Raw genomic sequence first — 138,553 nt, forward strand, 5'->3', positions numbered from 1 at the left:
CAAGACCTAGTGCTTAGCGGACCTAGTGCTTAGCGGGTAGCTTTTGTGCGCAGACTATTTTTTCGCTTGAAAGATTAATGTTTGAGTTTCTTATAAGGAAAATCTAATTAATCAATGTACTGAAGTTTCCGAATTTGTATTTGTGAAACAGGGTTCATCTTTTAGGGAAGTTCCAGTTGTAATCATGTCTTCTGAAAATGTTTTGGCTAGAATCGACAGGTACTTTCAATTCTTTCGCTGTTGGATTTCATACTCGAATCTGTTGAATATATTTTTGCTAGTGACTTTTACTTTAGAACTTCTGGAATTCTAAATCCTTGATGAATGGAGTGAAGCAATACTAATTGTCATTGCATTTACTTTTGAGTTAATTATACCCCACACATCGTGGGACGGAGCCACCCTTGTTCAATATTTTAAATGTATAATATAATATATTTTGGATCCATTGGTTTCTTTGTGTGTTCACATCTTTACATTCTTGAATCCCCTTGTTAAAAATCTTGGCTCGCCACTGACTCGAGAGAGAGAAGGAAACTTGATAAAAACTAGAAGGGTAGTCCCATTGTTGACAACCTAAAGCTATCTTCCAATTCCTATTATTTTAAGAAAAAAACAATGGGGAAGTACCATTGACAACCAAAACCTATGTTGCAATTAAATTAAGATGGCATCAAATCTTTACTTATCGTTTGTACATGTGCTTTCAAGATTTGTTAGATTCTTCAATTTTTTTAAAAAGGTTTTGACTTGCATATTTTGGAAGATGTGATGAGTTATTATTATTGAACAACCAGTTTCTTGCATGACCAAAAGCAATGAATGAACAACCACTTCATTAGTTTAATATATTGTACCAAAAAAATAAAGTAGTTGGATTCATACTTTATAATATCATAATCCAAAGCATATGCTCTTTGTCTGTTTTTTTCAATAGTTGTACTTTTAGTAATATAATTAGGAATGCATGTTCTTATTCTAGTAAGGTTTAGTTTAACAATATATGCAATTATAGTATGCCACTAAAAGATGTTAATGCATAAAGTGTCGTTCGAATGTCACATTGTTAAAGTTGTGGCTTTACGATTGTTTTTGAAGACGAAATGCTTATCAAAAACAAATATGGAAAAAGGATGTTTGTTCTTTAACTTTAATGTTTTTCAGAATTTAGACCTTTTTTAAGTGGGATGTTGTGTTGATGAAACTAATTCTAATTCGATAACAGATGTCTGGAAGAAGGTGCTGAAGATTTCCTATTGAAGCCGGTGAAATTGGCAGACGTAAAACGTTTGAAGAGTTACATGTTCAACGAGGATCGATTTAGGGGTGAAGAGAAAGGAATGAACAAGAGAAAGTTGCCAGAATCATCGTCTGATGATTCATCAACACCAACTCTCTCGCCTTCACCATCATCACTTGACCTCTCATCAACACCTTCACCGCCATCCACTTCCTCTCCATCGTCCCCTAAAGCAGCATTCTCATCATCGCTCTCTACTGATTCACCGACACATTCCACTGATTCCTCCATGCCTTGTTCGCCAACATCACCAACAAGACGACTCAAAATGAGCAGCCAAGATTTGTGACAAAACGGTATATATACTACTATGTATCTTACTTTCCTTTTTGCTACTTCTGGGGTTGTTTAAGCCCTCCTCTCCCATCGTCGGGGCATACAATGTAGACAAGCCAATTGCCCCTTACTAGCGAGGTTTTTTGTTGGCTTTGTCACTTTTTCGGACACATATCGATCGATGATATCGTGTGATTACTTTACAAAGATATGTTCAAAATGAGAGTCTCTCTTAAAGGAGAAAAGTTGATTTTAGACAATGTTATGAAATCAACATTTTCTTGTGTTGATGAATTTTATTTTAATGTGTTACTACTTTATATTATAATTTTTACATTTTGGCAGTAGTACTAGTAGTAGTAATATTTATTATGTATCCAATTCAATGACAGATAGAGATAATGGGTGGAATTGAATAATGGGATATGTATTGATATGATTCTGATACGATCTTTATTAAATGTCAATTCTTGTCTGCTAAAAAGGAATATTGGATTTTGAGTTGAATTACACATGTTTGATTTGTTCCCTTGTTCTAAGGATCTCCATTGATCTTGTTTTCTTGGGGGATAAGCGTTTGGTACGAAGAAAAATATTTTTTTATGTTCGATAGGTCAACGTTTTTTTTTTTAAAAAAAAGTAACTTTCTTGTTGCGGTGAAAACAAGTGAATAAGGAAATTACACTCTCTTCGTCTCATTTTATATGATATTAGAGAGTCTCATTTTATATGATATTATAGTTTGATTTGATACAAAGTTTAAGAAAGAAAAGAAAGATTTTTTTAAAGTTTTTGGTTTAAAATAAGCGTGAGATGCATCATCTTATTAAGGGTAAAGATGAATATTTTAAAAAATTATTATTAAATATAGAATGTGTTATTGTTTTACACAAATTTAAAAAAATGAGTTGTGTAAATCGGGACATAGAGACTATATTTTTATTCATATTTTAATTTATATGACATTTTAATTTTTTTTAAATATGTTATAAAAAGAATGTTATATTTATAATCAAGAAACATTTATAATTTTTTTATTAATAAAATAACTTATAGTCATATAAATAAATTAATTTTTTTAATCAAAATTAAATAATGTTAACATAAATTGAGACAAAGACGCTTTGAGTTTAGTACCTAACAAAAATTTGGGGGCATTTAACCATATTAGGTATGTTTTTATTGATATAATAATAATAATTGATAAGTGCCAAATTGTGCCTTGCTGTCCAATAACTCATTAATATATATCAACTTTGAGTTTGTGATGCATACGTGAGATTGTTTTATTTTTAATTAAATATATTGAAATTAAGTTTATGTGTAAAGAATTATATTGAGAGTGTTATTATCGAATAAATTTTATTATGCGCGATTTGAATTTTGATGAAATTCTAATATAAATTTTGAACATCAGTTGAAAAATCGAAAAAAAAAAGACCAACTCATTTATATAGCTTTCCTAGCTGGCTAAGATCATAAGAAGATATGAGACAAAATCAATTAGTATAAATCAATAATTTATATAGGTGAAAATACTTAACGTAACATGTCATTCTCTTATCTTAATGAAATGATTATTACTCATCACACCAAATCTTTAATTCAAACAACCTAAAGATTTGCTCTATTCATTTGGAGAATGACCTCTTATATTATGAGAATAATAATAATTACCAATTTTTACCTAAAAAAACAATTTAGGAGCTCTAATCATATTTTATGTATAGATATTTTAAAACATTTATCACGTATAACAAAAAAAAAAAAGATGGTAATTCGTGAGAGATACGTGCGAATTGATTTGTATATATTATATCATAGGATGATGCATGTGTTTACTTGTTCCATTTTATACAAGTTAAAATGCATATTTGTATATACTCAGAGAACATAAGTCAAAAGACACATTTTTTGCCTAAAGTCAACAAGATATATAGTTGCTAAGTAAAAGCGGATACTAAATAGTAATTTATCGACATAGATTGTAAGAAAAAACTTTCTTTTTCTCAAAATTACGTTCGGACCCCATTCTACGATTAATTTTAAAGTAAAAAGATTATGATTTTAGTGCAACTAAATCAATTTTTTGTTAGTTTAACATTATTAAGATCCTTAAATTGGTATATATTATGAACTTGAGTAAATTATAATTTCAATACAACTCTACAATAACACACTTGAAGCTTGGTGTTTGCAATGGAGCAATTTCATCAATATTGGACCATCATGGACTTATTTTTTGGGCTTTAAAACACTTACATCAAACCAGCCCAAAATATACTCAAAAGTGGTACTTACCTATAAAGAAGGATTCAAAAATGAAGTCCATGGATCCAAAACTACTCCTTTATGCTTGTGGACACATTGTTCTTTTTTTTTTTTCCACCCAGTGTCCGGAGCCTACATTAGAGCTCCGACTAAATCTGAATCACGCACTACAGGACCCATTCGGAGATGACGCTCCCAACATGATTTTCTCCGTACCCAGGGCTCGAATCCGAGACCTTTGGTTAATCGTGAAACATTCCCACCATTGTACCACAACCCATGTTGGTGGTCTATGTTCTTAATATATAGGAAAAACTAGTTAATTACACAAACATTCTTACCATTCTTCTTCTAGTTTGAAATTATTACATATAGTCTTACAAATTAATAATTCCATACCAGATTTCAAGTCAGATATATAAAGAATTATATGTATTTTTGTTACTAAATATATTCTAAAATACAAATTCATCAGTAGAGCGACTAACGAGAGAGGGACATAGGAGAGAAGCTAGTGAGATATGAGGGAAATGAGCAAAAAGATCAGTATAGCTGAGATACATGTATTAGATATAACAACGTCTTCTAAAAATGTTAGGAATTAAAATATGTGGAGTATGTAACAAAGTCTTGTCATGTTTGGACATGTTATTAATTGATCAAGTAATGCTATAAATTAGAACCATACAACTATACCCAAAAGTGTGATTCTTCAAAAACTACAAATTATGAGAAGACTTTTTTGTCTTTTTTTCTTGGAACAAACATGCAGTGTTGGTCAATATCAACTGGATTTATAAATCATATTTTAGAAGTCAACAATTTATTTTTTTAACCTAATTTTATCTACTGAAAAACAATCTCCTTAATCATCTATAGAAATTTTTTGGAAGTATTAACATAATAATTATCATTAGTAATTGTCTAAATATATATCCTTTTTGGCAAGAAAATTAGTTTTATGTGGTTATATAAAAAGAAATATTCTAAAGTCAAACGCTCTTGGATGAATAGTTGAAAATTCACGATTATAGATTTCAATTATTCTTTTCTATTTTTTTCTTTCATTGATAATATGCTGTACAATTCTTATATGTTATTCATTAACTATAAATCTCGTTTGAGCGGGATAGAGTCACGTTGGGTGAAAGAAATAAAAATTTAAATATATTATTAAAATTTTTGTACGTATATATACACGTAGATAGTGAATAATTATTTTTTTTCTTATATATTGACTTTTTCATATTTTAAATTTTTTAGTGGAAATTCTGACTTAGCTACTATATTTGATGATTATATATCTACAAATTCATTCATCCAAGAATGGGTCACTTGGAGTTACCTAATCATAATTACTTTATATTATAAACTTCAAAACAAAGTTTTTCGTGTAGTACTCTAAAATGTCTATCTATAAAAATAAAATACCCAAAGTAATTAAAAGGCTGCTATCACATTAACGTAATCCTGCATGGAATCAAATTCATCTAACAATTTTCATGTGGACATTGAAGTCGTCAAAAAACAAGAAAAATTCAAAAATATAGGTTTACACACCATGCATCGACCGCGGATCATTCAGAGGCGGATTCAGAATTTGAAATTAATGGAGGCATTATCACTATAACAAAAATGATCATTAGCGGTATTTAATTTTTAATTGCCGCTAAACATGTATTTTTAGCAGCAATTGTCACTCTTTGTATATGTCTCTAAAGCCTTTAGTGACATTAGTTCTAATGGCACTTCACTAATACCGGTAAAGACGTTAGCACTCTTTATTAGTGTCAATATTTAATACCGCTAAAAATTATTTTTGTTATAGTGTATTGGTCTAAACCTACATGAGGTTGTTTAGCAAAATATATACCTCATGTTTAAGATATATATAAATTTTTTTAGGTTTTCGAGGTACGTAATCCTCCTAATTTTGGGACAGGTCCGCCTCTTAGTTTCATTTATTTCCGTAATGGATTCAGAATTTAAATATTGATTTTGAGTTTAAGGGAGTTAATTTGGAAATGTGAATCATGCATTTTAATATGGATTAGAGTTCACACTTTGATTAATGATCAACTAAAGTATAGTCAAATGTCCTTTTTTGACAAATTGCTAAAATTATATTCAATTGTTAGATAATTCACTCGTTTTTTTCTTAATGTTTCTAAAAAATAAAATTAAGCGGTTAATACATCATAATCAATAGTACATATATAGTTGAATCTTTCCTAATCCCTATTTTATTGTAAATTAATGTAAAAGAGTATTTGGATTATTTTTTTTTAAAAAAAAAAGCCATTTAGTAGAGAATATTTCCCCATTTAATAGAATTTATGCTATACAAAAATTGAAATAATTGGTACCTAAAAATTAGATATCAAACAATATCCCATAAAACTAAAAAGATTATGTGTTTTCCTTTTCTCATTTTAGTTATCCACCTTATTAATAATTTTCACAAATTACATGTCAATTTACAAATTAAAACTAAAATAGAATAAACAATTTTTTCCCCATTATACTCTTACAATTAGGGGTGTGCACTATTTGGATTAAATCGAAAAATCAAACCGAATACTAATTTGGATTGGTTTTTTGAATTCTTGATTTGGTTTTGAATTTATAATTTACTTTGTTTGTTTTTTTGGATATATATATATATATATATATATATATATATGATTAAATTGTAAATATAACTTTTTATGTTTCTAATTATTGACATAACCGATTAACCAAATCGAAAAATCCAAACCAAAAAGAGAAAAATCAAACCAAACCAAATTTATTTTGGTTTGGATTAGATTACACTTCTTCAAAGTCAAAAATCGAAAATTCAAATCGAATAGTATAAAATCAAACCGAAAAACCGAATGCACACTCCTACTTACAATTAAATACTAAGTTTGTAAAGTTCTAGAAAGGTTTCTTAATCAGCAAATAAGTAAAATTATCTTTTTTATTTATAATTTTTAAGGCGTATATAAAAAAAATGAACAACTAATATGTGATCGTACAATCAATATGAATTGTGTAGTGCAATGATAGAATCATGAAAAGATTCGATCCTTAATCACATATCTCGAATTTTAATTTTTTTTAAAAGATATTCTCAAATATGAGTTGAGTTGCCTCTTTTTTTTTTTTTTGCTCATTGATTTTCCACCTACACTAACACAAGTCACAAGCAATGGTCCTAAGATTCAAGCAAACACAATAAATTTCTGAGCTACTATTAATGACCACTATGAATCAATTTGATGAAATTAACTCAATCTTTAACTATTGAATAAAGCCAACTTCTCTTGAAAAACTCACATGCACACAATCCAACAAGTGTAAAAGTTTATCAAGTTTTTTTCTTCGAAATAAATTTTATCTGATATAAATTTAAATTAATCAAATTTTAATGAGTAAGATATTAAATAACAATTTATTTAAAAATGATTATGATTAGATAAAGATTAGTTGTCTCTTTTCAACTACTTTTCTATAAAGGGATTAAGTAAAGATGTGTTTGCTTAGATCTTTCTAGATAACAAAAATTATGTTTTGGTGAACAACTTTCCTATGATGTGTCAACCAAGTCCTCCTTTGGCACACACAATTAAAGAAATAATTATTTTGCCAATTCAATTCTATTCACTAAAAAAAAATTATATATTTTAAAAGCCAATTTAAATTAATGATTAAATTATTCCACTTGTTATTTGTTTCTTTCCAAGCTCCTTCTATCATAAGAAAAGTTCACTACCGTTCGCGTAAAGTGATAAGTATTTTTTTATTTTTAATCAATTAGGTTTTGGTCTCGATTCTTTTTAACCTATTCCAGAAAAGTTTAGTGATTAGCCTCTAAATACAAAATCTACTTTATTAGGGAGATTTTACCTCAATATAAAACTTTTCAAAGCGAATTTCAATTTAATCGAAATTCAATATGAATATCAAACTTTAAATAAAAAACAAAAAGAACATATTGGGTGGGGGGTGGGGGGGTAAAATGTTATTGTTACGTGAAAGTACGTATCATAAACTATATTTTTTTCAAATTTGTTGGTACGTTAATTTATTTTGATAGAGTCTTCCTTCTGACTTTTTATTACTATGAGATGTCATTAAATAATTAATTGTTGAAAAATATAAATATATAAGAATAAAATAATTGCATAGGCATAACCCTAGTGTTTAAATTAAATGGTCAAAATAAAAGGGAAAAAGCCAGCAAATATGAAGACTTTGTCAAAGAACTCAGCTACTTTCACAACTATATGTCATGTATGTATAGGTACACAAATATTACATTCACGATTTAAAATTAATTAACATTTTGAATTCGTTGAAAATACAGATTTAAAATTTCATTTATTTTAATTAACATTTTGAATTCGTTGAAAATACAGATTCAAAATTTCATTTATTTTTATTTATTCGTTATATAAATATATTTATATTTTTACTTTGTCACTTGAAATATATTAAGAGAAAAACATGTTTTTTCCCCTCATATTTTACTCTTACCATCAATTATTTATTTTTTAAATCATTTTCCAAAACATGAAACTAAACACTAATTAATACAAATACTATGGTTAAACATCCATATCAATTATTATTTCATAAATTTTAATTCCAAACTTAATTTTCAATTCAAGTGTACTAAATTAAAGTTACCAAACAATCCCTAAAGTATATGTAAATTCCAAACTGAACAAATAAAAATGAACATAAATGTATATGACATAAAAATTCAAATGAACTCACTCCCATAAATCTAGTAAGGCGTAGGTAGAAATCTAAATACAGAATTTGACCAAATTCAATAACTTTTACTCAACCAACATACTCATGTTAAGAAATTTACTAAAAAAAATCTACATATATCTAATTCCAAACTCAGTAATCAACACTTAAAATCATCATGTCATCGGTGCCCGCGGAATTAATCGAGATGCGCGAAAGTTAACCCTGAAACGATGATCACATAAAAGAAAGTCAAAACCTATAAAAATCGAAATCTCGACTCCGCCTCTGTAACATACGTCAAGCTTATATAAACTACAATTTTTCGGTTTAGGTAAGGGGTATTTTGGTCATTTTGCAACAATATTTCTCTTGTAAAATACCGGGAAAAATTAACTACTCCCCCTTTTGAAAGTGTCAGCAAGCTAGAAAAACCATATACCAAATCCAAGAAATAGTAAGAGTTTTTGAACAAACAATGCTCAACATAAACCAAAATTCTTCTTCTCAATTTCAAAAAACAACTCTCTTTACAATATGATTCTTTATCTCTTCATTTTTTACATTCTTTCAATGATTCCAAGTGTTACATCTCAATCACAAAATGTAGAAACTTTCTTTCCTTTTCCTTTGCCTAATCTTCTCCCTCCTCCTATTCCGCCCGTTCAACGATCACCACCATCATCATCATCATCATCTCCTCCTCCTCCGGAACTTCCACCGGACCCCACTGATAAGCCTGCGTTACCGCCTTCCGTGTCAACACCAGATACATCATCAAACAAGGCTGTTGGAACAGCTATTGGTGTGACTGCAGCTAGTACTGTTGTGTTATCTGCTCTTTTGTTCTTTTTCCTTGTTAGGTACTCGAGGCGTAGGAGAAAACAACAAGAAGGTACCGCGATTGGTGATCCACGCGGTGGTGGTGGTGGTGGTGGTGGTGCTAGTGCTAGTGCTATTCATCAAGATCAATTCTTGAAATTTGAAGGGAATTTAAAAGGAGTGATTGTTGATGAAAATGGATTGGATGTGCTTTATTGGAGGAAAATGGAGAATGATGAACAGAGGAAAGAGAGTTTCAAGAAGAAGAAGGTGTTTGTAAATGCATTGAGAGATGAAGAAGAGAAGAGGATGATTAGTCGAGGCGTCGGTGGACGGAAGAAACCAGATCATCCAATTCAAGAATTGCCTCTGCTTAGAGGCAAATCTTCAACTTCTCAAAGCCCTTCTTGGCTTGATTTAGAAAACAAACAACCAAATCCTGATGATGGCATTGTTTTTCACCCTATGGAGAGACAAGAATCATCAAGTCAACTCGAAACACGAGCTCCTCCACCTCCACCAGCACCGCCATTGTCTGTATCAGCGATACCAAAGGCGCCTGGTCCACCACCACCACCGCCACCAGGACTAAAGAAAGGCCCTCCACTACCTCCATCATCATCAGGGGAAGGGGGTTCAGGAAGTGGAAATGATAAAGTCAAACTAAAGCCATTGCATTGGGATAAATTGAATGCTAATGTTGAGCATTCAATGGTTTGGGACAAACTCGATCGTGGATCGTTCAAGTAAAACATATTTTCCATCTCTCCTTTTTGTATCCCCATATGTATAATTATGTACTCAAATAAACATTTGTTTACCTTTCATGTAGGTTTGATGGAGATCTTATGGAGGCACTATTTGGATGTGTTGCTACAAACAAAAAGCCCTCAGGAACAGAAAGTAGAGCTTTGAGTCCAAGAGCAGATATATCAGGTCCACCTTCTCAGATATTCATTCTTGAAACCAGAAAGTCACAAAATATTGCAATTGTACTTAGGTCACTTGGTGTTACTCGTAAAGAGATTATCGATGCACTTATCGATGGACAAGGTTTAAGTGTTGATACTCTTGAGAAACTCTGCAGAATAGCCCCAACAAAAGAAGAGGAAACAGAAGTTCTTACATTTGAAGGAGATCCTACCAGATTAGCTGATGCTGAATCTTTCCTCTTTCATATACTTAAAGCTGTTCCATCCGCCTTTACTCGTTTCAACGCCATGCTTTTTAGATCAAATTATGGGACAGAAATTCACCATCATAAAGAGTACTTACAAACACTTGAGTTGTCTTGCAAGGAGCTTAAAGCTCAAAGATTGTTCTTGAAACTTCTAGAAGCTATTTTGAAAGCGGGGAATAGAATGAATGCCGGAACTTCAAGAGGAAACGCACAAGCGTTTAAACTTACTGCTCTCAGAAAACTGTCTGATGTGAAAAGTATGGATGGTAAGACCACATTACTTCACTTTGTTGTGCAAGAAGTAGTCAGAGCAGAAGGAAAACGTTGCGTTCTAAATCGTAATCAAAGTTTGAGGCGTAGCAATAGCCAGACTACTGCAAGCAGCGCCATTCCAACATCAAAGAACACTACAGAAAATGATGAGACCGAGAAGGAGTATATGATGCTTGGCTTACCAATAGTGGGTGGATTAAGTTCTGCATTTAGTAATGTAAAGAAAGCAGCTGCAATAGACTACGACTTGCTGTCCAAGACGTGCTCGATGCTAACAGCTCAGATATCTGAAATCAAGACACATTTGGCACAACGCGACAATGTTAAAGGACTATTCGGTAAAGAGATGAAGAAATTCCTGGATGCTGCTGAAAAAGAAATGAAAACGGTGAGAGACGAACAAGATAGAGTAATGGAACTCGTAAAGAAAACAACAGATTATTATCAAGCAGGAGCTTCAGATGATAAAGGATGGCAACCACTTCAACTATTCGCCATAGTTAAAGATTTTCTAGAAATGGTTGATAAAGTTTGTGTAGAGATTACAAGAAACATGCAGAAAAAGAAACCTCTCGTAGCTGTCGGAGGATCATCATCACCAGGAATGGAAAATAGTAGAGCTGTCAGATTTCCAAAATTGCCGGCTAACTTCTTATCAGACATTTCCAAGAGCAGTTCGTCTTCTGATACTAGCGATGATTCATGAATATACCAGACAAGAAAATCGAAAGGGATCAAATTCTGTACATAGAGAGGAAAAGTATAAAGTATTTTTAAGTGTACACACATTTGTTTCACTAATGATTTCAACTTTTTGATATTCTTTTCCAAGTGTTTCATGATTATGTGAAATGAATTTCAACTTTTTTCCCTTATCTGTGTTTCACCGGCCAGACGCCACTTTATGTGACTACACTGAGTATGTCATTGTAGTAACCACGCTTCACTAGAAACCTTCTAAATCAATCATCCATGTGTTTTTAGGGAAATCCACACTTTCAATATGCACATAGCTGCAAATGGATTATTATTCCAAAAACTTCTTAGTTGCATAGAATGTTTAAGGCTTCTAGTGTAAGTACAACAATGTGTTTAGTCTCCCACATCAGTTGATCGAATGATTTGTGATCTCCTTATATGATCTTTAGCAATCTTTCATCTCGTGGACTAACTTTTGAGGTTGAGTTAAACTCGAAGACCACTGTCTTCACATGGTATCAGAGTCTAACCATCTATATTCTTGTTAACCCTATGTTAGCCCCATGTTGTATTGTCCATGCACCAGGTGTCCAGTCCTCAGGGAAGGAAGTGTTAACTGTTGAGTCTCCCACATGGGCTGAGGTTATGGTCTCGGACAACACTCACCAGATGAGCTATCTTTGAGGTTCAGTCGAACCCAAAATTTATTTTTATCATCAGTATGCATCTAAGTACTAATATGGCTAAGGTGGAAATACAAAATGATCTCCAAAATAGTTGTTTTATCATACTTCCATTCTTTGCTTGAATAGAAAATTCACTGTTTTATCACATTCGTGTTCTTGCTTGAATAGAAGGTAACAACAAATGCACAAGCGATAAATAATAGTTCGTATACCATGTATTTTCTATATAATCCTAAACAATTTACATAACATGAACTCCCAGTCCCCACCTGGTGGAACCTGTTTCATTCCAGAATTGTTTTATCAAGTTGGATGTGATCATCGAATGCTAGGCAAACATATATCGACACTGTACAGACTTCAGTATGGTCTAGTCCATAATTCATGGATAACAAGGTCCAACGATACGTAGCCACAAGGAAAACAAAATCTATTTGACCTCTTCACCACTAGTCAGGCGGGTCTTCTCTTCTTCAACCTGCTCAAGCAATACTTGTAATTCCACTTCTGTTAAGCTCTCTAACCGTTTCTGCAAGTTGGGAAAAGTTAAGACTCAACCCGTTGAACTGTTACAGAAAAATCTTGTGATGACTTATCAGAGTGATGAAAATAATCTCTGAGATGACCGAACTCTCAGGTAAGATTGATTTCAAATTATTCAATATGCATAAAAGAGGTTGGAGACACAATTTTAAGCCCCGGAAATGATATCTTAAGCTAGAGAAGCAATCCCAGCTTTGCACGAAAACTATATGCTAAGCTTCGGCTTATGACTACCAATAGAATCCTAGCATCAGAAAATGCAGTTCTGTTTTTCCTTTAACATGATACGATCTGATTTAGGATGTTCGTTAGCAGCTGAAGAATTAGCAAGAGTTCTAGAATGAACCAATTTGGTGGAACGTTGAAATGTCACATTCTATAGGCGTAGTTCAGGTAAATGTCCCTCTACTATGAACTCTTTAAGTTGACCCCCTTCCGAAAATACTAAAAAAAATCATTCAACTGTATTCACAACACAGAAAAGGATAACAGAAACAAACAGATGAGTTGAATGTTAATCAAAATACCGCACCTCCATGACTTTGCTTTCGTAGTCTCGTAGTTGTTGAGCATACGTCATTTCCTTGTTTGAGACACGGAAGATGTATGTTGAGATCCATCCAACTGTTAGACCCAAAACCAGGACTAGTTGGACGACATTTCCAGCTTGTAAAGGGTCAAATCCCAAGAACTGCATAAGATATTTGGACAAAAGTTATTGCAGACAAGCATATATTGAACCAGAACATAAGGAAAACATAGATCAAAGTACCTCCAATCCACTCTTTAAGCCAACCCCTAGAAGTGTAACTCCAACTCCAATCAATATAACATCCTTTCTCGTATATCCAAATGGTGTCTGCATCAGCATCAAATCATTCAAATGACCAAGCACGAAAGAGGACATACTTCTAATAAGGATAACGGAGTGAAATTTCTCCAAACTAATGATACTAGAATAAGAAAAAACAGAATCATATGCATAGTTCATAATAGAGAATGCAATCGCAAAACATGCCTTATTCTGTCCAAGAGCTCCATCGCTACTGCCACTCGGTTCTGAGCTAGCTCTGGTGATCATACGTGGAACTTTCTTCATGCTCATGTTGTGGGATACATTCCTTAGGACAGAGGAAGTTCCGACACTGAGATGTCTCTGGGAGTAAGTTATTTCTGCAAGTCAGACAAACGTATAACAGACGATTTATTAATCAACCAATTGAAACTTGAATATCAAAGTTGAACATGAAAGGTTCCTCCATAACTTTATACGATTTCCAACACTAGTCAACATCTACCAAATGCAAGAAGCACGATAACGAATTTGTTGGAAACACTCACATTCTTGAGATAAACTCTTTTGCATTGATTAAATTATGATGTGCACTCTTTGTAAGTGTAGGATCACCAACAATTAAAATTTTAGATGGACGAATTCACCGGCCTATTCTGAACCTGCTCCAATTTCATATAATGAAACATAACAAATATGACACATTCGATGTTAACTTAAAGCCGAAACCTTCTTTTTCACTAAACCATTCTCTTCGAGAACGAAAAGGAGCAATCTTTGAATCAAGAATATAAATTCTCTCTTAGTTAACAATAGCTACTGATTCTTAAAGATCACAAAATGAGACATTGTAAGGCTTTTGTACATATAAAGCAATTCAGAGTATAGCAAAAGTAACCAAACTTTATTTTTGATCAATTAGCCTTAGCAGAATTTTTATAACTGCATTTGATTGATTAACACTGTTCGGAGCCTATGTTGAAGTTCAGACTAAATCCGAATCACGCTCTATAGAGCCCGTTCGGGGGTGCTCCCAATAGGATTTTCTTCGTTCCAGAGCTCGAACGAGACCTCTGGTTAAAGGTGGATTGAGTTGCAGTTGTTACCTACTCTCTCAAACATACTTCCTATTTGCCCATCACAGCAAAAAATGTCAGTGTATAATTAGAAATAATTTAACTTTAATACGTAAGGTTTGTAGACCACCTATTTCAAAAGTATTTATCTTTTTCTTGTCAAATTAAACTGTATCACATAAATATATAACGTTTGTATATCACAAATTACAAAAAGTATTATTTTTAATCAAACAGTATCACATAAATTAGAACAAACATCGAATATAAAACAAGATAGAAAAAAATGGCAATATATAACAACTTACATGTTACATAGATTTATATTTGTATTAAAAGAATCACTAAATATTTAATTGGAAATTCGATAATTAAAACGAGCTATTAATAAATTTCAAATTCTGATTCCGCGTATTACTGACCTGGTCTGGTTATGGGTTGCATCAAAGGAAAAGAAGAGATACTTATCAAAGAAGAAACTCTACATTTGCACAAAAGGCTACCTGTGGAAGCCATTGTTAAGTTTGAGAATTGAGTGGCTGAAAGTGGATTTAAAGATTTACTTAAATATCTTCTCTGTTTTTTTGGGTCAATTATATGGGTCGGGTCGGGTCGGGTCGGGTCAAATTCATGATTTAAGATTTTGTAAATTTGTATTTTAAATATATGTTTATCATAGTACTTTCTAAGTTTCAAAAAATTACTTTTGTAATATAAAAAAAAGATAGAATATTGAAGAAAAAAAAGGTCATGTTGTTGAAATTTTGAAATAACGTTTTTCAGATACAGAAATAGAAGAGCTGAGAATATAAAGCATAAAATGTATAAAACGAATCGAGTTATGAGTAAAACTCTGTGTCTTCTTATTTATTATTGAATTTACTAAATTACTCCTTCCTTTTAATTTTATTTGTCCACTATTATAAAAATATTTTTATAATATCAAAAAAAGATAAATATGTTATCTTTTAAAAATGCGTTATGTCGTTGAAAATTTGAAAAATCCTTATCAAATACGTAAATAGAAGAGCTGAGAATATAATGCGTAAATCCCATTCAAAGAATGCAATTTATGAATAAAAATTTGTGTTTTTATATATATTGTTGAAATTATTATATTACCCCTTCACTCTAATTTTATTTGTCCATTATATTTAAAATATATTTATTTATTTTATTTATTACTTTTTTAGTATCAAGAAAATATAAATATATATTTTATCTTTGAAAAAACGTCATGTCATTAAAAACATGAAAAAATGCATCTCACATATCTATCTAAATAGAAGAGACAGTATATAAGACATAAAACACCATGTCGTTTATATCTTGTCCATTATATTTAAAATTTATTTATTTACATTTATATCTTGTCCATTATATTTAAAATGTATTTATTTATTACATTTATATCTTTTGTATATCAAGAAAAATACACATACATATTTTATCTTTTAAAAAAAATTTATGTCGTTGAAAACTTGAAAATACGCTGCTCAAATACTTAAAATAGAAGAACAAAGAATATAAGACATAAAACTTTATTGATGTATGTGTTTTATGAGTAAAATTTTGTGTCTTCTTATATATTGTTGAAATTATTATATTACTCCTTCCGTGTAAATTTATTTGTCCACTATTTTAAATATATATTAATTTATTTCATTTATTACTTTTATAATATCAAGAAAAAGATAATATTTTATCTTTTTAAAAAGCTCATTTCCTTGAAAATTTGAAAAATTATATGTTGTGCAAATATAAACTATTTGTGTTTGTATATAACTATAAATTATATATGTATATGATTATATGAATATACAAAAATATATATATACCTCAATCAATTTTGTATATAACTATCAAAACATTAAATCGATATATACACACTTTTTGTATATAACTACAAAAATATATAAATTGATATATACATACTTATTTTATATAATTACCTGATGTTTTTTCGATTTGTGAATACATGTACTAAATTCTATTTAGATTAACTTATTTTAGATACATTTAAGTCAAAAGAATTTTTCTAACTGTCGTAGTATTTAGGTAAAATAAAACATAGTATTTGTTTATTAACTTGAATATAAGAAACAAATTAGTCTAACAACAAGATCCATATAACAATACTACTAATTAACGATTTTTCTTTTAATATTTCTAGTCAAAATATAAATAAGAATGTAATTATAATTAATTAAGCAAGATTTTGTAATTGAAATTACATTAACCAAGAATATCTAGGTCTTGAGTCAAAGGAGCTAATCAGCTATGATCAGGAGAATAAATAAGTCAACAACAATAAAGTGAGGTCGGGAGAGAATATAATGTACTTAAACCTTATCACTATCGAAGAGATAAAAAGCTTGTTTTCGATAAACTCATAAAAAATATAATAAGGAATTAATGAAATCATAAACAAACAAAAAAAACACTTAAAAGAGTTTTAAACAACTCATTGAAGGAGGAACATAGCATAGCAACATGTACTATGATCTCTTACAAAGTTAAAACAAGTAAACTTAGCTTCATCCTGTTGCTCGGACTTTTCAAAAATACAATTGCACCCGTGTCAGATCCTCTAAAAAAAACACTATTTTTGGTGGATCAAACTAACATCCGATAATATTTTTGAAGAGACTGAGCAACATAGTCCTAAAGTACATCAAACAAATTGGTGGACAAGTTTTCAATTTGATCATTAGCAAAAACTCCCTTTTCAAGTACCCAATCTTCAATCATGGCCTGAGAATTCAATGGTTGATCATGTGGAACCAAATGTCCAGCATCCAACACCACAACATGGCTTAAGTTCCTCCATTTCTGCACATACCCTGCTAGCTCGTCGTTGACTCTCCAAACTTTCCTATCTGCTTCCAAGAACTTGTCGATTTCTTCCCACTTCATTCTCTTCACCCACGCCTCGGTTGACACTAACCCAACTCTCAAATCTAGCTGACCTTCATACAACAAAACTTTAGTATTCTTGACAAGAAACTCCACCATATACTTCACACTCTTCATCAAATCTTCGTGTAATGCTTCCCTCACCACCTTACTACACACCTCGAAAACAATAGTTTCATTCACTCCCAATGCCTTTTTCACCTCAACATTGTTCAAAAACTCAGCTACCAGATGGTTTTGGTATGGCTTGTGCCTTCTAATGTTATACAGAGTTGGCATTTCAGTCATGTTTTGTAAAGTGTTCAAGACTTTACTTCGAGCATTCGTTGCTTCACTCCAATTACCATTCTTTGCCAATGAAATTGCCTTTTCTTGAAGCAACTCTAGTTGTTTCCTTTGTTTTTCATTTATCAATCCAAAGTAATACGCATTTGCAGCATGAGTAGCAACTTGGCTAATCGGATCAGTTAGTCCGTTACCAATGACAACTCCAGCCAAATTCACTCTACTACGAACAGGCAACATGACATTTTTCTTCAAGACCTGATATCCAATTGCTGGCACATATTTACCAGCATAACTCTCACCCGTGATGTAAATAGGCCGATCCTTGAACGATTCATTCAGCTCGATGAACTTTTTTATCGCGATATATAAGTGCTTTGCCACTCCTTTTTGGTTCCTCGGGATTTCTTCAGGTGTTGCAGCAATGCTAAATCCAACACCAATTGGATTATCAAGGAAAAGCAGCCCAAAAATCCGATTCCAAGATCTATTATTAGGATTGAGCGCTACATGTTCGATTTTTTGTATGTGAGAAGAAGAGACTCGCCAAGGGCCTAATTCATAGAAGTTTCCGAGCATAGAGGAGCATCCAGGTCCGCCTTGTAGCCAAATGAGAAGTGGGGTTTGAGAAAGAGGTGTTGTGAGGTTTTGAGCTTCGTAGAATGTGTAGAAAATGGCGGAGCTGGTTGTATCGTTGACCCTGAGGTAGCCAGACTTAGTGGGGAGAGAGTCATTAGGGAATGGGAGAGATGCATAGATTGATGATGAATTGATTATGAAGTAGTTGAAGATGAGAAAAGAAAGGAACTTGAAATCCATCAATGGCAAATCTTGATGGAGTGAGTGTGAAAGAAGTGGGCACTGAAGCACTGAACAAATAAAGATTCCTGTGGCAAAAGATTCCAAAGGAGGAGGTTAAAATATTAATAATACTTGCATTAAACATATACATATTTTATTTCATAGTATTAGTAATACACACCTTAATACACAATAAGAATACATAGCATGAATAAAATGTACCAAATAAGATATACGGAGTTAATGGAAGCATTATTTTTATTAATACACTATACGAAACGATTAGAAGACTAGGGATCAATACCTGCTTAATACATGTTTTCCTTGGGGAAAATTTTTCAGCACTACATTGACATAGCCACGATATCTTCAAATGAATTTGTAATCCAGCACCTGGAGTTCAGGGGGCAAAGCTTCCTTTTCAGTTACTTCAGCAACATTTTCAAATGAATCCAAGACATTATGGATCATCATGTCGCATTAGTTCATCTGCTACTTGTTTAAGTCGATAATTCTGCTTCAATTTCCACCAACTGGAAAACATAATCTTAACTAACCCCACGCCTCGACTTCCCATATATCATCCAACAAATGAGATATCTTTTGCCTATCAAACATGTGCGCAACATATCAGCTATACCGTCACTGTGATGCACGCCTGTGACTTGCCCAACGATGTCAATTAATAGCTCTTTCGGATTTTATGTTTGTGAGACAGTACACCATGCTCCAATGTCAAAGCGACAAAACAATAGAAGGATCTTTGAATGTCTTTGTGGCCAAAGTTGCCTTCCCTAGACAAGGCATGCCAACAATAGATATACTATCCAGATCCTCTGTTTCTTTAGTCAGTAAATGAATTAGCTTCTCAGCATATCATCCTCAAACCCCACAAGCTCCTCTTCAGTTATTTGAATACATGTTGAGAAGTTGGAGCATTTGCATCGATGTTAACGTTCTCCATCCTAATAAGCTTTGGTCTCTTTTCTGATTGTTCTGGTGGAAATGCTTGATGTCAGAGAGCACTGTTGCCTGACATGAATTAGAGCAATGACATGGTCATCTCCATTCTCCAGTAAGCAATAAAAAACCAATAATTGTGAAGGAAGAACCACAATTATCAGGAAAAAAAGGCAAACAGAAGTAACTCTCCAGTTGAACTTCATACAAAGTCCAAAGATTAGGAACTCTTAGTTCTATGACATAGGGGTTTAACAGCATTGTTGCATTATTTGTCAAAGCAAGGGATACTGCAAATGATCAGCAAGACACTGCATGTGACATCTTCCTTCTAATGACTTAAGCCCCAACATAGTCAACTCGGTCCAAATTCTTCGAGTGATCAAGATTCACAATTTCGGATATCACTATGAGGAAGTAGAGCCGACCCTGCTATGAGCGGGCTCCTTCCTTATCTTATTTGTTTCCATCAACATCCTGATTTCATTTGCATCATCCCACCTTCCAGCATCAGCATACATGTTATACAGCAAAACATAAGGGCCTGAACTCTCTGGTTCCAGGCGCATTAGCGCTTCAGCTGCTATTCGTGCCAACTCAACATTGTTGTGCACCCTACAAGCACCTAGTACTGCACCCCAGACAGCCTTATCTGGCTCCACTGGCATAGTGTTAATCACTTTCATGGCCTCTTCAAGCTGCCCATCACGACAAACAATATCCACAAGGGAGCCAAAATGTTCAATCTCAGGTTTGATGCCGAATTCATATTCCATAGATTTAAAATATAACCGACCTTGATCCACTAAACCAGCATGAGCACATGCATTCAGAACTGAAATGAACGTGATGTGAGTTGGCCTCACTTTCAGGCACTTCATTAATTCAAAAAGCTCTAGTGCTTCAAATGCAAAACCATGAGATGCATATCCTCCGACCATTGCATTCCATGAGATTACGTCCTTTTGAAATTTCATCTTTTCAAAAATTGCCCTTGCTTCATGTATTTTGCCACATTTTGCATACATAGTTATTAGGGAATTGTTTAAAGGTATATCTGGTATAACAGTCTTTGTCACTAGCTGATGAATCTGCATACCCAGAAACAATGCCACAGTTTCAGCACAAACACTTAGAAGTGAGGAAAGTGTGTGTCTATCAGGTTTCTCTCCTGCCTGTTGCATCGCCCTGAATAACTTTATTGCTCCTTCATAGTCTGCATTTCTTTCACACCCCGAGATCATTGAATTCCAAGAAACCCGATTCTTGTGGGGCATCCTTTCAAAATAATCACGTGCCAATTCCAACTTTCCCGCCTGTGCATATCCAGAGATGATTGAATTCCATGTTAGTACATCAGGATTTGGCATTTTAGAAAACAGGCTTGATGCTTCACTCATATTTGACGCATGGACATAGCCACAAACCATTGTGTTCCATGAAAATATATCCCTCTCCGTCATCTGATCAAAAAGTTCTCTTGCAGAAACCAAATCTCCTGCTTTGCTATAAGCCAGGATCATGGAATTCCACGATACCACATTCCTCTCAAATCTCTTCTTTTTGCTATTTCCCTGACCACTAAAAGATGGAACGTTATCAAAAATGCGTCTAGCATCACCAACTCTTCCTTTCTGACCATATCCGGCAATCAAAGTGTTATATGCATGAACCATATCTTCTTTCCCATCATTACACTCTCCAAATTCATACAGAAAATGTTCCGCCTCATCCAATTCCTCGTTCTGTATCAAACCGGATACAAGTACACTAAAAGACGCCGAATCCCTCACTGGCATTCTCTTAAAATACTCAACAGCAGTTTTCACATCCCCATTACGCAAAAAACCCGAAATCACCGCATTCCAAGACACAACATTTTTCACAGGCATACACTCAAAAACCTCCAACGCTTCATCCATTCTCCCACATTTAGCATACCCACTAATCATAGTATTCCAAGAAACATAATCTCTCTCAGGCATTTCACCAAACAGATTCCTACCCTCCTCCAAATACCCTCTCCCTCTACAAGACAAATAACCAGAAATCATCAAATTCCAAGAAACAACATCCCTCTGCGGCATTTCATCAAACAGGTACCGTGCTTTCACAATCTCACGCTGCTGCACATACCCACTAATCATTGAGTTCCAAGTAACTGTATTTCGATGTGTTAACTCGTCAAATAATACCCGAGCATCCTCTAATCGACCATTTCGAATCAAATTTGTGATGTTCTTGTTCACTCTACGTATATCTGGAACAGCATCAGAAATTTTGCACCTCAATGTTGATTGATAACGTAATTTTTGAACTGATGGAATGTCTCTGCTACACAGATAGCTTAGCTGCTTCCTTGAGCTGCTTATATTCCTCCACCAAACTGCCATGGCTGGATAATTAGCAGCTTAGCAATGGTTTAATTTAGTTAACTGTGTAATCATGTGTTCATACTATATTGCTTGCACGAGAACATCACGTAAAATTTATTAATTCGAAAATTAATATTTCGAATAAAAAAAGTAATTGATTTATGATAATGAGTTATTAGTTTAATGATTTCGATGATAATTTTAAATTTTTTTTTTATTCTCATGTTGATGATTCTTTAAGCTAACAGATAATTGTAGGGTAAAACTTACGTACATTAAGTGTTTACGTCAAGTCAATACATGTATATTTTGTGTTTGGATTTATAGTTAATTCTACTTCATTAAATCATGTAATAATAGAAATTACGTTGATTTGATGTGAACACTCGATACGAATAGGTTTTTTTCATAATCGTATTGTAAATTAATACGTTATATTTATTTCATTCGGTAGAATTTAGTTTCATTTTTTATTTATTTCTGGCAATCTCTTAGTTGTTTTTTGAACGACACGTAATATATCAAACTCATGGTTTGTTTAATATTTCACTATATTTCTATATGATTTTTAATTATTTATTTTTTGTGGCAAATCTAACGGTAAAATTGATAATTGAGTGGTTAATGATCAACGATTTATAAAACAATAGCTGATAAATCATTTCTTAATAATTCTATAATGATTTAGCATAATTCAAATCGATAGTAGATAAGTCAATATTAATTATATAATAATTCTTTCAATATGAATTTATGTGGCAATTTTTTAAAAAACACATTATTTTTTCTTAGTTGATAGCTATTAAATGTTGTCATTTTATTTTATTTTTATTGAATCTCATTTAACATTTTATTATGAAGAAAAATCAATTAAAGTAAATATTAAAGTGATTTAATAAAGGCAATTTAGCAAACATACTGATTTTTTTTTCATATTTCTTATATTTTGTGCTGAGTAATATCACATAAATTGAAATAAAAAAAATATATATCTCAATGTGATTGTTTATAAGAAAATTATCTTTTGTAAGTTAATTAGTTATTAGTTCAATTATCGCTTGATGGGGCAGCGCTAAAGGTAAAGGGATAAATATATTCCTCAATTTTGTAATTTAAAACATATATAAATTAATTTTTTAATTTTAAAAATAGCACGTAATTTCAAAATTTTACTTCTTCGATCCATTTTAGACCCAGCTCAACTAAAATTAATAATTCAATCCTTTTTTTTTCATACTCAATCCAAAATCATTTATTTTATATTATATATAATTGAATAGAAGAAAGATCGATTTTTTTTTGATAGTGTTAAAAAAATAATTAAAAAAATAGAACTTCCATGATTGTATATTCTTATTTACTCTAATTTGCTACTAAATATTTGAATGTGATAACACAATTTAATTTGTGCTAAATAGATACCATTAATATTAATTATATTTCTTCCATTGATCCATTTGTTATGTTAATTGTCTTCAAAGTAACAAAACGTATTAGACTAAACTTTGGATCAAGTTTTAAATTTGATTGAACATAACGTAAATTAGAAATTAATGTCTTTTTTGTAATAGATAAGAGTTAAAAGACCATAAAATACTTGTTTTATTCTCCTTAGAGTTACTTTAATTTGCTATAAAATATTTTGGTCATCAAATCAATAACACCTATGGCTCAAAAAATAAAGTTTTACTATTTTACCAAATTTTAAATTTATTTTTCAAAATACAATTTAATATTTCTTTAGTAGATAAATTCATACTTACTATTTTCTTGTATATCATTTAATTTTTATTGAATATTGGCCAATTTGTGTTCATTAGATATTTTATTTTTATAACATAAATTAAATTCACTGAAATATTTAATTCACCATGCTATAAATAGAAGCATTCACATATTATTTTCAAGTAGAATATTGTGGCATTAGAAAAAAATATTTTGATATGGCTTTCAAAGTGATGACTTTTTTTCTTATGATCATGGTGATAAAAATTTGTAAGTTTTTTTCTCCCTCTTTTATATTGTGTACTTGTTTTAATTTTTTTTAACACATGAATATTACAACCACTTTTTGATTTTTTTTCACAAATTTTCTTTTTATTTTTTCTTGTATTAAAACATTATTTTCATAGATTTATTTTTTTATTTACTTATTCATTTGTTTATTTTTAGGTGAAGTTACACATTCATTAGAGGGAGGGAGAAGAAGTAGGCGAAAGATTGTTTTTTTTAGGATTAGAATTACTCATGTGAGTATATAAGATGCACCAATTAAACAACAACATCATTCTATATTATATTATTTATATATGATTTCTTTTATCACGTTGAAAAATTATCGATAATTTTAGATTTTTTATAAATTTATTGAGAATAATTTTTGACAAGCACATTTTTGAAAAATTACGTCATAATTTTGTAGGAAATATGTGGCGTTTTAGTATATATATGTGATAAAAGCTTCGATGTACATACCACGATCAGTTATAGATTTTTTGTATTATTTATATATGATTTCTTTTATATTCATGTTATATTATTTATATATGATTTCTTTTATCACGTTAAAAATTATCGATAATTTTAAATTTTTTACAAATTTATTCAGAATAATTTGTAACAGGCACATTTTCTAAAACTTACGTCATAATTTTGTAGGAAATAAGTGTCTTTAGTATATATATATATTTTTTGTTAAAGATAAAAGCTTCAATGTACATATCACGATCAGTTATAGATTTTTTATATTATTTATATATGATTTCTTTTATATTCATATTATATTATTTATATATGATTTCTTTTATCACGTTGAAAAATTATCGATGATTTTAGATTTTTTACAAATTTATTCAGAATAATTTTTGACAGGCACATTTTCGAAAAATTACGTCATAATTTTGTAGGAAATATGTGTGTTTTTAGTATATATATGTATTATTCGTTAAGATAAAAGCTTCAATGTACATATCACGACCAGTTATAGATTTTTAATATTATTTATATATGATTTCTTTTATCACGTTGAAAAATTATTGATAATTTTAAATTTTTTACAAATTTATTCAAAATAATTTTCGACTGGCACATTTTCTAAAAATTACGTCATAATTTTGTAGGAAATAAGTGTCTTTAGTATATATGTATTTTTCGTTAAGATAAAAGCTTCAATGTACATATCACGATCATTTATAGATTTTTTTATATTATTTATATATGATTTCTTTCATCATGTTGAAAAATTATCGATAATTTTAGATTTTTTATAAATTTATTCAGAAAATTTTTTGACAAGCATATTTTCTAAAAATTACGTCATAATTTTGTAGGAAATAAGTGTCTTTAGTATATATATGTATTTCTCGTTAAGATAAAAGCTTCAATATACATATCACGATCAGTTATATATTTTTTATATTGTTTATATATGATTTCTTTTATATTTATATTATATTATTTATATATGATTTCTTTTATCACGTTGAAAATTTATCAATAATTTTAGATTTTTTACAAATTTATTCAGAATAATTTTTGACATGCACATTTTCTAAAAATTACGTCAGAATTTTGTAGGAAATAAGTGTCTTTAGTATATATATGTATTTTTCGTTAAGATAAAAGCTTCAATATACATATCACGATCAGTTATAAATTTTTTTAAAATTTTTATAGGTGTTTCACCAGACGTTGAGGCAAGAGACGTCAAATTATGTTGTTTTTGTGAGAAAGATGAAGATTGTAAGAGTTTTTGCCATAAACCTCCTTATCGTTGTGCACTCCATGTATGTGCTTGCTCAAAATATACGTTTTCGAAAATTGGATTGCAAAACTTAATAGGGGTATGAAGAATGAAGGCTTTATGGACCAAATATATATTAAAAAAATATGAAAAATGCTTAAATTACAGTTTTTTCTTTTAAAATAGTTAATATATAGTTATCTCGATTATATGTAACTTACAAAAAAAAAAAAAAGGTTAATGCTAAAATAAGAAAAGTTTCTATCTCTATATACATTTTCCCCTTTTTCTTTCCCTTATTTTCATTTTTAAATATTAGTTGTTTAATATGCGAGTTACGTATATCTTGAATTATGTAATACACACAATTGTGTAAATAGTATTAAAAATTAAAATTAATTTGGATAAATAATTATAAGTGAAAGAATAAAATGTAAGTTTCTACTTTCTATGGAATTGATCAATTATTTTTCAATATTACAAAGATGAATAATTAAACTAAAATTAGATATACGTAAAAGAAAAAGTTTACATGCTTTGATTATATGAGGTATAAATATGTAATGGAGTGGAATGTATCGTATCCTTATTTGATGATATGTCTGATCTATATTATTTTAATTATACTGTCATGATCAAGACTCTTAACATCAATATTGATATTCATTTTGAACGAGCAAACGGAAATTGACCATGTGAATAAATGTATTATCGTAACAACAATTCAATATTTAATATGGTTTGATTCCATCATTTATTTAATACCATTACAAAATGTACCATATTTTGTGCAACTTTGATATTATATTTTAACAACTATTTTTTTAGAACTATTTAATAATAATAAAATAATTAAATATTACTAAAGTCATGCGAATTGCTATAGTTTCTTTTATTATGCTCTTTTTGTGAATAATCAAACAAGCACAAACTCATATTAATATGACAAGATTTAAATAATTAACAATCAAGATTGGAGTAAGTCTTTTTTAAGAGTTGGAAAAGAACTTTTTTTTAGAACTACTTTTCGAACAAATTATTATTTAAATATTTATAAAAATATTTTTCTAATTAATTAGTTGAACCCATATTGTCATTTTGTGCACCGTTATTGTATAAAATTTTCTACACTATCAAGTAATTTTTATGATAAACAAGATAACTTAATAAATAATTAATAAAATATATTTTTGAATATAATTATAATTATGGTAAAATATAGCAAAGGAAAGTCGAGTCCCTTTTCTTGTCTGACCAAAGCTAATTCATAGTTATCATCTTAACTAACCAAATTTATTTGATTTTCTAAATCTGATTTTATTTGGTTCTATCACTCAAAGAAATGAAAATTAAAAAAAAAATTGGACTCCTACTAATACGTAATTGCTTCTATTAAAAAACAAAACAAAATTTCATGTCCAAAAATAGAAGGTAGCTTAACAAATAGGAAAAATTACATGAATTAATACATTTTAATAAATAATTACTGATTTTAACAATATTTTTTATGTATTACTATTTATAGCAATGCTATGTTAAATCTGCAGTATGTATTAAAAGTGAATTATGTATGTAATATATATGAATTATAATTGTTTTTAAAGATATATTATGTTTGTTTGGTAAAAATTTGGCACATTGAATTATAAGTGTATTAAAATCTGTGATAAATGAATTATCTATTATTAAAATTTTGTATTATATGTGAATAAAAAATTGTTCTTTGTAATATAAATTAAACTTGTGTTATAAATAAATTAAAAGTAATCAAGTCAAAAAAATATTATTACTATAAATAATAAATATTTATTTATTTTAATATATTTATGTAAATTTCCCTAACAAATACTACTAATATATATTTCAAAGTTGGCAAACTAGATAGCTAAAAAGCTATGTCAGACACATATTTATTTTGCGACCATAATAAGTGTACAAGCTCATCAACAATTTTAGTTGTACCTATATTTTGTGAATTTCCTTTTTTGGGCTTATAAATTTTTATTCTATTTTTTATATTATTATTTGAAGCTTTAAAAAATAAAATTAGGGAGCATCAATTAAAATTAGAGAGCACCAAAAAATAGGGAGATTTGTGGGAATTCTAATTTTTAACAAAGGAAAGCTTTTGTTGAGACAAGACAACTTAAATGATAATTAAAACAAATAAAGGAAAATTAATTTCTCCTCTTTTGCTTTCTTTTACTTTTCACTTCTTTTCTCAATTTTTTTCTTTTTTTCCCCATATATATAGAGAGGGTTAGAGGGGTTGAATTTACTTAAAATAAAGGTAAAAGTATTCATTATCGCTGAACTTGAAGCTTTTTATTCGATATATATCTAAATTATATTTCATTTTAATTACTTCAAACTTTTTTCTTCCTCCATCACGTATATCTTTATTGTCCACTTGGTATAGAAATTGACAATACACTATATTAGACGCGTGAGAAAGTGATTTTTTGTCACATCCTAAAGCTAGAACGATTAAAAAAAGGTCAAAATCTCAATTTTTCTTTAATATTTGACATATTTTAAATGAAAAATAGAGCAAAATGTAAATGAAAAAGTAAATAACAAAGATTATTATTAATATTTAATAATTAGGAAGGGTATAATAATAAATTATTATATTGAATTATCGGTTTACCTAATAATCAATAGTACAAAAATTGATACCAAATAATAACCCAATAAATTTTTTTATAAATTCATTAAAAACACAATAACCTAATAATATATTTTTTTTATTCGATTTATGGGGCAGTTGGATTTTTTCACACTCCTACTAAAGCCTATATCTACTTTTATAAATAATAAAGAAATTATATATTTTAAAGACATTATATTATACGAATATCAAATCTATGTTGCTACTCCACAAAATTCTTCATTATCAAGAAATATGAAAGTACTTAATTTGTGTTGCCATGTATTTTTCCATGATAATACAATCTAGTTTGGTGTAATTTATGTGTAAGTAAAAATCTAAAATCTGCACCTAAATTGAAAAATCAATCAAACTACTCAGATAAATTGTTATGTTTTATTCACTTTTATTTAACGTACCTAAAATAAGAAATTTATAATAGTGTTTGATTTAGTTTCATATGCCAAATGAAAGAATACCAAGTAAAAAATGCAATCGTTATTTTCTTAATTATATTTATAATATGATTTTTCTAACTCTTAATTATACATGAGATTTGATCATTTTAAAAATGATATGCTTCAATATTCATTTCATTGATCATTAAGCATTCAGTAAGTGTAAGACTCCATTGTAACATTTAGAAAATTTCCACTTAATTGAGTAGATGTATGAACTTTTTTTGTTACTCTCTCCGTTCGAAATTGTTTATCATGATGTTTATTTTTAGAGTCAAACTATAAAAATTTTGACTAACATTTTAAGATGTATTTTATCATATTAATATGCAAAAAATTGCAATTTAATAGTATTTTTCATATAGTTTTAACATATCTAATTTTTTTTATTTAAAATATCGAATTAATATAATCTAATATAACTTTAAAATTAATCATATTAGTTTTTGAAAAACGTAACATGATAAATAATATCAATACGGAGGGAATAATAAATTTCACTCAACACCACTACTTTCAACAAATAAACTCATATTAACAAAAGTACATTGAGATATTTAATGTCATTTAATGCAATACAGAATTTTTATTTTTTTTTAAATAGAAAACTCACCATTGAATAATAAATGAAGGTCACTATTTAATAACAAAAGTCCCATATAATCCTTTTGGCTGCAAAAAGCAAAGAGCAAAAAACAAAAAGCAAAAAGCAAAAATATAATTTTTTTTACCCAAAGTATGTTGTAAATTTGTAGGAACGGCTTGATCTTGCTTGATAAAATATAGTATGCCTTTTATCTTATCAAATTTGTATATTCTAATATTTTTGAAGCGTTTTTTCACGTTTTTAAAAAATGATATAATATTTTTTAATTTTTTTTTTTTTATCTTTTCTTAATATTATTAAAATAGTAAATGAAATAAATTACTATATATTTAAAATAGTGGGAAAATAAAATGAAAGAGAAGGGATAATATAGTAATTTCAACAATAAATGAGAGGACACACAATTTTATTCAAAAACCGCTATTGTCAAACTAACCAGATAAATTATTGTGTTTTATTTACTTTTATTTAATGTGCCTAAGATAAGAAATTTATAATAAAGTTTGATTTAGTTTCATATGTCAAAATGTCAAAAGAAAGAAGACAATTGTATCATTTTATATTGATTTGTAATATGTTCATAGCACATGTTTGCTATTATCAGATACCAAGTAAAAAATGTAATCGTTATTTTCTTAATTATATTTATAATATGAATTTTTTAAGTCTTAATTATACATGAGATTTGATCATTTTATAAATAATATGTTTCAATATTCATTTCATTGATCATTGAGCATTCAGCAAGTGTAAGACTCCATTGTAACATTTAGAAAATTTCCACTTAATTGAGTAGATCTATGAACTTTTTTTTGTTACTCTTTCCGTTCGAAATTGTTTATCATGGTGTTTATTTTTAGAGTCAAACTATAAAAACTTTGACTAACATTTTAAGATGTATTTTTTTATTATATTAATGTGCAAAAAATTGCAATTTATAGTATTTTTCATATAGTTTTAGAATATCTAATTTTTTTGTTAAAAATATCGAATCAATATAATCTAATATAACTTTAAAAATTAATCATATTAATTTTTGAAAAACGTAACATGATAAATAATACCAATACGGAGGGAGTAATAAACTTCACTCAACACCACTACTTTCAACAAATAAACTCATATTAACAAAAGTACATTGAGATATTTAATGTCATTTAATGCAATACAGAATTTTTATTTTTTTTTAAATAGAAAACTCACCATTGAAATAATAAATGAAGGTCACTATTAACAAAAGTCCCATATAATCCTTTTGGCTGCAAAAAGCAAAGAGCAAAAAACAAAAAGCAAAAAGCAAAAATGTATTTTTTTTACCCAAAATATGTTGTAAATTTGTAGGAACGGCTTGATCTTGCTTGATAAAATATAGTATGCCTTTTATCTTATCAAATTTGTATATTCTAATATTTTTGAAGCGTTTTTTCACGTTTTTAAAAAATGATACAATATTTTTAAATTTTTTTTTTTATCTTTTCTTAATATTATTAAAATAGTAAATGAAATAAATTAATATATATTTAAAATAGTGGGAAAATAAAATGAAAGAGAAGGGATAATATAGTAATTTCAACAATAAATGAGAGGACACACAATTTTATTCAAAAACCGCTATTGTCAAACTAACCAGATAAATTATTGTGTTTTATTTACTTTTATTTAATGTGCCTAAGATAAGAAATTTATAATAAAGTTTGATTTAGTTTCATATGTCAAAAGAAAGAAGACAATTGTATCATTTTATATTGATTTGTAGTATGTTCATAGCACATGTTTGCTATTAGATACATTAAATAGATATCAGATACCAAGTAAAAAATGCAATCGTTATTTTCTTAATTATATTTATAATATGAATTTTTTAAGTCTTAATTATACATGAGATTTGATCATTTTATAAATAATATGTTTCAATATTCATTTCATTGATCATTGAGCATTCAGCAAGTGTAAGACTCCATTGTAACATTTAGAAAATTTCCACTTAATTGAGTAGATCTATGAACTTTTTTTTGTTACTCTTTCCGTTCGAAATTGTTTATCATGGTGTTTATTTTTAGAGTCAAACTATAAAAACTTTGACTAACATTTTAAGATGTATTTTTTTATTATATTAATGTGCAAAAAATTGCAATTTATAGTATTTTTCATATAGTTTTAGAATATCTAATTTTTTTGTTAAAAATATCGAATCAATATAATCTAATATAACTTTAAAAATTAATCATATTAATTTTTGAAAAACGTAACATGATAAATAATACCAATACGGAGGGAGTAATAAACTTCACTCAACACCACTACTTTCAACAAATAAACTCATATTAACAAAAGTACATTGAGATATTTAATGTCATTTAATGCAATACAGAATTTTTATTTTTTTTTAAATAGAAAACTCACCATTGAAATAATAAATGAAGGTCACTATTAACAAAAGTCCCATATAATCCTTTTGGCTGCAAAAAGCAAAGAGCAAAAAACAAAAAGCAAAAAGCAAAAATGTATTTTTTTTACCCAAAATATGTTGTAAATTTGTAGGAACGGCTTGATCTTGCTTGATAAAATATAGTATGCCTTTTATCTTATCAAATTTGTATATTCTAATATTTTTGAAGCGTTTTTTCACGTTTTTAAAAAATGATACAATATTTTTAAATTTTTTTTTTTATCTTTTCTTAATATTATTAAAATAGTAAATGAAATAAATTAATATATATTTAAAATAGTGGGAAAATAAAATGAAAGAGAAGGGATAATATAGTAATTTCAACAATAAATGAGAGGACACACAATTTTATTCAAAAACCGCTATTGTCAAACTAACCAGATAAATTATTGTGTTTTATTTACTTTTATTTAATGTGCCTAAGATAAGAAATTTATAATAAAGTTTGATTTAGTTTCATATGTCAAAAGAAAGAAGACAATTGTATCATTTTATATTGATTTGTAGTATGTTCATAGCACATGTTTGCTATTAGATACATTAAATAGATATCAGATACCAAGTAAAAAATGCAATCGTTATTTTCTTAATTATATTTATAATATGAATTTTTTAAGTCTTAATTATACATGAGATTTGATCATTTTATAAATAATATGTTTCAATATTCATTTCATTGATCATTGAGCATTCAGCAAGTGTAAGACTCCATTGTAACATTTAGAAAATTTCCACTTAATTGAGTAGATCTATGAACTTTTTTTGTTACTCTCTCCGTTCGAAATTGTTTATCATGGTGTTTATTTTTAGAGTCAAACTATAAAAATTTTGACTAACATTTTAAGATGTATTTTTTATCATATTAATATGCAAAAAAATTGCAATTTATTAGTATTTTTCATATAGTTTTAACATATCTATTTTTTTTAATTTAAAATATTAAATTAATATAATCTAATATAACTTTAAAATTAATCATATTAGTTTTTGGAAAACGTAACATGATAAATAATATCAATACGAAGTGAGTAATAAATTTTCACTCAACACCACTACTTTCAACAAATAAACTCATATTAACAAAAGTACATTGAGATATTTAATGTCATTTAATGCAATACAGAATTTTTATTTTTTTTTAAATAGAAAACTCACCATTGAAATAATAAATGAAGGTCACTATTTAATAACAAAAGTCCCATATAATCCTTTTGGCTGCAAAAAGCAAAGAGCAAAAAAACAAAAAGCAAAAAGCAAAAATATAATTTTTTTTACCCAAAATATGTTGTAAATTTGTAGGAACGGCTTGATCTTGCTTGATAAAATATAGTATGCCTTTTATCTTATCAAATTTGTATATTCTAATATTTTTGAAGCGTTTTTTCACGTTTTTAAAAAATGATACAATATTTTTTAAAACAAAAACTTTTTTATCTTTTCTTAATATTATTAAAATAGTAAATAAAATAAATTAATATGTATTTAAAATAGTGGAAAAATAAAATGAAAGAGAAGGGATAATATAGTAATTTCAACAATAAATGAGAGGACACACAATTTTACTCAAAAACCGCTATTGTCAAACTAACCAGATAAATTATTGTGTTTTATTTACTTTTATTTAATGTGCCTAAGATAAGAAATTTATAATAAAGTTTGATTTAGTTTCATATGTCAAAAGAAAGAAGACAATTGTATCATTTTATATTGATTTGTAATATGTTCATAGCACATGTTTGCTATTAGATACATTAAATAGATATCAAATACCAAGTAAAAAATGCAATTGTTATTTTCTTAATTATATTTATAATATGAATTTTTTAAGTCTTAATTATACATGAGATTTTATCATTTTATAAATAATATGTTTCAATATTCATTTCATTGATCATTGAGCATTCAGCAAGTGTAAGACTCCATTGTAACATTTAGAAAATTTCCACTTAATTGAGTAGATCTATGAACTTTTTTTTGTTACTCTTTCCGTTCGAAATTGTTTATCATGGTGTTTATTTTTAGAGTCAAACTATAAAAACTTTGACTAATATTTTAAGATGTATTTTTTTATCATATTAATGTGCAAAAAATTGCAATTTGTAGTATTTTTCATATATCTAATTTTTTTGTTAAAAATATTGAATCAATATAATCTAATATAACTTTAAAAGTTAATCATATTAATTTTTGAAAAATGTAACATGATAAATAATATCAATACGAAGGGAGTAATAAACTTCACTCAACACCACTACTTTCAACAAATAAACTCATATTAACAAAAGTACATTGAGATATTTAATGTCATTTAATGCAATACATAATTTTTATTTTTTTTTAAATAGAAAACTCACCATTGAAATAATAAATGGAGGTCACTATTTAATAACAAAAGTCCCATATAAAAATATGAGATATTTATTGCCATTAATTGTCAACAACAAATGAAATGAATGTCACTTTCTACAAATCAAGATTGTATAATTGTCCTTGAAGATTCCTTTTGTCAAACCATTAAAATAACGAATTTCACCAAAGTGCAAAAGCTTTATTAATTGACAAATGTTCATAATAGTTCCCAATAATTAGAGGAACACTATATAGCCTATAGATAATCCTTTTGGCTGCAAAAAGCAAAGAGCAAAAAGCAAAAATGTTATTTTTTTACCCAAAATATGTTGTAAATTTGTAAGAACGGCTTGACTTAATTTTCTTGCTTGATAAAATATAGTATGCCTTTTATCTTATCAAATTTGTATATTCTAATATTTTTGAAGCGTTTTTTCACGTTTTTGAAAAATGATACAATATTTTTATAAAAAAAAAAACTTTTTTATCTTTTCTTAATATTATTAAAATAGTAAATGAAATAAATTAATATATATTTAAAATAGTGGGAAAATAAAATGAAAGAGAAGGGATAATATAGTAATTTCAACAACAAATAAGAGGACACACAATTTTACTCAAAAACCGATGTTGTCAAACTAACCAGATAAATTATTGTGTTTTATTTACTTTTATTTAATGTGCCTAAGATAAGAAATTTATAATAAAGTTTGATTTAGTTTCATATGTCATAAGAAAGAAGACAATTGTATCATTTTATATTGATTTGTAATATGTTCATAGCACATATTTGCTATTAGATACATTAAATAGATATCAAATACCAAGTAAAAAATGCAATCGTTATTTTCTTAATTATATTTATAATATGATTTTTCTAACTCTTAATTATACATGAGATTTGATCATTTAAAAATGATATGTTTCAATATTCATTTCATTGATCATTGAGCATTCGATAAGTGTAAGATGTATTTTTTTATCATATTAATGTGCAAAAAATTGCAATTTGTAGTATTTTTCATAAAGTTTTAGAATATCTATTTTTTTTTGTTTAAAATATGATATTAATGTAATCTAATTTAACTTTGAAAATTAGTCATATAAACTTTTTAAAAACGTAACATGGCAAATAATACGAATACGGAGGGAGCAATAAACTGCACTACATGAAACATTTAATGTCAGCAATACAAAAAATGTTTTTTTAAAAAAAAAAATAGGGAACATATCATTGAAACAATAAATGAAGGTCAAAGGCTTTATTATTTGAAACATGTATATGATAGTTCCCAATAATCATAGGAACAAAATAGCCTATAGATATGTCTTCTTTGGCTGCAAAAGCAAAGAGCAAAAAGCAAAATTGTAATTTTTTTTACCCAAAATATATTGTAATTTTGTAGGAACGGCTTGAGTTGATTTTTATGCTTGATTAAACATAGTATGCCTTTTTTATCTTATCAAATTTTTATATTCGAATATTTTTGAAGCGTTTTTTTACGTTTTTAAAAAACGATACAATGTTTTCTTAAAAGAAAACCTTTTTATCTTTTCTTAATATTATTAAAATAGTAAAGAAAAAGGAAGAAAATACTGTTTGAGTTACTTAAAATGGATTAACATGGATAATAAGTGTGTATGAAAATGGATTAACATGGATAATAAGTTTGTATGAGATTGTTATGTTTTATTGGGTAAAGGAGAGATGGGAATGGGCTGATTTTCAACTTTAAAAAAATTCTCTTTTTTTTTTCTTCTTTCTTTCTGATTGGGCCTATCAAATTGGGCCCATTTTTAAATGAGCCCAACACATACTCTATATAATTTATACCAATTGTTAACAAGAAACACTCCACATCTTCATACCAATTTAACAACATTCATTATGAATTCTGAGATTCAAATTGTATCTCAATCCTCCAACCCAACTCTCCCCACCAACAACAATAACACAAACATTGGCACACTTGCTCTTCAAGCAAATGTGGTAGAGTTGGAAAATCTTGAATCCATTGAATCGAGTATTCAAATGGAAATGCTTATCATTCAAAAACATGCAGATGAGATAACCAATGGTTTAGTGAACCATATGGGATTTTTACTATTATATACTATGGGTGGGTTGTCACTCGAAGTGTCTAATGAAGTAAAATGTTTGGGTGCATGGCTTATAATAGCCGTTGTCACCCTTACTTTCGGAATAGGGTTGATGATAGGCTACAAATTAGCCAAAATAAAGTTAGACAACACAACCTTCACCATGAACGAGTTGAAACAAAAAAAAAGGAAAAACAGTGAGCAAGCCAAAAAAATTGTTGACTCAGAGAAGGAGATGATAAGCAAACACAGCAAGCAACAGGGAAACAACGAAGATGGTAATGCCAATGTGGTGGGCAGCACTGATGAGCAGGTTCCAGAACAGGGAAACAACGAAGATGGTAATGCCAATGTGGTGGGCAGCACTGATGATGATAACATTATGGCTATAAGAGCCTCTGTTATCGAACGAGCTGAAGTATTGGTTAATTCGGATGATATGACGGCATTCGAACGTATCAATAAGAAGATGTTTCGATACATCTTTGTTTGCCTTCTGCTGGTTATGATGTTTTTCATCAAAAAAAATTGCAGTGGTATCAAATACATGGTCCCTTGTGTTGTCATTTACGTGATGGTTGTATTGCTTTTCTTCTTTCACGACTATTTTGCTGACAGAACTGGAGTACCAAGTGAACGACCCTTTATGGGGGTGTATTAGGACATATCTATGTCCCGAAACTTCTGTTTGACTCTCATATTTGCCAAATTTTTGCCCAAGGTGTTATTAAGTTTAGTTATCTCCATTTTTTTTTCTTTTTGTGTGTGTGTAAAAGAAGGCAATATTGTAACAGAAGTTATTAATAGTACTAATTATTCTCCATGTTTATGAAATGCATTTTGGCTTCCTTGAGTATCTTCATGCAGTTAACTTTTTATTTGCTTCGTAAGATTTTAAAACACAAAGTGAACATAAGAACATCAGTGAACGTAAATAGACACTATTCTCTTTATATTTTATTTTTCCGCGCTCAAACACAAAAGATGTAATGAGGAACGTGTATAAACAAAAAAGTCTGGAATTCAAAATGAGAAATTGTAAAAAGTTTTTATATGACCGTCCGGATTTGTTTAAAGTAGACTTTGAACTTCCTAACTATTATAAGTAAATAAAGTATCATTGATCTATTTCTAGTTTAAAAGGATTGTTTGTCAAGTAGCAAACCTCCAAATTAAACTTAATTTTTTATTTTTTTTTATAAAGCCAAATTGAACTTAATATCATGGCCACTACATCAAAATTCTTCCGTCACGTGTAGGCTTCTAAAAGAGTTAATAACCAGGAAAAGTACACAAAGTTCCCAAATATTTTCATCATGGCACCTCAACAGACATGCTAGTAAAAAAGAATTCCAGCAAGGTATATCAAAAATGCCATTAGTCAAAAAGATTAACAACAGAGAAAGTAATGTGAAAAGAGATACAATAACGACTCACCAGTTGGTGGAGCAGGAGGCCTTTTGCTTTTCACTCAGAGAAGACCTGCATGTGAGGCGTATTATAGTTGAAGGCGATGGTGAGGGATCATATTTTTAACTCCTGGCCAAATTAAGAGATGATTTGCAAAATATTATGCGAAACGATTCAATATAAATATGAAGACAAAACAATAATTTGGCTACCTGTGTTTGAGTGGAACCAAGTAATCATGCTCAAGCGTACTGTGAACCGAAAGAGCTATATTTTTAAGTGAAGAATAAGAGTTTCACCAAAAGTTGATCAGGCAGCTTAAAATCATGAAAACGAAATATCAATTGGCAATATAATTTCTACGAGTTTTCTTTCTTTTGTTTGAAAAAATCTTCGGAGAACATCTAATATTCCCGGCCGTAAATTTCTCTCATTCTTTGGATTCCAATTAAGCTAAAGGAAGAGGTAAAACAAGAATGAACACCAAAAGGTCACAAGAAAAATTCAAAAGCGAGAGATAACATAAAATTTGAAAAAAAAATGGAATTAATTAACAAGAAAAGGAAGAAGAAGAAGAACTCACCTCACCTGGGAGAGCAAAAGAGCTGAGAAAGAACCATGGTATATGGACGACACAAGTAGGAAGTCGGTCAGAAGTACCAACTGTACTAGGCCAAGGTTATAAGGTCACAGAATAACTGTACAAGCGCACTGCTCTAGCCCATTAATGAAGTTTAAATGTAAGATAAGAACTATCTTGGGATAAGTACCTGTGATCCATATTTAGCACTTGAAGACGCTGATTTCCTTTCATCGAGGTGGGAGTGGCCTCTGTGGCGTACAAGTTGAGGGAAGTGAGGCTGAGATGGTCCAAGCATTTAAAAAGGTGCACATATGCACCAATTAAGAGGTGTGAGAAGTTTGTAATAGTAAATTTTCGGAGAGATAAAGGTAGGCCGAAGAAGAACTATATGGAGGTAATTCCAGATGACATGACACATTTTCAGTTCACTGAGGACATGAACATAGATAGAAAGGCATGGAGGAAAGGGATTAGGAAAAAAGGTTAGTAGATAGATGAACGTGGTCACACTTTTATGTGGGAGAGGCAGGGGCTAGTCTTCTCCTCCTTATAAGTAGTGTTATTTAGTACTCCTGTAGTATCTAGTATCGTACCCTTTCCAACTTTTATTACTACCTTCTTTTTCAAATTTGTTTTGATAACACATTTTTTAGTAGAGGGGTCTATCGGAAACAACTTCTCTACTCCACAAAGGTAGGATAAGGTTTGTGTACATCCTACCTCCATAGACCTTACACTGGTGTGTTGTTATTGGTATAGTCGTATAGGTATTTCATGTAGGTCCTTCAAAATACAATAAAGTGGATAATCCCATGTAGGATAAATGCCATACCTAAGTACATGTAATATAAACCAATTTTAAGTTTGGGTCAAGTAATTTACTGGCATTCAAGAGGTTAAAGCAAGCTTCAAGAAGAAACAAAGTAGAGAATAGAGAGTGAAACCTTCTGTCACTACATGACTAGCACTTCCCCAAGCGTTTCAACATGACCTTAAAAAGTATACACAATTTTGCATAGAAAATGGAGAATTGATATAGTTTGAGCCTTATAGGAACAGTAATGAGGTGCACCTCTCTAAAAAATTATCAGTGAGCACCAAAGAAACACCACCCCAAAAAACGAAGAAGGAAAACCAGGAATAATAGAGACCAGGAAAGGAAGCAAGCATTGCAAGTTCCAGATATTCAACATACATACCAGAGTCCACTTTCATCCGCCACAAGTACCATTGGGTTGCAATCAAATCCCACTCCAACAACCATCCTTTCAGATAGAAACAATACCTGCAAGGGAAGTCTTGATTACACAACAAATATTAAGATCTAAAAAAGACAAAGTACAATGAGATAGACTTCTCACCCACATCACGAAGAGGCAAATCACGGATTGCTACACTTTGTGCTGCAGCAAAGGGACCAACTTCATCAACAAAGTATATCATTGAGTTATGACCTGAGAGACCATCCAAAACTCAACATCTAAGCTGCATTAGTATTACATGCAAAATTTTGAGTACTTGGTCCAAGACCAAGAAAAATAAAAAATAAAACAATTGAGCACACATACACAGTATGTGAATGTGCAACCAAAAATGAGACAGTTGAAGCATTGCCAAAAATAATGCCAAAGCCAAAAAAGTAAAGAAAGGAATATCTGATCTACATATGCTAAGGTATTGCCACTTGGGGACCATCTGACACCAAAAGCCCAGTAAAAGCATAGATCAAGCTGGACAATTTGCTGCATTTTAATATGAATAGAAGGATCTATTACTCTATGAACATATAATGAAAATAGGACATATGAATGCTATCCAGAATTCTTCTTTTAAAAAAAAACATCAAATGAAGATTTTCTGATGTCTGCCAGCCAATTCCTTAGAATATTATCTTGCAAGACAAGAATTTTCCAAAAAAAGAAACGAGCATCATCTATTAATACCGCATGTCACTGTCAAGCTTTCAGATAGCCTTTTATAGGCACTGTCAATCAACCGAATTGAAGGAAAATGTTACCGGATTTAATACAATAAAAAGCACAAAAAAACACGTGCTTGAAGAGGCCGAATTAACATCAACAGAAAGGGGGAAAGCACATAAGAGTATGAAAACAGAGCAACTCAGTTTGAAGTCAAAGCTACACGTGATATTTTAAAACCGATTTAAGAAACTCTAATAACATCTATTCAACAAGTAGGTATGGAAAATTATCGTAGCAATTATATCTCTTATACACGACATGCCAATATATACAGAGCTGTATCTGGATTGGAAAAGTTGCACATTGACAGAATAGTAGAATCATATAGCTTTCAAGGTTGGGCAAGTTAAAAACCATGAATAGTTAATAGTTATAAGAAGAGTTAAGAGAGTTCAGAAAATTGTACTCCTTCCATGTCCATGACATGTCAGTGTGCTCCTGGTTTATAAAATATCTGATATTTCCACAGGAAAGTCAGTGAAGGTCAACTTTATTTTGATTTCACAAGAAATTATCCGACTCTGTTCAGGCTTCAGTTGACAAGAGAGAATTCCTATTTAGTCAAACACAAAAATATGCGCTCCACATTTTTAAGACTACCATTTACTTTCCCAATGAATAAATTAGTATACTTATGAAGCTCTCTTATGGTTCACTCAACAGGGATATTTAAAACAAACAGAAACAGGGTTACAACATAAGATAAGATTCAGACCTCTCCGAATTTCGTATCTCAAAATTCCCCATTGCAGAGTCTCTGTTCCACTGAGTGTGAAATTATAAGAAACCGTGATAATATTGAAGAAATCTAACTGTATGGAGAAAAACATAATTTTGAGAAACATACTTTGCATCGACGCCTTAACTGAATGTTGAAAATACTCTACATTTACCATCAGTGGACGTTGTTGCTAGGAGAACCAGCAGAATATTTTTACCAAAATCGGTTCAAATTGATAAGGTAGAAGCTAACTTTTAAATTAGAAAAAGCTACTGACATATAGGAGCAAGTGTATCTTACATTTACTGGACCACTATTTTCTTGATACACAATATCTATATCCACACACACGCGAGCGGATGGGTCGCACAAAGCATCAACTAAATGGATGAAACTACGCAAATTCCCATGTTCTAGTAGCTGAGATCTATAACCAAACAGTAGGGATTAAATTACTACTTTGCATTAACATCAAGAGATGCGGAGATAATATAATATCTTCGACATCAGCAGTCAGCAGGAGGAAGCTTTTATTTTCAAGATCACATTTTAACTTTTAATTATTAACTTTTATTTAAGAAGCAACATTACCATCATCCAGTTAGCTGAACACTATAATTACTCATGAGTCATGACGTGGTTTGGCATCCACTTGTATGCAATAACAATGGAATACTCAAAAAAAAAATTGAAAATGAATGATATACTCAAAATGACAAAGCTTCAAGTCAAGAAAAAGGAAAGTACTCAAATCATTTGTAGAAAATATTTTTCTAAATAACAGTGCAACTATTTAGATAAATGTTGGGTATCCTTTTGCGGCTACATGATGCAATAATAAAGAGACAGACAGACGCACATTATTTGAATGCCAGCCAATACTTGTTACAGAAGAATCATGCCTTTTCCTGATAAGCTTACTCACCCTCCTGTTAAAATAGAAGATAAAATTAAACATGTTCCTGTGAAAATTAAGTGTTCCTCAGCTCGTACACCGTAGTGATTAGTATATGTATTAGCTTGTGTATAATTGAACATGCAAGATGTCAGTATCTCTTTTCACCTCAGAGATTAATCATAAAGTTTTTCATTTGTTCATATCTAGTCAAACAGTTTGGCCTATATACACCTATGGATTGACACAATACCCATTTCACGGATAACATTGTACTATGCATGAAGCAGACAAACAATGCCATCAAACGAGGAGTGGGACTCTTTTGGTTCATCATTAGTCATAAAGTTTGGCTGGTTCATACCTATGGATTTAACAGAATACTAAATTCACAGATAACATTGTTCTAAGCAGGAACCAGATACACTTCATCAGCAAACTAAAGAGTGAAATATCAGCCACTGAAAACTGTTATTAGTCTAAAAGACCAGTATTTTATTAATGATACGGTATGAACAACTTCAACAGAAATCCAATTTTACTGAATGTAATGAATAATGATGAAACCATAGATCGAACCATTGAATTGCAAAAATTGGGTGCGCTATTGTAAAGCTTTGTATTGGTTAAGTTCACGAGTTGGAGATAAGAGGACTAGAACTGCTGACATTCGTCGCAGGGTAAACCACCGCCACTAAGGCCCCCCAACTGATTCTATCATTGAGATCAACGATAGATAATAACTCCCCACCGAACACGGCTTAAGCTTTCATAGTACTGTTCTCTCCAAAGAGAAACTCAGCAACTCTTCTCAAAATCTCATTTAACAGATGCTGGGTTGGAATCCCAGTCTAGATAAAGATTCTTGTGGGTCTGGAGGATCCCACTACAGGAGAACCAGGAACTGAGGGTTTTTGCCCCTTTCTGTCAGACTCTATGGTCATAAGAATGTTGGTTTTAAGAATGGGTCGTTGCCCTTCTCAAACCCTGACACCCATTTAAGCATCTAACTAATGTCACCTAAATATCCGCACATTCTAAGGCATATGATAGCATTTATATATAAGAAACAATATGTGCATGTCATTCTTTCTGCACTGATTTTGCGAAGGATTTAACTTGTTCAGCTATCACATGGAGAAGGAATATTACCAATTGAAGTTTTTTTATCAGGTAAAGTATGATCCATTTATTCAATAAGTGTCCAGGGACGCCTCTAAGTATAAAAAGGAGGTAGCTTCTGTATATTCCTGATCTCTTATCTAAAAACTCAAGGAGCTGACAAAATCCAAAAACAAAATGGGAAATATTACCAGCTATTTTCTTGCTCGTATACAAACAGTTTTAGCTCCACTTCCAACAGCAAACTTGTGTTCTGCTAGACAAATTCAATAAGCTAATGAAAAATGTGAAGCAAGTTTATGGTTTAATGTCAGAAATATGCTAGCGAGATAGAAGATTAGAAAAGAAGCTCAGGCGCGCATGGTCTGTGACTCTATAAAATATTTTAAATCGTGTACACTTGGAACATAAGATAAGATGAATCTGGATGACTGAGTTTTGTAAAATTGGAAATTCCAACATAGAAACAGTGACCCATATGCAGCAGAAAAGAGCATACAAAAAGAGGTTAAGCCATATATGTGGAGCCATTTTCACATAGAACAACTTGCCAAAGAGGGGTCTACAAATTTGTAATGGATGTTGTACGTGTGAAAGAGACAAAGAAGACACAAACCATCTTTTATGCATTGATTAGTGGTTACTCAATTGTGCAATATGTTCCTCACAGCTATGAGGTCAAGTGGTAACGCCCAGGACAATGAAGGATGTATTGCTTGGCTGAAGAGAGAGTACTGAATAAAAGCAAAAGGAGGATATTGGAGACAACATGTATTCGGTGGTTTTTGTGGAAAGGAAGAACCCTAAGATGCTTTAAATGGAAAAGGATGTCTATTCAAGAACTCAAAAGTACCAGTGACTTTCAGTATTTGCTATTTGGTGTAATCTTGAATGGTTATTTTAAGCTAGAGAAGATGTTACCGTTCAATTATGTTTTGCAATAGTAGTAGTCTCTGATCATAGATGGTTTACCCAGACTTTTGAAATCTGATGCAGTCTTACTACACATAATGATTTAATTTATTTACTTCATCAAAATAAAATATAAACAGAAAAGAAAAAGAGCATACAAAGAATTAAGACAAACTTGAATACCTTTTGGACTCCACTGGCACAAAGTGTTGCACGATTCAGCCTGAGAATAACCAGAGTAGGAACCCAACCTGTCGCTTCTTGGTTCCAGACATATCTACAGAGAATATTATTTCATCAGCAAATTAATTCATACAAATGCCCCACATTGTGCAATCATGGAATACGCACACACATGTAGACATTCTCTCTATCTCTCTCACACGCGTACCCCTTTCAACCTCTTTGCCCCCCTCCCCCCCACCCCACCCATATTACCTTTAGTTTTTTTCAAGTCAAACTGAACTATTGTACACATTAAAAAGAATCAATTATTAGATTAAAGAGAATAAAATAGAAAATCCTACTACAAAATGAGTTATACCGAACAAAAAAACAACTCTGTAGCTTTATCAATCATACAGATTGTCACAGACTCACGTGTAATATATTAAGCTCTACTAGAAAAAGCAAAAGAAAGATACTATAGCCCCATCTGGGTGAAGTGGAATTTAAGCACCTTAAGAAAGAAAAGCCCTGATTCTAATCTTCACAGGTATTACTTTGAACAATTAATTAATGATATCAGCTATCTGCTATCAGCTATTTAATGATATCAAACTCTAAAAACTCAAAGGTTGACAGTCACTTACAAATTACGGTAATGAGAAACAGTGACTATTTTGTTGGATCTGTAACTCCAATCTATACCAGAAACAATTTGGTCATGCTGCAGTATAAAGGAACCATAAGAATCAAATTAACGACAATATTTTAGTTAAATGGAATGGAAAAGAATCATAACATGAGAGACGATAATAGAAGAGAACTGATGGATGAAAAAAATATTAGAATGAACATAGATTGCCGAAATCATATGGAGTAGGGTTCTTCTAAAATATTGTCTTTATCCAATCATATAAAATTAAAGAGGTTCTCTGAAATTTTCAATAGCACATTAATAGACATAGAAGTTAATCAAAGGAATGCAACACCCTATCCAAATATTTGACTACTAATCCTGGAGGACAAGAGAAAGAGTGCAAGGTAGGCTGGAACATGCCTAAGAGAGCTAAAGAGCTTCTGCAAAGCTGATACATGTTGCAAAATGACATGATGGATTATCTGGGTAAAAGGGAACATCAAAATCTTCTAAAGCAAAAGAAATCAGTTACCATTAAGTACAGACGCATCTCTTAGTTCTTTTTTGGTTATGATATGGCAATTGCATACGACATAGAAGCCACAATAGAACTTTTGGGCTCGTTTCACTTTGCTGCAGATTAATAGAATATCTTTTACCAATCAGAAGAAAGAGATAAAGAGTATCCAAGCTATGACCAAAAACACAAAGTAATAGCAGCAAAACAAGAGAGACCACCGAAATTTTTGACCTTTTAACAAATTGATAACGTGAAGAGATGATTTTTTTTTTTTTTTTGATGAAACATGAAGAGATGATATTAAGAGTAACTCAGACTGTATTTACCTTTTGAAGAACATGGACCTTCTCCCACTTGTCTTCGGATAGTTTATAAATATGCACTTCGCTGTTACTAGGACAAAATGCAATCACTGCAAAAGTAAGTTAACAGACATTAGCAACTCATCCCATCGAATAACATCACACAAAACATACTTTATTATTAGTATATTTATATAAACACACCACCATCACTCACATGCAGAATATAAATTTAGATTATTATAAACACACCACCATCACTCACATGCAGAATATAAATTTAGATTATTAGTGGGTTAAATCACTGCCCTCGAACTACCCTTCATTGCAATATGTACAATCTTAGCATAAATACTTGCACCAAAAAGTGTGGTCAATGAGTAGAGGAGGACCATGACGTCTCATGTTCAAATTCCGGCAGGGACAAAATATTAGGTGATGTCTAAGCATCTATCTAAGCCTTGATGGGCAGAGTTACTTATACGTGCAGGTATGCAACGCGAAGCTAGGGGTTCAGTGCTACAAAATTACAAAGTACATACAAGGTTAAAATTATAAATTATTGAACTCCATTAGCTTCTCGAGTGAATAATTATTGTTCTATTCATTCGAATTGAACCCACTAGAACATAAATAAAAAAAAAATCCTTTGCCAGACAATAATTATTCATTCGAATTAAACAGAAAAAGTGGTTACTGGATAGGTCGGGACTCCAAGCATGGCAAGAAATGCACTGAGCAAACTTATGTACTGAAGTTGCTGCCATTGATTTGCCTACAAAATCATCAAAAAAAAAAAAATTCTCTGAGTAATTTGCAGTGTATTTGAAGAATCCAAAATGCTTCGATCAGCAGAAAAAGAAGAAAAAATGTGGGCCGTACATTACCAATTCTCCAAAGTCACAGACAAAATGAGTTTAGCTAATTTTTGGGCCCAGATAGAGACCCGCTGGGTAGAAGCTCACAATTACTCTTTGACTTTCCGCTTTTGTTTCATGGACAAAATTTAAGATTACAAATATTATTACTTGAGTAACTATTTTTTACGAATTCAATTGATTCGATATAACTTGTACTTGTTCAATTGCTCAGGAAATATCAATTGATTCACAAATTTTATATCGGCATAATTTTATGTTAGATTTTGTTATTTAAGAAAATTCCTCCTAATTGACATGATTTTATGTGTTATTTTTATTTTATCTATGTTTTTAAATTAAGCAAAGTTATATTAAAAGTAAGACTCAATAGTGTCTTTATTTTATATCTCTTGTTCAATTAACATCTTGTTTAACTGTAATAAATGAAGTACATAAAATTAAAAAGAGTATGAATATGAAAAAGGCAAGCATCAACCGTTTTTTTATCGTGAAGTAATTATGATTATTCTTTTAGACAGTTAGATACTACTAAAATATAATTTGTTTCTTCTTATATATTCGAACTTAAAATTTTGCTACGTACATAATATTATGATTATTATAAATACTTTCGTATTTTTAACTTATGCATAATTTTTTTTTTACGGAACATTATTTACACAATATTTGATTAGGTCTGCTATAGAGGATTAATTTTATATAAAATGTAGTGCGAGCTATAGTATTTAGAAGGAGCAACTAAATAGTAAAAATAAAAAATTCAATAATTAAACAACAATACATGTTACAAATAAGTAAATATTTTAAAGTTACAAGTATTAGAATAATAATTGTTCGAGGAAAATCGTGAATGATAAATTTTTTTTCATGAAAAAAAATTAAGACAAGGTCACTGCCGCATTGGACGTATTTTCGAAGGACTAAAATGATTTATCCAATTAACTATGTTTTTTAAAAATTTCTCACACTAATATACATTTAAATAAATTGGATATGAAAAGTCAAAAACTTTTTATTTTTCATAAATATTTATATTTATGTATCTTATAAAATAAACATATTTTGATATTAATTACTAAACAATAAACTCCTCTCCTATTCTCTTCTTCCTATGATGAAGAAGAAGAGTATCCATATATCAAATTTCTACGACTTTTGAATTTCTTTAAAAAATAGAAAGAGAGAATACATTATAATGCTTCCGAAGATATTGATGTACATAGAAATGTCATATAACATAAGTTTTTCTTTAAAATAAAAAACTTATTTTAAATAATGTTAATTCCTCCGACAAGGGGATATTAGGGGTGGCAAAATAAACTCAACCTGCCTAACTTATTTAAGTTTGGGCGGGTTATTGACCCGTCTATGTATGAGTTAAATCCATTTCAAAGGGTAAAACTTATTCGCATCGAGTGTTTACATCAAGTCAATACATGCATTGACTGGGTGTAAACACCTCGAATGCGAATAAGTTTTTTTCCCATTTCAATCATTAAAAGTTGGGTTGATATGTTATATATAATCATAATAAAGATTTTTTTTTATTAAAACAATTAAGCTTAGTAAAAATTGATGGAGTTGATTCTTGACCCGTTATGTAACCTCATTTGATCCTATCCATTTTGAGCCAAGCAAATTTGAGTTAGATTGAATCTTGACCGATCGTACTTTTTTAACACATTATTTATCTGCTCAATAATCATCCCTAGGAGATATAAATTGAGAGAATTGCTTTTTAATTTGGTTGAGAAATTTATAGGAAGAGGGATTAGTGTTTCAAGATGTAAGAAGAATAATTTGGAGAAAAAATAAAACTATTTATGTAATTCTTCCTATCAAATTAGGAGGAAAATAAGAAGAAAATCAATTTTGTATGTGATTTGAATGGAGAAGAAATTAATATTAATATTATTTCTTTAGACTTAAGTATTCTATTAATTTCTTTCTTTCTTTTATTTTGTCTCGTTTTTTTTTATACTTTCTTTAGTTAAAGTTTATTTTATGTATACTAAGGTTTGAAATTCTAATTATTTTTTTATAGCAGTCCTTTGGGCATTTTTCAAATTTTAAAAGGAAAGATGATCAAATTTAATTCATTTCATTATTAATGTTATTAATCTCTTTTACTTTCTTTGCTTAATTTTATAATTAATATTACTTATATCTTTTTCTTACTAATAAATGACTTGTATTATTTATTTATTTATTCATTTTAAGAAGCTTGTTATTATGACTTTATACGAATATAACTTTACAAAATTTGATTTGTCATTTTTTTATAGATAATTTCTTCTACTAAAAAATTATATTTATATGTAATAATAGCTAAAATAAAACAAAATGTGATGTTTCCCTTGTTAATGTAACATTGATATTTATCAATTATTTTGACATTTTCTTATACTTTATTGCTTAAAGATGAAGCTATTCTTCCAAGAAAATTATGCCTCGATATTTTTTTTATTATTATTTTTGACATTTTCTTCTCTTTTTACAAGACTAAAAATTTTACTTTGAAAGTTTTATACATATTAAAAATGGTCATATCTAATTCTTACCATGTACTATTAATTTCTTTTAGTTAGATTCCCTTAATTAAATCTCATCACTAGTGTCATTTATATTCTTCCTTAAATCACCATTTTTTTTTCTAGTACTAGTATATTTTATATATTTATAAACTAAAGAATAATTGGAAAACAAAATATACGGAATTTGATTTACCTTTTTGTTTGGATTCATCATCAAATTGCTTCTTTATATGCTTGGTCACATCTAACTTTTATGTGTAGTGATCATCTAAGGTATGATGTGACTCGTTGCTTTTTGCATATTCAAGTGCTATTTTTGTATCTAACAATTGTTTTTGCTAATTTATAGGTGATGATGGCACCTGGATGCTTCAGTTGGACTAAACAACTTTTGTGCCGTAGATATTATGATGATGAAGTTTTATCACGTATTCGACGTTTGCCTGATTGTCTCATCATTGAAATCCTTAGTAGAGTTCCAGCGGATATCCTTGTTAGATCTATTCCCAATACATTGATGTCATCGCGTTATTTTTCCACATTACATCTCAAAAGAGCTAGACCTCTACTAATGATTCACTGCGGCAATGACTTTGTTCCTAATAATACAGATAAGAAACTTTATGTGTTTGATGAACAGGAGATGTTCAAGGAAGTAGTTATCGAAGACGACTTTTATATTAATGAGTTTAGAAAGCATCAACCTCTACTTCGATTCTCTTATGAAGGTGTTCTTGTGTTCAGTGTTGATTGTTCTCCAATTGCTCATATCATTTTCCATCCAACAACACAAAATGAAGTAATGGTACAACATAAATACAACCCTGGCCGTTTGTGTGCCTTTTATTATTGTTGGTTAACTAGACAATTCAAACTTGTTTATGAAAAAATTATAAAAAATAATTCTCAGCGTCAATATTTCATATACTCTATCAAGACAGAGAGTATGAAGAAAATTCATTGTCCCGCTCCCAGTCTTGTGACAAATAATTATACATCTCCTGCAATTGTCAACGGAGCAGTGCATTTCATTGTGAATAGAGATATGAACAATCCCAATGTTCCTCCTTGTGCTAATGGAATCATGATGCTTAATATGGACAAAGAAGAGTTTACATATATGCCTCATCCTGGAGGAAGTTGTAGCTCATGGATAATACATCACTCAATGTCTCTTTTAGTGAAACATGACTCTAATTTGTCATTCTGCCAATTGTTTATCTATCAAAATAGATTGGATATATGGATCTTGGAAGACTATGAAGCACGCTTATGGACCAAAAAATACAACGTTAAACTTGCATTTAACGACCAAAGTATTTATAAAAGTACGCGTCTTCATTGCTCCTATGATTATTGGGGAACTATTATGAACATGTGTTGGTTAATAAAACCTTTGCACTTCCTGGATGGTGAATTCGTATTTCAATGGTTTGGCAAAGGACTATTTATGCATAATATTCATAATAATACTCTAAGGAATATTCAAGCACCACAAGACTCAAGATCATTTACTTGTCACCCTTATAAAAAGAGCCTATTGACCGCATAAGTCTTTTTAGCTACCAACTTTGAAATATACTAATTATTAGGATTTATTAAGCTATCTACCTTCTCTTTTTGGATATGATTTTTTTTTTGTTTTGTTTTTCAATTATACACTGCAACTCTTCTAAAAATGCATCTTTCAACCTATTATGCATTAGTAATTTGAGTACATTGATAAAATTATTCTTACTATATATCATGGAAAAATGCATGGCCACACAAATTAAGAACTTCTATATTTCTTGATAATGAAGAATTTTGCGGAGCAGCAACACAGATTTGATATTCGTATAATATAATGTCTTTAAGATATATAATTTCTTAATTATTTATAAAAGTATATTTAGGCTTTAGTAGGAGTGTGAAAAAACCCAACCGCCCAATAAATCAAGTAAAAAAAATACATTATTAGGTTATTGTGTTTTTAATGAATTTATATAAAATTTTATTGGGTTATTGATTCAGTATCAATTTTTTTACTATTGGGTTAGTGGGTAAACCGATAATCCAATATAATAATTTATTATTACAACCTTCCTAATTATTAAATATTAATAATAATCTTTGTTTCCTTTACTTATTCATTTACATTTTGCTCTATTTTTCGTTTAAAATATGTCAAATATTAATTTTTTTTTTAGAGATTTTACATTTTTTTAATCGTTGTAGCTTTAGGATGTGGCAAAAAATTACTTCCTCACGCGTCTAATATATTGTGTCGTCAATTTCTACACCAAGTAAACTATAAAGGTATACACGATGAAAGAATAAACAAGTTCGAAATAATTAAATAAAATATAATTTAGATATACATCAAATAAAAAGTTGAATCTTACTTCCAACATAACTTTGCCTAATTTAATAAGATAGGCAAAAATGAAAATTAACCTATAAAAAGATGTCAATTTATGAATTTTCGTAAATAACAGAGAAAACATAAAATTATGACAATGTAGCAAAATTCTGAATAATTTAATAGGATAAGATCACAACATAATATTGTGTTAATAAATTGACGCTTCGTGAACAATTGAACGAGTACAAGCCATATCAAGTCGATCAAATTTGTAAAAAATACTCACCCGAATAATTTTTTTTATAATACTTTTAATCTTAAAATTTTATCGATAAAACGAGGGGAGGTCAAAAGACTAATTTTGGGCTTCTACCCACCGGGTCACTATCTGGGCCTAAAAGTTAGCTAAACTCATTTTTGTCACTTCAGTCCTGTGATTTTGGAATATTTTATTTACGACCCCACAATTTTTCTTCTTTTCTGCTGATCGAAGCATTTTTGGATTCTTCAAATACACTACAAATTACTCAGCGTTTGGATTCTAGATCTCGTTTTACAGGTATAGATCCTTCGTTTTCTCTCTTCAGATCTTCCATTTTCACTGCTAATCGTATTTTTTTGATCATTTTTGTAGGCAAATCAATGGCAGCAACTTCAGTACACAAGTTTGCTCAGTGCATTTCTTGCCATGCTTGGAGTCCCGACCTGTCCAGTAAGCACTTCTCCTTTTAGTCATCAGTATAATTCGAATGCATAATTATTGTCTGGAAAAGGAATTTTTTTGAATTGTTATAGAATAAGTTTTGAAGCATAGCTGTATTGCTCTGACGGAGCTTCATTTACAGAGGTTGCTCAAAAACAGTTTTTTCAACAAGAATTTCGTTTTTTTTCACCAATGTTTAAGTGGGTGGTATATAGATTTGTTTTCTATCATTTATTTTATTGAGTAGGATCATAGGATGAGTTACTTTTTTACCTTTTATAGTGTTTTGCTCATTCATAATGTTATGGAATGATAGGTTTGGAAATTGGCTGTTGTTGTTTATATACACAATGAAATAGGGGTATGCTTGGGTGTGTCTGGACTATTCAATTAGAGTAGAAATGGGGTTATGAATTTTACTAAGGGGATTCAAAATATAAAAAGTGAGCTAACAAAGAAGCTAATGGAATTCAATTATATATAATTTTAACCTTGTACCTTCATTGTGATTTTGTAGAAATGAACCCCTTGTTCCCCCTCCGCGCATGTATCAGGTAACTGTCCCCATCATTAGATAGATGGTTTGACATGACCTAGTATTTTTTCACCGCCGGAATTTGAACATGAGACCTCATAGTTCTCCTCTGCTCATTCACTTGGCCATACCCTTGGCTGCAAGTATTTATGCTAAGATTGCACCTGTTGCTACGAAGGGTAGTTTGAGTGCAGTGATTTAATTCACTAATAATCTAAATTTATATTACGAGTGTGAGTGAGGCTGGTGCATTTATATAAATATACTAGTTATAAAGTATGTTTTGTGTGGTATGTAGTGGCTTGGTTTGTGTGATGTTATTAGATGGAATGAGTTGCTAATGCCTGTATATCTTGCCTTTGCAGTGATTGCATTCTGTCCTAACAACAGTGAAGTACATATTTATAAATTATCAGAAGACAAGTGGGAGAAGGTCCATGTTCTTCAAAAGGTAAATATAGTCTGAGTTACACTCTTAATATCATCTCTTCATGTTATCAATTTGTTAAAAGGTCAAAATCTTGGTGGTGTATATTGTTTTGCTGCCTATAACTTTGTATTTTCGGTTATAGCTGTGATGCTTTTCCCGTTTATAAATATGTACTTCGTTGTTGTTAGGACAGTCTGAGGAACACTCTTAATATCATCTCTTCATGTAATCAATTTGTTAAAAGGTCAAAATCTCAGTGGTGTCTCATGTTTTGCTGCCTATAACTTTGTATTTTTGGTTATAGCTGGGATGCTCTTCCCATTACTCTCTCTTTTCTTCTGATTGGTAAAAGATAATCCATGAAAGTGCAGCAAAGTGAAACGAGCCCAAAAATCTACTATGGCTGCTATGTCATATGCAATTGCCATGTCACAACCAAAAGAGAACTAAGAGATGCGTCTGTACTTAATGCTAACTGATTTCCTTTTTCTTTAGAAAATTCTAGTGAACCTTTTTACCCAGATGATCCACCATAGGATTGAAGGCAGTGAGTTCCAAGTGATCAGCTCTCTTAGACATGTTCCAGCCTACCTTGCACTCTTTCTCTTTTTCCTCCATAAGGATTAGTAGTCAAATATTTGGATAGAGGACCACATTTCGTTAATTAAAGCCTGTTGCATTCCTTTGATTAGCTTCTATGTCTGTTAATGTGCTGTTGAAAATTTCAGAGAACCTCTTTAATTTTATATTATTTGATAAAGATATGATTTCGGCAATCTTTGTTCATTCTGATATCATCCATCATTTATCTTCTATTATTATATCACAGTGTTTTATTCTTTTCAATTCCATTTGACTGAAACATTGTTGTTACTTTGATTCTTATGTTTCCTTTATGCTGCAGCATGACCAAATTGTTTCTGGTATCGATTGGAGTTACAGATCCAACAAAATAGTCACTGTTTCTCATGACCGTAATTCGTAAGTAACTATCAACCTTTGAATTGTCGTGTTTGACATTATTAAATAGGTGATAACTGATATCATCAATTCATTGTTCAAAGTAATATCTGTGAAGATTAGAATCAGGGGTTTTCTTTCTTAAGGTGCTTTAAACTTTAAAGACACTTCACCCGGATGGGGCTACAGTATCTCTCTTCTGCTTTTTCTAGTAGAGCTTAATACACGCAAGTCTGTGACAATCTATATGGTTGACAAAGCTACAGAGTTGGTTCTTTATTCGGCATAACACATTTTGTAGTAGGATCTTTCTGTATCTTATTCTCTCTAATGTAATTTAATTGATTCTTTTTAATGTGTGTACAATAGTTCAGCTTGACTTGAAAATAGACTAAGGTAATATGGGTCGAGTGGGGGAAACACAAAGAGGATTAAAGGGGTATGTGTGTAGAGAGATATAGATGTGCGCATGCATGTGCGTATCCCATGATTTCACAATGTCGGGCATTTATTATGAATTAATTTGCTTAAGGAATAATATTCTCTGTAGATATGTCTGGAACCAAGAAGCGACAGGTTGGGTTCCTACTCTGGTTATTCTCAGGCTGAATCGTGCAGCACTTTGTGTGCAGTGGAGTCCAAAAGGTATTCAAGTCTCTTAATTCTTTTCTATGCTCATTTTTTTTTTCCATTATATTTTGTTTTGATGACGTAAATAAATTAAATTATTATGTGAAGTAAAACGGTGGATCTGATTTCAAAAGTCTGGATAAACCCTCCACGATCAGAGACAACTCTTGCAAAACATTATTGAACTGTAACATCGTTTCTAACTAAAAGAACCATTCAAGATTACACCAAATGACAAATATTGAAAGTCAACTGGTACTTTTGAGTTCTTGAATAGAAGCCCTTTTTCCTTCAAAGCATCTTAGAGTTCTTGCTTTTCACGAAAAACCACCAAACATGTTTTCTCTGGATACCCTCCTTTGGCTTTTATTCAGTCCTCTCTCTTTAGCCAAGCAATACATCATTCAATGTCCTAGGCATTACCAGTTGACCTCATAGATATATAGGAACATATTGCACAATTGAGCAACCTCTGATCAATGCATAAAAAATGGTTTGTGTCTTCTGTGTCTCTTTCACACATAGAATGTCCATTACAAATTCGTAGACCTCTCTTCGGCAAGTTGTTCTATGTGAAAATGGCTCCACATATATGGCTTAACCTCTTTCTGTATGCTCTTTTCTATTGCATGTGGGCCACTGATTTTAAGTTGGAATTTCCAAATTTTACAAAACCCAGTCATCAATATTCATCTTATCTTATGTTCTAAGTGTACACGGTTTAAAAGATTTTATATAGAGTCACAGACCATGTGCAACCGAGCTTCATTTCTAATCTTCTATCTCACTAGCATATTTCTGACATTAAACCATAAACTTGCTTTGCTTCTTTCATTAGCTTATTAAATTTGTCTTGCAGAAAACAAGTTTGCTGTCGGAAGTGGAGCTAAAACTGTTTGTATATGCTACTACGAGCAAGAAAATAACTGGTAATATATCCCATTCTGTTTTTGGATTTTGTCAGCTCCTTGAGTTTTTAGATAAGAGACCAGGAATGTACAGAAGCTAACTCTTTTTTTGTTGTTGTTAAGAGGCTTCCCCTGGACGCTTATTGTTTATATGGATCATACTTTACCTGATAATTTATTTATTTTTAATTGGTAACATTACTTCTCCATGTGATAGCTGAACAAATTAAATCCTTCGCAAACTCAGTGCTAAAGAATGACCTGCACATATGGTTTCTAATCTAAATGCTATCATATGCCTTAGAATGAGCAGTATTTAGGTCACATTAGTTAGATGCACGAATGGGCTGAGGAGGAAAATGACTCATTCTTAAAACCAACGTTCTTAAGACCAAAGAGTCTGGCAGAAAGGGGAAAAAGCCCTCAGTTCCTGGTTCTCCTTTAGTTGGATCCTCCGGAATCACAAGAATCTTTAGCTAGAATGGGGTTCCAGTAATTATTATGCATCTATTTGATGCCTGCGATAGAACTAATTACTTCTTCAAAAACAAAAAGGAGAATGGGATTTTAACCCTGTTAAATGAGATCTTGAGAAGAGTTGCTGAGTTTCTCTTTGGAGAGAACAGTACTATGAAAGTTCAAGCCGTGCTTGGTAGGAGTAATTATCTATCATTGATCTCTATGGTTGAATCAGTCGGGGAACCTTGGTTGTGGTTGTTTACTCTGCAATGAATGTCAGCAGTTCTAGTCCTCTTATCTCCAACTCGTGAACTTAACCAACACCAAGCTTTACGATACCACACCCATTTTTTCAAATCGATGGTTCAATCTATGATTTCATCATTATTCATTACATTCAGTAAACTGTAGATTTGGGTTTCTGTTGAAGTTGTTCATGACAAATCATTACTGAAATACTGGCCTTTTAGACTAATAACAGTTCTCAGTGGCTGATATTTCACTCTTAGTTTGTTGATGTAGTGTATCTAGTTCCTTCTTAGGACAATGTTATCTGTGAATTTTGTGTTCTGTTAATCCATGGGTATACACCAACCAAACTTTATGACTAATGATGAACCAAAAGAGTCCCACTCCTCATTTGATGGCATTGCTTGTTTGCTTCATGCATAGTACAATGGTATCTGTGAATTTGGTATTGTGTCAATCCATAGGTGTATAGAGGCCAAACATTTTGACTAGTGATGAACAAATGAAAAACCATATGATTAATCTCAGAGGTGAAAAGAGATACTGACATCTTGCATTTTCAATTATAGTCAAGCTAATACATATACTAATCACTACGAGTGGAGTAACACTTGCTTTTTACAGGAACATGTTTAATTTTATCTTAATTTTTTCACAGGTGGGTGAGTAAGCTTATCAGGAAAAGACATGATTCATCCGTAACAAGTATTGCCTGGCATCCAAATAATGTGCGTCTGTTTCTCTCTATTTTATTGCATCATGTAGCAGCAAAAGAATACCCAGCATTCGTTTAAATAGTTGCACTGTTATTTGGAAAATATTTTCTGCAAAGGATTTGAGTACTTTCCTTTTTCTTGACTTGCAGCTTTGTCATTTTGAGTATTTCATTCCTTTTTTTTTTTTTTTAATATTCCATTGAATTGCAAAACAGTTGCTATGAATTTATTGACACAATTTTAAGTAACGTCATGATGATCATGGCAATCCCCACATGTATCGTAAGCTTAAGTATTGTATTTTAGAAGTTGAAGGGAGCTATAGATGCTGGAATAAGACATTTCAAGCTTAACCCCCTTAAATTAGTGGAAGCTAAACCACATCATGAGTAATTATAGTGTATAGCTAACCGGAAGATGGTAATGTTGCTCAGTAAATAAAAGTTAAAATGTGATCTTGAAAATAAAAGCTATCCTCCTGCTGATGTAGACGATATTATATTATCTCCACATCTCTCTTGATGTTAATGCGAAGGAGTATTTTAAGCCCCTATTGGTTATTCATAGATCTTAGCTACTAGAACTTGGGAATTTGTGTTATATCATCCATTTTGTTGATACTTTGTGCGACCCATCCGCGCGCGTGTGTATATATATCGTGTATCAAGAAAATAATGGTCCACTAAATGTTAGATACACTTGCAAAATCTTCTGGTTTTAGGAATCTGTAACTTGTTGTGGCAGGTTCTGGTTTTTGTTTTGGAATAGAATACACGTTGTTACTGTCTCAAAAGAAAATGTTAGATACACTTGCTACTATTTATCAGTAGCTTTTTCTAATTTTAAAGGTTAGCTTGTACATTATCACTTTGAACCGATTTTGGTGAAAATATTCATGCAGGTTCTTCTAGCAACAACGTCCACTGATGGTAAATGTAGAGTATTTTCAACATTCATTAAAGGCGTCGATTCAAAGTATGTTTCTCGAAGTTATGTTCTCCTCCATACAGTTAGATTTCTTCAATATTATCACGGTTTCTTACAATTTCTCACTCAATGGAACAGAGACTCTGCCATGGGGAGTTCTGCAGATACCAAATTTGGAGAGGTCTGAATCTTATCTTATGTTGTAACCCTCATTTCTGTTTTTCTTTATGTTCAAAGAAAGCTGCTCATATCTTACCCTTAACAAGTTTACTTTAAATACCTTTGTTGAGTGAACTAGAAGAGAGCTTCATAAATACATCAACTTATTTATTGGGAAAGCAAATGGTAATCTTAAAAAGGTGGAGTGCATAATTTTTGTGTTTGACTAAATTGGAATTCTCTCTTGCCAACTGAAGCACTGAACAGAGTCAGCTAATTTCCTGTGAAATCAAAATAAAGTTGACCTTCACTCACTCTCCTGTGAAAATATCAGATATTTTATAAACCAGGAGCACACTGACATGTCATGGGCATGGAACAACTCAAATTTTCTGAACTCTATTAACGCTTCTTATAACTATTAACTATTCATGGTTTTAAACTGGCCCAGCCCTGAAAGCCATATGTTCTACTCTTCTGTCCATGTGCAACTTTTCCAATCCAGTTACAGCTCTGTATATTTTGGCATGTTGAGTATCAAAGATATAATTGCTATGATAGTTTGCCATACCTACTTGTTGAATAGATGTTATTAGAGTTTCTTAAATCGGTTTTGAAATATCACATGTAGCTTTGACTTCAAACTGAGTAGCTCTGTTTTCATACTCTTATGTGCTTTCCCCCTTTCTGTTGATGTTACTTCGGCCTCTTCAGGCACGTGTATTTTTTGTGCTTTTAACTGGTTTAAATCCGGTAACGTTTTCCTTCAGTTCGGTTGATTGACAGTGCCTATAATAGGCTGTCTGAAAGCTTGACAGTGACATGTGGTATTAATAGATGATGCTCGTTTCTTCTTTCGGAAAATTGTTTTTCTTGCAAGATAATATTCTAAGGAATTGGCTGGCAGACACAGAAAATCTTCATTGATGTTTTCTTTTTTTAAAAAAAAAAATTCTGGATAGCATTCATATGTCCTATTTTAATTATTTGTAAATAGAGAGACTAATAGATCCTTTATTCATATTAAAATGCAGCAAATTGTTCAGCTTGATCTATGCTTTTGCTGGGCTTTTGGTGTCAGATGGTCCCCAAGTGGCAACACCTTAGCATATGTAGGTCAGATATTCCTTTCTTTGCTTCTTTGGCTTTTGCATTATTTTTGGCAGTGCTTCAACTGTCTCATTTTTGGTTGCATATTCGCATACTGTGTATGTGTGTTCAATTGTTCTATTTTTTTATTTTTCTTGGTCTTGGACTAAGTACCCAGAATTTTGCATGTAATACTAATGCAGCTTAGATATTGGGTTTTGGATGGTCTCTCAGGTCATAACTCCATGATATACTTTGTTGATGAAGTTGGTCCCTCTGCTGCAGCACAAAGTGTAGCAATCCGTGATTTGCCTCTTCGTGATGTGGGTCAGAATCCTGTCTCATTTTACTTTGTCTATTTTAGACCTTAATATTTGTTGTGTAATCAAGACTTCTCTTGCAGGTATTGTTTCTTTCTGAAAGGATGGTTGTTGGAGTGGGATTTGATTGCAACCCGATGGTATTTGTGGCAGATGAAAGTGGACTCTGGTATTTATGTTAAATATCTGGAACTTGCAATGCTTGCTTCCTTTCCTCGTCTCTATTATTCCCTGTTTTCCTTCGGGTTTTTTTTGGGGGGTGATGTTGCTTTTTGATCACTGATAATTTTTTCGAGTGGTGCAACTCACTACTGTTCCTATAAGCCTCATACTAAATCAATTCTCCATTTTCTTTGCAAAATTATGTATTCTTTTTAAGGACATGTTGAAACGCTTGGGGAAGTGCTAGTCATGTAGTGAAAGAAGGTTTCACTCTCTAGTCTCTACCTTGTTTCTTCTTGAAGCTTGCTTTAACCTCTTGAATGCCAGTAAATTACTTGATTACATGTAGTTGTACTTACAGCTAAACCCAAACTTAAAATTGGTTTATATTAGGTATGCATTTCTATAATATGGGTATGGCTAAGTATCCAAAGTGGGATTCTCCACTTAATTGTATTTTGAAGGACCTACATGAAATACCTATACGGCTATACCAATAACAACATACCAGTGTAAGGTCTAGGGAGGTAGGATGTACCCAAACCTTACCCTAGCTTTGTGGAGTAGAGAAGTTGTTTCCGATAGACCCCTCTACTCAAAAATGTGTTATCAAAACAAATTTGGAAAAGAAGGTAGTAATAAAAATTGGAAAGGGTAAGATACTAGATACTACAAGATTACTAATAACACTACTTATAAGGAGGAGGAGACTAGCCTCTGCCTCTCCCACATAAAAATGCGACCACGCTTGTCTATCTACTAATCTTTTATTTTAATCCTTGACCTCCATGCCTATCTGTCTAGGTTCATGTCCTTGGCGAACTGAAAATGTATCAGGTCATGATGAATTACCTCCATATAATTCTTATTTGGCCTACCTGTGTCTCTCCTTAAATTTACTACAGCAAACTTCTTACACCTCTTAATTGGTGCATCTGTGCACCTTTTTAAATGCCTGAGTCATCTCAGTCTCACTTCCCTCAACTTGTTCTTCCAAAATGTCACTGGATCTCGTCTGGCTGGTCGCTCTTCCCTTCCTTATCCTACGAATTGTCCTCTTATCCTCCGTAGACTTTATGCACGTGCAGTACTCGAAATATCCACGACTCTCAGAGTGCTCTAAATCCCCCAGTATGAAATTTGTGCCACCCTCTTCATTTAAGAGCTTGTGGAAATACGTCTGTCATCTCTCTCTGATGTGTGCCTCTTCTACTATTATTTTGTCATCTCTCTCTGATGTGTGTCTCTTCTACTATTACTTCGTCATTTTCATCCTTGATGGGTTTCATTTGGTTCAGGTCACGAGCTCTCCTCTCTTGCCTTGGCGAGCCTATATTACTTCTTGTCCCGGCCTTTGTCTCGAGCTCTTTATACAAGTGCTTAAAAACTGCCTTTTATGCCTCTGTAACTGCCAACTTTGGTTCCTTCTTCATTGTCTTATGCTTCTCCCCGTTCTTCTTATCCTCGTTTCTGCTTTCCACTAACGCCTTATGGCAACATTCTTGACTTTCACTTTCCGTTGAACATCTTCATTCCACCACTAGTCCCCTTTATGTCCACCTAAGTTACCCCTCGTAATCCCGAACACTTCTCTAGCTGCCTACTGTAACTTGCTGCCCTAGACCACATATATCTGCGTCCCCACTGCTCCCCTATCTCCTTAGCTTTGACGCATGTCAAGCCTCCCCAGTTGATCAAGGATTGATCATATACAATCCTCTTCTTCCTTTTGATCTCTAAATTCATAAGCGTAAGGTTCTTGATCGGATAACCTTGTGGTCCTGGCATAACACTTCTTATGGAGTACGTAATCTATCCAGGTCTTAGCCAGCCCACTGTGGTAGGTCACCAAGTGCTCTGCCCTTTTATTGGAAACCCGAGTCAGCTATGATGACCACATCAGACATTTTTTTGAGATCCAAGGCTAACCGTGGTCTCTATGTTGTCTATTCTCTCATAAGGCTAACTATTACTGAAATCCTCAATCTACTTATACTATTGAGGAGGTAATTAATTAAATTTGTCTTTTATGCTTCAGGAGTTTCTTGAGATTCCTCGATGAACGGAAATCAGCGTCTTCAAGTGCCAAATATGGTGGATCACAGGTAGTTATCCCAAAGATAGTTCTGAAATTATCTTACCTTTAAACTTCAGTGATGGGCTAGAGCAGTGCACTTATACAGTTATCCCATGACCTTTTAACCTAGGCCTAGTACAGTTGGTACATCTGATCGATTAACTACTTGTGCCGTCCATATACCATGGCTCTTTATTTGTCTCCCATCTCCGTATATTTGACAGTTTTCGGAAGCATTTGGGAAATTCTATGGTCAATCAAAGTTTTCAGCCAGCAACAACGTTGAGCAGTCAAGAGGCGCTCATGACAACTGTATCAAGTAATATTTCAACAAAATCACATTTTTTTCATGCCCCCTTCCTTCCATTTAAGCTTTGAATAGTTCTTACATCAATACATGTTTCTTTATCCCAGTTGCATATTACCACTTGCAAAACAGAGAAAATCTAGTGTCACCCGTTTCACCACTTCAGGTTAGTTTGTATGGATTATATACTTCATTCGAAAGCCTCTTTCTGTAACCGGAGATTCATGTGAATCCTCGATAACGTTTCAGGACTTGACGGGAAGATAGTGACATGGGATTTGCAGAAACAAGAAGATTTATTGGACTATCTATGAACATTTTTGAACTGGCATATCATAATACTGTCCATCTGTATGATGTAAAAAGTTTTTCTTTGCTAAGACCTTTCTAAGGTATAGTTGGAACAGCTGTAAAATGATTGAACAACACATGAATTTGTTTATGTAAACATGACATCTCAAAAAGCTATGCTGAAATTTTACTTATTCCGTATTCCAAAAATAGATTTACATTTTTAATCGTAACTTCTTTTTTTTTTAAATGACAAAGAAAACCTACTGCCGCTATCATTTGGGTGCATACAGGGTAAAACTTTCGCTTCTATACAATAGCTCGCTAATCACATACTATACAATAGCTCGCAAAACCACATAGGAGAAGTAACCTGCACTAGGTAAGCCCGGTGGGACGAGCTTGATCCAACGAAAGCAAGGGGTTTTGAACTTGAGACCTCTAACATTGAAGTTTTAAGTCTTAACCACTGGGCCATCCCGAAGGGTTTTTAATCGTAATTTTTAACATGTATTATTGTTTTACTTGATCTAAGATTATACCAATTCATAAAGTACTTCCAGCTACTTTCAAAGATTAACCTACATGGTATTATACTTGGATCTACAAGAGATACCGCTTCTTCTTCCCTTTGGACATTTGCAACTTGTTTGCCAAAATACTAACACAAATCACTTTCACAGACACACTTGATAGGGCGGGTGAGAATAACTAAGCTACTATTTACGGATCCGGACAATTCAAGAGTTAGCCCGCCTTTAGAACCTAACCTTTCTGAGACTAAGGTCCAAGGGACCACCACAAGAAATAGACTTCACCTTTAACTTTAGAAATATAGAAAGTTAATTGAAATTCAAAGAAAATTAAGAGGCATATATTACATGACCTATTTAATAAAATGACAACTTCAGAACACTGCTAGTTAGTCTAAGAAATAAAAGTCAAAATCAGTCCAAACACTACCTATAAGTGGAAAGCAATAAGAACAATCAGCTACAAATGAAAATGGGGGGTTTACATCTCCTATTCTTTTAATCGTTTGATCATTCTTATGATTCTTATTCGATAGAAACATCGATATTCCTTAAATTAATTTTTAAAATATAAAAGCTACAAAATATTATCAGTCAAGTGATGATTACATGAGAAATCAACTAATGGAGATGAAATTTAAAGTATTAGAAAATTATTTAATGAAAAATTGACCATATATATTACAAAAAATCTATATTCCAAAAATAAATAAATATATATATATTCCTTATAATTAATTGGTTTTAAAATAAAAATATTACTATATAGAGTACAAAATAAATTTGTAAACATTTTTATAGTATAAGAGATATAATTGTTTTGTTTAAAAAATACAGGGGCTAATTGAGTTAAAATACAAAGGGAAACTTACATAAATATACTATAATAAAAAAATATTTACCATTTATAGCAATAATATTTTTACCTCACTTGATCACTTTTAATTCATTTATAATACAAGTTTAATACATATTACAAAGAACAATTTATTATTCACATATAATACAAATTTTAATAATGAATAATATATTTATCACACATTTTAATACACTTATAATACAATGTGACAATTTTTTTACCAAACAAACATAATATATTTCAAAAAACAATTATAATTCATATATATTGCATACATAATTCACTTTTAATACATATTACAAATTTAACAAAGCATTGCTATAAATGGTAATAAACAAAAAGTATCGCTAAAATCAGTAATTATTTTTTAAAATGTATTAATTTATGTAATTTTTCCAAATACAAAAGCCCTTTACCCTAAAAAAAAATAATAATTCACAAGCTCATTCTCTCTCTCTCGCCGTTCTTCTTCATCTTCTTCAATGTTTCGCCAATTTTTTTTCTGATAAACATTCATTTCTCTGCCGGATTACTTTGTTTCAGGTAATTTTTCATGTTTTTTTTGGTTTAATTTTTATTTTTTAATGTTTTTGGTTCATATTTTTTGTGCATTGATTCTTTGAAAACGATGAAATTAGGGTTTATTTAGTACTTGTTCCCTCTTTTAAATTCTAGGGTTATGGTTATGTAATTGAATTTTTATCTATTGAATATTGAATTTTGGTAGATAGATGAAAATGTTGCTTGTAGGATTAAAACTGAATGGTTTGAATGGTGAAGTGTTATCGGGGTGTTATGTGATAGAAGGTTACCGGAAGTTCTGTTGAATAACTATAAGATTGACTGTGTTTATGGTAGTTATTAGTGAATGTTGGGATGCTATGGCCTGTAAGTGAGTGTTGCAGAGATGAGGATGCTAAGATGGATGTTGTGGTGAGAAGGTTGCTTGAGATGGTTTAGATATGTTAGTGAATGTTGGGATGCTATGGCCTGTAAGTGTTGCGGAGATGAGGATGCTATGATGGATGTTGCGGTGAGAAGGTCGCTTGAGATGGTTTAAATATGTTAGTGAATGTTGGGATGCTATGGCCTGTAAGTGTTGCGGAGATGAGGATGCTAAGATGATGTTGCGTTGAGAAGGTCGCTTTAGATGGTTTAGATATGGTAGTGAATGTTGGGGTGCTATGGCCTGAAGTGTTGCGGAGATGAGGATGCTAAGATGGATGTTGCAGTGAGAAGGTCGCTTGAGATGGTTTAGACTTATTCAATGTGTATTTATAGATGCATGATGTTAAAAGGGGGTCGGGTAGACCTAAAATCACATAGAAGAAAGTGATTTCAAAAGACCTCCAAATGCTTGGCATAAATATAGACTTAGTTAAAGATAGGGCGCGACAGAAGAAAAAGATCTTTAGGTGATATCCGTTAGTTGAGGATAGATTTTACACTCGTATGAACCTTCTATTATTACCATTACTATTATTTTTGTATATATGATATTAGCTTAATTGAGAACTTAGAATTCATATAGTTGGTCCCAATTTGTTCAGGATGGAGGTGTAGTTGTTGTTGATTCGCGGTACTTAGTGTGCGTTTGGCTGTTAAGATTAAGAAGTAAAAGCTAGTGCTTTTTAATCACCGAAAATTTGTGATTTTAGATTTAGTTTTAAAAGCTAATGCTTGCAAGTATTTAGTATGTTTGGTTGTTTCATTTAATGCAGGATGGATAAGGTTTGCATCTATATTGCTTACAATGGCAAATGGACTACAGATAACAAGTATTTGGATCATGAGATCAAGCTAATTCTTGTGAATGATGGGATAACATTTGAAGGTCTTGTCGAGAAGATTTTTCAGGTTCTAAAACTGAAAGTGGGTGAGATAAAAGCAAATATTTGGTTTGACTCGAATCTAGAAACAAGCAAAGGAATGCAAGTAACAAACGATGAGGAAGTCACTACTTGCATCTACTTGTTGAAAAATGATTCAAATTTCAAGACTTCCCGTTTCATTGTTGATGTTGCGGAAAACAATGCTTTGTCTGCAGTCAATATTGTACAACAAGAGGAAATGCAGATTGAAAGAGACGAGACATCGATACCAGTTGAGCCAATATCAGAGTTTGAACCTCTGGAAACAAAATCATCTCATGGTATGAAACTGAGAAAAAGGGCCCAGAACAGAAAAGTATCAAAAAAAAGAAAAAGATCGAGGAGTAAAAGAGACGATTTGTCAGGTGTGATTTTGAGAGAAGATGCTTCATTGGATGAAGTAGTTGTGGGATCTTTGTTTGCGAGCAAAGAATGTTTAAAGAAATGTTTCACAAATGGCGCAATCAGAAACCACTTCAAATTCAAGACCGTCAGGTCAACCAAAAAGAGGTATTATCTGAAGTGTTATGATGACAATTGCCGTTGGTTCGTGCATTCTTCATGGATCAGTGATTCTGCATTATTCAAGATTTGTAAGTATATGAAAAACCACACTTGCTCTGCTGATGTGTTTAAACCTGACCAACAACGGCACGCAACATCAAGGGTCATATCTGATTACATCCGTGAGCTTCTACCTGAATATGAAACAGAAATGACACCAAATTTTGTGAAGGAAGAAATGAGAAAGAGATATGGACTGAACATTAGTTACCACAAAGCATGGCGTTCAATACAACTAGCTTTTGGTGTGAAAAATGGAAGTCTTGAACAGCACAACGAATTGCTTCTGTCTGAACCAGAACAGAACAATGAATTACTTCTGTATGAACCAGAACAGAACAATGAATTGCTTTCATCTGATCCAGAACAGAACAGTGAATTGCTTCCGTCTGAACCAGAACAGAACAGTGAGTTGCTTTCGTCTGAACCAGAACAGACCAATGAATTCCTTCCATACGAGCTAGACCAGAAGAAAAAATTGCTTCCATACAAGCTAGAACAGAAGAAAAAATTGCTTCCATCTGAACCTGTACAAGACAGTGCATTGCTTCGGTCTGAACCAGAAGGGAAGAAAGAATCGCTATCATCTGAACCTCAACAGGAAAATGAATTGCTTCCGTCTGAACCTAAACAGAACGAATTCTTTCCATCTGAAGAAACAAACCTCGGAAGGGATGATCAAACTCAAGCCTGATAGAGTCTAGCAAAGTGTAGCATACCGTATATTCCTTTCCAAATCTGGACAACTGAGAGCGGCTATTGGTCTTAATCCCAGCTTACTCTGGACACAATAATTTACATCATAGTTATTATGTCACTACGTTGTACAAAGGGAAGTGTAGTGAGTTTAACTTTATTAGGTTTATCATGTTTCGTTTTTTTTATAGGGTCTGGTACATGCCTTCTTATCCTGTGAACTGTACCTGAATTTGATAAAGGGTGTTGCAGATATATGTCCAACTTCTGGACTAAATTCATTCGAGATGGGAATTGTTACTGGCACTACTTTGCTATTAATTGTCATGTTTCGATTATCTTTTTTGTTTTTGTTTTATGACCAGTATGGTTTGCTTGAGCTAAGGGTCACTCAGAATCAGTCTCTCTACCTCTCCGAAGTAGTGGTAAAGACTGCATACGTCAGCTGAATCATGATGGTAAATACTTAACTGGACGTATGTTTCATTCTTGCTGTCTATATCTCATAGTCCAGTGCAACATCTATGATTTTGAACCTTTGAAGTTGTATTAATTTACAGTTTGCATCTCTAATGTTGCAAGTTATTAAAAGGTTAAACAGACAGTCTAATATTTTATTTGTAAGGTTAAGAAATATATGAGCTATAGTTGCATGAGTTATAAAATAGGGATAAAATTTAAATGATAGACTAAGAAAGAAGAAAATTTGTATAAATCAGCCCATATTCCCACCATATGCTTGAACAAAACCATGTGTGACAACCAAACACTTAAACTAAAAGCATTGAATCCAAATGTTTACTATTTGATACCATATAAAATAAATTTAACTTTGGATATGGATCACATTTCACCCTATCTTACATTAACTTTGATACTACAATGGAACCTAAAACCATGGAAACTGCTCTCTGCTTGAACATTTTTACACACAAGGGAGAATAGATCTAATGCTATGTAATATAAGAGAACGAAACCTAAATGACTCGACTAGACTAGAGTTTAATGGCCAAAGTTAACATGAGATAGTTTCAGGAGTCTAGAATAGTGTTGATACACTAGATCGATACGAGAATATGCAGCTGAGCTAGCAGTTTCAAGGCAAGACTTGCTCTTCTTGCCTAAGTTCTTCAAAAAAAACAGTTTCAATATCTTGCGTGCACGACTGATCCAGTGGTGCATTCCTCAACAAAATAACCACCATGCTAATGCTGAAGTTCAAGTTTCATCCTGATTGTAGAGGTGTACTTTCAGATTTCACCTATTTGATCCTGGTCGTTTGATCTTCCCTTTGGTAACCTCCTGTGAATTGGAATGCTCAACGACATTAATAATTAAATAAATTTTCGAATAGTGAAAGTTAACTGCTCTACAACACAAATTATCGAACAGTCTAATTCATTAGCTTTCTGATGTCATTTTGGACAACAAAAATGCTTTTTATAGCTTGCAGATTCCATTCAAACTAGTTGGAAAACTTTACTAGTTTGCATGTCATATTTGAAAGAACACTGTTGTGTATCTCTTTTGAGTACTGAAACGTAGAACTTCAATGTTTTAAGGGTAAAGCAAAATGAGACGAGAGATAAAAGTGCAAAGCAGGATAAATAAATTGGATTAGAGATATTAGAACTAAGTAAATGGAGGCCAGATTTTGCCATACCTCCTTCCATTTATCAGTTGATCTGTCAATTCTCGAGCTAGTAGAAGCTCTGATAGAATTCACCCTTTTCTTCTCCACGCCAGCATCTTTAGGTGCCCTGCTCGAAATGAAGTTTAACTTCTTAACGTATGCAAATCAATTGCAACTCTAAAAACTGATTAGTGGGATTGGACATAATTGAATGGTTTAAAAGAAAAAAGCTTGGAATGAAAAAAAAGAAGATAAAGAAACCATCTGGCGGCGCTCTTTAAAATTCAGGAAATAACAGAGAGTGTTGACTACAATGAGAAGGATCACATGAGAATCTCTGAGATCTTACCCTGATGACGAAGAGGTTGAGCGAGTCCCTGATTGGCCTTTTAAAGTGATTACCTTATCTGGTGTCTTCCTTAATCTGTCATTGAAGTAAATAATTATTTGTACGTTTGAGATCTTATTTCCCCTATATTAACAACTGGCTTCAGAATACTGATCACGTCAAGGTACACTTATCATCTGTATGAAATAATGAAAAGGGAAGCCCGTGCACAAGGATCCAATGTTCATGCAGGGTCCAGGGAAGGGCCGCACCCCTAGGAATGTGATGTAGACAGCCTACCCTAATGCAAGCATTAGTGGCTGCTTCCACGGCTCGAGAACTGCTTTATCTGTATGAAATAATAGGATAAGAAAAAGAATTTCAATGTCTTTTGTGCAGAAAGTCCAACTATGTCTTTCCAAATGGAGATGTTTGTCCTTAGCAGTGTCATCGGAGGCGAGTAAAACCGACAAGTGTCTGCTGGGCTTTAAGTGAAAAAATCTATTGAAGCATGCGTTTTAGTGACGAACGACACAGATGAAGAGAAGAATATTTATAAATGTTTTCCTCCCCCAGACTCCTTCGGAAACATAAGTGCAAAACCAACCTTTAAGACAAGATTGGTGCCTACTACATATATCAATTTACCTAAGAAAATTTCCAAGGCAACTTAGTTGAAATGCACAAGAAATTTCATTATGAGACAACTACTTAGAATAATCATGTCGAACAAGTTGATCTCAAAAGAAAATAGAAGTATTGCCTTTACAAGTTAGTTGAAAGAAGCAATTGAATTACCTCTCACTCTCCTTCTGAGTCGAAGAAGTTGAAATCTTCTGCTCGGATTCCTTTGACGACACCTAACCAAACAAATAGAAGCCAGCAGCTAAATACATAGTAAAACATAAAGAAATTATACATAAAAAATTGACGACCAGATAGATAAGTAGGCAGAAGAACTCATTGAGAAACAAATATGTTTGAATGATAAACCTGATCTTGTACATCGTATGTCATATCTCCAACAGATCTTCCTTGGCTATAACTGTTCTGAAATGCCTTAAATGCTCGTTTGACAATATCTTTGTCTCCCATCGTTTCCATGAACAAAGATCTTCTCATTGTATTAGTAGAAGCTGTAGAATTCGGGGAACTCAAACTGAGAGACATGTGTAATGATGTAGGAACTCTTCTCTTGTCCTCTAGCATTGGCGAATTTACACTTCTTTGTAATGCTGCACCATTCAACGTTTTGCTAGAGGATCGAGAAGATGTTGCACCATTCAACTTTTTGTTTGAGGATTGAGAAGGCGTAGCTCCATTCAAATTTTTGTTTGAGGATTGAGAAGGTGATGCTCCATTCAACTTTTTGTTTGAGGATTGAGAAGGGGTTGCTCCATTCAACTTTTTGTTCGAGGATTGAGAAGGGGACACAAATGACCCAGGAACTAGTTTCTTGGGTTGTGCCAAAGGAGTATTATTACTTCTTTGAGTTGACATTCCAGTCACCTTCTTTACTGATGGTAGAGATGGAGTAATGACCTTAGAAGTTGGTGCTTGCTTAGATGTTGGAGAAAAAAATCTTGAGGATTTTGCCACAGGTGAAGTCAGTTTCTTCTTTGTTCCAGCGGATACCCGAGCCTCTGGAGTGTATACCTGAACATGAACAAGAAACGATAACATAAATAACAGGGAAGAGACAACAAAAAATAAACGAGCAAAAGAACAGGATAGTAGGAACTCGGATCAATAAGATACTTGAAGTACCAATAGACAGAAAAGTTCTAACATATCACCTTTCGAGGCACATTCTTTACATTTGCATTAGGGGTTCTGCTTTTCCTGAGAGAGGCTTTTTGTGCTTCAGTATTCGCTTGTGGAGTCTCTACTACACTATCTTGACATACTTTTTCAGGATTCCGCTCTTCAGCCTTATTAAGTTCTCCTTTATCACATGTTCCCAAAATAGATTCTTCCTTAGTTTTAGTAACCACTAAGCTATCACATTCCACATCAACAGAAATATCCTCATTTGACTCATCGATCCCCGATATAGTTCCTTCCTTAGCTTCAGTAACCAATGGACTAACACACTCTATATCAACAGAAGTATCATCCTTTGACTCATCAATTCCTGAGATAGTAAGTTCCTTAGCTTCGGTAACCAATAAGTTATCACACTCCACATCAACAGTAATATCCTCCTTCGGTTCATCCACTGCATCACTATTCTTCAAATTTACCACTGACATTTGCTGCTCATCTACAGAAGATCTCTCACCATTGGATGAACTGAAATCGCCATCAGAGTTTCCATTTTCTGTCACATCTCCAGATTTGGGCTCAGTTACTTCTGGAGACAGAGGTTCCATTCCCTGTTCAACTTGCCGTGTTTCCTCCTCTAATTGTTCCAGCTTCTTAGCAGCAATCCTCTTGTAGTGTGCTTCAAAATACGCCTTCTTCTGAGCTACTGATCCAGGTGTTGAACACTTTTCAACTTCTTCCAGATACTTATTAGGGGAGAAAGATGACCATTTCTCCCAAGAAAGTGCATCATTCTCAAACCTTCCAAAAGAAACTGACACTTCAAGTGTAGGACGAGACACGACTGAGTCACCCATCTGTTCATTAAAACCAAATAAACTCAAACAAGAATCACAATGAAACTCACAAGGACTACAAACTACAATAACAACAACATAACCAGTAATTCCAGTGGAGTCGTGGAGTTTGGGGAGGGTAGAGCGTAAAGAGACCTTAATCCTACCTTGGGAGGTAGAGAGCTTGTTTCCAACATACACTTGACTCAAGTAAAAAGAACTAATGGGAGTAAAGAAGTCATGTCAAAATACTACAGAGATCATGTCAAAGTATGCTGAAAAAAGAAACCTAACTTCAACAAAACAACACAATAATCAAAGTGCAAGAAACAACAGGTGATAACAGACATCAATGAACAAGAAACTCCCTGAGCAATACAATCACAAGGACTAAAGAGAAGATCTAACTTTCCAAGAACACATTTAACCAACAAACATAACATACTCAAAGAAGCATAACTTCTAACTAATCAAACAACACAAAAACTGTACCTTGTGCTTGACAGCAGGAGTATCCACAATGGATTCACCCATCAATCCACAAAGCTACCACAAGATTTCACACAATACACACATTATTTATTGCCTGAGACAAAGCATAGAGCAGCACATCAACAATGAAAACAAACAAATTAAACAAAATGAAGTAAGATATGAACAGTAACAACCCATGTGCTCTATTTTCTACTCAACCCCCTTATTGTCTTACTTGTGACATTATCCATCCATACAGCTCTTTTACAGTTATTTTCATTTTATTTTATTTTTTTGTTGTTGAAAAGAAAACAAAAAATCAAAATTTGTCAGCTTATGGATCTTCCAAAAAACTGCTAAAGATCCTAACTTTAATCATCAAGATAGACAAAACACTAAAAATTTCTCACAAGAAGGTACACCCTCTTTCTGAAGACACAAAAAAGTTGCAATCTTTACCAAGAAAAAAGGACAAAAAGTGAGAAAAAATTGATACATTAAGCCAAAATTTCTCACAAATAAGGTACAAAAAAGTGCACCCTCTTTCTAAAGACACAAAAAAGTTACAATCTTTACCAAGAAAAAAGGACTAAAAGTGAGAAAAGATTGATACATCAAGCCAAATACTTTATTGGGTTGGTGTTGAAATCTTAGTAAAAAGATTTTGTGATAATAACATGATGACAAATCTAACAATAATAAAGTAGAAAGATTATAAAAGGGTCTTACCAAAAAAGAGTTTAAAATGCAAAGGGGATGGAAAGAGACAGGGAAACAAGATAATGATCAGATTGGGCATGAGGAAGAGAAGAGAGGGAAGAAGATAGAGAGAAGTAGAAAGGCCCACTGAGTGAAGAAGTAATGATAGATCTCTCATCAAAGAACAATTCAATAATCAATAATAGAGGCACCTTTGGATATGTGGGGCCTTCTTATTTAGGACTAGAGTTGAACAATGTTAGAGAAAGTGGAAGTGTTTTCTACTATATAATAGACACTGAAATTTTGCGAGACTTCATAAATCGAGTTAAATTTTAATTTAGACATTAGATTCTTCTGTATAACTAGAGTTGAACAATGTTAGAGAAAGTGGAAGTGTTCTCTACGATATCGTAGACATTGAAATTTTGTGAAATTTTATAAATCGAGTTAAATTTCATTTAGACATCAGATTTTTCTTTATAACGAAATACTTTAAGAACATACACAAAATCTTGTCATAAAGATCAAATAAATATCAAGGAGATTCAAATTATCCTATATTCAAGATACGTCCTACTAATTGTTATTGAATCATGGAGAAAATCTAGAGAGATTATTATAATTAAGGAAACAAACAAATTTGTATCCATTTTGTTTTATCAATAAAATAATATTTTTTCATATTTTATTTGTGATTACAGTTAAATTTTATACTATCATTCTTAAATCAATTGCGAATATTTTTATAACAAAAATAATATGTTAATCTAAATTTACAACGGAATTTATAAAAGATGATGTGAATGCATATTTATAATAAACTCTCGATTCAAGTAAAATATATTTAAAAAACAATTGTGTAAAATATATATATATATATATTAGCGAAAAAGCTATTCAAAAAACAACAAAAATAATAGTAACAACAACTAAATAATATGATAACTAAAGCTAAATGAAATATTTGAATGATTACTAAAATTAAGGAATAAAATAATATGAGAATAGAAATCTCATACATTTTACAGGTAGTTGTCCAATTATGTATTTTCTACTTCATTGATAATTATGTGAAATGATAAATTTAAAAGTACATCAATTACATGAATACTTAAAATTCCTTTCTTTTTCTTCTTCTCAAATAATAATGGAATCTTAGTCCATATCAAAATAGTGTCTGATTATATATTGGACTGACTTTTTAAAAAGCAGAAAAATATGGTGAGTTTTAATTTTTTTTAAAAAAATAAATAATTAGTTTAGGTTAGTCTTCTAAGTGATTTTTTTTAAAATCCCAAAATTGGTTATAAATAAAAAAAATTTAAAGTCTAACTCAATCTTAAAAGTTAACTCATAAGGTGAGCATTGTTAAACACCATATTAGGAGACCACAAACCCTAATGATCACTGATGTGGGACTTAACACTCTTCCACACGTCGGGATCGGATATCTTAAACATGGACAATATGAGATGGGAGCCCAACATCCGGCGAAATAATGAATTGGGTTGGACTTGACTCTAATACCATATAAGAAAATGAATTTAGAGCCTTGGTTCGATCTCAAAAGCTAATTCATGAGGAGAGAATGGCTCAAAAATTATAATGCCCACCGATGTGAGAATCATCACTCCTCACACCGCTTTTAAGACAAAAGGATAAAAACATGTCAAAGTAATAGCTTAGAAAAGTGAGTTCATTCAAACAAGTTCTAACTCAACCTCAATAATTACCTCACATTTTTTTTAAAATCAAAACCATATAAAGAGACAAAGGATCTTAATACCCACCCATCAAGAGCTCAACAAAATTTTAATTGTTTTTCAAGTTAAATTCACATCCAAATATATTTTTTTTAAAATTACTGTTTTTTAGGATAAAAAATTAAAGATTATGGGACAAACAGGCCAGGCCTTTGTACAACAGCCCATGGAGAAATATGTACTTTAGTGGGCATTGCTTTGGGCCCAAATCACTACTACAAGAAGGCCATAAAGCAAAGAGAATGTTTTTAGTTTAATCTTGTTCTTGACATATATGATGTGATGTAATTCATGAAATTTTTGCGATGCGGAATTTCTGAAATGAAATGGTCAAAATTTTTCATGGACGTCCATTATGACGTTGGCAATATATATAGTTCATCCCGCTGGAAAAACGGACACATTTTCAAGTTCAAATGAGCCCCAAAGCAGGTAAACGCAAATTTTGCCAATTTTTGTGTGCCATAGTCCATGAATTTTTTGTGATCCGGAATTTTTTTAAATGAAATGGACGAAATTTTTCATGGATGTCCATTAAGACGTTGGCAATGTATCAAGTTCGTCCCGCGGGGAAAACGAGCGCATTTTCAAGTACAAACGAGCCCCAAAGCAAGTAAACACAGATTTTACCGATTTTTGTATGCTAAAGTCCACGGAATTTTTGTGATTCGAAATTTCCGAAATGAAATGACCAAAATTTTTCATGGACGTCCGTTAAGACGTTGACAATGTATCCAGTTCGATCCGCGGGAGGGCATTTTCAAGTTCAAACGAGTCTTAATGCAAGTAAACGCAGATTTTATCGATTTTCATGTGCTATATTTCAAGGAATTTTTTGTGGTTTGGAATTTCCGAAACGAAATGACCGAATTTTTCAGTTTAAATGCAGAATTGCTCTATAAATCCATTTTAATATCTTATCATTATTAGCCAACCCGATAATAATTTTCTATTTGTAATGTATTGTACTCGTCGTTGATATATACTCTACGTATAACAATTGGATACTAAATGTATACTGTATATACATTTTTATACACATATAGTACAATGATTTATTCATTGGTTATATGCTGCATATTAAATAAAATTTATAGAATAGACTAAGAAAATATTTTCTTATACTTTCTTGCTACGTATAAGAAAATAGTAAATCAAAATATAGTTATAAAGTTCAAACCAACTCAGGTAATATGGGTTGATCCATAGATGGTGAGGTTATAATTTGAGTTGATAAAATTTAACAATTTTTTGTTACTTACTATTTTATTTTATTTTCAAATAGAAATGTTACATGAAGATGTTCTAAGTTTAAAAAACCATTAAGTTCCATGTTTTCCAAAAATCAGTTAATATAATAATCTTGAAACATACCCTCATGTACCTTGCATTTTTTCTTTTTGAGATGAGAACCAATAGGTGACATTTATTATACGTCTGCTCGAGCTTTGAAGTAATAGTAAAATTATTTTTGTATGACCTATAAATCACGAGTTCGAGCATTAAAAATAACTGCTAATACTTATATTAGGGTAAATTTACATCACATTCCATTAAGGTATGATCATTTCTCAAGTCTCAGTAATACAGGATGCTTAATGCACCAGACTAATTGTTATTTTTTTAGGTGACAACTATATTATGTAAAGGTTCCTATAAGTTTCTTATCTATCCAATGGGCTGTTATCTAAAGATGGGCTAATATATTAACTTAGAAGCAAAGATCTAAAAGTTCTCATTTATATATCATGGCCCAAAAAAAAAAAAGTTAAGTGAATTAGTTGCATGGTAAACATCAAGTCCCTTCAAAAAAATATATATAAATATCTACAAATTACGGATTGTGTATTGCTAGTTTTAGTATAATGTTTGTTTTGATTGTTACTTAAATTTTATTAAATTGTATCGTTTAAATATATCGTCAGGTTCAACGAATGGTAAAAGTTTCAGTTTGTGTAACGATCGATTTGATGTGATCACGTCGTTACCTTCATATTTTCTTCTCATTTTATCTTTATTCATTAATTAATAATAGTTTTACCTTGTATCCTAGTTTTCCTATAGTTTGATCATTCAAATTATAGATGTGTGACATTATATAACAACAAAGAACGATAGTGTGCATTATACTCATTAAAACAATAGAATACAACACAATATAGTACGATATAAAATATAACCATCGGAACAAAAGTGTAAAAGACAAATCAAGATATGAAAAGTCACCCAACCTATACTATATATAAACCTTGCACTTTACATTTGTGGTCCCTCAACTTTCTAAATTTGGTCATTATCAATATCTTTGCCTTGTTTTTTCCTCCTCTAAATGCTCTTAAGCTACTCAATCTCTAATCAAAGTATACAACATGTTAATTAATACATCTTTTTACCAAACAAAAACTTATATATATGTGTCATTAATTAGTTAATGATGTTCAAATTAATCAAAATGGAGACTAGAACTATAGTACTTAGTATGAGTGTACTTGTTGTTTTATTGGGCTTGGTTAGATCCGACCCGGATCCACTCCAAGATTATTGTGTGGCTGATACCAAAAAAGCTACAAGAGAAAATTTCTATAATGGTGTGCCATGTATCAATCCACAAAATGTAGATATTTCTCATTTTGCAACATCAGCATTGTCCAAGGCTGGTAAAATTGGCTTAGTATTTGGTTTCAATGTGACACTAACCACAATTTTCAATTTGCCAGGTGCGTAGGGGTGTTAAATGGGCAGGTTGAACTGAACCTGATTGAATCAAAATGAATTGAGTTAATGTATGTGTTGGTCAAAAGTTACTTGAACTGAAATAAGTTGGGCCAAAATGGGCAAAAAAATAGGTCAAAACTAAACCCCCGCAACTCTTATCAAGATTTAGTTTCTGTTTGTTTTCATAAAAGTTTTTTAATCATCTAATCTTTTCCTTTATTACGGTTTTATTTACAATCAGACTTTGCTATAACAATATTGTTTCTATAGATAGTTTATAAAATTGTTGTAGCGAAATATTGTTATACAAAACGTACAATCAAACATAACATGAAAAATCGATTTTAAAAGAGACTTGACCATTATAATAAAATTTTGCTATAGAAAGGTTAGAATATATCTAACAAAAAAAAGAAGTTGTGGATGTTTTATGTATATGTATGTATATTATATGTATATTTTATGTATATTTAGTATAACTATACATGATCTATACATTTGTGCACAATTTGTAAACTAGATGGTCGAATGGATCGAACTCGTATAAACATCCTAAATATTTTGATAAGGTTGTTCATAAATCAATTTGACCAAAACATTAGTCTAACTTTTAGATAGGCTGAATTTGACGAGTAAAAATGGAATAAATCAATGCGTGAAGAAGTTCTTAAACAAGTTGGGCAAGTCATATATTCATGACAAGGTCAAATTACTTAAACAAATTGAACGTCTAATCATATATTCATGAGCTAATTTTGTCATCGTTACGATTTACAGGTATGAACACTCAAGGACTCACTATGGCAAGAATAGACATTGGTCCCAATAGCCTTGTGTCCCCTCATTCCCACCCTAGAGCCTCAGAAGTGGCTATTTTGCTAAAGGGTTCACTTTTAGTTGGATTTATTAACACATCAAATCACTTATTTACCCAAAATTTAAGCCCAGGAGATTCTTTTGTTTTTCCAAAAGGTATGATCCATTTTCTTTATAATACTGACTCTAAAGTGCAAGCATTGGCTTTGTCTGGGCTGAGTAGCCAAAACCCTGGTCTCCAAGTGGCCTCCCCGGCCGCGTTCGCGACCGAGCCAACCCTGCCAGACGAAGTATCTCAGAAGTTATTTCAGATCAACGATCAAGACGTTACAAAAATCAGAACGAGCCTCGGAGGATGATTATGTTTTTTGAATATGGTTATTGTTGAGTATACATGGTTACTTTTTCTTTCAATAATTTTATTTATTATTGGAGTAAATTAAAGCTTGCTTAGGGTTATTTCAATTAATTAGTAGGAAAAAAAAAAGAGGTTGTAGGTTTGGGTGTATAATGACATGCCAACTATCACATGTGTGTTGTACTAATTTTATTAAACAAATTTGCCAGCCTTTGTCAAATGGTTCCCGGTGACTACAGTTTCGACTGGTAAAATGCTTGTGTCTGTTTATTTAATTTTATAATAATTTAAGTTTTATATTTATATACATTTAAAATCGAAGAATATAAATATTAGAAAAAGTTAAATAAACAAAAGAAGTTTAAATATCATATTAAACAATAACAAAATTATTTACATCATAACTTTTTAATTATTATTTTTTCGAATCTTACGTAAACACGAGATAATTTGCCCCATTATATACAAGCATTAAATCAGAACATAGCCAGAGGACAGACAAATCCTCACTATAAATTTATTGGTCACCTCACATTCCAACAATCAGAGTATAATTTTCAAAGTGCAAATTGCATTATAAATGCCAATTATATTATTCGAATCTGATACCTGCAAACATATTATATGCTCAATAATTTAATTTTGATTTTTGTTGAAATTATACAAAAGCATGTGAAGATACGTCAACTTGAGAATTTATTTAATTGGCAATTAAATAAAGTTAAGTAATACGCAATTACCTAAGTCTCTAAGCTTTCACATGAGGATATCAATGTTTTTACTCTTTCGACTCTATCGTTGATTTTTTTAATTTAATTATCTATCGATGTATGATATTTATATTAAGATTTAAATAGATATAATTTTATATATTGCAAAGTCTATTTTTAGAGTCGATACTTTTAAGTTTTAGTGTTTTTTTTTTATTATCAGATTTTGAAAGTTGAAACACAATAAACAGAGATTCGTAAATCTATGTTTTTTGAAATTACAAAATCGTGTTACTAAAATAATGGACTCTTGAATTCATACACATGAACAAGTTGGAAGAAAAAAAAAATCTATACATAAAAAAAAAAATTAGTAATATATATTTTTAAAAACACTTATTACTATCTTTTATCCAAGAGAAATTAGACTTTGTGTGTTTATTAGTGTGGAAAGTATATTTTTATAAAATATGTTTTACAAAATAAAGAATTTTCTGAAAATATATTTGATAATTAGTGGATTTATGAATTTTATTTTATTTTTTAAAAAAAAAAAATTCTATCGATCGCAAATTATGTGATTTTTTTTATTCACCTTATAATGTTACACTTTTTTATATAAAATAATTAAACTAAAAAATTCTTATTTTACCTATAATGAGGTAATTATGATCATAAAAATAGCTATACTTTGGTTTAGATCACAATTTAAAAAAAAACACTTAATTTTCTCCTTAAACTCTATCTCCAGTCAAACATCGTCATATGAATCGAAACAAAAATAATATTTACTAATTGTTCATACTTTTTGAAAATTATGTAGTATTTTAATAAAATATCGAAATATCAAGACATTCATAATAATATCTATATATTGGTTGGAATAGTGATATGATATTATAACAAATTGAGTAAATTGTGAAGGAAAAGACAATTTTGAGGAAATCATTTTTGCCTTTTAGTGGAGGTATCCAAAAAATAAAAAAAAATGCCACACGTTTTCAAAATAATATTATTTTTCGTCAAACTAAATACACCATTTACCTCATTATTATATATCAAACTCACAACAAAAATAAATTTGGCATCAATGAAAACAAGAGAAAATATACATGACACGTTTCTTTTGCATCATGTTGTATTACATATACTCTCAATATTAAAAATAAAGATTTTTTTCACCACGAATCAATGAAATAATTATGTTATAATATAATTTTTTATTTATTTATTTACTATTATTAAATTAGTTCAGTCGAAAAAACATTTTCCGTCTTTAGAAAAAACAAGAGAATTCATGATAAATATTAAATTCTCATTAAAGCTATCTAATTTTTCTGTACGAAGATACTATTTTTTTTTTAATTGATTCAATCAATTATCAATAGAAAAATAGCGATATTTTCTTGATATGTTACCTAAAATTAAAAATACCAATTAAATTCTTGTAAGGCAAGGAAATATTTATAAAACCTACCAAACTAATGAATTGGTCATATTTGTGTGTGTATACAAATGATGGCTACTAAGTAAACACACACTAATTAGCACATCATCTTTGGCACGATTTTTTTTATTTTTTTTAGTTTCCATTATAGAAATTAAAACAAATATAATGTACTACATCAATATTTGAAGTCAATGGTCATCAAAAGGCCAAATAAAAGAAGCCTCCAGCTAATTTCCATGTGCTATACTTTGGTATTTACATTAAATTTTTTGGAGCCCCACAAATCATATGCATACAAATTTAAGTTAGGAGAACAAGTTGAGCAAGGCAAGTGCTCCCTTGATCCAATTTATGTTGCGTTTGTCTAACTCGACACAAAATTTAAGAAGAAAAAAAAAATAAGGCAAGAATTCAGTAATTTATGATAATTGTCATGTTCTGCACGTGAGATTTTTTATTGTTCAATGTTTTTCTTGAAAGTATGTTCTATTTGTCATGACAGAGAAGAAAAACGATATATACAGGCTATATTCGAACTTTGAATGAATGTGTCATGAATAAGGAGTATGTTCACGTATTTCAATGAGAATATCAAAAAACCCTAATTTATAAATATTTGTGTAATTGCAATCAAGAACGATTATGAATTTAGTTGAATCTAATAATTATAATTATACTATTAACAAAAATTATTCAATATATACAGATTAGTACGTATTAATTTAAAATTCAATTATTTAAAGAACTAGAATCTCGAACTCGCAGATATCTAAAGCATATCTCTCTTGTAAGGAACCTCCAAATAAGAAAAATTGATTGAAAACAACTTTGATGCCAAGTAACAACTAAAGTTCTTCTTATGAGTTGGACACCTCCCTTTTTTAACACTTAATTAATTTCTTTTTGCCGTTATAAATCATTGTCAACATCCCTAATTAGTCTTAATCAATCATTCTCTTCTATAATTAATTAAAAATAAATAAAGTTCCTAATCACGTTATTTATTTATTTTTAGACTTCACAAAAGAAGAAACATATAAACAACTACTAATTATTAACATTACCTAATCAAGAGAACCAAAAGCTAATTAAGCTTTTGTTGTTAAAATACCTGTATTTTAGATAAAGTAACATAAAATACAACACCAATAAAGTTTAGATGAGTCATGGAAGATTGGAATCCAATCTAAAATTTTCTCCGTTTATTTTTATTTGTCTATAATTTTAAAAAAAATTATTTTATTTATTCACTTTTAGCATATTGAGAAAAAATAATTATTTTTTGATGTTTTAATGTAAATTAATATGGACGTTATGGTAAAATTACACATCAATCATTTTTTAAGCAATATAAAATTTAAAGTAGACAAGTAAAATTGTGAACAAATGGAGTAACTTAGTAAATTTTCCTTATTTTTTGATAGATTGGATTATTTTTACTTGTGACTTTTAACATATTAAAAAAAACTAATTATTTTTTATAATTTACTCTTAATAACAATTACTTATTTCTCAAATTATTTTTCAAGGCATATGTTAATTAATATAAATATTGTAATCAAATATTTATATTTATCATTATTTCTTAAAATACGAACAAATCTAAAATGAACAGGTAAATAGCCACGAAATAAGCAATACACCATAAATTAGTACAGATACGCGTAATTCAAACTCAACAAATACTCTTGGTTTGGCTGAAATATAGAGATGCTAAGATTATGCTAATTATTAATTAGTCAATATTCCAATGACTAGTTGAACATATTTCAAATATTAATAAATTTTATTTAGCTAAAAAAAATTTTAGTTTCTACATTTGTACTTCAATTATATTTAAATCACACATTAATTTCTTCGTACTCAAAATTCGAATCTACAAAATTTTGATCAAGATGAAACAGTCTCACTATCACATCACAATCTAGTCTAGCTACATATTAACCTATAGACAAATCAGGATTGTAATAAAATGATATGTAAAAATTTCTTTTTTTCAAGACTTTCACAAGTGAATTCAAATTTTGTTCAACTCAATACAAATATCAAACGCGATTCCTAAAATACAACAAACTAAAATCATCTCAAAAATTGTTCCAATGGAACTATAGTAATAAAATTTCGTGTAATCAACTTTAATCTCTAAACAAATCACATTAATTTTTCACTATCACTCTTCTCTTTTCCTTTTTTTTCTTTTTTTTTTCAACTAATCATATACAAGGCTATCAAAGAATCACTTAAATCAACCTTGTTAAAAAAAAAAAGAATCAAATGAAATAATTGGAGTAACCAAAAAGAATATTACTAGTTGAAAAATCCAAATTATTATATTGATAAAGTCTCATTTTACTCCTTTGATAATTGGGCCTTGATTTGGGCTTGGGCTTATACAAATCATAAGGCTCCCAAAGATAATCCAACGGACAAGGCCTTTTTTCATCAAGCCTGGCCCATGGTTTTCCTTTACCGGACCAATGTAACAAGCTTACTGGGCCTGGATGTAATGATCTACATGAGCCCATTACATTGTCGCCGCCGAGCCCATGTTGATTCCACCGGTGATTAATGGGCTCGACGAGCCCACCAAAAACTAGCAGAAACGGCGGCAAGGAACCCAGTTCGTAGATTCTCCGTTGTCTCTGTAACTCCATCCATTTCTCTATCTTTTTCCGGTAGTTACCTTCTCTCCATTTCTGCAAATCCATTACCATTACGCCGGTGTTGAAGTAACACGGGTTTCGTGACCCGAATACTTGAGGTAAATCCGGGTCAGACCAGAAGGAATCGGTGAAGTATTTTGTGAAATTTGCATGGCAGTATTCCGGTGCTCCGATGATTCTGGAACCGGAAAGAGGGGTTTTCCATAGCTTTTCGATATCGTCGACAAGGACGATATCGGAATCGAGGTAAATGACTCGGGTTACAGATGGGTCAAGCATATCACCGAGATAATTCCGAGCGTAGTTTAATGGGTTTTCAAGTGCGTGACGGATCGAAGATGAAATGAGATTTAGAACTGTATCTTCTCTGAATATATAAACATTGAAGTCGAGTGACGGGAAGATAGATCGGACTAACTGGGTTAAAACTCGTGGACTCGATGGGTCAAACTCAGCCGCAATGAAATGGAAGAAGATATGTTCAGGGCAAGATGAATGACGGAGAACAGAGTGTACAGCCGCCATAGATCCTCTGAGATATTCTGAATCAAGCGTCATCGCTATATGAACCATATCTTGAGTTTCCGCCGTCACCGGACATTGAACGCCGTTTCTATACTCCGGCGCCTCTATAAACCGTCTTTCTTCAGGAAAACTTCGAATCCCAAGACACCCATTTGGGGATAACGATAACCCAAGCATCAATAACAAAAAAAACACTGTAATCGATTGAAAATTAGAAAAATCAAACCCAAAACAACCCATTTTCATCTGGGTTTTTGGGTTTTTCTCGAGAAAATATTCAGTTTTTTTCTCTTTTATCAAGCTCGCATTACAGTGAATGATGATGATGATGAAGAAGAAGAAGAAGAAGAAGAAGAAGGTGAAGAGAGTTCTGGAATAGGAAAGGTGAATTAATTACTAAATATATACAAATTTTTGAACATTCAGATTAGTTTAACAATGGGATAATTAGACCAAAAAACTCACTAATTATTACTTAAAGAATCAGCAATAATTAATTAATTACCATAAATATAGTTAGAAAACGGACAGAAGAAAAATAAAAAAGTTACAAGATTTTATGATTATCAAAATCTAATTATTTATAAAAGGCATGGGATTTTATTTACACTCGCAATTAAAATGCGCGTGTGATTCTATTGAATCGATCGCGGATTAAATTATATCGGAATTATTGATTTTCCTCGCTTGAGAGGTGGAATGAAAAAAAAAAAATTCTAATATGATCTCCGTTTTTAAGGTTGGGATTTATCATACGATTAATTTTTATATTATTAGTCAAATATAATATAAATTAATTAAAATTTATTTAGGTGATATTTTATTTTATTTCGTGTATCAAACGATTTTTATGCCTTACCACTTGTTTTGAATGATTATTACCTTGTTAATTTAAATATAATAATATTTTTTTAATTGTTATTTAATATTATGCTGAATTGTTTAATTTATTGTCAGATTTTATCATTATTATTATTATTATTATTATTATTATAATATAATAATGAAAATTTTAATTTTATGTGGCGATTAATTTAATGTGATCAGTATTTTCTTTCATTTGTTAGTATTTAATATCTAGTAATTATATTTTATTATTTGCTCAATCTTTTGCCATAAATTTATAATGTAATTTCTTTTTTATAGATTTTTAAAAAAAATTATAGTTGTATAGTTTTATGTGATGATAAAAAATTTTATATATATATATATATATACAATTCAAACCTCTAATTTTGTAAAAAAAAAAGTTATTTTTTTGTGTTTACTTGTTTGTGAATTAATAGATTCTTGACTTGCCTAATTTTTCAAACTAATTTGGCTGCCATACATTCTTTATGTGGATAACACGTCTTAGTTATTATTATTATTAGTACTTATTAAATTACATTTATAACTTTCGTTGTCATTATTATTATTATTATTAATTTTTGCACAAATAAAAGAAAAATACGTAACTTATAGTCTTATATCATAAACACGTCAAATTATTCCTTTTTAGCAAATAATAACTCATAATATTTAAATTAAACGGGCCAACAATTAATGTGTATAATTGTAACTTAAGTTTTAATAGAATCTTATATTAGAATTGTTTTTATTGATTATACAATCTTATTATTATAATATTAAATTAAAATTTTGGTAAAAATTAATAAACTTCAATTCCTCCATCTATATCTATTTTTCTCATAATAAAAATAAAATCAGAATATTTGATGTGTATTATATGAATTAGATTTTTACACTACACAACAATTCAATAAACCAAAATAACTTTTGTAACTATTGATTATATATCTTATATTAGAATTGTTTCTATTGATTATTATATAAAACTAATATTACGATATATATTCATAAAGTTCAATTACTCTATATATTTAATTTTATTGTGGATTTCGATATCATATGATTAATAATAAAAATAAAATTAGAATAATTTGATGTGTATTATATATAAAAGACTTTTTTTTTCCTACACAACTATTCAGTAAACTTGCAATTATAATTTTATAATAAACTAAAATAAGTACAAATTATTAAGACTAGGTGAGTGAAATTATTTAAGCTGGCTGGCTAAAAAGTAAAAATATTAATATTTCATTATGTAATTATGGAACAATTATGAAAAATTAAATAAAAAAATTGGAGAGTGGAGAGAGTGGGGAAGAAAAGAAAAGAATATAGGAAACTTAGAGGACCAGCTGGATGACAGCTGGGAATGAATAAAGTGAGTTGTAATTTGATGTTGACATCACACACTTTAATATTTAAGAGTTCGATTTTTGATTTTATAATTTAATTTTTTTTAAACGTGAAATAATTATTAATATTTGGATTAGGATAAATAATCTATATCACATCTTTTGATATGTAGATCTTCTTTGGAGTATGGCGTATGGCGTATTTCTCTTTTGAATTGTAATATTATTTACATCAAAATAAATAATTTTATATCACATTTTTGAAACGTAAATCTTATTTGGAGTATAGAGTATTTTTCTTCGTAAAAACAATCACTCATACTGTTATTTGCGTTAAAATAAGTCATCTACATCACATTTTTTAAAGCGTAGATTTTTTTCTGAACTTACATATAATGCTTTGTTTGGACTTCAAAGTATTTCTTTTTTTATTTTAGGTATATTTGGTAGGATTGTTTTAATTCGAATTAATGTTATATATACTATTTCTTTATCATAATATATTGTAAAAAGGATATATATTTTTATATTCTAAATAACTTTTTGTTTTACCCCAAATTATATTGGTTTACAAAATATTACAACACATATATAGTTGTCAATTACGACATTTTTTTTCTGTTGTGGTAATGATATTATTTAATTTTGTGTTAAATAATATTTATTTATTTCTTGTCTAACTAAATAGTAAATACTATTACTTCCTTCCTTTTACAAAATAGACCTAGATTTGACATGAACTTTAAGAAAAAAGATTTTTAAATTTTGTGATTCTAAATTAAAGTTAGATCAAATATATAAAATTATCCTGTGATCTTATGGCATTAAACATATCATGTGAAAAATTAAAATTAAACTAAAAAGAGATCATTTTTTTTAAACGGAGAGAATACTGCGATAAAATAAGTAGATTTTTTTATACTCCATATATTTGGTAGATGGGTATGTGGACGGTGTTCTTGTGACCATTTTCAAGTCTGATAATGGAGTACATGTTTTAATAATTAACACATGATGCAAGACTTAAAATATTTTTTTTTAAAAAAAGAAAAGTAATATGAGATAAAAGAAAGAAAACAAAACCTTTAAAACTTTGTATAAAAGAAATTATTTTTACAAAATAATATTGTAATATCATTGTTTATTGATTTTTATATTTTTTATTGAAATCGAATTTATCTGAATCTGTTTGTTGAAAATATATAAAAGGGGAAATTTTTTTTAGTTTCCTTGCTAGAATTTAGGACTCCACCTCTAAAACTTAGGGGGAAAAGAGGAAAGAAAAAAAAAACAAATGCTCATATTTTTTGGACAATATATATGAGAATAAATAGACCTTTAAATTTCAATACCCATAACTAAAGGACCAAAATTGAAACATGTCACACATTAATTTAGCATATTGTAGTAATTATTAATTTCCCTTTTTGACAAATATATCCACCTTATTTTGTCTACATGTTTTTTTTTTTAGGTGGATCCTCTTTTTTCTATTTAATAAAATAATAAAGAGACATGCCCACCTCTAAATCTAGTTTTACTAGATCTATATTTATTAATTTATCAATTTATTTATTCAACAACTAGAACTTTCTATTACACTACTAAAATACTTTTTAAAAAAATATTGAAATCGATATTTCATCATATTTTCTTTAAACACTATAATTTCATCAAATTAAGGTGAGAGTAAAAAATTATCAAACATAGTGAGACTTCGTGAAATATGTATCAATAATATAATACGACTATTAGCATTATATTAGTAATATAATAATTTATTTTGATACAATGGTTCACAACTCATTTCATACTTATTATTTTATTACGATATAGTGATTAACTATTCTACGACAAGTCACTCGATATATGTTATAATTATCAGTATGTTTGATAATTACGGTTCAAATTATCACTATTTTTATTTTTAAAAAGAATCATAATATTTAATTGTGTTGAACATGCAAAAAATTTCACTGCACGATTATGTATATTATTAAATAAATATACTATATAATTAAAGAGGAAGTTGGAATTACAGAGAAGGTATATAATTTTATAATAGGTTGCTTCAGATTTTGGGTACCAACATGTTATTATTAGATTATATAACCACTACTTTTAATAAATTTTGTTATGTTCAAGACATTGTTTAACGAATTATTTTAACTAATCATAATAATAATATTAATTAATCAACATGGGGCATATGAAATAGTTGAAATTTTTCACTATTTCAAAATTTATCAACTAAAAAAAGAATAATAAAAATAGATAAAAGTCAGTCACTTTGCTTGGTCGTATATCTAGGCACGAAGTTAGGTCATGTATAGAATATATTGTATATTAGTAATGTTAAAGGTTAATTATATTGATATTGATTTTTATCGTTTGATTGGTTTTATCAAATGAATATGACGTGTTAAATTTGATCTTCGGCTTGGTTTAAGCCGTAGAAAATTAATTTAAAAGAAAGTGAATTATTCTCATAGATCGATCCCTTTATCTCACGGTATTTTCACTCACAACAATTGTCTGATTATTTGAGGTCCTATGAATACGAAATCCTTATAAATATCTTTACATATTTAAATACATCTGATTATAAAACTTATTAATATCTCATATACATGTAACACCACATAACTTATATCAATGCTAAGTAGTGGAAAATATCTTGAAGAAATCAAATAAATAACTAAATAAATGTGTTGTACAGAGCTCTTTTCTGATAAAACTATATAATTTTACGATTTCACCAACTAAAAAAGAAAATATGAGTTAATATAATATAGCAAAAATAAAAAACCTTTTAAAATGGAAGAGTTTCTTAATTACATAATTCTAAAATGAAAATTAAAAAACTTATAATAAGATTTATTTATCCTTTTTCTGGATGTGGTACATTTTTGTTTTCCTACATGTAACATAAAGTTCTCTCATCTTAGTTATACAAATATTAATTGTTCATATATTCATCTTCTACTCTTATATAAGATATAAAATAATATATAAATTTTTCTCGTATTTAACTATCAGACATTACGTAACTTTATACAGACATGGATACATGACGACCGCTAAAGATAATGTGTTAGGTGGACATAATCCTTTATAAACTCTTTTTAATAAATCTTGGAAACCTGAGCAGTATCAAATTACAAACAGAGTACACAGGAAAATGATGGGTCGGTGAATTGGGTTTTGGAGAAGAGCAATTGATAGAATAGTGAGTTAGCATAGGATTCTCTGTACATGTGTCATTACCTTACTTTTTTTTTACAAACTGTGAGAAGCAGAGTTGTGGATAACACAGTACTCTCTCCGTTTTAATTTATTCGTCCAATTTAAAAAATTAATAACAGAGTAAAATATAAATTATTTCTGATAGATCATTGGGAGATAAGTAATCCAATACAATTGTAAAATTATTTTACTAAGCACACAGATTTTGATGGATGATGAAATGGTGATGATATTTTAAATTGAGTGAAATGGGTATAGTTATTTATTGGTGAACAGATAGATACCTGTCAGTATTCAGAGGTTTTTGTTTGGCTATATTTAAATATGCTGCTGCCCCACGAGGGGAATATATATTGAAATGCTTAAAAGTTTTAAAGTGATGTGGTAAAGTTGCTTTTCTTTTTTTTAAATCTTTATCCAGTTTCTAGTACCTAGCATTCAGCTAATATTTTGTCTCCTAATTCCCATATTTTTATCTTTCATACCTACTCTATGTAGTATTCATGACTTGTGAGTCATAAACATAACAATTTTTTAAAAAGTTTTGAATATGAATATGGTGATAACATCAATATACCTAGTATAATATAATAAGTGAAGTATGAGGAAGGTAGAGTGTACATCTATCTCATCTCCTACCTCAAGGAAGTCGAGAGACTGTTTCTGCAAAACCCTCGGGCTCAAGTAGTGAGGTAAAATGGTGATATGAATGTAAAAACAACACTCTCGAATTTATTACAATCTAAGATGGAAGAATAGAGGAAAACGGGAAATACACGAGGAGAGTGTTTACAGTTGGAGAAAGGAAACATTAACAAGGGTGAAATTTTCCTACTTCTAAGACAAACCATTTCAGTTACTATGCCTGATGAAGCACAATGATTTTACCATCATAATTATTTGTTGTACTTATAGATTTATCTCGTGTGCGTATGAAAAGGCGATCAAAAAATGCAAACATGGTCTCCTCAGGGAAGTGTAGCTCTGAGTTCCTTCCTATCTGCTCCATAGGCCTAATAAAATAACACACACTGATCAGTTGAAGCCATCTAACATTCTACACCAACAGTATTTCAGCAAAAAATACACTAAATCGCGCTAACAAACTCCAAAAAATGTCCAGTAGTAATTATTAGGGAGTGGGAACAACTATGTCCGGCAAAACGGATTGAGTAAGCATTTAGCTTCAAGTGGATGATTAGGAGTTGAGATGCCATATAAATGCTTTGAATACATTCCAAGGGAATACAACAAAAACCACTCAAGTGATCATGCAACAAGCTACTGCAATCACTAAGCTAAAAGAATTACAGAACACTAAAGCTAACATCTGAGATTTGACCAAATGAAGCATAGTAGAAGGACCTAGCTGCTATTTATGTAGCTGGACGAGACGGGACGGAGTCTCACAGGAAAAAGCTTAGATACCTTCTTATAGTTAGTAGACTAATTAATAAAGGAAAAGGTTCCTGTGATTTAATTGTTAGATAGCCCTGGACACATGATCCTTACACCTCATGTAATAAAATTAAAATATTGCTACAATATCATCTCAACTGCTTTCATAAGTAATTAATAAAAGTCTGCTCAAGGCAACAACCACCTTATCAGTATCTAGTATGGAGAGTAATGGAAGGATCCTACCACATGATCTGATTTGGATCCACTGTGCAAACAAACCTTAACAAAATTCCAAATATCTCTTGGTATTCAAGAACAAAATCTATTTGGCACTTGCTTAATTGAAGATTGTCCTATCTGCATCCTTCTAACTATACACAGCTAACATTACAAATGAAAAATCAAACAGTTTGTAACATTAAAGATCTACGAACAGCAAAACAGCACACTTCCACTGGTACTCTCAACTAACTAGATGGTTGATCCACAAAAACATAGAGTTTCAAGTTTGAAGCATCTCCTATCTCTTTGTACCATAAAACTTAGATTAGCAGTCCCAATAGTTTGTCATTCTTCTTTAGTCTCACCGTGTGCATCATGCCATTAAAATGCTCACACACAACATTTTACCAGAGAAATGGAATGCAGTGAGAATAATCTAACCACCGACTGTATCACACTATACAAACAGTGAGTAAAATATTATCAAGCCCACAGCATGCTGCGCTACGACTACAGTTATCAAGAGTTTGCCTTCCCAATATTCTGTCAACTTGATGGTAAGGCCAACAAGAACTATTGACAGAATAACTGCAATTGGGCTAGTCTCCAAAAAGATCAAAGTACTTCTTCCCTTTTTTGGGATTTTTTTTTCAAAAAAAAAATGCAAAAGGTTTTACTGAGATCCTCACAGACAACTCTTCCAAAAGATAAAATTGTGTCAAACTCCCAAGTCGCTGTACCTCATTTAGTTTCCAGCTACAGAAGAGGCACAACACAATGGCAATTTGACAAGAACAGGTACTTTAGAATAAATGTCAAACTCCCAAGTCGTTGTACCTCATTTAGTACTCTGGATACCTAAATGAACAGATGTGTTTATCACTAGTGGAAGTAGTCTCAGAAGAATACCAGGCAAGGACCAGTGACTAAAAAAAATTCAAGCCAAGCATGCTTACTCTGGTTACCAAGAGTTTATCCCTTCTCAATATACTGTCAAATGGAAAGTAATGCCAAAGCGCCTATTGACACAAAAACTGATCCCTTTATGTGAGCTGGTCTCCATAGAGCTTGCAAAGTAATACTTCCTTGGTTCAGGGAATTTTTTTTTTAGAAGTCATTATTTTTTACCAAGGTCTCCTTTTTATTCAATGAACGAATTACAGCATCAACCCTATCAACTTAACTCCATGGGCCACTCTTATAAAAGAGAAGATCATCTGAGAGTTAGACTCCCAGTCACCCTAGTTGTTTAAGCAACTATAAAGAGGCACAACACAATGAACTAAAAGAACAGGCAATGCTAAAGCACATAACAAATATGGTTATACGAATAAATGTGTCCACCGCTAGTCAAAGTGCTCTCAGCAGAATACTAGGCCCAGACCATATTTTCTGAACATTTCAAGGATGGATTTCCATTCATAATAATCTTCACAAAGTAATGCGCCATCTTGTTGGTATGTTGGGGATTGGGGGTAGAATTCACTTGCAACTGATTTGGTAAGTTCTATATAACGTTTTCTAAAGAAAATTTGCAACTATAAGTCAATTTATAGACAATACATTCTTCAGTAAATAATATAAACAGATGAACTAATGAATTGGAACAATTGCATACCTCAACTCCAAACCCTTTCACATATACATTGGTGAAGAGCTCAGAAGGGTCAGGCATGGGGCTCTCCTGAAATACAGTATAAGCAGTTACTAATCAGCTAAGAAAGCAGTTACCATAATTAGAATCACTAAAGAATAGAAGATAAAGCACCGTCCTCACCTTTGCTTTAGCAATAGCTTCATCTACAACTTTTCTGTTTTCTTTCTCAATATCCTGGAGAGAAGGAACAAAAACCAACAAAAGATTTGAGCAGTCCTTTCAAGATCAACACCATACTAAACATGGTTTCCCAGGGTACAAGCTTTAGAAAGTAGTCTTTACCTTCAGCTCTGCCTCAGTGGCTATATTATGGGCTAATATGAGGCTCCTGATTCTTTCAACAGGATCACGTTCCTGTAAAGTTAATGATAGTCTTATTAAGATTTTCTGTGCAGCATTAACAGGCTTAGATGTATTAGAAAGTCTAGGATGTATTGACCTGTCTAACACCACTAATTTCATCACGAGTGCGGTAGGTGCTTCCTGGATCAGACATAGAGTGACCATGGTACCTATAGGTGTCCATTTCAAGAATCTGAACCAGATTGAAAGAACATTAAAATGTTAAAGTGTTAACATAATTGCTACCAATTAAAAATTCCAGAAATTCGTCTTATGTAGAAAAATTCATCATAATGAACTTGTGGATTCTATTAAACAATCATACAAAAGATAAATAAGGACAAATATTTAGATAATAGTAACGACAGTTGCAATTTCATCCTAGTATCACTTTTATTTCTTCTCTTCTTTCCTCCTGTCAATATTTCTAGGCCAAAGCTCACTATCCTTTTAACAGTTTCTATAAAATTATTGGAGTACATGATTGACATGAGGCATCTAAAACATTGTGTTTTACAGCATACAAGGCATGTACAAATAAGAAATTACATAACAAAAGAAATTACTGCCAACTACAAATGAAAATTAATCTGGAACGAGGCATGATATGTGCCTTACCAGAAAAGAGAGAGAGAAGGGAAAAGGCATGATATGTGCTTACAATTGGTCCATTCTTGAGGGCGTGTTGCTTAGCAAATGCGCATGCTTGTTTAACGGCAAAGACATCCATACCATCTACCTGTTTAACACAAGGAAAACAAAAGAACACAAGAGTCACAAAACATCAATATTTTATTTCCTACATCACTAAGGTGAAACTTAATAATTGATCCTTTATAATAATCTCTATTTCTGCTCCATTTTTGTGGCAGGGGAAGCTCTCTTCTTTTTGTTTTTTCGTCTTCTCCTTTTCTTGCTAGGCCTGCCCGCGGTAAAACTAATACAATCTTCTACATAATCTAGCACTGCCTTGATCGTAGTAGAAGGACCATCTAGGTAAATATAACATGTGCATCATACACACCTAGACATTTTAGGTCTCCTAGATGTGTGCCATGCTCGTGCAGCACTGCATCCTTCTTTTCTTTTCATTTTAGACAAGTCAAAACAACTTATATATATTTTCAGGAGACTTCTTTGGTATTTTTAATGACTGAGACTTCTCTAGTATTTGCAATGTTATTTTCACTTAATTCAGTGGAAATACATTGTTTTCTGGAGTTAAACGTCTTGGCCACAATGAAAAACCTATCTTCAAAAATTCTAGGAATTAATTCTTTTGCTTGCTCAAGTATGCAGAATCCTTAGAACAATGCACCAAAAGCAGGAGCTTAATGGGCAAGGGCAAGGAATAATAGTTGTAAGCTACCTTTAATTCAGAATGGAAAGATACTATAGTTAAAACAGGCTTACGAGAGTCTGTGACCGAAAACAGCCCTAAGTATCCCCACAAGTTCAGGTACATCCTTAAAATATCCATGTGAACAAAAAAATCCCTATTATCTTCCAAAATTCAAAGCTTTCATCTATCCATCAAAAGAAGTTTAGAAAAATTAACAGAACCTAGAAAACACGTGAGTTACACGTGGGATTAGAGCCACCTCAATTCCCAAAACTTCTTTGTTATTCTGCTAACCAATCATCATCTAAAAAAACAAGTGGACGTCTTTTCGTACTTTGAGACTCCTTCCTGCCTTCGTTTCTTGCTCTTGTGTGATTTCCACTTACCAATTGACGTAAGGTTTAAGTCACGATGGGTTGATTTCGATCTGTGAAGTTGTTCTAAGCAAAGACAGTGATAAAGAAGGTTTTTTCAACGCCTAATCGAGAAATAAACTGCTCTGTCCCGAGTATAAAGATGAGTGCAGAATTTGGATATGTTTAATGGCATTTTTTATATCATCAGCTGGAAGTTTAAATAGAACAGAAGTTCCTAAGGAAAGATGGAGGACCCTAAGCATTAGTATGAAACTGTCATTATTGACACTACATTTGTTGTCTCCTACTGACTTGAAAACTGATGGATCCACTGGTTCAGTCGTCTGAAAGTCCAAAACTAATGCAAAGCAAGAACAAGTTTATCATAAAGCAATCACCATTATTTACGACAAATTGACACCTCCTCTATAAGTATAAACTTGAAAAGATTAAACTTTAATACATGGTCTCGACTATGCAAGATGGCAGACAAGCTTGGCTTCAGAAAGAGATTATTTGGCGGTGAAAGGATGTCAAAACGAGTTTCATTTGATTCAAAGTCTGATTGAGACGGGTGCAAGTCACCTGAAATTTGAGTTTCCTCAGTTTTCTAACTTCGAATATCAGAAGGATGAAAGTTGTTAATTTTGGAAAACAATATTGATGTCTTTTATTGACATGGATATTTAAGGATTTACGTTTAACCTGGGGCATGCTTAAGGGGTGTCAGAAACTCAATTTTAGTTTATTAGATTTAATAACAAATGTTTACTTGACTTATGCACTATTACTAGCACATTCACCTAACTATCAGCTTCCAAAATAAAAGAGAAAACAAATCAAGATCATCTAATTCTTCCCTATATGCTTCAACAAAAAGGAGATGCACATTACCCTCAGACCAGGAACATAATCTCCTCTCTTGTAATAAGCTGGACTTTTTGCAGCCCTCCATTCTGCTGTCCCCATTCCATCTACATCAGCAAAACAGCATTCGAAGTGACAACACATTACATACTTAACAAAAAGAAGGCAATGAATCTTAATTTTTTTCAATATCAAATGCCAATTCTGGTCTATAATTTGTAAGTCATTAGCTATAGGGACATTCTATCGATCAGATTATTACAGAAAAAAACTCGGAACACTCGCAACATATACACAATTTTGACTATGAAGGCAAGAACTTATGGAAGCAAGTATACTTATCAATCAAATGTGTATTGCTACTTAAAATAATTATAAAAACTCAGACTTTTTAAGTATTACTACTACTAACTGAAAGAGAATTCCGTTTCTTACAGTGGTTATTCTCGCAAACTAGAATTGCAGGAAGATCCCATAATGCAGCCATATTCAAAGCCTCAAACAATTGCCCTTGATTAGCAGCACCATCACCATACATGGCAAAAGTAACATAATCCTCTTTTTTATACTTCTGTGCAAATGCCAATCCAATCCCTAAAGGAACCTGAGCACCAACAATACCATGACCTCCATAAAATCCACTTTCCTTCTTATAAAAATGCATCGAACCACCTTTACCTCTCGAACAACCATCTCTCCTTCCCATAAGCTCCGCAAACGACTCCACTAAAGTTCCACCACGGCCGAGGAAGATACAATGATCTCTATAAGCAGTAATAATACAGTCCTTTTTGGTAATTGCAGCTTCCATACCAACAGCAACAGCTTCCTGTCCATCATACAGATGGCAAAATCCACGGATGAGTTTCGCTTTGTAAAGAGAATCAGCAGCGATCTCCATCCGACGCATCTCCGTCATGTCCTTGAAGAAAGTCATGAGTTCCTTAGGGCTTGTTTCGACGGAGCGGGAAGGAGGATCGACGTTGTGGCTGGTGAAAGGTAGACTTGTCTCCACGGTGATTGTGGCGGTGGAGTCCGATAATAGGCGGCGTGTGGCGCACACCGCCGCCGATAACGGCTTCATGATGTGGTTAATGGCTCGGCTTGTTGATAGAGCCATCTTTCGATCTGTATTGAGTGAATCTGTCAAAAGAAAAAAAAGCAAAGAGGAGAGAGTTTGGTGAGGTGCTAAAATGGAGAGGGAAGGAGGAAAGTGAGAAATTTTATCATATTATTTAGTTAAAAATAGAAATAAGCATATTTACATGTTTAGTCCTTTAATTATTGGTAAATTTAACTTTTAGCTCTTATATTAGAGTATATATATACTTTTGCTTCTTTATTATAGGAATATTTTATCATCCTAAAATTTGGAGTAGCAAATACGATTTCAACAAATTTATTGTACCGTCGAGAAATAACTGTTTTTTTTTTTAATTATTTACAAACTAATTTATACGTCGCTATTGCAGAAATCGATCGTATGGTTTGATGAAACAAATAGAAAAACTTTTTTATCATTTGGTCAGCGATTCAGGCAAGAAGGGCTATGGATAGGGGTGAACCCACATGTAAAGGTGGGGGTGAACGTACACCCGTTAACTTCGAAAAAAATCATGTGCATATACATAAATCTATCTTGAGAAAAAAATGAACATTCAATTGTTCTTGGTCTGCTGGTAGAAGTGAGGAAATACCTCCTTGCATATTCACGTTCGATCCTGGTCAACTTGAAAATTTTGCTTCCCCCATGCTTAAATATTATTGATACATTCAGACTCTTCAAATCTTGAGTTGGGCTCTAGCTATGGAGTGGTACTTTGTAAACCTCATAACTTCGAAAGAATTTTAAGTGAGAACAGGAAAAAGGAGTTGCTTACAAATTGGAAACCTATAGTAATCATATTATAAAAATATATAGTAATCACATTTCAATATACAATTATCAATTTCATACAAACAAAATTTTGCTTCGCTCATGCTTAAATATTATTGGTACATCCAGACTCTTCAAATCTTGAGTTGCTCTTTAGCTATGAAGTGATACTTTGTAAACCTCATAACTTCAAAAGAATTTTAAATGAGAACATGAGAAAAGAGTTCTTCACAAATTGAAAATCTATAGTAATCACATTCTAAAAATCTATAATAATCACATTCCAATATACAATGATCAATTTCATACAAACAAGAATAGAGGTATCGATGACCAAAGGAACACCATAATCAAGAAGTTGAATACCTAACATATATATAAAAATAAAAATAAGAATTTGTGAGAATTTAAGGCTTGAAAAGATTAAAAGTAGATATAGTTATTAGTTGAAGGTTAATTATATTAAATTAAAAAAAAAAGGGTTAAAATCCAAATATATCTATATTTGAGGGACTAAATACAAAATTTCCTCTTAAAGAAAAAAAGGAGGAGGAAGAATCTGACTATTCGAATGTCCCATAAGTTGTTTTTATATTTATCTTATTCTTTTTTTTATTATGTTTTTCAATTAACACTTCGAATGTCCCATGAGTTGTTATCTGTTGATTTTGGTGCATTTTTATTTTCGTTTCTTCGTTTTTAATTTCTAGTTTTAATTTTTTAAATGTGAGTTAATTTTTTATTCCACTTATTATAATTAAGTCAAATATAAAATATTTTACTCAAATAATTAAAATATTATTAGTCGCATTACATTTTTATAAAAAAGAAAAGAGATTTCAATTCATTTAATTCTAAAAGAAAGAAGAATATATTTTTTTATGTCTTACTTTGATGAAAAGAGCTATTTGCTATATATTGCTTATAGGAGGTGCCATATATCTCGTAAAAATTAATATTAATCAAAATGTATAAAAATTGACCTGAATATCACAATCATAAAAAAAAATCTTCTTACTAATTTATTAACTAAAGGATTTACATAAATTTAATAATTTTTATATACCAAAAACACCCTAGTAACTATACTATATAATGATGTGTTCAGTAGATTTTTATTAATTATTTCAGTATTTTTTTCTTATTAGTCATGCACCATATAAATATATAAACTGGTCCTTTTACGAAATAAACAAGCTCAAAATGTTAGACCGGATTAACGCTATCTTTTTAATTTATTTAATCTATTTATATTTAGACGTGTTAATATGTAACTATTTTAGATGGATGAGAAAAGCGGGTGAGATTGAAAGAGGAAGGAGAGAGGCGGGTGAGATTGGAGAAGGAGGAGAGATGACAGAGAGTGGAAAGAGTTGAATTGTATTTGTATATCATTAGATAATTGTATATATGTAACTAGTATGTGTTTGTATCAATGATTTTATTTGTATATCCAGTCTCTCAATCGCTTTACACAAACACAAATTATACATTAGTTTTTATGTAACTTGCATTTGTATAAAGCGAGAGAGACATGCAAAAGAGAACTGTCAAGAGAGAGATTTGTATTTTGTATAGTGTTCCATAGGTGTATAGGGCGTAGAAGTATGCATTTGTATAACAGTCTCTCTCACTTTATACAAACATAAACACAAATTATATATTTTTTTCAGTTTATGTTCGTATAAAATAAGAGAGAGACTGGCGTAGCAGAGAAGACAGGCGAGGGAGAGATGACTAAAAAGAAGGCGACGGCAAGCGAGATTCCAAAGAGAGGGGAGAGAGAGAAATGGAGGCAAAAGAGATGAATGTAATTATAAATAGAAGTAAGTTTCGAATTGTAATTAATGCAAGTTGTAGCTATTAACTAGTAATGGTTTAACTTCTTTGCATTTAATATTGACACATTCATCAAATATATATGTAGAACGATTTTCTACAAAGAGGTTAACCTGATGAATATATATGAATTAACCACAACTCCACAAATATTATATTAATCCTCAAATAATATATACAGTAAAATCTTTTCCTAAATAAATCACGTCAAATCATTTATTACCAAAATAAATAAAAAATCAATTGAAAAATACTCCGAATCTTTCTAATTCGATTTTTTATTCCATTATACATGTTCTTTATTATTTTAATATACACATTAGTAGCCTACAAACACGAAACATCCCTCACACTTTCTCTTATGTGTCAAATTGGAAATATTAGTGTTTGTTTTCGAAATGATTACTGTTCCTTGATTTTTTTCTATACGATGCCGTTTTGTGGCACGTAAATTTTAGGAATAAAAATCATGTTTTAGACACATACAAATTCAATACAATTGACAATTCTCTCCCGCCATGACCACACTCCCTATCCTCTTCCCTTCACTTTCTCCTTCAAACTCCATAACCAGTCGCTCTCCATCTCCATTTCTTCACATACAAACTCTACGATTCTGCTCCGTCAAGTCAATCCAGAAGAATACGTTCACTTCTACATCTAGAATCTTCTACAAGTTTCCGAGCTCAATTTTTCCGGCGGAGTCGCAAGATGAAGATGAAGAAGATGACGAAGATGATGATGATGATGATGAAGAAGCAGCGGAAGAGTACGATGAGGTTTATGCGGAGGTTTCGGATGGAGACGAAGATAGCGAAGATGAACTGGAAAGTTCCGTTAGTGATGAGATGTTGAATATTGAGGAATCGAGAAGGCAGAGAGTGGAGAAGCTGAGGAATGAAGTTAGAGAGTTTGGTGATGGAATTATTGATGTGAATGAACTTGCTTCTATTTACTCTTTTCGAATTGACAAATTTCAGGTTAGTTTTTGTTTTATTTTTTCCTTGCTTGAAGTAGAAATAATCATTTTTATTTTTAGTTATGTTGATATTTTGTGCGAAATTTTGAAGAGATTGTCGATTCAAGCTTTTTTGAGAGGTTCATCTGTTGTGGTGTCTGCGCCTACAAGTAGCGGCAAAACTTTGATTGCTGAAGCTGCTGCAGTTGCTACAGTAGCTAGAGGAAGGAGACTATTCTACACTACTCCTCTAAAGGCTTTATCTAATCAGAAATTTCGAGAATTTTGGTACGAGTGTTTCTAAAGTATATTCCCTATCTTCTGCTGTATCATGTTTTATATGATTTGCCTATTGTCAAAACTTATCATGTTTCCCACTATAGAGTATTTATGTTTATTTTGTGGTACTTAACAGTGAGACATTTGGTGAAAGTAATGTGGGGCTTCTCACTGGAGATTCAGCTGTTAATAGAGATGCTCAGATTTTAATTATGACAACTGAGATTTTGCGCAATATGCTATACCAGAGGTACATTTCAATAGGTTTATATACTGTTGCATTTTAGTTACTAGAAACTGAGTTTAATAGCATGCTGATTGCTTGAAAAGACAAAAAGCTTTTTGCATGTGACAACCTGGTTTAGCTTTCTTGTATAGAAATTTCAAAACTCCAACAAAGTTGGCTATGTATCTATAAAACTGTTAGTGAGTTCTAGATTTAGAATTTGTGCAATATGTCTTCTAAGCAAGCAGTCAACAAAGAAAGCATGGCTTCGCTTAAAAGTTGGAAAAAAGAGTTTGAAGGATGAAGGAACTGTCAGACTTTTCTTCTACTTATTTACTTGTTTTATTCATTCCTAAATTTACTACGGCATTACACTTCACTCTGCAGCGTAGGGATTGCTTCCTCAGATGGTGGTCTTCTTCATGTTGATGTAATTGTTTTGGATGAGGTTCACTATTTAAGTGACATATCACGGGGTACTGTTTGGGAAGAAATAGTATGTGTCTTTTGAATATGCAAGTTCTTTACATCTCAATTTGTCAGCAGTCTCTGTACCAATTTTTATATTTATATCCCCCTTTCTCTGTTTAAGGTTATTTATTGCCCAAAGGAAGTTCAACTTATATGTCTTTCAGCAACTGTTGCTAATCCAGATGAGTTGGCTGGATGGATTGGTCAGGTATTGCAGTGAACAAATTCCGATTGCACCAAAAGTTATATTCATCTATATAGATTGCTTATATATGCAATGAAGCCTATCTGTTAAATGCTTCTCTGGTCCTTTAATTTTGTTGCTGTCTCCAAGTTGTACTATTCAGATTGAAGTTCGTTTGGGCTGGAGTGTCTTTATCTTCTTCATTTATAGTAGTAGAAGCTAAACAGATGAATTTATCCTCATAGTGAAAGTTAGAGGGTGTTTTGATTGGCTTATTTTAAGTAGCTTTTGGCTTTAGGCTCTTTTTTTTAAAAAAAAAATTTAAAAATTTAAAAATTTAGGAGGTGTTTGGGAAAGACAAAAAATGCTTATAAGCACCTACTTTTAGGCCAAACCACAAGCTGGGTATGACCATCTTATGGCTTTTATCTTATAAGCTACTTAAAAAAAAGCCAATTCAAACATCCCCTTAATCTAATGACAAGAAGGAACGGATCATGTATTGACTTCTCTAATTTGACGATCTTTCAAGATTCATGGTAGGACGGAGTTGGTAACATCAAGCAAGCGTCCAGTTCCATTGACTTGGCACTTCTCCACAAAGACAGCTCTATTACCTCTTCTTGATGACAAAGGAACAAGCATGAATAGGTAAGATTTTTCCCTATAACTCTTTCATTGATCTTCTTGTCTTATGTTTATCAGTGGCAATGTCATGCATAATGTTTTGTTTCTGGAACTTATAGCACTTGCTGAATTTGCACATGATTTTCTTTGCAACATTGGAATGACTTGTAGCATGTATTGCTTTACTTGTTATAATATTTTTCAAAGGTCATGATATATGCATGATTCAAAAATCATTATCTTGGTAACTACTGAATCCCAGGTACTAGTTCATTCAGTTTAAGAGTTTGCGCCCCTGCTCTCTCTTTTTACATCATATACTACCTCAGTCCCATATTATAAATCACCCCTTTCTAAAAATAGTTGGACCATAATATATGTCATTTTATAAAGTTAATGCATAAATACCATATTTTACCCATTATACCCTTATTGATTAATTAATTTATCTTGAAAATATATTTACTTTGCCTAACTTTGGAAATCTACAACTAATTAAATAAGACCTTATTTCTTAATGCAAGTGCAAATGGAAAAGGTGACTTATAATATGGGACGGAGGGAGTAATTAAATAACTTATATGTTGTTGAAGCATGCCACATACATTTTGAAGTTCAAAAGATTGTATGTACGAATTTTCCGAGAACTATATTTCAGCTACATATGATGGATTGGCTGGAAAAATAAACCTGTGACGGCATGTTGGAGAACAAATTGTAGTGGTTGAAATGTTTTTGATAGTATTTGGAGGACAAGTATGAATTACTTACCCAAGAAGGTGCTGAAATTCTCATTTTTAATTACCTTGGTCTGACTGTGCAGAAAACTGTCACTCAACTACTTACAGTATGATGAATCCGGCAGTGAACTATACAGGGAGGAGGGATCTAAAAGAAGAAAATCAAGAAGACGTGAAAATGATGTTCGTCCCCTTTCAAAGAATGATATAAGTAATATTCGACGCTCACAGGTATGCATAGAAGCTTATTCAATCTGAACTTTGTTTTACAATGTCATTGGCCCCCTTTTTAGATAATTTGTTGCAGCATTATCGTTTTTACCGAAATTATTAAAAGATAGTCATTTTCGTAGAAATCTGTTAATATAACTTATATCCTGAAATTTTCCTGACAAGTAACTGATAGATACTACTATCTTCAAAAAAATTAGTTACAAAGTCATATTCTCAGGTACCTCAAATTATAGACACACTGTGGCATCTAAAGGCAAGGGATATGCTTCCAGCAGTTTGGTTCATCTTTAGCAGGAAAGGATGTGATGCAGCTGTCCAATATCTTGAAGACTGCAGGTTACTGGATGAGTGTGAAATGAGTGAAGTTGAACTGGCACTCAAGAGGTTCCGTATTCAATACCCTGATGCTGTGCGTGTGTCTGCAGTGAAAGGCCTCCGCCGAGGAGTGGCTGCACATCATGCTGGCTGTCTCCCCCTTTGGAAATCATTCATTGAAGAGTTATTTCAGCGAGGTCTAGTTAAGGTTGTCTTTGCTACTGAAACACTTGCTGCTGGCATCAATATGCCTGCTAGAACAGCTGTCATTTCCTCTCTCAGCAAAAGGGGCGATATTGGACGAATCCAGTTAAGCTCTAATGAATTATTCCAAATGGCTGGGCGTGCTGGTCGTAGAGGTATTGATGAAAAGGGTCACGTGGTTCTTGTTCAGACTCCTTATGAAGGGCCTGAGGAGTGCTGCAAAGTTCTTTTTTCTGGGCTTCAACCTCTTGTTTCACAATTTACCGCCTCGTATGGAATGGTGCTTAATCTCGTAGCGGTACGTACTTCAACCTGAACCTCTTTGACTCTTATTTTTAGTTTCACGATATTATGTCTTCTTATTCTCCAGGGGGCCAAAGTCACCCGTAGATCAACTGGGTTAGATGAGATAAAAGTCACACGATCAGGACGGACTTTGGAAGAAGCAAGGAAGTTAATTGAACAGAGTTTTGGTAATTATGTTGGAAGCAATGTCATGCTTGCCGCAAAAGAGGAGCTTGCTAGAATAGAAAAGGAAATAGAGACACTTACTTCAGAAATCAGTGAGGAAGCGATTGCTAAAAAGAGCCAGAAGCTCTTAACGCAGTCAGCATATCAGGAGATTGCTGAACTCGAGGAAGAATTAAGAGTAGTTTCATTACTGTTGCTCTTGATCTTTTATTGCCTCAAGTTAGACAGTTTATTTCCTGGCAAAGGAACATTCTTTTTCATTGCTTATCAGATAAAAAGGTTTACTTTCTGACCTGAAAGCTTGTAGAGTGCCAGTTTGTATGGTGAAACTACTTCTACCTATCAGTATAAACTATTAGCTTTCTTATTCAAAATATTCTTTCAAGGTTCTTTTTCTAAAGATAGGGTAAGGTCTGTGTACGCCCCACCTCCCTAGAACTCACTTGTGGGATCACACTGGGTCTGTTGTTGTTCTTTGTCTAAAGGATGGCTTTGTAGTTATGCTGGCCTGTATGCTTCAGTTTCTGGAAGCACGATAATTGAAAAAGGCTCGTATTCATTGAGTGTCATTTCTAGTTGACGTCCTGTTGAAAACTAATCTAGTTTTCAGCATGTCCTCCCTGTTTTCAACCACAATTTCCTCCAGCTCTAGTATTTAAAAGCATACCCAAAACATTCTAATGGTGTTCATTGTGCCTACCTTTTCCAGGCTGAAAAGCGTCTCCGAACTGAACTCCGAAGAAAAATGGAGCTGGAAAGAGTTTCCTCGTTGAAACCTTTGTTAAAGGAGATAGGAGATGGACACCTTCCATTCATGTCTTTGCACTACACCAACGGTGACGGGGTACAACATTTAGTTGCTGCTGTTTATCTGGGGAAGGTTGATACTTTGAATACTGAAAAGCTTAAAAGTATGGTAAGCATTTCATGTGACTCCGTTTTTTTGGTTTAGTACTAGTTAGTATGGAAGCCTTTGTGTCATCAAAAAGTACATTGCTTGATGCTTACTTCTGCCTCCAAAGATGCAATTAGCTTCTATATTCAGCATTTGATCTGCAAACGTCTTGTGGCATACAGTGCAAAGCTCTGTTGTAGGTGCTTTGCCCAATTGCAACTAGTGGAAATCTTTGTAAAGACCTTAGTGCAGTTCTTTCTCTTTCTTGATGAAGTTAATAGGCGACATGTTTGATATATTGTATAATTCCCTGCAGTTTGCCATGTTTGTAAAGCTTTTTTGATTTTTCTGCCATGTTCTCCTATGTTGACTTGAGTGTGGGGGATCATGTTGCCATCATATTATCACTATTCTCAACTCTTTGTCTAAGATCAACCGGTCAATCAATCAACCAACTATTCCTATCCCAAACTAGTTGGAGTTTTTCTTAGACTCTATGGTGCTAAATATCTTGTTGTTGAAAGAGTCCCTCTTTCTCTTTCATATCTTCCAATCATTTGGTTTATGCCTTATGCATTCTCTTTTAAATTGAGGGAATAAATGGTCATTATTATAGTGCATTCTGTTAGAAAAGGACTAAGAAGAATATTGTATATAGTGTCCTACATGAATAGGATTGTAATGTGTCTATAAGATACTCTCATGAGATATTGTTACAAAATTTGTGAAATCGAGTGATCAGCTTGCATATATTTTCACCAAGTTCCTCTCCAGTTCTCGTTTTAGTTACATCTGTAACAAGTGAGGACCATATGACTTGTATGCACCAGCTTGAGGAGGAGTGTTATAGGATAGTTTAAAGTGTCCTACATGGAAAAGGATTGTAATGTAGTGTCTATTAATAAGGCTAAGAGCCTGTTTGGCTCAGCTTAAAAGCTGGTCAAACTGACTTAAAAGCTGATTTTTGACTTATTTAGCTGTTTGGCAATACTCAAAATAACTTATTTTAAGTTAAAAAAAACTTATTTTAAGCCAAAAGTTAAAAGCTGGGGTAGGGGTGCTTTTTTTTTTTTAGCTTATAAGCTGTTTTAAATTGACCACATTTTTATCTTTTTGCCCTTAATATTTTTATACAATCTCCAAATTACAACATAACCCTAACATCTCTTTCTTCCATCTTTCCCTTTTCACGTTTGGCTTAGCAACTTCAGCATTTTTATCCAAACACATAACTGCTTATTTTAAAAATAAGTTTCAGCACTTTCAAAAGTACTTTTTTAAAGCTGCTTTTATTAAGCCCATCCAAACGGGCCCTAAGTGTAATAATGTAAAATGCACAATTCAATACGGATATTTTTCTCCTATATTTCTCACATATTCCATAAAGATTTTTATGGTCGGAGTTGCTATGCAAATTTCTTCTCCTCTTAAAGCTGTTGTGATTATACTACTGCGGTTTCCTATTAAAGTGAAAATTCTCTCTCCGCTAACCTACTGTACAGTAGTGGGGATGTGTAATCCTTCTTCTTTTCAGGTGTGGGACAATGAGGCCTTCGCATTAAAGACTGCAGTGGAAAATTTTGAACTTGGTGATAATGGAGGTGAAGATGTTAAACCGTCTTATCATGTTGCTCTTGGTTCAGATAACTCTTGGTATCTTTTCACAGAGAAGTGGATTAGAACGGTTTACAGAACAGGCTTTCCAAATGCCGCCTTAACTCTTGCTGACGCTTTGCCTCGTGAAATTATGGCCGAGCTTCTTGATAAGGCAGAGATGCAGTGGCAGAAGTTAGCTGTGTCTGAACTTGGAGGTCTATGGTGTATGGAAGGTTCTTTGGAGACATGGTCTTGGAGTTTAAATGTTCCAGTCTTGAGTAGTCTATCTGAAGATGATGAGGTACCCTGTCAATCAACTTCATTTTCGGGTGTGATTGTTTTTCTTTTGTTGAATGGTTTTTATCTAATAGGGGCATTTCCTCCTCAAGTTGATAATTGTTAGCATCTGCTTTTGCATTTCATGTTTTTTTCGGGTCCGCAGGGTGGGGGTAAGGGTGGATGTGGAAGGAGGGACGGAGGAGAACATTCGAATATGTGGATCTTCCATTTAGCATAATCGTTTATTAAAAAGTAAAATTTTCTTGTTCTTGGCCAATAGATATTCGTATGTGGAGGCATAAGGACCTTATATATATTTAGGTAGACGGGACATTCTTTCCTGTGTTTAGGATTGCTCACTATAAAGAGTAAGCAAGAATAATTGTCTTTTGCTTTAGTGATGGCATTTGCATATTTAGTGCTCTCCATTTCGAGATTTTGCCCACGTATAGTACTCTGGTTAGAGTTGCTGCTGTGTATACAGCAATTAGTTTTTCTTGGTGAATTGCCATTGGAAGTAAGGACAACCTGTGGTTCTTTTTTTTTTTTTGGATAATGACAACCTGTAGTTCTTCTATTGGCTGAACTTTTTAATGATAGGACTTAGTGCCCCTCTTTATATTGTTCCTTGTGTTACTCTCATCAGTATTTATTTTACATGTTCCAGTGATAAGAACTAATAAACACTAACATAGACTTGCTTGGCCCCGAAGATCAGCTGGCATGGGTGTTTATGTGACATACAGCCACCGTTGCAAACATCTTTCTGGGATAACTTTTGACATCGTTTCTTGAAACTGCGGTTTATACTTCAAGTGTAAACGATGATGATCCATACTAGAAATTATGGAATCCTTGAACAAGCCATGTTTAGTTTTTTTTTTTTTTTTTTAACTCTGTGTAGGGACTTTCAGCACTGTTTGTGCTGTTGATATACAGAAAAGTTACCATTCGCAAAAGAAAAATGCTTAAAGTCTGATACTTCTAATTGACTTATAGGTCTTCAGAATCAGTTATCTGTGCCTCTCTCTTGCACATATCTACTCACAAAAGCGTAGCATGTCATAAAATAACTAGCGTCATGAGATATATGATTTCTTTTTAGGTCTTAAACCATGTGAGACATCGAAGTATTGAGCCTAACTTGTACACTTTAAAAATCTTTTTGCTGATGTATTATCAGGTCTTGCGATTATCTCAAGCATACAATGATGCAGTAGAATGCTACAAGAGCCAAAGGAATAAGGTCTCTCGTTGCAAAAAAAGGATAGCTCGTACAGAGGGCTTTAAACAGTATCAGAAGATAATTGACTCAGCTAAGTTCACTGAGGAAAAGATACGCCGGTTGAATGTTAGGTCGAAGCGTTTGATTGATCGTGTAGAGCAGATTGAGCCAACTGGTTGGAAGGAATTTCTGCAGGTATATCACTGCTTATCTTCTTGTTACATGCCATTGATTATACTCTCTGTAGTTGTGCAACTTTTCATCCTTAGCGAATTATGTCTGCTACAGGATCCTCATATTGGACATGACTGAATGTTCAGGCTCTTCTATTGTATAAAATCTGTTTTATCCAAAAGCGTGTGTACTAATATCCTATGTTCTCAAACACTATGCTTTAAGACCATCTTTGACCCAAGTAGAAAGAGAAGAAGTTATCATAGTATTATTTTTAAGAACTTATTCTTGTTGGTCTCCTTCATCATTTTCTGGGATTTGCTTGGAGATTAACTTTGTGACTGGAAGTTTAGAAATGTTTGCTAATCATCGGGAAAGAATGAATACTTTACTTCAGTGAACTGTGTATTTCTGTAGTCTTTGGGGAAATCTTTTGGTGCATTCTCTTTCGCAAACCTCCACTCTAAAATTATACGACACTTCCCATTTTGGTACTTCTGAAATGTTGACGCCAATAAATTTCTGTACAATTTCTATAATTTCAAGAATTCAGATTCATTAAAGTAATCCCTACTTTAAACTTTTGATTTGGCGATTTCTCTGTCAAACTAAATTTCAGTTTTCTTCCACTATCATGACTATGCTATAGAAAGTCAAATTAAGATCCCAAACTCCATATCTAGTCAAAAGGGTGATGAAATGAAATGGATGGTCTGCTCTATAAAGGAAAAGAATTGAGAGGACATTTTTGTGATTTTGCCAAGCTGGATAACTAAACTAGTAATTCTCTGTTGATATTTTTTTTTTCAAAATAGAATATATGCTGGAAAATGCATTAAGCGTCCATGACTCATTGTTATTTTACTTGGTCTGGTGACTTTCTTGGAACAGTTTTCCTGTTGAGAATGAATCCCTTATTTAGGTTGTTTCTTTTACCAAAAAGCAGAGAACTAACTCATCCTCAATGTCTGGCAGGTCAGCAATGTTATACATGAAAGTAGAGCATTGGATATCAATACACACGTCATTTTCCCCCTTGGTGAAACTGCAGCTGCAATTCGAGGAGAAAATGAACTTTGGCTTGCGATGGTTCTTCGAAATAAATTGTTGCTGAACCTAAAACCTGCACAGCTTGCTGCAGTTCTTGGTAGTCTAGTTTCTGAAGGCATTAGGCTTCGGCCCTGGAAAAATAACAGGTAGATTCTTTGTCCTCAAGGTAGAGAGTACTATCAGTCTCATTTCAACTCCATATTTTCTGCTAGCGCCTTTATATTTTACTAGTGCTTGACCTCAAGACTATCTTGAGTTTGGAGATTAGTTGCTCTATTTGATAGCTGGGTAGTTGTAATGCGGTAGGACTATATAATGGAGAAATATTTTTGGATTTTTTGAAATAAAGAGGTTCTTATCTGTTGTACCATCTAAAAATTTGGGTGCAATTCCTCTGAGACAACTGCTTGCGGCTTCATTTAATCCAGAATTTAATGCTGAGTTCTTGCCAGCGCTTTATATTCCTTTTGGTTAACTAAGTATTTTAAAAAGAATTGCAGAAATCAAAGCAATTGTTTGATGAACCTCTAGTGTTATTCATCTTAGTTAAGTTGGCTTCTACTTGTTCACCAATGTTTTATAAACCTCGGTGCTGAAAAGGAAAGCTCTGATAAACATCTTCTGTCTGCAGTTTTGTTTATGAGCCCTCTACCACTGTCTTGAATATCATAGACTTACTGGAAGAACAAAAAAGCTCACTTCTAGAGCTTCAGGAAAAGCATGGAGTAAATGTGAGTGTTCAAGTTGGATTGAGCCCGCTTTACGATATGTTCCAAGTTGGCTTTGCACTTTATTAATATGAAACAAATTATTCACAGATTCCTTGCTGCTTGGATAGCCAATTTACTGGCATGGTTGAAGCCTGGGCTTCTGGTCTTACATGGAAAGAGATTATGATGGACTGTGCAATGGATGAAGGAGATTTAGCTCGCCTTCTACGGAGAACGATTGATTTGTTAGCTCAGGTATGCATTTTATTAAAGACTGTCCATCTCTTGCTTGCTCTATTTTAAAGAATCCATATTGCACTAGTGCTTGCATTTTCTTGGGCCACCATTTGCAGTCAATCTTCTATCTCTCTCTCTCTCTTGTTTGTGACTAAATAATTACTATTCAAGTTGATAATTGAGTATTACAAAGTTTAATGGGCGCAACTCTAGGCACCAACCTATATTATTAAAGAAAGACATGATCCTAACTTACGCTAAGTTTCCTATTTTCGGTGATTACGTAACTCCTTATTTTCTGTTTTTCATTTTTTTCTTTAATTATTTTTTTCCTGTTTCATTTTGTTTACTCTGCATGATTACAGGTTCCCAAATTGCCTGATATAGATCCACTGCTGCAAATCAATGCCAAGAGTGCCTCTAACGTAATGGACCGGCCACCAATAAGTGAATTAGCAGGATGATATTCAAACAAAAATTCATCATCGTCTCCTTAAGAAGTCAATCTCAAAGGCAGGTAACAATAGCCACTGTACCTTGAGAAAAATACGACTTGATCAATTAGTTTCTGTCGACGAGGCTTCAAGTTAGTGAATTTCTCAGTTGTCACCAGCATATCGATTGATGGTTCATCCATGATCTTCATGATTCACACAGCTTAAAGTTCTTATCAACTCCCAACTCTTTACCCTTGCAAAGTAGACTCATATTTTCGTCTTCTTTCGGTGATACTGATTTATCTCACTGTCCTGAATTTTACTGGTCTAGAACCATTTTCAGAACGGGTCTGAATTTAACTGAGCCAAGCTCTGCTGTTGCTATAAAGAGATTGCTTAGAGTAAGCAGAGTAGCAAGATTTGCTACTCTAGCGACAGCATCTCGATAGAAAATCAGTATTTTCCTATCAGAAGTATTAGCTGTATACATCTCTAGTTAGGAGTATCGACACTTGGTAGAATGACCGCGATGCGGAAATGAAGTATAAATTCAATGTAAAAGAGAATGATTTTCTCGGTAGAAATAGAAACACATGGCACAGGAATGAAGAATCCTACATTTGATGCAGAGGAGGCTATGCCCCTAAATTACACCAAGAAGCAAAATGGATTTGTAGATTAATCAGGATTTTAGCCAAAATGTATATCATTGTGTTCATGGTACGGTTTTTTGAAGTTATTTTTGACCAATTCTATATAAAGTTTTACACTTGAATTCACCCCACCATTTAACGTCGAAGTTTTGATAAATTTTTTATTTACACTTCCCATAGAAAAATACAATATTTGTATTAAAGTGTTACTAATCTCAATTCCTGTAGGCCTATTTAAGTGGAAGTATTTCTTCATACTCGGCTTTAATCTCAGGATGAAAACTCCTGTATATTCCAATGATTCAATATAGATCATGAGTGTCACCATCTGTTATTATAGTTGACCTAATCCACACAAGCTGTGGAATTTGACGAGTTGAACTAGCCCATTATGATGACGGGTCATAAAATGATCAATCCGACCCAATCCTATGCAGGTCTTGAGCTAAGTTGGATCAACCCACCTTTCCTTAAATATATTTCTTATTTTATTTTTTAAAAGTCTCGAGCGAAGTCTTGAATAAATATTTTTCAAAAGTTCGAAAAAAATTTCTGATATGATTTATGTAAAAAAAACCTTGATATGTTTTCAAACTGAAAACTCTGATCACCTTTTGTTAATATGTTTCTTATTTAACGTATATATACACAAGTGTTTCTCTATTAAAAGAATCCAATCTACATGACAAAGGATAGATATATAAGTAAGCATTTCAAATGTGTTCATTTAATAAGCTGATTTTGCCATCAATTACACCTAATTGAAGATCTTCCTTACAAGACTCAATTATTGACCCTTTGTATAAACTTAATACTCCCTCCATCCCAAAATACTCGTCACGTTTCACTTATCGAGAGTCGAGCCAAAATCATTTTTTTTTTAAAAAGGGTACATAAGTGCAACAAAGGGATTTACTAAAATGTAACAAGAAACAGATCATGGAATTGATAATATGAGTGTTTTTACTATAAGAGAAGGAAAAAATATATACAACAATCTGGGAACAAAATTTAGAATGACATTCTACAAATTTTCCGAGCTGTTAGCTGGATCATTTATTCAGTACAAGAAGCTAGAAAAATCTATGGTATCACTGTCCAAAATTTGAATTTCCACAAACAAGCGCGAAAAAAATATCACAAGCAATAAAATCACCTTCGAGAGCCATGTAAAATGTGTGAAATTCTACCTTTGGACTTCATTTCTCCATTTTTGTGTGGTCATAGAACCTATAACTATGACTAACTGAAGCTGTAGATTACCTTTTTATGCAAAATGAGCATGTTCAACTGAAAGCAATCTGCGGAAGCGTTGTATTTTATTAGACTTGTTCAAACACTCTGAATGGCCATTAGACAAAAGATTCTCCTTTAATATTCTTCGCCTTTTTCTTGAACGTATCAAGAAATCTTCAGTGTCTAAGACGTAAGAGACCTTACGCATCCAAAGTCACAAAAACAAAGTTAGCAAGAGAGACGGAGTTCAATAAGTATGTGGACTTCTGAGGATAGCTAGAGTACCTTTGATGAACTGCATGCTATCTTACATTCTAGACCATTAAAAAATTTAAGTCCTTCCATAGCCTCGGATGTAAAAGTTTCATCTCTAACTCCTGACTTCCGTTTATTTCTACAAAACACGAGCATGCATGCATTATAGCCTATGTTATAAGAAAAGGTCAAGAAAGTATTCTTCTATTGATATAGTACCTTGTCAAGAACACCCCAGGGTTCTCCTTCTGAGGAATAACAGAGAGGAGTTCATTGCTCATATAAGCTGAAAAATTTGGGTCCATCGTAACAGCAGACATCTCAGGCTTTTCGTAAACATAGTCCATGAGTTGTATGGAAAGACGTGTTGTTTTAGATGACTGCAACGGAGGTAGTTTATCAATGCTACATTTGAATAGAGAAGGGACTGCTAGGTTTTATATCAGCCACATAACATACAAAGAAGCAGAGACTTACACATGCTATTCTGTATATGGTCTCGTCGTGAAGAAGGGCACGCACATTTTCATGGTAAACTACATCTGAAAATGTGCTAGACTTTCTCGAGATTTCATATGTATATAGTTGGAGAAGTTTACCTTCCAACTCATCAGTTGCAATTGTCTGAAGCTGCATGAGATGCAGAATTTTAGAATTGTACAAGACAGCTACATACACCAAAGAAAGAGCATGAGAAACACATGCACTTACCTGTTTGACAATTTTGTATATCAGCTTGTCTAAGGTGAAGAGAAGATATGACTGAGCCCCAATAATAGCTCGGCAGTCATCCTCGAACTTTGCATTGTCAGAGGAACCATCAAGTAGGTTATAAAGTGCACTCCTGAATCTGTAACATTAAAGAGGAGCTTAGTCTGATTAAGTAAAGATTAATCAAAATCCACTGGAACAGGAAACAAAACACTCAAGTGACCTGGAATATGATTCAGTGGGGTTGATTGCATTCGAGACTCTCCATCTGTGTTCAGCTGATGAAGAATGTGATTTTGCTTTCTGTAGTCTTTCATACAATGTCTGTAGTTAAGAGAAGAAACGTTAATGTTGCATCATGTGGAAAATTTATACTTCATGATATTAAATAGCCATACCTGGTGAAGTCTGAACAGCACATAAAATGAATCATTTCCATAAAATATACGTGATTCCTTCTCCCTGACATGAAATATAGAAGGAACGTGCTTGGTTAGAGGCCTGGATGTATGTAGAAGGCGTTCTGAAAATGGCATAACAGCACCATCTCCTTCAGCATCATGGGCATCAGCAGTACCTTCCACCTCTCCTTCACTCTCTACCTTGTTATTATTCACATCATTGTCCCCATCTTCTTCACGCTCTTCATGAGAACCTTCTCCATTAGCAGACTCACTACCTGAAACATCACAATTCTCAGAAGCATTCTCACTGTCCTCTGATGTCCCATGAGCACTCGCTTCGCCTTCTTCATCAGCATCATTCTCACATCCTCTGTCTCCACCGCAATTTTTTTCTTCTCCATGTCCACTTTGGTATAGCTTACTACTTGAACTTCCCTTTAAACTATGCGATACATTTTGACCACCTTCACTCGATGGTGTAAAATTATCCTCAAAATCACCATTTGGAGTTAATTCACCCTCTTCTCGCTCAAGTTTACATTTTCCTACGGATTCTTCAAGACATTTCTCAACTTTGATACCTTCTGCCTTTGGGTCCACGAACCCTCCGTCCTAAAATCATGTAGGAGAGAGAAAAAGGATAGCTATTAGAGATGGGGGGCAACAACGGATATACTGCAAGCTTAAATAGATATTTTTTTTGAACATTAGCTTAAATAGATATTTTCCTTCTTGTTTTTTCTTAAATGTCCTGTTTTCCAAGATTCCGCTTCATTTGATCCAAGGAGAGCTTTTATAATGTATTTATTTTTCTGTATCAGCACACTACTGAAGTTCACAGAAACTGAGATTTCGGTCAACTGCTAAAGAAAGAATACTCTCCTGAGCTTAGAATTTTCCAATTGGAAAGCAGTTATAAAGATACGGAGCTTACATCACTGTTAAGGCATCTACACTGATCAGTGTTGGGTATCTAAACGGGTAAATCTGGGTTGCTATTCTCTAAAGGATTACTTTGGGCACAGCACAAATCAGCTCACCAGCAAAATACACCCGTTAAATTTTGAGTTAATTCTGCCACCCTTAACTGCCTGACAAGGGAGCAAGAGGCAGATAAACACAGTTCACAGCAGGATCTTAAAAATTCTTTCTTCTGGATTCATGTCAGGATATTTTGCTAGTGGTAGATCTAGACTGACTAAATTGTATTTCCTAATTGTTCGGCTTTCTTAGATAGGAACAGTAAAGAGATTAAGCAAGGAAAACAAGTTACAATGAGGGCACTCAAGGGGGGAAGGTTACAATGATCTAAAAGTTAAAACATAATACCTTCGAGTCATTAGACGATACTATCTCAGGTTCACGTTTGATTGTGGAACCACTAGGTCTGGAAGTGCCTGCACCATGCCCTAATAATGGAAAGAGTACATCAACTTTTCAAATACTAATTCCCATGAAGAGGTGTAGAAAACACAAAAGAAAGATAAATACAGAGTAGGCAGCAGCCCATGAACCTGAAGCAGTTTCTATACAGACTCTTCCATGGCTTTCCCCCACAGTAGTGCTGTTTGAAAGCACTAGCTGGTCAGCACAAAAAACATCTCTGCTGAGACCAGATGCCCCATCTGCCATGTTTAGATTAGCGTCTGACTTTCCATGATGAAGGAGGTTCTTCGAAGTTGTGATTTTCAGCATTACACCATTTACATTAGGAGAGCTATCATCCTTGAACCCATTTTCACCATCTGCTATCTGAACTCTGGAAGAAATTACATGCTCAGATGTAGGCAGTTCATCTCCATTCCTGGAACTGCTTTGTCTGCAATTCATGCCCGAGCCACTGGCAGGGCTACCAACCCTTTTCCCTTCAATTGCAGTTTTATCTTTAGCATTAAGATTTTTAGCCTTTTCAACATCTACACCATCCACTTCACCCTGAGGCGGACGAAGAACACCAAATATTGGTTCCAGGAAGGTGGTCCAAATCTTCATGACTTTATCCAACTGTTCTCTTGTACAAACTTCTATACATGAATACTTGATGATTTGATAAAGGTCTTCGTGGATGTCAGAATCAGGATACTCGAACTCCAGATGTGTGATAATTGGTTGCCCATTTCCAGCAGCAACAGATAGCAGCACATCATCTTCTTTGCACTTATTTTCACTAATTTCTTTGATCTCAGCCAGCAGTGCTGTGGGGAAGAAAAACATCAGTTCCGTGAGAAATAAGCACTTGCGGCAAGAACAAAGTTCACACAGAAACATTTCCATATAACGGCCCTATGATCTCTCAAATGATCTTTTTCCACATAACAATTCAAGATGTGCTTCTGCTGGACAAAAATAACAGATGCTTGAAAATTCTATAATCAACTCAAGAAGTAGCATTATTGGGGTAAGGAACTACTTAATCTCCGAATTTATTGGTCATTAATGTTTCTGTTTTCATTTCAATACTTCAACTAGTTATTAGAATGAACCAGTTCAAAATCAGCAAAGTCATCTTACATTACCTTTAGTGCTCAAGCTTTTTGTGTCCTGCTGTTTGAAATAAAAGCTACGATGATCCAGTGATTTGTGATAGTTCTTAGCATAAATCTCAGCCCAAACTTTATTAAAATCAGAACGACACCTCGCCCACTCCTCTTGTTTCTGCTTTAAGCGAGTAAGTATAACTGGAAGGGCAAGTGATGCATTCTTCCTCAACACATCCATAACATCAAGCCCATGGTCACCGTAAAGACGTTCAATGCACCTTAGATTCAGAGCTATACCAAAAAAGTGCATAAGCATTTATGATAAAAACAATTTAAATAGCAATATCAGCATTATTTATGTGTCTCTTACCAGTAAAATGTTCTTCAATACGGATATGACTATCACTCGAAATAGTATTATCATTGATCTTGTTGAGCAATTCTTCAACGCGTCTTGTTGTTGCATTGACAGACTCTAAAAGCATATCCAGCTCAAACCTGTTATCATGAAAACATCACCAATTGCAAATGAGAATTAAGGAGAACTATACAATAATTGGTTGGCGGAGAAGAGATCCCTCCATCTCACATACTAGATAAAATGAAGGTTAAGACTTTTAAAACCACATGCATCAAGACAACTTCCAACCTGTCATCTTCGCATCGGAACAAGCTCTCTTCATACTGGTTTTTGCGCATATGTTTAAAAGAGTAATCCTCACTTCCTGATGTTACGGATACCCAGTGATCATTTAATACTTCGGCACCAATATCTGTTTTCTGACTCGCTAAAGGAATTGGATACTGCAGTAAGATAAGATCCATGCACCATTGTGCAAAAGATTTAGAAGACAATAATACGTGTATTTAAAAAAATAGAGTAATTTTATACGATAGATCTGTACATTCTTTGGAAGAAGCCGATAACTTGGGGAGCAACTGTCACAGTTGGAGAGATCAAGTTCATGTATAGGTTTTGCTGCGTATTTATCCTTGCTATACAACGACATCTTCTGCCCTTGTGCATCTCTAGTTGCATAAGCAACAGGTCTATCTCTTTCTCTTGTCTCACGAAGTCTATTTCTTTCTTCCCACTCGCAATCTCGGTCTTTGTCCCTGTCTTCTAATTTCTCAGACTTGGGATTGAGTTCATCACTCCATAAGGACTCTGCAGTGCATTGAAATAAGTCAGAGATCTAGAGGATACGCAGGGGACACAGACCCATTATATTCATTGTCATGTCCTCAAAACTAAATCTAACATCATTCTTACGTGTTTTGCTCAGAATAGCAGCAAGATATCCATCTGCAGACAAGCTCCAAATTAGATAAAAACCTTATTAAGATCTGGAAAAGAAAACTCAAACAGCAGTAGCCCAGAAATGCAAGTCTAACAGAAATGTAAGCACGAATCATTAGATTATTACCTGTCCTCTCACAATGAGAAATAAATTCATCAAATCCTTCCATGAGATCTGGATGTTTCTGAAGTAAGCTGCTAACCTAATGGGAACAAATTTTCGCTCCAGTTACTAATTTTACTGATACTAAAGAGGGAAGCATTATAAACAAGAAACTGAATCATGTAATTGACAACTAATGTGGAAACTTTACTTGCAAACATACAGTCAAGCCAAACCAAAGGCATGCCAGTGGAACCACATTCTCATTAGAAAAGATTCATCAGTATGTGTATAGGAAACATATTATACTTCCGTGAATTTTCATCATTTTTCTTTATGTGGGGAGGAGGGGATTCAAAGTCTCTATGCAATTGATAGTTGATGACGGTCTAGACCTCAGATGTATGAGAAGATATATGAACATTGGGATTCATTGTTCTAAAAACAAAAGAATGACATGTATACACGAGATTTTTCACTACAGACGAAGGAAGTGAGAAATCACTTCAAGGATATTAATAATCTTAACCAGGATAAATAAATCCAAAAATTTAACCAAGCTCATTGAAAAGCAATTTCAAAGAATGAAGAACGATACCCCAGATTGTAATTGTGTTCTTGTAACCCCTTCTTTGCAATAGAAATTAAGGCACTTAAAAAATTGTTTTCGTTCTCCCATATCCTGTAACCTTTCCTTAACCCGCTCACAGTAAGCAAAACCATGGTCCTGCATACCTGCTCCAACATAAGCAGATTACGAATGAATTGAACTTAAAAATCTAATGAAGCTAATAAAAAAGAAACTTAGAATATGCTTACAGGAAGTGAAACATACATCCAGCAAATTCAGCAGACCAAATTGTTATATACCATACAACAATGTGCAAAGTCCCATAATCATAACTTTCTCAACTTTTAGACTACATGCTTACAAAATATATTTCAAGTAATTTCTATACAAGTTGATCACTTTTTAAAGTGGGAACAAGAAATTTATATTAATAGGCAAACTTACTGGGTTCAAACTGGTCAACAGCAACATCTCTATGAACAGATTTTCTGTCCAGCTCTCTATCCTCATACTGTTGTTCCCTTCTTTCCCTTTCAGTTCTCATCGTTGTTTCTTCATATTCTGGATCAGACCGATCAATAGCATTCTCCCGGACAACTAGTGAAGTAGCCTTCTAAACAAAGCCAAAAAAATTACCCTGATTTATCTGCCAATATTCAACGACATCGGACTCTAGAAAATCATCACCAAGAAACTACCTTCTCAACATGCATGTGCCTTGCTGCAGTCATCGAAGAGCTTTTCTCATCATAACGCATGATAGGGGCCCTATGAGCTTGAGCATTACGAGCTCGGGCTGCTGCCATGGCATCAGGTAAAAAGTGGGTGAACTCTTCAAGCAAATCAGCATGGCCACGGAAAAGGTAGGAGACCTGTAAAAACATTAAGTCGCCTCACTATATACAAACTCAGTACTGACATTTGAAAGCAATCAAATCCCGGGATAAATTAGAAAAGATGCATGCTTTGCTTTTGTACTCATACACAAAGAAACTGTCAAGCACTGGCGAGTAACCTACCTCGTTATAAACTTCTGCAATAGCCTTGTTTTCCTTTCTATACAAATTCAAAATATCAAGAAACGACTTATATACGAAATCATCGCCTTGAAATCTAGTCTGCAATCAGAACGTTAGTCAAATGAGAAAAGCAATTTTAATTCAGAAAGCAACATTCATCAGTTGCGTGATGATTTACCTTTATCTTGTTTACAAAACTGATTGCTTCTTCAAATTCAACTGGTTTTTTCACTGGAGCTTCATCCTCTGGATTAGTGATCTCATATCCCTTGGGCAAAAATGTATTGAAACCCAAAATTAAGGTTCGATGCCCTTTGAATAAATCCTTCACCCTCGCTATGACACCAGAAGTATCAATTCTACAAAAAAACATCCCCAAGGAAAACGGAAAAAATAATTAACCAAATATTGCTAAATCAACGGCAGTTAACCTATCAGGATTACTTTTCGTATGAGTAGGAGGAGCAAGTAACGCAAAATTCTACCTTTGAGACTTGAAATCTTTCATGACATCAAGAAACTCATCATACTTGTCCCTTCTGTCCTGAAAAATTTCCTTCACTGACTTGAGATACGAAAGTGCATCATTTGTTGTTAGCTTGTTCGCGCTACCTCCCCCCATCATTGGAGATTGCCCAGAACTACAGTATCAACAAAATAACAATACATGACAAAAGAACACATCTTTCTACAAACATGAACACTTCATACAATCACATTAGTTTTACAATATCAATACTTAATCTGTACATATTCTACACTAAACCAATCTCAAGCTAAAAAACAAAATCTAGAAACTTACTATTTTGCAACTAAACTTAACAAAATACTACTCTATTCAGCTCAAATTATACGTTAAAATTATTCACAATATAACCTAAAAATTAAACACAAATTAATCCAAAAAATAACATATTTAGCAGTTAATGATAATAAAAACTTACGGTTCACCACGAGATGAAACAACAATAGGGCGTTTGAGTTGAGAACTCATCTCTACAACAACAAATCTTCATATCTCTTCACCATTGTTAAATTAAAAAACAAAAAATCAACGCTTTTATTTAGCTCTCCAAATCCTCCAATTAAAACAAAACAATACAAAATCCTGAAAAAAAAACACAGATCTAAACAAATTAACCACAATAATCAACTAATTATCCCTTAAACTCAACATAGATCAACTCAAAATTCTAATCAAAATCTACTAAATTACATTACTTCAAATTTAAGAAAAGCATATAATAATTAAAAAAAAAAGCGAAGAATTATTACAGAGATCTTCAAATGAGTCCGTTAATGGCGGTTGAAAATTTCTCTCCAAATGGAAGAAACCAAAACACTTCAAAAAAAAAAAATTTAAAAAAAACTGTGTAGAAGTGATGAATATGTAAAAAAAAAAAAATTCAATTCTTTATAGCTTTATGGCTATGGCTATGGCTATGGTATAGTTATAATTGATTTTTATTTATTTTAGTAAAAAAAAATTTTTGGCTAATTATTTTGAAGATTTTATTTATATATAATATGGAGGAAAAAAATTCTTTGTGATACTACAACAATATGAATGGAGAAAAAAAATAGAGAGAAGAGTTTATAATATTTGTATAAGTCTTAGCTGTTTTTTTTTGTTTTTTTTTTTTGATAATAATTTTTTTTTAAATAAAAAATATTAATACTAGAAGGAGAAGAAAAGCCACTTATTGGGGTGGGGGGTAGGGGAGTCATTTTGATCTCTTTTTTTATGGTATCAAATGGACTCTACTTAATTAAGACCTAATTGTAGGGAATTAGGAGTTGATATAAAAGGGTAAGAAGTGATGATATCGGATCGTTTGGTACGCGGATTAAATTATTTCAGAGTTATTATTTTAAATTATATAGTTATTGGACAAGTGTACTTTGAAATAATTTTGATATTGTCGATAAAACAGGAATATCAAAATTAATTTTGAGATATTCTACTTTAGTTTATCTCGTGTGTAGATCAACCTCTTAGAGTGCGTAAAAGCATGTTAATTCTCTTTCCTATAAAGGTGAAGAGATTGTTTTTAATAGACTTTTGATTAAAATAAAAAAAGTCAAATTAAGTATGGAAAATAAATATGTTGGAAGGAAAACATGTTGAAAATAATGAAAAGGAGAATAATAGTAATAATAAAATAATATGATAATTAAGAGAAAAAAAACATATAATAACAAAATCAAAATAAAATAGAATAATGATGACAACAACAATGTTGATAAGAAGAGATAGACAACATTCAATTATCTATTAGTCAAACACAATTTTATTTTTCAAATTCAACTTTATAGATTTAAATTTGTTTTTAAAAAAATTAATATTCATAATCAAATGCTTACTTAAGATTATAATGTGAGAACTATTAATAATATATATACAAGAAAGGTATTATGTAATGATTAAATGTTTAATTTAAACATGGTATATTTTTATATATGTAATTTGTATGTTTTTATTTTATGAGTTTTTTTCTTACTGTCGTGACTCATGAGGTAAGTGTTGTCATTTTTAATACTTTAAACTCATGTATGAGGTAATAATTATTATTAATAGTACAAGAAAGGTATAAATGTAATGATGCATATTTAATTTTAAAATATGTTGTATATTTCTATATGATTTATATATAATTGAAAATATATATTTATTTTGTAAGTTCTTTTTTTACCGTCACAAGATAAACCGTCGTTTTTATATTTGAAATTCATATATAATTATCATTATATTATTTGCGTTCTTATTTCACATTCTATTTCATAAATTGTTGTTTTATATAATTTATGCAGATATTATTTATGAGAAAATAAAAAGAGTAACTTAATATTTTAAAAAGTAATGTTGACTGCACTTTATGTGGAGCTTATTTATATGTCCTAAAATCCCAATCAAAACGAACCCTAATACAATTATTATTATTTATATTAGGCTAATAGTAGATAGAAAGTGACGTTTTATTCGCTTTTCGATGCATATTTAAATTTAATTAATTTCTAATATAAATATTAAATACGATACGAAAATCACAAAATGATGTAATCTATTATTATTATATATAGAAACAAATAAATTTATAGCAATTTTATCATATTTTGCGAAGTTTGTTTATATGTGAATTGCTACATAATTCAAACACCCTTTACATCTTTATACGGATGATTGTTACCCATTTGTATTGTATTATTTTGTAATGTTAGTTGAATATAATTTTTTTTAATTGTTATTTAAATTTTTGATTATTGCATCGTTTAATGAAAAGTCTCATTTTATATATAATAACAGATTTGATATGATAATGTATATCGTTACCCTTATTTTTCTTCTCATGTTAAATTTGTCTTTGTTCGCTATTTAATTAAAAATATATACTATCTTTTACCTTATCTTATCGTAATTATTTTACTATGTATCTTATCTTTTTGCACGATACGTTAAATTGTTGAATATAACTATATAATATTATATAACAACAAAGAACGATACAATCTATCTAAACATTATATTTATGAAAATAATATTGTACAATCAACATAATATATTATAAAATAATAAATAAATACCATATAAAATTCAAAATCAATACTTTGGTTCATGCATTGACTTTTACAATCACAAATGTGAGAAAAGATTGACAAATATTACATCTATTACCATTTTTTCTTGGAAATTCCAGTTTGAATTTCTTGTTACAATTTACAATTACTACAATCTGTATATATACATTTTAATTGATTAATATTTAAATATATTGAGTTATATTTTACACAGACTTAAAATCAAAAGTTATCAATTATTGAGGGGCCAAAATACTATTATCCATTACTAGAATTTGTTTTGTTAAGTAGGTTATTATCTGATGACCAAAAAACAAGTAGGTTATTAATTTATTATGCTAAAATAAAGTAAATACCATAAGATACAAAGGGCAAAATTGTCCAGAAAAACACTATTACCATATTTTGAAAGGTTTGTGATTCTGTGGGTTTGCTAATTGGGCCTATTTGGTTGCCTAACATTAGTAAATTTAAGGTTAGGGTTTATATTTTATTTTTTTAGTTTTTTTTTTTTTACTTGGTTATGTAAAATTATTTAAACATTTTATTTGGTTTAACAATATAATTTATTTCCCAAAAATTAACGACAGTTTTTTTTATATATAAGATGGTTAAAATATTTATCTTACATATAATTTGCATATAATTGTGTTGATGTATATCATTTGTATGCAATGTGTATGTCACTTTATATATATCCAGTGATATATTGGAAATATAAATTAACATACACAAGTAATATAAAATACATACAACTTATTTATTCATCAGGTATGAAGGAAAAAATTGTATTTTTAATTTCTTCGGGTTTCAGTTTGAAATTTCTACAACAAAATTGTAATCAAATTTTCACCGAGCTAAATTTCCCTGAAATTGACATATAAACTCCAAATGATATGCTCAATTTTGCAATAATACTTTATCCAAAAAAATTAACAATTATTCACTTTATTGATTTAAAGTTTTAAACTATTTTACTGATTGTTAATTTTAATTTTCTCGATATAAGTGTGTTCGATTAGCAAAAGTGAGAGAAAACAAAAAAAATTATAGCATAAATGATTCAGAGAAATCCTTACTATATTTTCCGTCTTAAATATGTCCCTCTCACTAATAATTTTAATAGTAGAAAAATTAGTTTGATTTGACTGATACAATAGGAGATATTTGGACTTTTTTGAATTGTTCAAAGACTATATTTGAATGTGTTGGCATCATAACGTTTCACAAGCTATGTTTTGGTAAATATAAGTTCAATTGCGAAGAAAAAAAAAATCAAAGAATTGATCCATTTAAAAGATAAAAATTAAAAATCAACCCATCTAAATGATAAAAATGTAATTTTATTAATTCTTTCGGTTCATTGTTTGAATGATTTGAGATTAGGCCTCAAAGCCTTCGTCCATACATTTTCTAAGTAACTTGGTATTCGATATTCACATTAGAGCTCGACTATTCTGAATTCACGTTGTGTAGGGCTCTATTTGGGGTAAAACGTTTTCTACCAATGACTTTTCTATATCCAATACTCAAACTCAAGACCTCGATTAGAAATATTAGTCTCATCCACTACATCGCACCCGTTGGTGATCATTTCCTAAGTGATAGCTTATGCCTAGAATATTCCTAATGAAGAAAATAGTCCTCTACTTGCATGCTCATAAATAATTACATGTGATGTGTTCTTTTTCTATTTAATATTCAGTATATATGTTTGAGTTTGACTGATTTAAATTTGCGTAAACAATAAAAATTCTATCTAAAACTAAAAACTTAAAATTAAAATCTTAAATTAAGAACAAAACAATTTTATTAACTACACCGTATCCTTTTGTGATATGCTACTTGATGTTGCTTTGGATGTAAACTTTCTTTGATGAACTTGAAAGTAATTAATTAACAAAAGAGAAGAAAAGAATAATCTCTAACTATGAAAAGAATGAAATATCTTTTAATCACTTGCAAAAGGATTACAACATACGTAACTTGTACTATCATACTTTCTTCTAACGATTTAAGTACGTAATTGATTATTCTAAAATATTTTTTTTTTTTAAAAAAAAAGACCACTAATATTTTTTTAAAAATAAAAGGAAAATTGTCTATAAATTGCATCGAATTAGTTATTTAACAAAAACCAACCTTTTCCCAATATATATGAAATATAAAATATTACTCTTTTCGTGTCAATTTATTTGTCTTACTTTTCTTTTTAATCTGCTTCAAAGAAAAAAGTATCATTTTTTTATAACAAGATCTTTAATTCTAATTTTTCATGCGAATATGTTAAAAGCAATATTAAAAACATTTTAATATATTTAATATATTTTTAATTTAAAATTTCTTTATAAAAAGAATCTCTCGGTCAAATTAAAATAAGATAAATAAATTAAAATCGAAAAAAGATATGAAAGGTGTTTGGATGCTTAAAACTAAAAGCTCATTAATCAGTTTTAAAATGCCTTTTTTGGCTTATTTTGGTGCTTGGCTAAGTAATAAAAGTGCTTATTTTTGTTTTGCAATTATTATATGTATCTATGGTTGTGAGAGTGTGCCTATTTGATTATATGATAACTTTTTTTCCTTTAATGGCTATTTTTATTTTTCTATATTGTATATTGTGTTTGGTTATTTCAAATATCATTATCTATATGAAAGAGTACGATTGTTATGATGAATATGTAGCTTATGAATGAGATTGAGAAATTTATTAATCTGAAATTTTTAATCTATGTTTATGAGTCGCGTAATGTTTTATATCTATACTTATTGTATTTGTAATTTATCTCTAGTGATTTAATTTATGTAATATCATTTGATTGCATATGAATTTATATATTAAGAAAAATTCTAAATAAAGTTTAAGTATTTTTGTGATTAAATTATTTTATAACGTATAATGAGAACTTTATAAATTAAATATTTTAAATATTAAATGTAACATTCTTTCAAAATGGACTAAAGAAAAGTGTATTGCATATATATTGGTCACACATTATCAAAAATCATTAGAGCCATTTGAATATGATTAAAAGCATCGACACTTTTTAAATCTATTCGAACATTCCAAAGTATTTAAAACTATTTTGATTTAAAAACATTTAAAATAAAATAATTTAAATTCCAAAGTATTTAAAACTATTTTGATTTTAAAACATTTAAAACAAAATAATTTAAATTTTCTTTTAGTGTTTGTTTGAATTGATTTATTTTAAGTGTTTATAAATACCTTCATAATATTTTGGTAAAAAAAAAATTAAAAATTAAGCACTTACATTTAAGCTAAAAAAACAAAAGACTAAAAGCTAAAACATGCTCTTAAGCTTTTGGATTAAGAGTTACTTGCTTTGATTAATTATTTTAGATTTCTATCCTTTATAATTATTTGTATTCCTCATAAATTAAGTTCAAACACTTAAAAAATACTTTTCAATACTTGGAATTAAAAGCTACTTAAATTCCGTCAATTCAACAGACTCTTAAGTGTTAAAAAAGAATAATTTTTTTCTAAGCTTATAATGCATTGAAATTCTCATTATTCACAGATAACTAAGCTTTGACGAAAGCAAGGGGCACCTTTCTCATATCAATCCTTACAGGAGCCTAACGGAGAAATATTTATGCACAATAGCGAAAGATTGCGATAAAAGAATATCCGTTTTGTAATAAAGTTTAAATTGCTTGTCTCTTTAATTGTTGGATTCAGAGTTTTAAGCCCATATAAAGCCCAATTAAAGAAAGGCTTGGGATATTGGATCATAGTTTGGGCCTTTAAACAATATTGGGCTTCTGTAGTTTATGAAACTTCCCAAATATTGTCCTTTTTGATTACATATTCAATTTTGTTTCCTTTTTGAAAATTTCGCTCAATTTTTATGCCCTTTTATTTCCGAACTCGTAAAATATTACCTCACATAAAATTTTTCTTATATTCCCTTCGTTTCAAACTACAAATTCAAGACAATTTTTTGTATGTTTTTTCGAGTATCAATATATTCCACTTCTTAATAGTGTCCAGTTCTAAATTAGGGTAGCTTGATAAACAACATATTGTATTTATAGATTTCATTATGAACGTGTTTTCGGTATATTAACATATTTTAGAACAAAAAGAGTAATATAGAAATCTGTCAATTCTTTTTCTTTTCGAGTTTAAAATTCAAGTTTGTGATTGAGTTTGCTTCCAATATTAAGCAAAAAAAAATCATTTGATGCACGAAAATATACTCCATTTATACCAACTTTAAGAAAAATCACACCTTAAAAAAATACAATATTGATAATTTATTTCGTTGCAAGTATTAATTTCTATTTTAACATACCTAGTTTTAAAATGCAACACACAAGAATCTCTTTATGATGTATTATTATATTATCAAGAAAACCCTAACAACCACTTACTATTTATAGACTTACAATTATGATTGTCGGCACAATTATTTAATCTCACCAAATCAAATTTAATGCTTTAATAAAGTGGAAAAACAAATAAAGCTTTACCAATTTTATAACACAATCTCAATTAATTGGCATTTGAGAATTGATTTATTCTTTCACATTAAGAAAAAATATGTACCAAGTGTTTCGCGTTTTTTTAAATTATATAATAAAGACAGTTTATTTTAAAGCAAGTTTAAGGATAAATTTTACGATTTGGATTAAGAAATAGTTTTGTTATAGCTCGAAAGCTTTCGTTCTATTAATTTCAAGTATAATTGATTAAAATGAACATATGCCATATTATCTAATTCACGAAACTTGTGTAAATACGATTTTAATTTGAATATCTCATAAAATACCATTTCCTCCTTCTCATGTTTTAGGTTAAAAGATTATTCGAAAAGAATATCATTTTAGAAATTCAAAAATAAAGTTGATAATTATTTTCAACAATAACCTTAATATTAGTAACACGTACTTTTTTTAAATACCACTCAATATTTTCTAAAAAAAACCTAATAAATAAGAGTAACTTAGTAAAACTATACTTTGAACTCATTATTTTTCTTAATAACGTAAAAAGATTAAAACGACGGTTAAAATAGGACGGAGGCTGAAGTAAGTTATTAAGCTTTATTAAAGTGGAAAACAAATAAATTGCTACCACTTTTATCTCAAAATGAGCATCTGATAATTGTTTTTATGTGACTTTTCATAGCTTTATTGAAAAAAAAAATTGATTAATGTTTGTTGAAAACTCAATTATGGTTGAGTCTCTTTTAATGAGTAGTTGTTATGAAAGGTAAAGGAATAGTTCTACCAAACGCATTAGGAAGAATAAAACAACTTAATTTTTTTAATTATATTTATTAAAAAGCAAATATTTTCAATCATAGACTATAACTTTGTACTTAACAATTAATCACTCAAAAGTTCCTTAATAATTGTGTTGCTCCCTATATTTATGTAAAACTTGTCCATCACTTGAAAATTGAGAGCTAAGACAAAACAAGATCTAAATTTAAGACAAAACAAGATCTAAATTTAAAGTCAATATAATAGACTAATAAAGTTGTACTCTTAGCTAAAATAGTAATGACAATTATTCACTTGACTATATGCATTCATTTAATTGAGTTTAGGACTTTAGGGCTAAAAATTAAATTCACATGGTAGCATGACTAACTATGGATTCACAACGACTGGAAGTTTCACATCGAGGGTAAAGTGCTCTTCAATAAAGGATCCGAGACGTTTAATTAAGAATGAAAAAATACTTAACATTTCATCACACCATAACCTTATTTGGTGACCAAAAAAAGTTCTAAGTTGGCTTAACCTAAAATTAGGATTTTTACTTGTATTAATGATCAACACTTGGGAAACAATGGACATTTGGTGCTAATTGGTGGTTTTGATATGCTAGAAATGATTAAGTCTCCCACATAGATGGGAATGAGTCCTTTGGTCTCATTACAGGTATGAACTTGGACAATTCTCTCCTTACAAGTTACGTTTTGATGAGGTTGATCAGTTAGGCTTAAGTCTTATATCTTTACATGGCATTAGAGTCAGATCGATCCCAATCATATGCTCCACTGATGTGGTTCTTGATCCACGCACCTGGCTTCCTGCCCGGGGCTAAATTTCCCACATCGGAGGGGAATGAGTCATTTGGTTTCATTATATGAACTTGAACAATCTTCCTCTTACATACTAACTTTTGAGGTTGAGTTAGACACGAGTCTCATATCTTTAGATAAATATATAATTTGAGGAGTCACAATCATGATAATGAATCAAAAATGGGGTTTCAACTATATTCTTGGTGATGGTCCTCATATGATAAATATGAACAAGAGAGCCAAAAAGTTCATTGAACATAAAAAGATAGGCTTATATGAAAAGATGATGAATGTTTACAACATCCATGATTAATGTACACATGAAGATAAGCTGGAAATAGGGACTTGTCATAAGGAATTGAATGGATGAAATTTCTAGAGAATCATGTGACTTATTGTAATGACCAAACATATTTTGCTATATGAGGGAATGTATTTATAGCATTTGCTTCTCTTGATATTGATTTTTCATATTATGTCCCATACTTGCTCTTTTGTCCTATAGATTATTATTTTTATCGTGACTCTGATTCGAGATATCTAATAACATCTAATATCATGAATGCATGCTATTATAGATGGTATAAAACAAATACATACACCATCAATATGTGTACAACATAATTTATTTATTTTTTTTCTAATGTGATGAGATAGTGCCTACAATTTTTGACAAAATGTTTCTTATATTAATTGAAGAACAGTATGATGAGTCAACCAGCATATCTTGTTAAAAATTATAGGACCACATCATACCATTTATATTGATAGAATTTATTTGGAATTTCTTTCATTGCTAATGCTATTTTTTCATTCTATATCTTCAATGCCTCCCCCCCCCCCCCAAAAAAAAAAAATGGACCCCTCAAATTAGAAAAAAAGTTTAATTTAAAGTTTATAATTAGTACTATCATATATGATTTATTGGTTTATTAGTCATATCATGATTCAAGCTTATGGCATGTATGTTCAGAAAAGTGTATATATACTCATTATTGGCGTTATTCCTAGTATTTAATTTATGCTCTAAGTTTATAATTTTTTGCATATATACCATTATAAAATAGCTTTAAAAATGTAATGTCTTGACAAGAGCGTATTTTCGTGTAAAATAGTAGAAGTTTTATACGAATAAAATTAAATGGTTTTTGCTTGAGTTTCATTTATATTTGACTAAAGTTTAATCTTTTTGCTTAGCTTTAGTCATTTTTGTCTTTCGATACAAATATTTTTAACTAAAATTCATTTACATGAGGTTAAAGATCAACTTCTTTTGTGTGACAGAAATAATGAACTTCTATCAACATAAAAATATGTATATATTTGATTTATATTGGTACATTATTTATGTTTAGTTTACAGTATTCTAGATTTAATTTATTAAGACCTAATTTATATTAAGATAACATTAACTTATTTTCCTTTTGATTCTCATTAACACTTCTTCCCACAAGTTCAAAGTCATGTCGTGTGATATTTAAGTACATGTAATTTAAATTCTTTTCAATTTTACTCATCAAGAAGTTATAACAATTTCTTTTGAAAGAAATCCATTTATGTAGAGTGGGTTTCTAAAATGAGCAATATGTCTCGAACGAATTTATATTAATCAGAACAATAATTTTCGAAAAAATACAGTTAATATTATGGTCCAATATCTTTGACTAGTGTATCTACTATTCTACGTCGAAATTGTTTAATGGTCGGCACATATCCTTTAAAATTCAAAACAAATTAATTTTGGTTGTTGGGATTGACCAATCAAATCCTTTTATTTATTTTTTCGATGAAAAATATTTTTTGAGAAGTGGAATTCTTTATTTATTTTTCTTTCAAAGAGGTCATTTTTTTATTGAACTTAATTTTTTAGAAAAAGATATTTTGTTTAATTAAATATAAAAAAATGGAAATAATTTTCTTCGGACCAACACCTGTCGACTTTTTTAATTTTCTTGCTCCGTATAAATAAATAATGAAGTTACGTTACGCTGTGAAAATCATGAAGTATTTTTCGTTTGTTGAAATTCGAAATTTACTAAAGAAAAGCTAGTAAAATAATGTTGTTTGAATATTTCAATTTTAATTTTAGAAGATAAGTTAATGTTATTTCCATCTAATATAAAAAAAATTAGGTAAGTAATTCTACATAAATGATTTAGAAGAAGGATTATTGAAGAATTTTTGGTAGAAGGGGAGTTTCATAATTGTTCAAGCACTTGATAAGGAGCTTTATTTCTGAGCCTTGTTTGTATGAAATTATCTATTTCTTGATAGGAAGTGTTATTGTTAAATACATTTTATCTAATATCAATTTAAATTATTTAGATCGTAATATAAGATCGATAAATTTAAAAAAAAAAGTATTTAATACTAAGTAATAATAGCCAGTACACAAAGTGTGGAATAAGTCAATGAATACTTGGTACTTGATATCATTTCTCTATTAGTTTAAATTTTGTTTGCTTCTACTGCTTTATTTTAGTACATCACATGAAATAATTATATGTTTGGTGAGAAATCATCAAATTGTAATTGATAGTTTGAATTTATTTAATAAATGTTGAGGTTTGACAACTAAGAACACATCACAATCAAGAATATTTTTCTTTAACAATATGGTATTTGAAAATACTGATTCATCAATGACGTTTAAAATCTTGTTTAATAAACTCACTTAAAAAATTTCATTTGTAAAGTTCAAACTTGAAAAGTCGAAATCTCCCCCTAGTAAAGTCGAAGGAATGGAGTTAGTATTTGGCTATTTGCATAATATTTAACTTTTTGTGAAATGCTTCTGACATAAAAGTGATTATTTTTTAAATACATTATAATTATTGATTGTGTTTTAAACATCATTTCTAAAAGTGGCTATTGGTGCACAAATACCTTTACACTAAAGCATAAAATGCGTTAGGTTATATTTTTTATTTCCCACTTGACATTCAATTCAAATATTTGTCCGAAAATCTAATTATGACGAATTTACTCTAACATACTTCCTCTGTTCTTAATTATTTATCTAAAAGAATTGTCAAAAAATAAGACTTATATGTATAACCATATGTATTCAAGAAATTAAACTTCATCTCTTTCTCTAATAACTTTTCCTGAAAAAAAAAAACTATAACTACTACTAAAATTGTCTAGACATGTTTAATTTCTGAAAAAAGAAAAATTATAGTATAGTAAGTATTTATTTTGGATAATCACAAAATTTTGAAGATGATAAAAAAAATTTCATATGATAACAACAATACATTGCAATGTGCCAAATAATATTCCAACTTCCAAACAAATCCAAAATATGTCACATGGTTTCAAAACCAAAGGGATTGTCCCTATCTTATTTCTAAATCAAGGGGATACTAACTATATGTAACACTTTCATCCATATTTCACATTTTATCCTATCCTTTGTTACTCAGTATTCAGTATTTATATTAGGATCTGATTAAATTTGAATTTCTCTTAAAAATTCACTTCCTAATAATAAAACCAACTTTATACACAAATTCTTGAATTTCTTATTGAGAATGAATAAGTATTTATCACGTCTGTTACGACCCTTATTGGTCCTCCTTTGGATTCCTTTTACTATGATTGATGTATATTCTTTTAGTTTGTATCAATCATATTCACGAGACATATCTATTGTTTTTCACCAATTTGGGCTTTATTTTGTTGCTTTTATAATTTTGGTTAAAAAGTTTAGAATCTATTATAGTGTAGAGTAGTCTAATGCCTACTTTTTTTTTTATAACAAGTTATCATAGACCTTATTTTCTCCTTAATTTATAATGTTCACATGCATCACATTAATCTACACTTTATTTTCTTCTTTTAATGGAAGTAGTAATTGTTTCACCATTTTCAGAAATTAAATGAAGATATTAAATATTATATCAAACTAATTAATTCTTGTGCATGTGAACCAAAATGTAAATTAACGGCTCTTTTCAATAGTTAGAGGTATCCCTCTCACATGCGCACATGTCACTAGTAAAGTCTAAAAAGAGAGTTTTTCCGATAAGAATAAGTGAGAATTTTGTGTTATAAAATATATATATATTTCTCATTGAATGTATAGTAATAAATTTATTTTTATTGAAATAGTGTAAACTTTCTAATTCTTTTGCATGAAAATATTAGTATCTTTTCTTTTCTTTACTCGATTTAAGTAAAATATCTGAAAATAGATTCAATTTTAACACTTTTCAATAGGAAATTTTGGTTGAAAAAATAGTAACTCCTTTAGTAGCGTGTATCACAAAAGAGTTTTTTGGATGAAAAAAATTAACGTTGACGTATACAGGATTCTTCATAAGCGAAGTCGATCAGAATAATGATAAATATATTTCGAAGTATTGTAATTGATAGATAGATATCCTCCGTCATATTTTTGGGATATTGGTGCCCCTACCGTCTAGAAACTAGAGCATATATACCCTTATACTAATAGACGTACACATGTCATAATTTTTTTTACGGATCTGACATTTATTAAATATCGAATCGACGGATAAAATTATGCCACGTGTTCATATTTAGTCTTTCATTAGAGTGAAAGATATATATGCTTTAGATTTTAAACGATAAAATCAATAATATCTCAAGATAATGAAAATTGTTTATATATTATTTACGATATTTCAAAGTATATATATGCTTTTTTTTCCCAAGTTGAAATTAAAAAAAGAAAGTAGCATAATGTCATCATGAAGTTGAATCTAATTTTTAGGCTTTTAGATCATGTTTGATCACATGACCACAGGAGTACAAGTTCTTAATTAGATCATTTGTCAGAATCATGCATGTGATCACAAGATTAAATAATTTTATCCAATTTTTAAAATCTAGCTTTCAATAGTACGTACGTCAAACCAATTATGACAAAGTTTTGTTACATTATTTCATGCATGTATCTAACTATAAAGGATATAATTGTGATAGGTTGATAAATATTTTTTCATATTTAAATAATAAAGGTTTTACGTTTGAGTTATTGGGTGTGGAGTTGTTGTTATATATTAGAATATCATAATATATATATTAGATTCTAAACTTAGCTTTAAATTTAAATTTTGATCTTTAACTTTTATTATGCACAAACATGCACTTTAACTATCAACTTTAAATAAATAAATACATGAGTCTTATATGACACAATACACGTAAGACATCAGGTAGGATAAAAAGTAACATGTAGGACATGTGTCTATTTGTTTAACTTTATACAAGTTTAAGTGTCTATTTGTGCACATTCAAAGTTGAAGGACATAAATATGATTTGAAGCCAAGCTAAATGATACATTTATGTATTATGCCTATTAGAATACCCTTTATCACTCAATGTGAGATTTTTAAGCACGAGTTTAAATTTAATCGAACTCCAACATAAATATCAAATGTTAAGTATTTTGTTACCCTTTTTTGTATATTACACAAACTCATATGAAATACTCATTACTAAATATCTCTATCCAAAACTAATATATTTTATATAATGTGTACGCAGACCTTATTATTATCTTGAGAGATATCATAAAATATATATAAAAAAGATTAAATTAAAATCATTTTTATCTATTTATATTTGGTTATCTCTATTCAAAATTAATATATTTTATGTAATGTGTACGTAGACCTTATTATTATCTCGAGAGATGTCGTAAAATATATATAAAAAAGATTAAATTGAAATCATCTTTATCTATTTATATTTGGTTTTGGCACTAAAAAGTGTTGTTGCAAATTAAAGGACAGACAAAACTTTATGGCACTTATTCTTTTTTGTATTATAAGGCACAAAATGCCAAGGAGCATAGCATCTACCACTTTACTCCCTATTTTATAGGATTTTATTAATTTTTAATTTAAAAAGCTAAATACTTTTCACAAAAAAAAAACATATATAGGTCAAATATTATATTTTAGATGTCTTGAACATTCTTTTACAAAATTTATTGTTTCACCAATACTGTTTGACCTTTAATTATAAATTGAGGGGAAAAAGAAAAGGAAAAAGGGGAAGAACTATACATGTGGATGAATGATTGAGATTCTTCATTTATATTTTGAAATTTTAAATTTGAGCTTTTCGAAAATAATTTTTTTATGATATTTTAAATATAATCTGAGTTTTAATTAATTTAAGGAAGGACCAAAATATATTTATGAGTAAGTAAGTTTTTGGCTCAAAAATATTCTTATGATCACTTTTTTGCTTTATAATATCCTTTTAATATCAAAATAATTCAAAAATTATCACTCTTGTTAACGATTGCTCAATGAAAAAAAAAATGAACATGATAATTGAACTTTTATATTACAAAAGGGCAAAATGATCCTATTTCGAATAGAATAAGATTGACTCATTTTTCTTGTTTGGAGCAACCATTCCTAAAAGAGTACTTTTAAAGTATTTTGATAGGACAATAATATTATTTTTAAGATAAAAATTTAACAAAAAATAATAAAATTAATTCATTTTAAAAATATATTTCCTTTTCCATTAATTAATTATAAGAAGAATAAACCCATTTACTGTTCAACAAGTTTTCATCTACCATTGTGTCAGATCACGTGATAGCCTGTAGTTTAGAGGAAATTCAGAGTCTCCCATATTTTCCTCACATGCCAATCACCATATTATCGAGTTATTTGGTACGTAGATTAAATTATTATCATATTTTAAAATCGAATATTCAAGCTAATTTATTATGCATAAAAGGTGAAACAAAATAATTACAAGTTGACTAAAATATTTTTAAAATAAAATTTGATATGAAATATATATCCTGTTTAGTTAATGTTATAAATTAATCTCAAAATAAATATATTTCATCAACCAAATATAATATAAGTTCAATACAAAATTGTAGACCAAAGAACCCATGTTTCACTTTTTGTTGCTTTTTTTTTTGTTATATATATACGTGCAATTTTAGGCTATGGTGTTTAATCTTTTTTACATAAGGTAATAGGGTACTTTATACACCTAATTTCCTTTTTTATAAATTTGTGGTTTAGGTTATTTACTCATATGAATTATTTTTTTTATTTTGATTTATTTAACTTGATTCGAAGTATGAAAATCAAACTAACTAAAAATTTTGACCCTCTCAATATTACAATAATTTTATCTAAATACCAAACGAGATCTTCAAGGTTATGTGTGTTTGTATACTTCAATATATTCATATCCACTGGCATAACATTTTTAAAATATGACATTTCACGTGAAAAAAAGATAAAATAAATATATGTCAGACTGCACCAACATGATCCAACATGGCTTAAATTGAGAGACTAGATACAAAAATTATTGAATAATTTATCTCAAAATTAAATATTTATGAAATTATTAGATAATAGTTTTAAAATAATTAATTTCGAGATAACTTATTGTTCATTTAAATGATAAGAAATAACTAATTCATGATTAATTTTAAATTGAATTTATCTCATATTTAATTGAGATAAATTTATAAATAAATTATCACATATTATATTATTGTCCTATCAGACGAACATAGGGAGGAAAAGAACAAGAATGAAAATAGAAGATGTAAAAATGATTAGCTAGGAATATCTCATAGACCATGTTACAAACCGAATATTTGTAGGGAACAATAATACCTATAATTTTTTTTTGGTTAATAATCATTATTGAAGAGACTAATGCAATAAGTGAAAAGTGTATTATTTCTCATAATTATATTGTAGGTTGTTTTTTTTGTCTTAATTATTAGACCTCAGCTACTACTTTTGTTAAATATGGAATCTTAGTATTTTGCATGAAAATGATTAATCCTAACACCCTGGTCTAGCTTTAAGATAATGTATACACTTGTGATCTATAAGAGGCAAGCTAGAAATTTGATCGTTTAAATTCTGAATTCACTTTTAAAAATTATTTAGTCTTTTAAACAAAATGATAGAAATAACTTTCAAAATAAAATATAAAAGAAAATATATCAAAATAATTTTTTATATTACTAAGTGGAAAATTAAAAAGAGATAAAATTTAACCGGGCGAAGCAAGATAGTATAATTTTTTTTAAAAATGTTAGATGGTCAAAAATCTCAACAGGATAATTCAATTGATCAAATATTAAATTCAACTCGTAATTTCTTGATTACAAGTTCAAATTTAATTTTTCTTTTTTAATATAAACATGCTTCATAGAGCGATAATAAAAAAGTTATAAGTTTATAAACTAAATATATAATTTGAATACGTAATAACATATCGTAAGTGATTAAGTATTCGTGCTATAAAGATATATTGAGATTCAATTCTATATTTCTTCGATTCATTTTTTTCCCCAAAAATACGCAAAATAAATAACCATACCATAATGGAGACAGGTTAATTAATTATATGTGGGATCAATATGCATATTAATTAATTAATTAAAGTTACATGAGAAATAATTGAACTGTCGTCGTCTAGTTTTTCATGTGCTGTAGACTTATAAAAGTGAGTTGGCCTATGCTGATATATAGCAATAAAATACTATAATATATAATATATAATACTATCATAATATATTATAATTTATGACCAAGACGACCTAACTTATGCTAGATTGCAATATTCATTTTTTTCACCTATCATTTAGTTCAAAAAACAATAATGCTAATTAAAGCCAATCATATATATGAACATGAATTGTACTGTGTGAAGTGGAAACACCTACTACATCTTTTGTAAACTTCTGCTAGATTTTTATATTATAATCGTGATATTTAAATTAATCGTATCTCTTAAAATTTATGATGTACTTTTCTTATTTTAAAATTAGTGTTATTTAAATAAGAAGTGTCTAGTTAAACGTTTTATTAAGAATTGATGTATTTAATTTAAATAAAACTTAGTTTTAATATTTAAGAAATTGCTTGCTGAGGCTCGAAAATCTTTCTTTCACATTTTCTCTACGTCTCAGTTATAATTAGTTAGCTTCTTTCTTGTGCAAGATACGGTCTAATTCCTCGATATGTTGCAGTATGTGATCTTTCGGATTATGTATAAAGTTAATTATATTTAAGTTAAAGTTACAATCACTCTGTGCAATTACATTATAATAATTAGAAAAATAGGAAAAAAAGATAAATATATCTTCGAACTATTATAAATGGTATATAGATATATTCTCTTATACGTTTGAAACAGTAGTGTACTTGTCATTCAAAAAGTGGAGAATATATTTTATATATTAATTGACACAAACATATCATAATTTTATCCATCGATTCAACATTTATTAAATATCGATTGACGAATAAAATTGTGTCATGTATCCTTCTTTAGTCTTCTGTCAAAATAAAAGACATATATACTTTAATTTTTAAACAACAATAGTATTAATGTATCAAATATAACGAAATATATTAACATATCATTTATTATAATATAAAAATATATTTATCCCTTTTCCCAAAAATGAAAATACTGAATTTGCAACACCATTATCCTATTAATTTTATCAAAAGTATCGACTTAGGTTGTGTTAATTATTTTTCTTGGAAGTGAGATATTTTTTGGCCCCTCAAAATACCCAAATCGTATTTATGGACCATTCTGGTACGAGTGATTAATCTTGTTTGTAAAAATTGTATGACGATTTTTTTTTTTTAAGTACCATGGATATATATTTGTCGTTTGGTACGCTGGACAAGTAAGATATTTTTAGATTGAATTTTAAATAAAATTTATGTTGTATTTTATATATTAGGATAAATTTATATTGTTTGTCAAATGTAGGGGTGTGCATTCGATTTTATACTATTCGGTTTAAATTTTTGATTTTTGATTTTGAAGAAGTGTAACCCAATCCAAATCAAAATAAATTGGATTTGGTTTGGTTTTTCTCTTTTTGATTTGGATTTTTTAGGTTTGATTAATCGGTTATTTCAATAATTAGAAACATTAAAAAGTTATATTTGCAATTCAATATATATATATAT

The 138,553-nt window shown here is 31.0% G+C and overlaps 13 protein-coding genes, 1 long non-coding RNA gene and 1 pseudogene across 22 annotated transcripts in view; 7 read left to right on the forward strand and 8 right to left on the reverse strand.

Annotated features, from left to right (window-relative positions):
• LOC107020856 (two-component response regulator ARR5-like) overlaps window positions 1-1,995 on the forward strand; it is a 3,429-nt gene extending 1,434 nt beyond the window's left edge. Inside the window, exons 4-5 of the mRNA XM_015221374.2 lie at window positions 152-219; window positions 1,226-1,995. Of these exons, the coding sequence (XP_015076860.1) occupies window positions 152-219; window positions 1,226-1,589 (432 nt within the window). The 3' untranslated portion in view covers window positions 1,590-1,995. The remainder of the gene's footprint in view (window positions 1-151; window positions 220-1,225) is intronic.
• Window positions 1,996-8,616: 6,621 nt separating this feature from the next.
• On the forward strand, window positions 8,617-11,740 carry LOC107020610 (formin-like protein 4). Its single transcript, XM_015221046.2, has 2 exons — window positions 8,617-10,158; window positions 10,245-11,740. Exons 1-2 carry the CDS (start codon window positions 9,128-9,130, stop codon window positions 11,569-11,571), a joined length of 2,358 nt encoding a protein of 785 aa, XP_015076532.1. The 5' UTR covers window positions 8,617-9,127; the 3' UTR covers window positions 11,572-11,740.
• Window positions 11,741-12,432: 692 nt separating this feature from the next.
• On the reverse strand, window positions 12,433-15,209 carry LOC107020611. The gene is made up of 5 exons (XM_015221047.2): window positions 15,085-15,209; window positions 13,812-13,966; window positions 13,566-13,652; window positions 13,326-13,484; window positions 12,433-12,779 (listed from the first exon to the last, which is right to left on the reverse strand). Exons 1-5 carry the CDS (start codon window positions 15,176-15,178, stop codon window positions 12,681-12,683), a joined length of 594 nt encoding a protein of 197 aa, XP_015076533.1. The 5' UTR covers window positions 15,179-15,209; the 3' UTR covers window positions 12,433-12,680.
• A 1,883-nt stretch (window positions 15,210-17,092) lies between these two features.
• Window positions 17,093-19,095, reverse strand: LOC107018932 (serine carboxypeptidase-like 50). Its single transcript, XM_015219524.2, has 2 exons — window positions 18,969-19,095; window positions 17,093-18,750 (listed from the first exon to the last, which is right to left on the reverse strand). The coding sequence occupies exon 2, from the start codon at window positions 18,680-18,682 to the stop codon at window positions 17,327-17,329; it is 1,356 nt and encodes a 451-aa protein (XP_015075010.1). The 5' UTR covers window positions 18,683-18,750; window positions 18,969-19,095; the 3' UTR covers window positions 17,093-17,326.
• An 871-nt stretch (window positions 19,096-19,966) lies between these two features.
• Window positions 19,967-22,109, reverse strand: LOC107018931 (pentatricopeptide repeat-containing protein At1g62260, mitochondrial). The gene has a single exon (XM_015219523.2). It carries the CDS (start codon window positions 22,015-22,017, stop codon window positions 20,032-20,034), a length of 1,986 nt encoding a protein of 661 aa, XP_015075009.1. The 5' UTR covers window positions 22,018-22,109; the 3' UTR covers window positions 19,967-20,031.
• A 1,807-nt stretch (window positions 22,110-23,916) lies between these two features.
• Window positions 23,917-25,855, forward strand: LOC114077243. 2 transcript variants are annotated; one of them, XR_003578295.1, is made up of 3 exons: window positions 23,917-23,994; window positions 24,172-24,248; window positions 25,675-25,855. It is a non-coding gene; the product is annotated as an uncharacterized LOC114077243 (long non-coding RNA). The 2 variants fall into 2 exon arrangements; XR_003578294.1 differs by lacking the exon at window positions 24,172-24,248 and having other exon boundaries at window positions 23,919-23,994.
• Window positions 25,856-37,520: 11,665 nt separating this feature from the next.
• Window positions 37,521-46,498, reverse strand: LOC107020885 (annotated as a pseudogene).
• Window positions 46,499-51,799: 5,301 nt separating this feature from the next.
• LOC107018592 (actin-related protein 2/3 complex subunit 1A-like) lies at window positions 51,800-62,494 on the forward strand. Its single transcript, XM_015219113.2, has 16 exons — window positions 51,800-51,921; window positions 51,997-52,074; window positions 52,966-53,051; window positions 53,935-54,011; window positions 54,541-54,635; window positions 55,480-55,549; window positions 56,895-56,964; window positions 57,854-57,927; window positions 58,018-58,060; window positions 59,073-59,154; window positions 59,362-59,450; window positions 59,531-59,616; window positions 61,648-61,714; window positions 61,911-62,005; window positions 62,101-62,159; window positions 62,243-62,494. Exons 2-16 carry the CDS (start codon window positions 52,005-52,007, stop codon window positions 62,305-62,307), a joined length of 1,128 nt encoding a protein of 375 aa, XP_015074599.1. The 5' UTR covers window positions 51,800-51,921; window positions 51,997-52,004; the 3' UTR covers window positions 62,308-62,494.
• A 1,591-nt stretch (window positions 62,495-64,085) lies between these two features.
• LOC107018659 lies at window positions 64,086-67,128 on the forward strand. The gene is made up of 2 exons (XM_015219194.2): window positions 64,086-64,219; window positions 65,398-67,128. Exon 2 carries the CDS (start codon window positions 65,399-65,401, stop codon window positions 66,803-66,805), a length of 1,407 nt encoding a protein of 468 aa, XP_015074680.1. The 5' UTR covers window positions 64,086-64,219; window position 65,398; the 3' UTR covers window positions 66,806-67,128.
• A 433-nt stretch (window positions 67,129-67,561) lies between these two features.
• LOC107020373 (uncharacterized serine-rich protein C215.13-like) lies at window positions 67,562-72,726 on the reverse strand. 4 transcript variants are annotated; one of them, XM_015220707.2, is made up of 8 exons: window positions 72,572-72,725; window positions 71,861-71,954; window positions 70,565-71,389; window positions 69,762-70,424; window positions 69,567-69,628; window positions 68,790-68,864; window positions 68,471-68,567; window positions 67,562-68,109 (listed from the first exon to the last, which is right to left on the reverse strand). In XM_015220707.2, exons 2-8 carry the CDS (start codon window positions 71,900-71,902, stop codon window positions 68,065-68,067), a joined length of 1,809 nt encoding a protein of 602 aa, XP_015076193.1. In that variant the 5' UTR covers window positions 71,903-71,954; window positions 72,572-72,725; the 3' UTR covers window positions 67,562-68,064. The 4 variants fall into 4 exon arrangements, with proteins under 4 accessions (XP_015076193.1, XP_015076194.1, XP_015076196.1 ...); XM_015220708.2 differs by lacking the exon at window positions 72,572-72,725 and adding an exon at window positions 72,419-72,555; XM_015220710.2 differs by lacking the exon at window positions 72,572-72,725 and adding an exon at window positions 72,037-72,394.
• A 4,033-nt stretch (window positions 72,727-76,759) lies between these two features.
• Window positions 76,760-78,416, forward strand: LOC107020081 (germin-like protein subfamily 1 member 1). Its single transcript, XM_015220408.2, has 2 exons — window positions 76,760-77,024; window positions 77,800-78,416. Exons 1-2 carry the CDS (start codon window positions 76,760-76,762, stop codon window positions 78,195-78,197), a joined length of 663 nt encoding a protein of 220 aa, XP_015075894.1. The 3' UTR covers window positions 78,198-78,416.
• Window positions 78,417-82,368: 3,952 nt separating this feature from the next.
• On the reverse strand, window positions 82,369-84,034 carry LOC107018617 (probable galacturonosyltransferase-like 9). Its single transcript, XM_015219142.2, has one exon. It carries the CDS (start codon window positions 83,788-83,790, stop codon window positions 82,627-82,629), a length of 1,164 nt encoding a protein of 387 aa, XP_015074628.1. The 5' UTR covers window positions 83,791-84,034; the 3' UTR covers window positions 82,369-82,626.
• A 5,621-nt stretch (window positions 84,035-89,655) lies between these two features.
• LOC107020505 (pyruvate dehydrogenase E1 component subunit alpha, mitochondrial) lies at window positions 89,656-96,399 on the reverse strand. Its single transcript, XM_015220897.2, has 8 exons — window positions 95,620-96,399; window positions 95,212-95,291; window positions 93,281-93,358; window positions 92,717-92,812; window positions 92,560-92,631; window positions 92,398-92,451; window positions 92,239-92,304; window positions 89,656-90,010 (listed from the first exon to the last, which is right to left on the reverse strand). Exons 1-8 carry the CDS (start codon window positions 96,302-96,304, stop codon window positions 89,966-89,968), a joined length of 1,176 nt encoding a protein of 391 aa, XP_015076383.1. The 5' UTR covers window positions 96,305-96,399; the 3' UTR covers window positions 89,656-89,965.
• Window positions 96,400-99,379: 2,980 nt separating this feature from the next.
• On the forward strand, window positions 99,380-110,995 carry LOC107020418 (DExH-box ATP-dependent RNA helicase DExH15 chloroplastic). Of its 2 annotated transcripts, XM_015220770.2 has the most exons (16): window positions 99,381-99,879; window positions 99,970-100,145; window positions 100,273-100,386; window positions 100,750-100,858; window positions 100,955-101,041; window positions 101,550-101,668; window positions 102,468-102,615; window positions 102,836-103,435; window positions 103,508-103,786; window positions 104,318-104,524; window positions 106,038-106,400; window positions 107,562-107,798; window positions 108,753-108,973; window positions 109,459-109,558; window positions 109,646-109,792; window positions 110,140-110,995. In XM_015220770.2, exons 1-16 carry the CDS (start codon window positions 99,418-99,420, stop codon window positions 110,236-110,238), a joined length of 3,468 nt encoding a protein of 1,155 aa, XP_015076256.1. In that variant the 5' UTR covers window positions 99,381-99,417; the 3' UTR covers window positions 110,239-110,995. The 2 variants fall into 2 exon arrangements, with proteins under 2 accessions (XP_027772858.1, XP_015076256.1); XM_027917057.1 differs by lacking the exon at window positions 103,508-103,786 and having other exon boundaries at window positions 99,380-99,879.
• An 809-nt stretch (window positions 110,996-111,804) lies between these two features.
• Window positions 111,805-120,478, reverse strand: LOC107020325 (paired amphipathic helix protein Sin3-like 3). 4 transcript variants are annotated; one of them, XM_027916945.1, is made up of 23 exons: window positions 120,219-120,470; window positions 119,888-120,051; window positions 119,429-119,584; window positions 119,122-119,302; window positions 118,944-119,042; window positions 118,623-118,796; window positions 118,369-118,534; window positions 117,952-118,088; window positions 117,378-117,453; window positions 117,224-117,256; window positions 116,856-117,118; window positions 116,600-116,754; window positions 116,321-116,448; window positions 115,987-116,241; window positions 114,985-115,665; window positions 114,800-114,879; window positions 113,465-114,082; window positions 113,290-113,390; window positions 113,067-113,205; window positions 112,833-112,985; window positions 112,575-112,735; window positions 112,386-112,494; window positions 111,805-112,299 (listed from the first exon to the last, which is right to left on the reverse strand). In XM_027916945.1, exons 2-23 carry the CDS (start codon window positions 119,935-119,937, stop codon window positions 112,132-112,134), a joined length of 4,083 nt encoding a protein of 1,360 aa, XP_027772746.1. In that variant the 5' UTR covers window positions 119,938-120,051; window positions 120,219-120,470; the 3' UTR covers window positions 111,805-112,131. The 4 variants fall into 4 exon arrangements, with proteins under 4 accessions (XP_027772746.1, XP_015076124.1, XP_015076125.1 ...); XM_015220638.2 differs by having other exon boundaries at window positions 118,369-118,537; window positions 120,219-120,468; XM_015220639.2 differs by lacking the exon at window positions 119,888-120,051 and having other exon boundaries at window positions 118,369-118,537; window positions 120,219-120,469.
• Between the last annotated feature and the right edge of the window lie 18,075 nt (window positions 120,479-138,553).

The sequence above is a fragment of the Solanum pennellii genome, chromosome 5, assembly GCF_001406875.1.
Source record: "Solanum pennellii chromosome 5, SPENNV200".
Lineage (NCBI taxonomy): Eukaryota > Viridiplantae > Streptophyta > Magnoliopsida > Solanales > Solanaceae > Solanum > Solanum pennellii.

Excerpts from the sequence above, each read along its gene's own strand:
- LOC107020081 (XM_015220408.2), top strand. The coding sequence starts at position 76,760 with ATGGAGACTAGAACTATAGTACTTAGTATGAGTGTACTTGTTGTTTTA. Across the intron at positions 77,025-77,799 it reads CACAATTTTCAATTTGCCAG|GTATGAACACTCAAGGACTC; the intron begins GTGCGTAGGGGT and ends TACGATTTACAG.
- LOC107018931 (XM_015219523.2), bottom strand. The coding sequence starts at position 22,017 with ATGGCAGTTTGGTGGAGGAATATAAGCAGCTCAAGGAAGCAGCTAAGC.
- LOC107020611 (XM_015221047.2), bottom strand. The coding sequence starts at position 15,178 with ATGGCTTCCACAGGTAGCCTTTTGTGCAAATGTAGAGTTTCTTCTTTG. Across the intron at positions 13,653-13,811 it reads GAGCTCTTGGACAGAATAAG|ACACCATTTGGATATACGAG; the intron begins GCATGTTTTGCG and ends ATGCTGATGCAG. Across the intron at positions 12,780-13,325 it reads ACGAAAGCAAAGTCATGGAG|AAACGGTTAGAGAGCTTAAC; the intron begins GTGCGGTATTTT and ends CCCAACTTGCAG.
- LOC107018617 (XM_015219142.2), bottom strand. The coding sequence starts at position 83,790 with ATGAAAATGGGTTGTTTTGGGTTTGATTTTTCTAATTTTCAATCGATT.
- LOC107020325 (XM_015220638.2), bottom strand. The coding sequence starts at position 119,937 with ATGAGTTCTCAACTCAAACGCCCTATTGTTGTTTCATCTCGTGGTGAA. Across the intron at positions 118,538-118,622 it reads GGCACATGCATGTTGAGAAG|AAGGCTACTTCACTAGTTGT; the intron begins GTAGTTTCTTGG and ends GGCTTTGTTTAG. Across the intron at positions 117,119-117,223 it reads TGCTATTCTGAGCAAAACAC|AGTCCTTATGGAGTGATGAA; the intron begins GTAAGAATGATG and ends AATGCACTGCAG.
- LOC107020505 (XM_015220897.2), bottom strand. The coding sequence starts at position 96,304 with ATGGCTCTATCAACAAGCCGAGCCATTAACCACATCATGAAGCCGTTA. Across the intron at positions 92,632-92,716 it reads AAATTAGTGGTGTTAGACAG|GAACGTGATCCTGTTGAAAG; the intron begins GTCAATACATCC and ends TTAACTTTACAG. Across the intron at positions 92,452-92,559 it reads CCACTGAGGCAGAGCTGAAG|GATATTGAGAAAGAAAACAG; the intron begins GTAAAGACTACT and ends CCTTCTCTCCAG.
- LOC107020418 (XM_015220770.2), top strand. The coding sequence starts at position 99,418 with ATGACCACACTCCCTATCCTCTTCCCTTCACTTTCTCCTTCAAACTCC. Across the intron at positions 101,042-101,549 it reads TGGCTGGATGGATTGGTCAG|ATTCATGGTAGGACGGAGTT; the intron begins GTATTGCAGTGA and ends CGATCTTTCAAG. Across the intron at positions 107,799-108,752 it reads GTTGGAAGGAATTTCTGCAG|GTCAGCAATGTTATACATGA; the intron begins GTATATCACTGC and ends AATGTCTGGCAG.
- LOC107020373 (XM_015220707.2), bottom strand. The coding sequence starts at position 71,902 with ATGGGTGAATCCATTGTGGATACTCCTGCTGTCAAGCACAAG. Across the intron at positions 69,629-69,761 it reads CATACGATGTACAAGATCAG|GTGTCGTCAAAGGAATCCGA; the intron begins GTTTATCATTCA and ends TTGTTTGGTTAG. Across the intron at positions 68,865-69,566 it reads ACTCAGAAGGAGAGTGAGAG|ATTAAGGAAGACACCAGATA; the intron begins GTAATTCAATTG and ends CTTCAATGACAG.
- LOC107018932 (XM_015219524.2), bottom strand. The coding sequence starts at position 18,682 with ATGGATTTCAAGTTCCTTTCTTTTCTCATCTTCAACTACTTCATAATC.
- LOC107020610 (XM_015221046.2), top strand. The coding sequence starts at position 9,128 with ATGATTCTTTATCTCTTCATTTTTTACATTCTTTCAATGATTCCAAGT. Across the intron at positions 10,159-10,244 it reads CTCGATCGTGGATCGTTCAA|GTTTGATGGAGATCTTATGG; the intron begins GTAAAACATATT and ends CCTTTCATGTAG.
- LOC107018659 (XM_015219194.2), top strand. The coding sequence starts at position 65,399 with ATGGATAAGGTTTGCATCTATATTGCTTACAATGGCAAATGGACTACA.
- LOC107018592 (XM_015219113.2), top strand. The coding sequence starts at position 52,005 with ATGGCAGCAACTTCAGTACACAAGTTTGCTCAGTGCATTTCTTGCCAT. Across the intron at positions 54,012-54,540 it reads GTTTCTCATGACCGTAATTC|ATATGTCTGGAACCAAGAAG; the intron begins GTAAGTAACTAT and ends TATTCTCTGTAG. Across the intron at positions 62,160-62,242 it reads CACCCGTTTCACCACTTCAG|GACTTGACGGGAAGATAGTG; the intron begins GTTAGTTTGTAT and ends ATAACGTTTCAG.